Here is a 140,496-nt window from a genome sequence, read left to right as displayed (position 1 = left end):
CTCCCAGCCTCCCTTGCGGTCAGACTAGGCCACGGCATCCAATGACCATGGAAACCCATGTGCTGTTCTACCTGCTTCACTCCCCCCCGCCCTTCTCTGGAAGCCACAGCGACCCAGGTCGACCATGCAAACAATGGCCGTGCCCTACGGGAGGGCAGAGAACCGTGTTGGCAGGGATCTGGCTTCCAGAAGCCTTCTGGAGCAGAGCTATCCCACCCACGAAGCAGTTCACCTCACAATGTCTACAGGTGAGACAGGTAGACTCCCCCCCCCCCTTTTTTTTCATGTCTATGCATTTATTTGGAGAGACAGAGAGATGAGAGAGAGAGAGAGAGAGAGAGAGAACCCCAAGCAGGCTCTGTGATGTGAGCACACTGGGAGGTCACAAGTCTCACACACTGGGAGGTCACGAGTCGGCCGCTGAACCGACCGAGCCACCCAGGCGCCCTGAGACAAGGTCGACTTCTGTGCCCTCCGATCCAGTGTCTGTTGGGGCCTTTTTGCCAGGAGTTGGGTGTTTTAGCCTCCACCATACTGAATTTCTGGTTACCAGTACGTGACGCTGTCTCCCCCGTGAGGCAGTGGAGGAGGGACTGATGGTGCTACAAAGATTCTCTGTATCTCTTATCTGTCCCGTAACCAGGGAAGAGGATTGAGGCTTGGGTTCCTCGCCGTCACGTATCTTCCCCGTCTCGGACACACCTCCTGGGTCATCCACGGCGTGCATCACTGTCCGTCCCTCCCGCCCCCTCCGCTGCGGCTAACTAACCCACTCGTGGATTCCCAAGCGCCTTCCCTTGTCGCATTAAATGCTTTTCTGGACCGAAGCCCACGTTGTCTAATATGACACGGCCACGTTTTCATTTGAGTTGGCCCACGACACCTCTGCTCGGCTTTCACCTGAATTAACCTCGGTGTAGGGGAGCCCCTTCCACGGGGCACGGAGTTGCATTTGGTTGGGGAATCCAACGTTATTGCGTTTCTTGCACCAGGCAAATAAACCCACCCACGTGTATTGATAGTTCCGACATCTGTGTTCCATCACACTGTTCCACATGTTCTTTTGTGTTTTTTTTTTTAATTTTTTTTTCAACGTTTATTTATTTTTGGGACAGAGAGACAGAGCATGAATGGGGGAGGGGCAGAGAGAGAGGGAGACACAGAATCGGAAACAGGCTCCAGGCTCTGAGCCATCAGCCCAGAGCCTGACGCGGGGCTCGAACTCACGGACCGCGAGATGGTGACCTGGCTGAAGTCGGACGCTTAACCGACTAAGCCACCCAGGCACCCCTATTCTTTTGTGTTTTTATGGAGTTATTTTTTCCTTTTAAATCTTTGATCGGGGCACCTGAGCGGCTCAGTCAGTTGGGCATCAGGCTCTTGATTTCGGCTCAGGTCACGAGCTCACCCTCGTCGGGCTCTGTGGGGACAGCGTGGAAGCTGCTTGGGATTCTCTCTCTCTCCCCCTCTCGTTCTCTGCCCTTCCCCTGCTCGTGCTTGCTCGCTCAAATTAAATAAAAATGTTTTTAAAAAGAAAGCATTTAAAAAATCTTTGATTATGTGGTTTGTTCTCTTTGCTTTTTTTTTTTTTCTGTGTGTGTTTATTTTTGAGAGAGAGAGAGAGAGAGAGAGAGAGCAGGGGAGGGGCAGAGAGAGAGAGGGAGGCACAGAATCCGAAGCAGGCTCCAGGCTCCGAGCTGTCAGCACAGAGCCAGACATGGGGCTCGAACTCACGAACTATGAGATCATGACCTGAGCTGAAGCTGGACGCTTAACTGACTGAGCCACCCAGGCGCCCCTAACATTATAACTTTATGTAATATTCTTGGCCCACCACTTCTTCCTCCACCGTCAGTTGTGTGTGTGTGTGTGTGTGTGTGTGTGTGTGTGTGTGTTTAAGTAAATTCTAAGCCCGATGTGGGTCTCAAGCTCACGACCCCGAGATCAAGAGCTGCACCCCCTCCCACCTGAGCCAGCCGCGCACCCCTGATGAGTTGGTTCCCACATCATCGAGACTACCGTCTTTGACGTTGTCCAAACACCTCCCTCTCTGTCCCTCCACCCCCCACTGTCGTGTTAGCCTCCGTTGCAAATTTAACCGCAGTCGGTGCGCCCACGTCCTCTGCCAGGCACGTGTCGGCGGCCGAAGCTCATCTTGACCATGAGTTTGCTACAGACAGACTCCATGGGACCCACCCTGGCTGGGCTCTGCGATGGTCAGAATTGCTGCTGGGGCGCCCTGAGCCTTGAAGGCCAGTTCAGCTCAGCGTCAAATCCTGCGTCCCACCGTCTTCCCTTGGTTAGATCTTGTAGGCAGGCTCTCTTTCAACCCCTTAAAATCGCGGGCATCCGGGTTCTTCTCCACGGCAGACTGGGAAGAGTTAGGTGCTCCCGGTCTGATTCTTCGTACCCAACTCCTTCGGCTCTTGTGGGATCCAACAGATAGAGATGTCATCGCGTCAGGGCGAGCCCCGTGCTGACGGGAAGTGTGTTTTCGCTCATGTTTTCTGAGGCCTCCGGTGGTTGAAAGATCTTGCCATCTATACCCTCTTGCGTAGTTTCTGCGACCCTGCTCCCCATGTGGCTTGTATACCAATCGTAGCTGCTTTGGGCAGCCGTGGTGCATTATTTTTGAGTCTGCAACTCCTGAACTCTAGTCGTGCTGAAGACAGCGTTTGTGGGGACCTTTACGTCACCTCTTGCGCGATACCCAGTAGGGAGGACATGAAAATTGCTGTCTCATGCTGACAAGTTCACATCAGCCTTCTGTTGAGCCATTTCAGCAAGCCTCCCGTCCCTGTAAGCTACACTCCGGGTGCCACGTACAGGGGTCACAGCTCCCACCTCCGGCAAGGTGTCCCCGCCTCCTGTCTGAGTAGGAGACCCCCCCCCTCCCCAGGGCAGAAGCTGTCTCTTTCCCATCAGACTAGGAATTCTTAAAAGACCCAAGCGATGTCTCCCTCCTCACACCAGGTAGAAGCCCTCTCTTCTCCCACTGTCCCACATGAGCGTACGAGTTTACAATATGTTGTGAGTCCTAGGGAGAAAGTAGGGTGGGAAGGGGGGAAGAAGAAAAATGGAAGCTGTTAGTTGGGTGAGGGCAGACGTCTCTGAGCAGATGATATTTACGCAGAGAGCAGAATAACATGAGGGGCAGGCCACGTGGATATCTGGGGGAAGAGCACGCCCTGTGGAGAGAATAGCAAAGGCAAAGGCCCTGGGGCAGGAGAAGCCGGACTGTTTAATGACTGGCAAGGAGGCCGATCAGTGTGGCTGGGGTGGAACGTGCAGGGGGCAGGCGAGGTCAGAGACGCGGGTCATTGTGGGGCCGTGACGCTGGCTTTGGCTCTACTCTGAGTGAAGTGGGAGCCACCGTGGGATTCTGAGCAGAGTAGTGACCGAATCTGACTTCCTTTTTAAAAGGATCACTCTGGTAAACACACTTTTAAAAAGGGCAGGGGGGGCGGGGAGGCGCCTGGGTGGCTCAGTGGGTTAAGCCTCGAATTTCAGCTCAGGTCACGATCTCACGGTTCACGGGCTCGAGCCCTCCATCAGGCTCCTTGCTGACAGTGACAGCTTGCTTGGGATTCTCTCTCTCTCTCTCTCTCTCAAAATAAATAAATAAACTTAAAAAAAAATAAAAGGATCACTCTGGAAAGTAGGTAAAGAATAAACTGCGGGAAAGACAGGAAGTAGAAACAGGGCTGGGCTCACACGGCTGAACGTCTTGCCTTTGACACTGACCGGTGTTCAGCAGCTGAGGTCGTGCCCGTGCCTGCTCCGGCCTCCGCTCGGCCAGGCTAAATCCAATGGCCGGGGACAAGGGGCTCGAGGAGCAGGGATCTTGCGTCCTCCTCACTCTCAATACTTGCCGTCCGGTGACCAGATACGGAAGCCCTGACCATCGGGAGCCTGGCGGGTGCCCTTTGGAAGCCACAGTCTGGCTCAGCCCGGCTTCGCGCCGAGAAAGGAGAAGGACGACCACTAGGTGGCAGCGTTGCTCCGCTGAGAAGGCGGCGCGGCTCCGGGAGGGGGACCTTTCCGTCCCGGACAAAAGGGAGCCCACCTGCCCTCTGCCGCTGGGCTGCTTGGGGCCCTCCTCTGCTGTGGATGATGGCGGCGAGCGTGGTGATTGTTCCAGGGGCTTCCAAAACAATAACCACCCTTCAACCGCCCCGTGTGACCCTCACAGCAAATTCTGGGAGATCGCCCTCCCTCCTGGGACCTAGTGGTCCATTTTCCTGCCGGGACCTGGGGCCTGAAGAGGGGACTGAGGCTGGCCCACATCCTCCAGTGTCAGAGCCCGACTCTCCCTGGATCTGGGGAGCGCAGCGGAGGGGGAGGTGGGGGGGCAGGAGCAGCCTTCACCTGCGCTGGTTTAGGGCTCCCAGAGAATGAGGTACCTGATCGAGGGTGCATACCGCCTTGAGAGGGGGGGACTCTTTCAGGGGCCACCGGAACCCCATCACATCAGCTGGTGGAGGGGTATCTAACGTCAACCCACGTAAAATAAAAATCGGATCAAAAGTGATGGCAAAGGAGGGGCGCCTGGGGGGGGCTCAGTCGCTTAAGCATCCAACTTCGGCTCAGGTCATGATCTCGCGGTCGGTGAGTTCGAGCCCCGCATCGGGCTCCGTGCTGACAGCTGGGAGCCTGGGGCCTGCTTCGGGTTCTGTGTCTCCCTCTCTGCCCCTCCCCCGTGCATGCTCTGTCTCTCTCTGTCTCCAAAATCAATAAACATTAAAAAATTTTTTAAAAAGTGATGGCAAAGGAGAAGGACTTGTTCGGAACTGCCTGTCTTTATCAATACTTAGTTAATGGTACTATTATTGTTCGTTATCACTCAGAAAAGAGGGAGTGGCTCCCCATACCAGTCGCCCCCCATACTACAAGGCACCAGGAACCTCTCCTTTGGCCTGGATCTTAAGATCTAAGAGAAGATCTTAAGTAACGACTAGATTACTATCTCTGGCCTTCCCCAGACTGTTAGCTCCAAGAAGGACAGGCGCGGGTCTCTGTAGTAGCCTCGTTCCCAGCCCCGGAGCGGGGCCCATAGAAGGTGCTCAGGGAAGGGGACTGAATGCATGCAGGAATGTCTTGACCTAATCCCGTGGCCTCCACGGGGGCCCTCCTGCCCCCGAGCTCTGCAAAGCCCACACAGGAGAGCAGTCTTGCATTTCAGTAACTGAACTTCATTTCAGTAACTGCATTTCATGAATCCAGAAATGAAGGTGGTTCTCTGTCAAAGCTTCCCCAGCTGGGTGTGGGCCTGTCCCTCCCCCCTGCCACCCCCCACTGGGGGGCAGACAGAGCAGAATGTGAGGGGACCCTGGGAAGCCAGCCCCGACCCCACTCCTGTCCCTCTCCTCCCTCCCACCAGCTCCTTCCACTCCCACGGCTGCGTGTCCTGCGCAGGCTGCAGGATGGAGAGGCCGAGGGAGCCTTGCCCATAAATTACATTGCAGACGGTCCACCGGGAAGATTAGGATCGCACGGGCTTGGAGCCAGGCTTCCCAACGTCTCCCTGCAGGAAAAGTGGTTCAGGGATAAACAGACTCAGCAGTGAGAGGGAAGAAGGGAAGGAAGGGACAGGAAGGGGGGGCGGTGGGAAGGGGAGAAGAGTGGGCGGCAAGAGGGAAGAGAGGGAGAGACAGCAAGGCGGAGAGACAAAGGCAGACAGAGACCAGTAGAGGCACATGGGCGGAAGCAAACCCAATGGCCTCTCACCTCTGCGTTCTGGATCCCAGGTATCGAAATGTCTTTCTCTGGAAGACGAGACTGACGGCCTTAATGGTCCTGAGTCCCAGGGAGGGGGGGATTCCTCCCAACCAAGGCCGACTCTGGGGAAGAGACAGCAAACCTTGGGGCAGGTCTAGGGACTTGAGGACAGGACACCCGAGCGGATGGTCAATGCCATTCTCGGGGTCCCCTTTTCGGAAGTGGGGAAGCTACTTAACCCCAAGGACGGGGGATGCGGGGCTCCCACAGCCCCACCCTTTCTCTGCCTGTGTTTGCTGTATGCAACCTGTTTCTCCCCCCCTGCCCCGGGACCCCTCACTATTTCCCCTTGGTGTTGCAATGCCTCACACCGAATGAACTTTTGCCTCCAGAAAGAAACGTTCAAATTCAATTTCAAGCCCTTACGTTGTGGAGGGGAAAGCCTCTAGGACTGAGATTCAGGACACCTGGCCTTTGACCCCTGTCAGCGAGGAACTCACTGTGTGGCCTTGGGGTAGCCACGGGGCGTCTCTGGGCCTCGTTTTCCAAGGCGAAAGAGGAGCCTGGAGTAGTGGTCCCCCAAAGAGTCTTCCAGCGCTAAGATTCCACAGCAGCCCGCATTCCTCTTTGGAGGAAATCCCGAGCGAGCGAGCACCGGACAGGGAGTCGGGCAGCCCCTGCCGCAGCCGACCGAGCCTACATTTCACCTGGCAGGCTTGTTCGGAGCCAGCACCACTGGTTAAAACACCAGCATGTCTCCCCTTCGCTACAGCACCTGAACTTCCCAGCACCCCTGTGGGTCACGCTTTAGGATTGTGTCCATCATACAGAGAGAAAACTGAGGGTAGGATCGTGCCCATTATACAGACAGAAAACTGAGGGTAGGATCGTGCCCATTATACAGACAGAAAACTGAGGGTAGGATCGTGCCCATTATACAGAAAGAAAACTGACGGTTGGCCAAAAGCAACTCGGCTCAGCAGGAGTCAGATGGATGCCAGCCCAGCTCGCCCCCCACCCCACCCCACCCACAGCGCGACGCCTGAACCGGGAGAGGGACACCTCGGAGAGGACAAATGGAAGACAAGGGTCACGTGCACCCCAAGGCATCCCCGGCTCGTCCCCCTGTATTTAGACGCAGGAGATTCCAGGGAACGGCTCGGTCCTAATCTCTGTTACGAGAAAGGATTTCTTGGACAGACGGGGACACCGAGGCCCAGAGGAGCTTCCATGGGTCTGATCGCCAGATAAAATACAGGACAATGCTCGGGACACATGCATGCTAAAAAAAAAAAAAAAAAAAAAAAAAAAAAAAAAGACGATTGTTAATCTGAAATTCAAGCGTCACTGGGCAACCTGAGTTTTTATTTGTTAAATCTGGCTGCCCTCAATGGGATACACCCCACTCCCCACCATCCTGAGGGGGCCACGAACCCAGAATCTGTGTCTTTCCCTTCCCAGCACGAGCTACACCCACCCCCAATCCTGGGCCCTGCAACGAACACACATTTGAACGAACACTGGGGAAACAATCGCTTCCCGCAAACCCTTGAAGCCCCAGCCATCTCTAAAGTGCCCCCGGCTCTCTGGGGGCGTCGAAGGAGGGAGGCAAAAGGCTCCCTCCAAGCCCCCCTGTGCCTCTGGCCTCTGTGTCGCGGCAGCCAGTGGCGTCAGAAACAGACACTTCCCGAATCCCTCCTCTGGGCCTCAGTTTCCACATCTGCGAAATGGGAGCCCGGTGCCCTTTCCCTGGCCCAAAGAGACTGTGAAAGCATCGTCACGGCCCCAGCACTGTGCCTCCAGGGGCCCGGGCTCTGGGCGCTGATGAACACTTCGTGCCCCTCCTTCCGGGGCAGGACATAGGAAGGCGGACCAGCCACCAGGAAATGCTGCTTCTGCCGGTCACACTGACCGAGCACCATGCACCCCCGGCTGTGTATGTCACACGTCCCCAGCCCCGAGGTAGTGCCCAGCACATCAGAGTCCCCTTTGATGCTAAGCCCACGGTGTCCTGTGCCGAGCCCCGCATGCAGTGACCCGTGTGGATTATCTGGTCTAATCCCCCAAAACACCTCACACCCCCACGCGCGCGTTCATCGCCTGGTGGCCCTAGATTTACCTGATGTGTGTCGTCTGCCTTCCCGACCGGGTCACACGGGCTCTGCAGCCAAGGGCCCCGTTGGCCTTGTCCCCGGCTGCGTCCCAGGCTGGGGAGCCGTGTGGGGCTCAGAACAAGTGGAGCAAATGAATGAGTGCTGTTCTCGGCCCCTCTTACAGATGAGGACGCCGAGGCTGGGAGAGATGATGTTGCCCACGACGGCCGAGGGAGGGTAGTTTGAGCCCAGGCAGCCCGGCTCGGAGCCTATCACCCTCCACCATTCGGTGGGCACACAAAAAATAATCCGCGAATACGCAAAGGAGTTCGCCACCCTCCTCCCCTCACCCACACCCTCTGGGGCCGGCAAAGCAACCCCTTCGAAATCTGGAAGCAATCACTAAACCTGAGAGCTTGATTCTTCTTCTTCTTTTTTTTTTTTTAAAGATTATTTATTTATTTTGAGAGAGAGAGAGAGAGAATGCAGACAGGGGAGGGGCAGAAAGAGAGGGAGAGAGAGAATCCCGAGCAGGTTCCACGCGGGTCAGTGCAGAGCCGGACGTGGGGCTCGAACCCACGAACCGTGAGATCATGACCTGACCCGAAACCGAGAGTCAGCCGCTCAACCGACTGAGCCACCCAGGCGCCAGGAGCGCTTGACTCTTCACCCTAAAGCATCAGCTCAGATCCTGCTCAGAGACGGGGAGCCACGGCCCTGAGTCACACAGCACCTTGGTAGGAGCCCAGCTGCCCCATCCCGTAGGCCCAGGCCCTGGACCCCCTCTCTGCTCCCCTCTGTACTGGCGACAGAGCAGCAGCCTTGCTCCCTCCTCGCTGTGTGACCTTCCCTGAGTCAGGGCGCCTCTCTGAGTCTCTCCCGCTCTAAACTGGGAATACGGCTCCCGACCCCGCAGAGCTGTTCCGAAAATCGGGAAGTGAAACCGTGGACAACCAGCCCAGCTGGAGAGAACGTGGCCCTCCCCGCTCAGCAGACCCCACCAGCCCCCTCCCGGCCTCTCGGCCTCCACCCGGCAAGCACTAACCGGGGCCTGACAAACCCCAGAGCCAACCTGACAACCCTGTGAAGTCTGAATCAGAGGAAAATAATTGAGGTTAATTCCTCAGCGTCTCCAACATACCACCCACCTCTCCTCCCAGCAGGCCGGGGAGGATTTAGGAGTTAATGGCAGCATTGTCATGTAAAGGGCTTTGAGATCCTGGGAGAGAGCCCTGGGGACGTGGCAAGTATGAAATGGGCATAATAGTATTCGCACCCAATTACTCCAGGATGGTCACTCAGGCTTCCCCCACCCCCAAGCCATAACGGAAGAGCCGCCCTTTCCCTCCCCCGGCCCCCCGCACCCCACCACCTCCTCCCCAAGCCCCTGCAGGGACCGGGCTAGGGCTAGCAGGTGCCACGGGCTGGGACCTGAGTCCTTCCAGCTTGCTGTGTGGTCTTAGGAAGTTCACACACCCTCTCTGAATAGCTTGCCTCCTTAGTGTCCTGAGGGTCCCTGCAAATCAACAGACAGGTAAAGCACCCACCGTGCCTGCCCCTCCACCCCCGTGTGGCCCCGCAGTTCTACGTCGAGGGACCCGTGCGCCCTGCGTGGGTATCCACCCAGGGAGAAAGCCGGGGATCCAGCTCCCACCCCGAGCTGCTTCCCTGTCCTCTTGTCTTAGCCAAGCACTGAGGCCCCAGTCGGTGGGTATGAGACCCTGTGATAAGAGTAGCCCTCGCTTTGCCTACTGCGGTGGAGTGACTTCCTTAACGCTCACTGGAGCTCCAGCCCCAATCTGCAGATGGGGAAACTGAGGCCAGAGGGCAAGCCCTTGCCCCAGGTCCCACGGCCAGGAAGCAGGTGAGCCAGGCTTCCCATCCAGGAGCTCAGACTCCACTCATTCCCCCTTTGTGCTCAATAGAAGCTTGGAGGGGGGCACCTGGATAGCCCGGCTCGAGCGTCTGACTCGTGATTCGGGCTCCGACCTTGATCCCAGGGTCGTGGGATCGAGCCCCACGTCGGGCTCCGCACTAATTGTGGAGCCTGCTTAAGATTCACCCTGTCTCTCTCTCTCTCCCCCTCTCTCTCTCTCCTTCTGCATCTTTCCCCCACTCGTGCATGCTCTCTCTCTAAAATAAAAAAAACGGGCACCTGCGTGGCTCAGTCGGTTAAACGTCCTACCCTTGATTTCAGCTCAGGTCATGATCTCACAGTTCGGGAGTTCGAGCCCTGCATTGGACAGAGCCTGCTTGGGATTCCCTCTCTCCCCGTCTCTCTCTCCATCTCTCTCTCCCCTGCTTGTGCTCTCACTCTTTCTCAAAATAAATAAATAAACTCTTAAACAATAAAATGAAATGCAAAAAGAAAGAAAGAAGCTTGGAGGAAATACCCCAGTCTCCTTCTCTGTGTCCTGAGAACTTCCAAAGGGACATCTGCCAGCTTTCTGTGCCCCCGCCCCCCCCCACCCCGGGCCGGTTGATAGAGCCTGAACAAAGCTTTCTTGAGCATTTACTAGGCACCAGGCTCTGCGCTGAGTGCTATCGCTTTATATCTAACTCACCTCCTGGGAAATGTGGTGCTTCCATCCCATTTTACAGGGAGAGAACCCGAGGCACGGGGCTAAACGGTGGCCGCTCTACGGAGCAGGCACCACCCGGTTTCATGGCCTTTAGGGCGCTCCTCGCTTGCTTAGCTGGTCTTTTCACGCGTCTGCGTGCAGGAAGGTGCTTATTCCGCTTGCCTTGACTTTGCAGGCTGGTCTGGCCCTCCTCCTCTCTGCTGGGTACCCAGGGCTTGGAATGGCGCCCAGGCACCGATATTTATAAACAGGGGCTGGAAGGCAGCGTCTCGTGGGCCAAGGAGCCCTCCGCACGGGGCCGGGAGGCTCACACTTTAGAGGCAGCCTGAGAGAGGCCCGGATGGGGTGCAGGCTGCTCGCGGGAGAATCAGCAAAGGCATCGAGCCAAAAGCTCCGTCCGGCCCAAAGCCGCACGATTTCTGGGACAGACACGCAGCCCAGCCCGTCTGGCATCCCCTCTCTCAGGCAGCTGGGGGTCTCTAGGGTCCCGAAGCCCCTGCTGTCGGCCATTCTCGGATGTGATGGCCCACCTGCCTTTCCCATCCCTTCTGGATACATCCGAGGCAGCCCCCTCCTTCCTCAGATGCTACCCGCGATCTCCTGGTCTTTCCGGGCTCCTCATTTTCCTCCTCCTGCTCCCCCCGCCCCTCCCCTGCCTCCCCCACCCATCAGAAGTTAATTCCTCAGAAACTTTCCTTGGGAGCAATTTCCGCTTCTTATTATGCCCGCTGCGCCGGCCGGCTCGGTGCTATCTGGCTCCCTACAGCAGGGAAGACGTCTGACACTTGCCTGGAATAGCAGAGGTGACAGAGTGGGGGGGGGGGAGGCGACTCCTGGGATTACGATAAGGGCTCGCAGGCCGTTTGGTATGCCAGCCCAGGCCACACGCTTTACGTTCCGTATTGGGGTGATAAAGATGATTCTCCATGCTGGTCCCTATCTCCTATCAAGACCAAACATTCAAATGCAGCCCTTGGTTTCCAGCCCCCTCCCCCTGCAAGATCCTACCTCCTCCAAAGGAAATTGAACCTTATGATTTGAACGGGGAAAAAAAAATTAATTGAAGTAGGCCAGGTCATTCCCTCCCTAGGACTCTCTCGGATTTAATGAAAAAAATGGAGATGGTTTTGAAGACAGGTGTACTTGTGGGGTGCAGAGAAAGAAGGGGCTGGAAGGTATTTCTTTGGTGGGCTCCGAGAGGAGGCCCCAGTCCATCAGGAGGGCTCCGGCCAGGGGCGCCCAGTCCCACCTCACCGGCCGGGTGCTCTGACCACAAAGTTGTCACATCGGAGATGAGTCGGCGGCACGGGGGCGGGGGGGTGCAGATTCTGACCCAAAAGAGAGGTACTGAGGGTGGGGGGGGGGCGCAGGGAGGAAGCATGACTTCACTTCTCATCTTAATAAAATTTTACCAAAGGAGAACGAGGCTTCGGGAAGGTTTGGGTTCCTTTTCTTCATTATGATTATTTTTTAGGGTTTCGGAATTGTTTCCTAGGTTCGGAGCCTGTCAGCAGAATATTTATTGTACTTTATGGTGCATTAGTAACGAGATTGTCTTTCCTCTCCACAGCCGGCTTCAAACCCCCCCGTCTATCTGGAAGGAGAGTATATTAAGTAGGAGGATTTCTTTTTTGCCAAAGTCAGCAGCCGTGGCAAAGACTCCTCAAGTCCCGGAACTCCGGCTTTGGTGGCATCGCCCACGGGGCCTCGGGGAGGGGGGGAGGCGCCCCGGCTGGGCCTGGCCTCATTCCACTGGCCGCTGCCCACCCCCCCCCCCGGCACTCCCACTGAGCACCTCCCAAATTCTTCAGAGAGCCACCGGGAACCCCTGCCCTTCCCCTCGGCAGCTCCCCGCACCCCTGGAAGGGCACCACACCCCACGATGGACTCACAGCCACAAATTACAGCCCAGACAAGTGTGGATTACTGGCCGGCAGGAAAGGGCACCGGAGGCAGAGGCCAGAGGCGGGGAGGGGCCTGGATGGGGTTGGGGGGGTGGCCCATCCAACCCCCTCCCGCAGGAGCAAAGACACAAAGAGGCCGGAACAGAGAGGCTGGCCGCCCAGCCGGCTGCCCCGGGGCCCACAGCGGCTTCCCATACAGGTTTTACAGGTCTGCCTGGAGGCGGAGAGAAACTGGCCACAAGCCATTAATTACAAATTGGTTCAGGGAGGGAAAGGCTGGGGAGGACATTTTGGCTCCGGCCTCCGGGGGTTGGGGGGGATTCCTGCTCTGTCCGGGATGGGCCCCAGAGCCAGCACTGGGCTGCCCCCCCCCCCGGGGCCCGCTGGGGACACCGCTGGGACGGCTGCCTCTCTGGGCCTCACTTTGCCCATCTGTCGGCCCAGGGGTGGGATCGGGTCATCTCCAGGGAGATGATTCTGCTCATCACAACGACAGCCACGCAAGAGCAAATGCACAGTGGATGCTCACGGGTGGCCACGCCCGCTGTCACACAGGCCACCTCACCGAATCCCCCCAGCAACCCAGAGGCCGGGGTACTGTTATCCTCCTGGCGCGGTGAGGGGCCAGAGAAGGCGCGGGGAGTGCAGGCGCCCGGGAGGGCTGGGGTCATCAGGCAGGTAGCGGTGGGGCCTGGGCCCAGCTCCCTTCTGGTGTCTCCACACCACCCCCTCGGACAGTTGCGCAGGCCTCGGGTCCCACGGTCACCTTCCGACTTGTCCTCCTCAACTAAAAAGACAGCAACGCGTCCGGAACCTTAAAGGCTTCTGGAGGAGCTCCCACGCCTGTGCAGACACCGGCTGAGACGGGGGGATGCCAGGTCTGGGTCTTTATTCCAGGAGGAGAGGGTCTACCAAGCCCACGGAGTGGAGGCACCACCCCCGGCCCTAGGATGGCACTCACCGTCGTTCCTCTTCCGCCAGGACCCCATCCCTCTGCTGCTCCTACGGAGCCCCCCAACCCCTGGCCGGGCTTCCCAGGCTCAGCACTGACACGGTGCACTGACAGCTGTGGGGTGGGGCCCTCCCGTGCACTTCCGGGCGATTAACGGCAAACTTGGCCTCTGCCCACTAGATGCCAGTAGCTCCCCACCCCCACCCCAGTGCTGGTGACAACCACATGTGTCTCCAGGTTGTGCCTTGCACTCTAGGGGGGCAAAGTCATCCATTTGAGGTTCGCTGCACCAGCAGTTAAAGGCACAGGGTGCCCTGGTCCATCGCCCCCTCTGCCACTCAGTGGTATCATCGGCACGCCGCTTGACCTTGGAAAGTTCAGCCTCGCCACCTGCAAAATGCGGGTGATAATGATATGCAGAGGCCTGATCTGAGGGTTGCGTGAGATAAAGCCTGTGAGGTGCACCTGAGGGGCTTAGCCCAGCATCTGGCAAACGTGTGTAACCAAAGGAACTGGTCATGAGTAGGGGGGAACAGAGAGTGTCACCCAGAGAAGATTAACACCAACGATGAAGTCGCTGGGGCTGGGGCTCATGTCTTCATGAGCTGGGCCCATCCGGCTCATGAAATTCATCTTTGGGCTTTGAGATCTAATCCTGAAGGCCCTGGTGGTCACACTGTCCAGTCCTTTCTCTGAAGACCCTGGATCAAGATTTGTGTCCTTAAAAAAGGGAGGGGGGGCACCTGGGTGGCTCGTTCGGTTAAGCATTTGAGTTTGTGAGTTTGAGCCCCGCAGCAGGCTCTGTGCTGACGGCTCAGAGCCCGGAGCCTACTTTGCATTCTGTGTCTCCCTCTCTGCCCCTCCCCGACTGGCACTTTGTCTCTCTTTCTCTCAAAAATAAATAAACATTTTTTAAAAATTAAAAAAAAAAAAAGGGTTTGTGTCCTTTCATTAGATCGTCAGGGCTCAACCACGGGACAATTTTCACCCCAGGGGACATTTGGTGATGTCTGGAGACATCTTTGATTATCACAGCTGGGCAGAGGGCAGGTACCCCGGGCCAGGCTAAGTTTCCTACAGTGCACAGGACGGCCCCCCGCAACAGAGAATTACCCAGCCCAACATGTCAATGGCGCCTAGATTAAGAGACCCTGCATCAGACTGATCAAACCTACTTGCTTTCCCTTTTTGCCTTGGCCCCTAGGAAGCTCAGAGCAATGTTTTATTTTCAACTGCCACAGCTTCCCTCAGCCAAGGTTTCTGATTCAACTTTCACCCCTACTCCCATCCTCAACTACTCGGTATCTTCTTTCACCCGCCCTGAAATAGGCCCATAGAATCTTTGTCTCCTTTTAATCGTGTTTTACTGTTCCAGGGAGAAGTGGGCATATCCACCAAAGCAAAGCTAATCCCTGTCGGTTTCTTTTTAAGTGATTTTCATAAAGACGTTTATGGCTTGCGGTTTCACTTGTAAGTTAGACCATCCTCTCAACAGCCAGAGAAGGCAAGCAGGAGGGAAAAGGGCTCGGCCACAGGTGGCTCTGTGTGCAAACGACGGTGGGGACATACGTGGGAATTAAATGAAATGTCAGAGACCGAATGAATCCTGCTGATGCGCTTCCATAGGGAAGGGTAGGAACTCTCAGTGCATTAACCACTTAATCCCCCTGGCAACTCTTTCAAAAATGACACGATTTCCTTTTTAAAGACGAGAAACCTGACGTTCCCCGCCAGTGTGGATGACCCGCTTATCATCCTTATCCTAAAGCCACTTTGGTTCCTTCCGTGGCCTCTGCGCAGGTTAAGTTACCCAGACGGTCGGCACGCGTGGGGCTGACCGCTGTCAGCCAGCCTCCTCACCCCAGCGCCTGCCGCCTTCCGCCGCACCTGCCCGATGGAGCACCAAACTCAAAACAGCAAAAAGGGGTGCGTCCGTGGAGTGGACTGTTACTCGGCCATAAAAAGGAGCCAAGTCCTGAGTCCCGGGAGGCACCAGGGAAAGAAGCCGGACATCGAAGGACACACAGCCTAGGATTGCATTTATAGGAAACACTCAGAATAGGCAGGTCTACAGAGACAGAAAGGAAATCAGCGCTTGCTTAGGGCGGGGTCAAGGGGGGAGGAGTAGGGAGTGGTTGCTGATGGGTGCTGCTCTCCTTCTGGAGGGCAAGAACGTGCCGGAAGTGGATAGTGGTGACGAGTGCACAACGTTGTGAACGCACTCGATGTCCCTGTGTTGTACATGGTAAGATGGTGAAAACGTGGTATATTTTGTGTATGTGACTTTTTCCACAATTTTTAAAAAATGTAGAAAGATAAATGAAAGAATGTAAGGAAAGGAGGGAGGGAGTGGGGAAGGAAGGAAGGAAGGAAGGAAGGAAGGAAGGAAGAAGGAAGGAGGAAGGAAAGAGGGAGGAAGTGAAGGAAGAAAGGAGGGAAAGGGAAGGAAGGAAGAGAAAGAGTGAGGAGGAAGGGAGGGAGGGAGGAAGGAGAGAAGGAAGGAAGGAGGAGGGATTGAAGGAAGGAGTGAGGAGGAAGGAGGGAAGGAAAGAAAGAAGGAAGGAAGGAAGGAAAGAAGAAAGAAAGAAGGAAGGGGGAAGGAAAGAGGGAGGAAGTAAAGGAAGAAAGGAAGGAAAGGGAAGGAAGGAAGAGAAGGAGTGAGGAGGAAGGAGAGAAGGAAGGAAGGAGGAGGGAAGGAAGGAAGGAGGAGGGAAGGAAGGAAGGAAGGAAGGAAAGAAGAAAGGAAGGAAGGAAGGAAGGAAACGAGGGAGGAAGGGAGGAAGGAAGGAGAAAGGAAGGAGGAGGGAAGGAAGGAGTGAGGAGGAAGGAGGAGGGAAAGAAGAAAGGAAGGAAAGAAGAAAGAAAGAAAGAAAGAAAGAAAGAAAGAAAGAAAGAAAGAAGGAAGGAGGGAAGGAGGGAAGGGGAGGGAAGGAAGAGGGAAGGGCAGAATGAGTCTGACTCCTCCGGGCTGGAGTGTGTGAACATCTTTTTTCCCTTTTCTTCTCATCTCTAATACTGGGATATTGTTTGCACAATAAAGCAACCAAAGAAAACAAAACAAAACCCAAAACAAAACAAGAAGAAAACAAACAAAGCCCAGACCCCTGGAACAGCTGAGTCTCCTGATGTTGTGGAGAATCAACAGGTCAAAAAGGTGATCCGATCGGTCTGTCAGAGGGTTATTTTGTCTACACAACACGGCACAGCTGGTTCGAAGTTTGGGCTTTTTGTTTTCTTTTCCCTCGCTTTGACTGGCTGCTTTAACCCGGCGAATAAGCAATTTGAGAATGACTGGGGAAAAATAATATTTTAACTCAAGCCTGGGTTTGCAAATTGCCCAATTAATAGAAGGGGGAGAGTCCTTTCTTTGAAGGGTCTGGCCTCAGGCATTTGGAGCCCAAGTGAGTTTCGGGCCCACACCAAGCTGTGGGAAGATGGTCCTGGGAGATCTGCTCGACTTCACTCCTGCCTGGGGCTTTTCTCTTACAGGTGCGCTGGGGCTCATCCCAGCATTATTTGGCCTGGGGAAGGGGACGGCAACCCACCAAGTCTCAACTGAGAGTCTTAAAGAAACTACACTCTGGGGGCGCCTGGGTGGCTCGGTTAGGCGTCCGACTTCGGCTCAGATCATGATCTCACAGCTTGTGAGTTCAAGCCCCACCTGGGGCTCTGCGCTGACAGCTCGGAGCCTGGAGCCTGCTTGGGATTCTGGGTCTCCCTCTCTCTCTGCCCCTCCCCTGCTCGCATCCTCTGTCTCTCTCGGGTAAATAAACGTTAAAAAAAAAAAAACAACAAGAAAACAAAAAAACCACCTAAGGACACGAAGATATATTCTCACATACGTTTGAGCCTTTGAACCCATAATATTACCGCAAATGTAGGTACAGGGAACATATTGGAAGCAAATACTTGAAAACGCGGAGGATGATTTCGTGATGGGCAGTCTTGACTTGGTTCTCTACACTCGGCCAAGAGCGCGTGTTGCTTTTATAATCCCCAAACTTTTTTTTTCTCCTTCAAAGATTTGCAGGGACTGTCAAGGACCAGCGTTCCCTTTGAAATGGCTTCCAGCTCGCAAATGGTCTAAACTCGTCTTTGCTCTCTGGCCGTCACTGAAGCTGCAGTGAGGGAAATTCAGATCACACGCGAAGAAGCCTCTGGGCTCCACGCTGCCTCTGGCCACCTCCCAAAGATGCAGCCTCGGCTCGGAGCGATAGAGAATCCCAGGCCGAGAGAGGCGATGGGGTGTTGGGGGACACGAAACCTCTCTCCAGGAATGTTCTCCGTCCCGCTTCCTCCCGTGATGGACTTCTTTCTCAGAGGGACTTGGGACATCCTCTTAGATCGGAGCGCAGACCGTGGGCTCCCTGAATCTTCCGTCCGCTCTCGCTCCTGCCATTTAACCTGGTTGTGCGTCCTTGGGCAATTCATTGGACTCGCTCACCGGTAAAAAGAGGCAGGTGTTCCCATGAGGTTCGAATAAGCAAGTCCTCAGGGCTCTGAGCCTGCCTCCGATGTTAACCCTGTGTTCAGGCCCCTCTGGTCTGATGACTCGCCTGTTTGGACAACCCCACCCCCACCCCCCAAAGTCGTGTCAAGTCTACCGATGAGGAAACGGCTGCCCAAAGTCACAAGGCTGGAGAACGGAGAGCCAGGATTCGAACCCGGATCCCCGGCCCCAGGGTCCAGGCTCTTTTGAATGGGTTTCTCATTTTCGTGTCCATGTTGTCCCTCTGCGAGCACTGGCAGCACATGTGGTTCGGTAAACACTTGTGAAGCTCTAACTACATCCGCTTACTTAATTGTGCGACTACAAACGGTCAGCCGCCGCGCTAAGTGCGTTTTGTGCATTACCTCATTTAATCTTTCAGCAGTACCTAAGACGTAGGCGTTGTTCATATCCCCATTTTACAGATGAGGAGATAAAGGCACTGAGAGGTAAACACCCAGCTGGTAAATCCAGGGGATCTAACCCCAAGAGTGTCTCCCGGGTTGAAGATGAAGATTATTGGCTCTGTGGCTTGGGAATCACAAGCGGTATCTATACGGGACCAGGCATAATGGATTCCAAACGAACTGCTCGCCCTGGGTAGGCTGAGCCAGTAGGGTGGCTAGAAATCCTGATCCCTGGCTCCGGCTTACAGCTGGGCGCCCCCCCTCCCCCCCACACACACACCCCTGCACTCCCACCTCAGGTGTGGCACACAAAGCGGGAGGCTTGGTTCAGGAGGATCCCCCACCGCCCTCTCCCATCGTCACCCTCTAGGCTTTACTTTTCACCTGAAGGAAGAATAAAGCATTTGCTTCTACAGGGTTTTGGAAGGACCCCCATCTCCTTCCAAGGAAGCTCTTCCATGCAAAACCATTGGTGCCCATGAGGAACTGAAAGCGTGTTTGACTTCACAACGGGCACATTCGAATGGCCCGCACTTTACAATCCGTGGCGACCCAGTAATAGTCAACACTTGTCTGTTAACGGTGTCTTTCGGGGAACGAAGGGAATCGAAGTCTGCTCTTTCGATCTGCATGATATGCATCTTCCTTCCTACGGACTTGAGCCCACGTCAGTGTTTCGGGCACAGACACGTAGACATGTGCACGTACCTGCCCACCCACTCTACAACTCCATGGGTCTCTTCCCAGAAATTAATCACTGCGTGAGACAGACTTCCACGAAACTTCTCCACCATGCCCGGCTCTGGAAATTCAGGACAGAAGAAAATGTCCAGGTTTCAAAACATGGATGCGAGTGCAAGAACCATCCGGCCCCATAATTAAACAGAGGAGCTCACTGAGACCCAGAGGGGAAGAGCGACTCACCCAAGGTCACACCGCGAATCTGTGCTGAGCCCAACTGGGTACCCAGGCCCCCTGGCTCCCGGCCCAGCACTGCCCAGAGAGGTACGAGAATAGAGGTCATTGTCTAAATTAAAAGGAAACAAATGCCACCTCTCCATCCCCGAGGAGAGCCAATGGAGGGAGTCTTTGCAAACACAATTGCCACAAAAAGTTTTCAAAGCCTTCCCTAACCTAATATATGTAAAGAAATCTTTGGAGAGTTATTCCCCATTAATCAGCTGTCAGCAGCATTTGGAGGGAGGGGAGGGGAAAGGGGAATGGAGGAGACGAACTCATTTTCCAGAGCCTGTCTCCAGGATTTCAAAAACGAGTTTAGCAGAGCCAGTCACTTTGGGGGCATCTGAGAAAATGAGAAACGGCTCTCACACCCTCAAACGCTCTACCCCTGCGCGATGATCCCTCTGATTTAGTGGCTCACACTTTCGCACGGATCGGAATCGTCTGGAAGGCTGGGTAAAAGCACGGATGGCTGCCCCCCACCCACTCAGACGCAGCAGGTCTGGGGTGGGGTCTCAGAAGTCGCATTTCCAACCAGCTTCCCGGGGACGCCCAGGCTGCGCCCTGGGCCATCGGAGCTATTTGAACGGCGCAGACGGAAGGGTGAAAAAGCAACTCTATTCATCCGGGGGCAGAATAACGTGGCGGTCAGGCCGAGACTCGAAGTCAGGCAGAGGCACTGGCACCCCCCAGCTCTGCCGCACCAGCCCCGGGGGCAGGGCCTTGTTGGCTGTGGCCCATCGGTGCCCGGCCCCGGGGCTGGGACATCACGACGCCAGACAAACGTGTGCTTCTGTTGCTGAGGGGACGCAGTTCTCACCGGTGCCCGCCCACTGCCCAAGCAGAAAGGAAGGGGGAGGTGACCCAGGGTCCAGGGGAACGTCAATAGCGGGACGCCTCGGTGGCTCAGCAGCTTACGCGTCCGACTTCGGCTCAGGTCACGATCTTGGCGTTTGCAAGTTCGAGCCCCGCGTTGGGGGAGCTGTTGTCAGCACAGAGCCTGCTGGGAATTCTCTGTTCCCCTCTCTCTCTGCCCCTCCCCTGCATCTGCTGTCTCTCTCTGTCTCTCAAAAATAAACATTAAAAGAAATAGCGGGGCACCTGGGTGGCTCAGTCAGTTCAGCGTCTGCCTTCGGCTCAGGTCGTGATCTTGTAGTTCATGGGTATAAGCCCCGCCATCGGGCTCTGTGCTGACAGGGCGGAGCCCGCTTCGGATCATCTGTCTCCCTCTCTCTGTGCCCCTCCCCTGCTCTCTCTTTCTCTCTCAAAAATAAAATAAACATTTAAAACCAAGTTTATTAAAAAAAAACTAAATACATGAACATATCAAAAAAGAAAAAAAAAAAAGAGTGACCCCTTAGTCGCATTTCTTTGCCTTGATAGCGGGTTGGGGGTGAGTAGGTGCCGAGGCCTGAACCTGGCCCCGGAGTCCATTTCTTTTCGTCATAATAACTTCCATGTGGATGCCTCCATTTTTTAAAAAAATGTTTAGCATTTATTTATTATTGAGAGACAGAGAGAGACAGAGCATGAGCGGGGGAGGGGCAGAGAGAGAGAGAGGGAGACACAGAATCCGAAACAGGCTCCAGGCTCCGAGCTGTCAGCACAGAGCCCAGCGTGGGGCTCGAACTCACAAGCTGTGAGATCATGACCTGAGCCGAAGTCGGACGCCCAATCGACGGAGCCACCCAGGCGCCCCTGGATGCCTTCATTTTTTTTTTTTTTTTTTTTTTTTTTTTTTTTTTCAACGTTTATTTATTTTTGGGACAGAGAGAGACAGAGCATGAACGGGGGAGGGGCAGAGAGAGAGGGAGACACAGAATCGGAAACAGGCTCCAGGCTCTGAGCCATCAGCCCAGAGCCTGACGCGGGGCTCGAACTCACGGACCGCGAGATCGTGACCTGGCTGAAGTCGGACGCTTAACCGACTGCGCCACCCAGGCGCCCCTGGATGCCTTCATTTTTTAAAGGTACAACCCCCATTATGAAAAATTTAGAAAATGCCTGGAAGCAAAAAGGAGAAAATCAGTGTCGCCCATGATCTCGCCCTGTAGTAACGCTCATCTTTTGGGTATACATTCTTCTGGGTTCTTTTTCTACACATAGGCATCATTTTTTTGCTTAAAGTAGGATCATGCTGTTTTGGAAGCGGGGTTTTTTTTCCACTCCATTTTCCTGAACACTTGGCATTAAAAATTCTGAGAGGTGGTACAGTTCACCCCAATTTCTACCCAGCACGACATTCTGCAGAGACAAAAACAGGGCCATGTGAGATCCAGCTACCTCTTCCCGGAATCATCTATTCACTCTATTTATTTACTTACTTACTTTCTTACTTATTTACTTATTTATAGAGGTCAGGAGCACACAGGGGAGGAACAGAAGGAGGGAGAGAGAATCCCAAGCAGGCAACGTGCTCAGTGCATAGCCCGATCAACCCCCGGATCATGACCTGAGCTCAAATCAAGAGTCAGATGCTCAAATGACTGAACCACCCAGGTGCCCCATCTCTTCGCTCAGGGACCAAGGTCACACCACTTGACCTCTCGGTGGCTCACTTTCTCAGCCAGTACCATAGGGGTGATGTGAGTACAGGCCTCCAAACAGTTGTTGTAAGGATTAAAGGAGCTAATGGTGTCCAAGAAACATTATACCAGTGTTACCTCTTACTATGTGTCCTTGTGATCGTTCCAGAGTATTCCATTATATGGATGTTTCATAAACTATTTGTCAGTATTATATTGTTTGAAATTGCCCCCCCCCAGTTTTCCCTATTATAAAAAGAAAATAGTGTGATGAACATACTTATGTCTTTGTGCATGTGCGTGACAGGTTCCCAGAAGCTCCAAGCGGTAGCCCAAGGATAGTTCTAAACATTTCTGGAACTTTTAAAGCATGCTTTCCAAGTCGCCCTTCAGAGAGCTGGTGCCAGTTTCCTCCACCACAAACAGTGTAGTTGAGTGCCAGCTCCCAGAACCCTCAGCAACCTTGGATAGTATCACTTTTCCCCCTCACAACTGCCCCTTTCATGAGTAAGCGTAGCATCCCGTCTTAATATGCTTTGCTTGGGAATCTGGTGAGATGGACAGTTTTTCATACGCTCCCAGTCCTCATGTATTAACGACATAGGTCTTTAATAAATTGCCTGTCCGTGTCTTTTCGCCTAAAGATGGTGCATCACCCTTATTGACTTCCGAGAGCTCTTTATATAGCAAAGACATTTACCCTTTGCCGCAAAGATATCGAAAGTACTTTCTCCGGTTTGTCATTCGCTTCTCAGTTTTATTCTAGGTGGGTTTCTTTCCTTGTGTATTACTTCGTTTCCCCCCCTCCGCCCAAGAGCCACTTGTTGCTCTCCCCTAATCAGTATCTTCCTTGCCCAGTTCCATCAGCCTGGGGCCCTTTTAAGTTTGTAGCCTGGGGCAGTCCTTTTGATTTACTGCCCCCTACCTAATGAAAAACCCAATTGGAAAGTGGTCTATCAGGTCTTTCCAGAAGTCCTAGACGACCCCAAATCGGCTGGGCTCCTACCCCCGCTGGCAGCCCAGGTCACAGGTCATCACGCCCCAATGACCCCAAAAAAGGGATAAATCAAGCCCCCAGGGGGTGATAACAGTTGGTGCCAGCCAACTGGTTCGGCTGCTTGCTTCCCTGAATTTCCCTGAAAATTTTTGGGAGAATGTAAGTTATAGCCCAGAACGACAAGAGGAAAAATACGCAACTGAGGATGAGCCACAAAACCGGCCCCTTCCTGAGCCCTGCGAAGTGCCAGCCGCTGTGCACACACGTGACCTCTCCGGCGATCCTCCACCAGCTGGGCGTCACTGTGCCCGTTTGCTACATGAGGAAATGGAAGTTCAGAGAGGTTAAGTCACTTGCCCCCAGAAAACCCAGCTCATGAGGATGGAGACCAAGATCAAAAGGGATCTCACCAGGTTTCAAAGGTTGCGCCCTATCTCGGAGCCCCACTCACTGGACCCACCTGGGTTTTAACCCCAGCTGTGCCCCCCCCCCGGCTGGCTTTGACACCAGGAAGACCCCGGTCCCATTTTCCTTCACCTGGGGATGCTCACGACCCGCCCCTGTGCCACACAATATGGAGTCGAGAATCAAATTTTTAACGTGGACAACCTTGTGAACCGTAAAAGCGTTCGGCAAAGCTTACCCTTTGTGCCAACTTGTATCCACTTGTAGCAATCATGCAAAGCCAGATACGCTTAGAGGAGATCACCAGCCCCTTTCCCACTCTGACCACCAACCACACTCTTCCATTCGTTCAACAACACGGAATCCTGAGTTCACCGGAACCCCGGGCCCCACGCCTCCCTCCTGCTCCAATGAGCCCCGACACATGGAATGCTGTGTACGCGGAGTCCCCATACCTGGGGATGCAGAGAAGGCTAGCGGCCCTGCCCGTTTAGGACACGGCAGCCAGAGGCACCCCAGCCTCTCTACCGGGCAGAACATTCTATGAGGCTAAAGGAGGCCAGGCGAGATCCAGCTGTAGCTTCCCCACAAATTAATTCTTTTTTTTTTTTTTTTTCCCCGCCTCTAACCCAACACTACTGATATCGACACGGATAAATCTCAGAAACAACGGTGCTCACGGCATGTCAATACATAAACTGTTAAGGCAATAGGTTTTAAGGTAAAGATGGAATCAACTCCTAAAAGCACGTGTGTTCATTTCCCGGGGCGGCCGTAACAAACGACCTCAAACTTGGTGACTTAAAACAGCAGACACGTAATCTCTCCCGGTTCTGGAGTCCCAAATCACTGTAACCCTTGGCCAGAATCAAGGTGTCACAGGGCGCGCCCTTGCAGGAGGCTCTGTGGACGAGCCGTTCCTTCTTCCAGCCTCTGGTGGATGCCAGCGTTCCGTGGTTCACGGCCACATCCCTCCCATCTCTGCCTCCTCGGCCGCAGCACCTTCTCCTCCTCTGTGTCCAATCTCCCTTTTCTTCTCTCTTATAAGGACACGGGTCGTGGCATTTCGGGCCACCCAGAATAATCCAAGATAATCTCTCCATCTCAGAGTCCTTAACTGGGTCCCCTTTACATCGTAAGGTAACATTTACAGGCTCCAGGGATTAGGACTCTGGAAGAACCCATTCTATTATAATATAATGTGAAATATTTAATGTTTGTTTTTTTTTTTTCTAATTTAAGCCCTGCCAGCTCCTTGCTGTGTGGCCCTGGGCAATTTATTTCACATCTATGGACTTTTGTCTCCTCATCTATATTATGAAGTTACTGGTATCCATCCCAGGATGTGTACGAGAATTCAATAACATACCGTATGCAAAGTGCCTAGCGAGCGTCTGTCTCATCGTAAGTACAGACTTGCCATTATTATGGCCATTGCTATGGTCGCCGTCTTCCCGAAACCCAGGAGCATTTTCTACAGCACCCCCATGCATACGCACACACACATGTATGTGCACGCACACACACACACACACACACACCCTCCTGAGCGAGAGAAATAAGTTTTTCTGCTTCCAGCCCTGGTTTCTGAAACTCAGCTTTGGTAGGGGGTGGGGAGAAGAGGGGAGCTAAAAACTACAATGGTAGACGCAGGGGCGGGGGGGGGGAGCCCCTTTGCAAAGGCACTTTTTGATCTGCTCTAACTGCCACTATAGAGAATTAGATGGAATTCATTTTTATGATGAAGGAATTAATGGTTATGGAGAGAATCGGGTTCAGGTGGAGGACTTGAATCCAAAGAAGGGAATAAAGCCTTGAAATTCAAATGAAAAATTATTATACAAGCATAAAGGAAACCTATTTTACACCTGTAAGACTAAATGTATAAATATGAACCAACTTCTCCCTCTGGGAGATGGGGATTGTGCTTTTAATTCACCTAGACAAATGTGCAGTGACTTCCCTTCTACCTACACATTTCAATGAGGACCTGGGGCACCCCCAGACTGGCCACCTCCTCCCTCGAGCTATAGGCACTTTCTAGCCAGGGGTAAAAGCCCCTCTGGCCTCCCCAGAGCTTGCAGGAGGGAGGTGGGCTCCTGAAGCAGAAAAGTCCTTGGGCAAGGTCATCTCAACGTCTCCCTCGCAGAGCTACAATTTTCTGGTCCTCCAGTCTCCCATCCCCACCTCCACGGACGCCCGAGGCAGGACCCTAGGGTCACCAGAATGTGTCAGCTTCATTCGTTCATTCCACAGCACCTCTGAGCACCTGCCGTGCTCCAGTCTTTGCGCTCAGTGCTGGGGATCATCTGGTTTGCAAAAGGGGAAACTGAGGCAGCAAGAGACAAAATGGGAGCAAGAGAGAGACCGGACTTTGGAGTCAAGGAAGCCTGAGTTAAAAATCCCTTCCTTGCCACCCGAAACTCTTTGACCTTGCACCACTCTCAGTTTGACCTTGGACATCCCCAAGTCTCAGTTTCCACCACCCCCACCCCCACCCCCACCTCTGTAAAACAGAGAGGCTGATATCCACCACCTACGGGGGCCTGGAGATTAAACAGGCTCTCTGTTCAATCAATACCCGGCACAGGCGAGGCATTCAAAAACCCTGGTTATTAATATCAGTGCCCAAGAGCAAAAAGTAATATGATCGTTCAACTTAGCTCTTTATCAAGCACCCTCTGTGCTCCTTTCCACACTGAGCTCACTCTAGAATTGCAGAGATGGATACAAAAAGGTCCTAGCGACTGAGTACAGAGGAAGCGGGAAGGGAGGAAGCCAGTGTGTAATGAGTGCCGACTGCAGCCTGAGAGGCTCACCCAGTTCTCATCACTGCTCCCTAAGACGGTGCAGACTGACCGTGCCCGAGTTCCATCCGAGCATCTCTTACCATGTGCTTATGGCTGGCCACCCTCCCGATGCCCCGAGGGATCCAGGAAATCCTGGCACGCAGAAGGCACACGAAGGTCCAATAAATACCACTGTGGATCGCCATCCCCACAAGATTCAAGCCCAGGTCTCCCCACCTTTCCCCAAGTGCACATATCCTGCTTGTACTAGAATCATTCATTCATTCATTCATTCACCCAACGAGTCCTCTGAGCATCTCCTAAGGAACGTAGGCTACCACAGTGAAGGCACAGAATAAATGATCCTGCACCCAGGAAAGGACAGACCCCTCCCTGAGTGGGCCATGATGGAGGAGGGGCCTTCCCAAGGACACAAGGCAGGAGGAGCCCTGGGGACCAAAGGAGCAGCATCCCATCGGCCTCCCCCCCCCCCTCCAGCAAAGAGCCATCTGAGGTGGGAACCAGGCAGCGTTTGATCTTTTCCTCCTCAGTCTCATCCCACCCCGCCCCCACAAGCCCGGGGGCCTGCAGGGAAAGTTAGTCTGGGCTTGTGGGCTTCCCCTGGAACTCGTGGCCAGCCGGGAGCTCCAGGCAAGCTGGAGCCGGGCGCCAGCACCCCTCCCCCCTTTGATTTGTTCAATGAAAATGCTTTGCCGGTTCCATAGATGCTCGGTTGTGATAAGGTAATTGTGCAAGGGCGCAGTCTACAAGCCATTAACGCTGGACTCCTGCAAATTGAACTTGGAGTAGTGATCTAAAGGGGCCAGCGCGGGCAGCCCAGAGCCATCGGGCACTTGGTCTTTTGTTCGGGCAGCTGGGAGCTTGGGAGGAGACCTCCGTCCTCGGGCTGCCCAGCGGTTGCAGGGAACAGAAATGCCGGCTGCTCACACACCTCCAGCCCCGCCTGTCTGCAGGTGCGCGGTGCACTCCCGCGTGCACACCTGTGGACACGCACACTCACCTGCTCTCCTCGCCTCTTGCACAGGTACACAGGGGCTCTCGGCCTCACCTACGGCCGCACGCGCACTCACGCGCACGGTCCCCTCCGTCTCACGCCGTCCCCGGGAGGCCACCCCAAAAAGAAACCTTCTCTCCGTCCCACGGAGGCCCCTTTGCCCCACACCAGGAGTGAAAAGGAGAGAGGGGTTGCTGGGCAGAGGGGAGGCTTCTACGGATGTCGGGGAACACGCTGCAAAGATGGCCTTGGTTGCCTTTCTGGAAGCCAGTGGAAAGCAGTTAGCAAGAGGCAGAGGCCCAGAGGAGGAAAGAGAAGGAAGTGGAAAAGGAGGCAAAGAGAGGAGGTGGAGAGGGGAGGGGAGAGGGTGGAGGAAGGCCAGGAAAAAGCATCACTGAGATTCTATGTAGCGGTCTGCCGGGGAGAAGTCTGACTGTTACCATTACTGCTGTGATTTACCTCGGGAACTGGAACCCAGCCACACTATTTTCTTTTGCTCGGAAAAGAGAAAACGCCAAGCAGGAAAACATCCTAGTTTCCCTCTCCTTCCTATCCCGGTTGGAGCAGATATCTCAAGGTCGCTCTTCTAAGAGTGCTACTACTTACGAGAGAAAAATAGTAGCAGAAGGTTGGGGGAGTGGGGGGAAAAGGTGTTCTTTTTCAAGGGTGCCTGGCATCCGGAACCGGAGCAAGCCTCCAGAAGGTCCTTTGTTCATGGATATTCTATTTCTCTCCCCACCCCCACGCCCACCCCCCTCCTCTCTCATTATCAAACATTTGAAGACGGAATAATTCCATTTGTTGACGTCTTTGGCCAGAGCCTCTGAAAATGCAAAAGGCCCCGCCGAAATCAGGACCCCTGGTTTTCAAGGTGGATTTATCACCCTTTAAAGGAAGATTCCTTGGGTAATCGCTTTCAGAAAGTGCTCATCACACAGGGATCTGAAATAAAAAGAGTGTCCTCTCCCTTGGGCTGGGGGGGAGGGATCCCTGGCCACTGCCGGCAGTGAAAAGGAAGCCTCAGTTGTGGCCCTAAGTCTCTCATGCGTCGGACCCATCAATTCACAGTCTGGGGCTGAAGCAGCCAGAGAAAGGCCAGCTTCCCCAGGCCGATGACACACTGAGGTCTTGCTCCAGATCCTTAGGCCTCTTTCCCACTTGGAGGGTTCATCTGGGGAAATTGGGAGGAGGAATTCCATGTGCCTTGTCGTCGCTCTTAGAAAGGAGGTGCTGGGGGCAAAGCGGGGGTGGGGGGCAGATAGGAACTCAGACCAGACAGGGAGAAGATGGAGGTAGGGGACAGTTACTTACCCAAGCCATAGAGCACCAGGACCCAAGGAATTTCTAGAGGGAGCGGGTGCCACAATCATGTTGGGCTGAGCCTGGAGATGTCCCTTTTGAGACAGCCTGAGGGGGTGCTGGAATTATGTTGGGTTGAGCCTGGAGATGCCCCTTTTGAGACAGTCTGAGGTAGATGCAAAGCAGAGGAGGGACCCTTCTGGAAGGTCTTTGCCCAACCCCACGTGGACCAAAGGGGTCCCCCAGGGATTCAGGTCTGAGTTATAGCCTGGTGCACAGTGGAGGCCCCTACATACTTGAGCACACCATGGAGATGGGGGAGGCAGGGACGGGATGAACAGATTGAGAGAGGAAACCCACTGGGGAGAAGTCAGAAAGGCAAGGAGGAAAGGGGGTGGTGACAAAAGAGAGATAGAGGGGGCGCATGAGACAGAAAAGTCTGTGTGTGTGTGTGTGTGTGTGTGTGTGTGTGTGTAAGAGACAGGGAGAGACAGAGAGAGACAGGCAGATCAAGACCAAGAGAGAAGAAGAGGGAGGGAGAAAGGAGCAGGGAGAGAGACAGATTAGGGTGAGGGCTTGAACGGGAACTTTCCAGGCCAAGAGTCCAGCCTGACACACACGAATGGCTGGCGGTCTTTGCAGTTGATTAATGTCTGTGTGGGGAGTGAATTTGGGCAAGGGGGTGAGCCAGGGGAACTGAGAGGAGAGGGAAAGATCCCCCCCCCGCCACCTCCAGCTGCAGCCGCCAGCCCCAGTTCCCAGGTGAACCCCCCTTTCCCCTGCTGGATGTGAAATTGCCATTTCACCCCGCCACACTTCTTAATTGTTGCAAAAATCATTTGTGAAATTGGTCTCCAACAGGCGAGAACGGCCACGCTCATTCTGACAGACACCCCCCTTCCTCCCCCTCCGCCTGCCCCGCGGGAGCCCACGGAATCCCCAAGCTGCGAATACTCAGGGTTGGTGCCGCTAGCACGGGGTTTCGGGGAGCCTGCTCGGGGCCTCCCTCGCGACTGGGCCCACAGCTCAGTCCTCTGCATGGCACGGCGGGGACCGTGCCAAAGGTTAGGTGGCCCCCCCATGGAGCACCTCGAGTTCGATGTCCCCAGCCGCAGCTGGTGGGCCCTGACCCCAGGAGATGCACGCGCGCGCGTGGGCCCGGCGGCGAAGTCAGCAAGGAGGGACCGACTCTTCCAGCCTCCACGCCAGCGCGCCCCAGAGGCCTCTCTTCGCCCAGGGAACTGACCCAAACACACATTCACACCTTCTTGACAGCTGACACAGCATGGAAGCGACTCTAAAACCTAAACACAGACAGAGACCTTCACTTAGAAGCAGTCGCGTACTCAGACTGGCCCGCAAGCCTACGAGGAGCCTTACACACAAGCCGACCTCCACCTAGAGACACACAGGGGCTTAAATTCACACACAAACACACCCCTCGGTCCACCCACAGACGTAGAGAACCGGTGCCTTAAACGCTTCCTCGCCAGGATGGAAGTTACTGATGAATGAATGAATGAATGAATGAACGTACACTATATTATAAGTATCTCTACGAATGAGTGTATATTGTGTGCATATCTGTATGTGTATATCCATACACACATGCATACGTGCATACATAAAATATACAGCCACTTCCGCAGGTCCCGGGCCAGACCCTCCAGCAAGACAAGATGTAAAGGGACCCCAAGTGTAACTGGACTTCCCCAGACACATACACGGTGGCCTCAAACTTCATCTCTCAGTCCCTCTCCTCAGGGGCAATGGATATAGCAGGGTAGCACCTCTAACGAAGAAAAGAGCCCAGAAAACCTTGTCGGGCCCCTAAAACTCAGGCCAGCCTGGTACCCGGGCCTGGGCAAGTGCAACCTGGATTCCCCCTTTCCAATTCTAAAGCTACCTGGCCTCCCCCTCATCAATTCTGGAGCCGCTGGAAGGTGTGGGTTTAACAGGTTTTCTGTAGGCCCCCATTCCCAGAGTGCCTCCCCACCAAGAGCCTGATGAGCCCTCCCCACCCCCCCCCCAAGTGCTGGGACAGACAGGAGAGGAGGGAGTCTGTCACATGCTGAGAGGGGCAAAGGTCACAGGTGAGGAAAAGGGGAGGGGAAGGGGGCACACTAGGGCCAGCCCGAGGAGAGCCCCCCAGGCCAAGACGAGGCTGACCCCAGGACCCGGAGAGGGCGGGCAGGGGGCGGGCTGCGGGGCGGGGGCCGAGTTGGAGGGCTGGGTTTATTTTATTGTATTTTGCCTCCAGCGCTGGGCCGGAGACACTCTTTCCCGAGGGAGACAAAAGGCCTGCTGTCCTGGCGTCCTGCCCCGCTGGGAGGGCGGTTCGCCCCCAGGACTCGTGTCCCGGGGCAGGGGCGTCTGGCCACTCCGGCCGGGGATGGGGGGGGGGAATCACCACCCCCACTGCTGACCCTTTAATTGGGGCACTTCCCCCTGTAAATTCTGAGGGGGGGGAGCTCAGAATTGACGGGCTCCCCGTGGCACCAAGACTCTCCCCCCCAGATCCGGGGCACCACGCTCGCTGTCAGCCTCCGGGCACCAGACTGCCCTCGGAAGAGAGGTTCTGGGTCGTGGCCAGGGTGCCTGAAGAGGAAGGCAAGTTTAAACCCGGCTGCAGCTGGGTGAAGGGAAGGGGGAGACGAGGGGAGAAGACGCAGTCCCTAATATTTGGCACGCCCAGTTTTCTAAGCACTCTGGGCGGCTGGGAGCCGCGGAAGGCTGGGCGAGGACCCGCCACTGGGGCGCGGACGTTATTTCACAGAGAAAGTCATCAACCCTTCTCCTGAAGTCACCCTAGGCCGCTCGCCCGAGTGGCCCCACTGGCGGAGATTTCAGAACGTGTGAGAGACATGGAGGAGATCCGCAATCAGCCCACTCTGGCCCTGGGAGGCCAGAGAAAAGGCGAGAATTCAGCGGAGCCGCCAACCCTGCAGCAGACATTCCCAAGCAGCCGGGACGCCGAGAGGGGCCGTGGGCGACCAGGGGGCTGGGCGCTCGGCCGCTGTGGCCCATTCGTCAAAAGAAGACACTTGCACAAAGTTGGCCCCCTCCCCTTCCCTTCTGCCCCCTTCCCCCAGCCCCGGGGCCTCGCTCCCTCTGTGTTAACGGGCGGTTCAAATTCTCCCCCAAAAACCAGGTCGAGCCGGGGATTAGAAAAGAGAGAGAAAAAAAAATATTCCTTGGCGATTTCTTTTCGTTATTGGTCCTCGCCTCCCTTCCGCCCTGGCCCCCTTTTCCATCTCATGAATAAAAGAAAAGTCCGAACCTATCAGATCTCGTTCGCTGCCTCCCCCCCCCCCGCCGCCGCCACCCCCGTCCCCCCCACTCCTCCTAGTACTCCAGCACTTTTGCACAACTTACCCGGCGGATCGCTCGCCCCCTCGCTTCCCCTCTTGCCTTCCCAACCCCGTCACCCCCAGTCGCCTCCCCTCCAGCCCCGAAACTCCGACAGAGCCACCTCGTCCCCTCCCCGAGCCTTGTGGGGGGCGGGGGGCGAAAGCCGGTGCGCGAGGGGGACGTGAGTGTGGTCTGCAGCGAGGCGTGGAGGGGAGCGCAGGGAGGGAGCGGGCGAGCGCGGGAGTAAATATATAAATAAATACGGGCGAGATCCCACTCGGCAGCCTCTCGGCTCAGAAACTTTGGCCCGGAGCGCGCGAGCGCGCACGGCCGCCCGTCCGAGGCCGGGCCCTGCCTCCGGCCGCGGCTCCCCCCTCCCTGCCCCAGCCCCGCTCCGCCGCCGGCCTCGCCTCCCGGTTCTGCCCGGCGCATCCGCCCGCACAACTTCTGGCCGAGCGGAGCGGGCACAGGCGGACTTGGGGTTGGCGTGTTTGTTTGTTTGAACTTCCCTGTCGCCACCTTCCCCCCCCCCTCCCGACCGCCCCCCTCCACCAACCTCCGCCCCCCACCTCGCCCCCCTCCCCAGCTTCTGGACGCGAACGGCTGCAGCCGGGGGTGGGGGTGGGGGCAGGGAGCGCGTGCGGAGAGGGGAGGAGGGGGAAGAGGTTAAAAAAAGCGAAGTGGCAGAAGAAGGAAAGAAAGAGAGCGCAGCGGGGGTGAAGGGAGCGGACGGGCAGCGATTTTTGCCGACTCTGGACTCGTCCCCGGCGTGCGCGAGAATGGCGGCCCTTCCCGGCACCGTCCCCAGGATGATGCGGCCGGCGCCCGGGCAGAACTACCCGCGCACCGGCTTTCCTCTGGAAGGTAAGAGCGCCTCCGCGCCTCCGCCGGGAGCCCGGGGTCCGCGGAGACGCAGCCATCTCCAGGGGTGGCGGCGGCGCCAGCGGCAGCGGGGCGGGAGGAGGGGGGGCGCGCTCCCCGTCTCATCTGGGACGGAGTCCGGGCGCTGGACCCCGGAAGTTTCCGGGGCCGACACTTGTCCGTTTCTGCGTGGCTTTCGGTGGCCGGCGGCCCGGCCTCAGGTCGCGCGGGCCCTGGCCTTCCTCCGCCGAGCGGAACCCGGGGCAGATTTCGGCCCCTAGGAAACGCCAGCTCTTCGTGAATTTCAGCTCGTTCCACTATTTTCAGATACTTCCCTCCCCCCCCCATAGTTTCTAGCAGCTCTCCTGCGTTCGCCCCTGCAAGCGCGTCCTACTCCTCGTTCCGAATTGTTCTTTTTTGTTTGTTTGTTTTCCCCACTGCTGGGATGGTCTTCCAAAACCCCTTTTATTTCGAAATGCCGACAGCATGTGGATAGTGTGTGTGTCCAAACCAGGAAGGTTCTCCGCTTCTTCCAAAGCAACAGTCAGAAACTCCTGCTCTTGGGGTCTGGAAACAAACTAATGCGAAATAATCGATAGCAACGATTTCCCCCGGCCCCACCCCCACAACTTTTCACTTGGGCTTCGGAACTCTGGAACTCTCCTGGGAGGGGACCCCGGGACGGGGAAAGTGCGCGATTCTGTAATGCGTCCTCCCTAAAGAAATACCCAGCGCCGGGGCGAGCAGGGAAGGACGCAGCGTGGACGGTTCCCGGCTCCAGAAAAGGGTGCGAGCGGGCTGCCGAGACCCTTTCCTGCGGGTTTTTTTTCTTTTTTTTTTTTTTTGGCTTGGTTTTGTGTTGTGTTGTTTTCTTTCTAAACGGATGGAAGGCCTTCAACCTGTCAACCGAGGGATCGCTGGGCTTCTGGGGGCAGGTAGCCACGGTGTCACACGGGACACCACTTTCATTTTTTAATTACTCTTCTGGTAATTGTATGAGCCCCCTTGTGCGCGAGGAAGGGGAAAGGAGGCGGGGAGGGGATGGACGGGCAGGCAGCCTGCGATCTGGGGAGGGAGGGGTCCCTCCGGCAGCGGGCCGGGCGCGGGTCCCTGCATTAGACAGAGGCGAAGAGAGTGGCTCCGTGATCAAGTGCGCGCGAGCAGCCACGCAGGCGGGAGAGCGCACAAGCCCGGGGATTTGCCGTAACACTCTCCTGTAGCGAATGCAAGTGAAACAGGCGGCCGAGGACGCGCAGCGGATTAGAACAATATTTGCCCAACATGACGGAGAATACTGAGGAGAGCCGAGCGCCGGTCGCTAAAGAGGCTCTTGAATATAAAGTTGGGCGCTCGAGAGCTCTCCAGTGCTAATGGCATATCCCGCCACGGAGACCGAGTGACTCTGACTTGGCGACGCACGATTTCTGATTAAATCCGAGGGTGGCTTCAGACTCCTACTTTTGCAAAGAGAGGTGGGGGGGGGGCCGGGAGCGCGAGGAAGGAGGCGGTAGGAACAGCCGGGCCTCTTCTCGCCTCCTCCCTTCCAATTATACCGGCAGCTCCCTCCACTCGGGCGGCTGTGAAATCGTTCTAATCTGCCAGATCTCCGCAGCCGCCGAGTCCCCAAATTGGGGGGATCGAGGCCGGATTAGTGCACCGGGTGTCCCCCAACCTTCTGGGAGGAAATTGTGTACACTTTGCATTAAGGCTTCTGAGGAGCTCTCCCCTCCCCAGCATACAGCAGGGACTGACCGCCGGGGATGTCTGTCTCCCAGGTTCCCAAAGTCACCCACACCCCGGGGGGGGGGGGGACTCTGGCCCATCTGTGTACCAGCCTCTCAGAGCCCACAGGGACAGTTCATGGATTTCTGAAGCCAACTAGTATTTGATTTGGAAGCTTGGAGCATCCCTCCAGATCTCCCCAAAACGAAATTAGAGCTTTGAGAGGGGTTGGAAGCAAGGAGAGTCCCTCAAGGGACAGCCAGGTGACCCCAGAGGCAGGGACCAACGGCATCATGTCACCAGTCCCTCGACTGTTCAGTTAGAAGTTGGACGGCTCTGCCAGCCCAGGCCAGAGCAATAAACACTGGTAATTAACCAGCGCCTTCTGGCTCCCTCCAAAATGGATCAGTCTTGACCACCTAGGGCACGGAGCGGACCAGAGGGGCCACATCTCACCCGCCAGTGGCCTCTTTAAGAGGCAGGCAGACCTGTGGCCCAAACTGCATCCCGGGGGACATTGGTCCCAGAGACTCCAAGACTCCATCAGCCTCTTGGCTCTGTCCCCTCCCTCCCGTCCTCAGAAGCATCAGATCCGTCGTCCTCATTCCCCATGGTGTGACAGGAGCAGGGGCACGCGGCGTCTGGGGGACTGTAGCAGCCAGCCGTGACTCCCCCCTCCATCCTTGCAGGACCTTCTCTGAGCTTTATGACGGTTTTCGCCTGACCTCTGTACTGCCTGGGCTCCAAATGTGTGTGTGTGGGGGGGGGTTCAGGGATCCTCTGTCAGGGGTCTTGGGGCTCAAATGAGACCAGCCAGGGAGGTGTGCTCAGTGTCTCCTCCCCATCCTTACCCCGTGCCTCTCTCCTTCCCCATCTGCCCTCCCTTCTCCAGTGTCCACACCACTTGGCCAAGGCCGGGTCAATCAGCTTGGCGGGGTCTTCATCAACGGGCGACCCCTGCCTAACCACATCCGCCACAAGATAGTGGAGATGGCCCACCATGGCATCCGGCCCTGTGTCATCTCCCGCCAGCTGCGTGTCTCCCATGGCTGTGTCTCCAAGATTCTCTGCCGCTACCAGGAGACCGGGTCTATCCGGCCTGGGGCCATCGGAGGCAGCAAGCCCAGAGTGAGTGTCTTTGCTGCGAGCCCGCAGTCGGCCTTCCCACGGTTGGGGGATCCTGGCCGTAGCCCCTCTCAATGCCCTCCATCATCCAGTATCACTGGGGAGTCCGTACGCTTCCTGTGAAAGTACAGGGGGAGAGTGTCCTCACCCCCAGATAGCTCCCTCCTTACTTGAATTTCTAGTGGACGGAGATAACTGAGGTTCCAGGTTGCCCAAGACTTGGGGGCCCATGAGTCATCCCTGGGCCGTCCCTATGTCTGCCCCATCCCCTCTCATCATCCCAGACCAGGGAAAAATCTCCCCTCTGTCTTGCCTGAAATAGTGAAAGGGAGATCCTAGGAGTCCTAGTTAGCTTTTTATTTTATTACCTATCACTTCCCTGGGCCCTCAGTCAGCTGCCTTCCTGGGAACCAGGCTCAGGTTTTGTGAAGGGATAAAGCCAATCTCAGAAGGGGGCGGTGGTGGGGGGGGGATGGGAACCAGCGCCACCAGCCTGGCCTGGGGCTCTTGGGAGGTTGATATTAAAAGTATCTCCCTCCCCCCACCCCATCTTTCCACTCCTGCTCTCCCACCTCCACCTCTGAAGCAGGTGGCGACTCCGGATGTGGAGAAAAAGATCGAGGAGTACAAGAGGGAAAACCCAGGCATGTTCAGCTGGGAGATCCGAGACCGGCTGCTAAAGGATGGGCACTGTGACCGCAGCACGGTGCCCTCAGGTGAGAAGACAGCTGAGACGGCGGAGTCTGGTTCAGGCTCGGGGTTCGGGGCTGGGGGTGGAAGAAAGAGGACAGGAGGTGCTGAATGACGCGGAGCTTGAAGGAAAGTTGGGGGGAGCAAGGGGGACAGGAGCGTGGAGAGAGTTGGGGCACAGGAGGGACTCAAAACCAAAAGGAAGATGAAGCCAGGGAAGAAGGAAGGAGAAGAAAGTTCCGAAAGAGAGAAGAGGAGGAGGTAGGAGAGAAGGAGGGATGGATGGACAGAACGGAAGGAGGGACGGAAGGGGCAAAAAGTTAATCCTATAAGGCTGGGTGATAACAGGAGCTCCCTGGGCACTTTCTGCGGGAAGCGGCCTAGGGAGATGGGTCCATCCTAGGAGGGTTGATCTCGGGTGGGCTCCCTGGACCCCTTTCCCCAAGTCACAATTTCTGTTTCGTTAGTGCCACCAGCCAGCAACGGGCCCCAAATGTGGGGGCCTTCCAGCATCCTGCCTTGTGAGACAGAAAGCGGCCTGGGTTGTCCGTGTGCAGGGGCACGTGTGCAGGGGCGGCCAGGCACGCAGGGCTGGGCCGCACACCTGAGTGTGGAGACCGCAGCACAGGGGCTGGAGGGCCTCCGGGAAGGCCCTGGGGGAGTGGGTGTGGGTGTGAGTGTATCTAGGGGATGCGCGGGTGTAGGGCACAAGTGTGTGCAAGGATGCGTATAGGAAAGCCACCATGAGATGCCCCAGGTGGGTCAGCTTCCCTAGCGAGTGACTGTCCTTAGGTAGAGACGCTTAACCGGGGAGGGGGGCAGCGGGTGTGAATCTCATTGCCGCGTGTTGGGGGGGGGGCTGCGGGGCTTTCTCCCAGGGGCCCAGGTCGCGCCGGGCTCCGCTGCCCCAACGACTTATACTCGCTCTTTTGCCTTTGAATTTCTGAGGTTTAGTGAGTTCGATTAGCCGCGTGCTCAGAATCAAGTTCGGGAAGAAAGAGGAGGAGGATGAAGCGGACAAGAAGGAGGAGGACGGCGAGAAGAAAGCCAAGCACAGCATCGACGGCATCCTGGGAGACAAAGGTAGGGAGCCTCCCCGGGGACGCCACGGCGGAGCCGCGCGTCCCCATGCGCCAGCGTGCGGGCCGGTGCTGCGCTTCCGCCGCCCGAGGCTGGCGACCGAACTTCAGCGGGAGGACGCGAAGCCTCCGGGGGGGGGGGCGGGGGGGGGGCAGCCGGGAGCCCCCTCGAGGGTTTGCCGAGAGCGCCCCCTCGGCGCGCCCGGGGCCAGGGCAGGGCGCGGAGCCGGGGCGCAGACGGACCCCGCCTCCCCGGGGAGCCGTAGGCAGGTTGGTGCACTGCGCGCCGCCGAGTGCGCGAGGCCCGCGCGCAGGGCCTCGCCGAGCCCTCCGGCGCGTGCGTCCTCCGGCGCTGGCGTTTTGGCGGCTGGTCCCGGCGTGGATCTATTATTTATAGGAAACTTGGGCAAGGGCGGGGGGGGGGGGGCGAGGAAGGAGGAGCCGGCCCGCGGCTCCCTAAATGAATTTGTTAACCAGACCCGCACACGCTCTCTAAACGGTCCCTTGAAACCCTGCCTGACAGTTGACTGACCGCTGCAATCAATAAAAATTAGCGAGGGCCGCGTGGGCCGCCGCCGAACCCTCAGCCTCGCGTTGTCAGGGCGCGCGGACCGAGGCAGCGCCGAGTGGGTGCAGACGGGCGCACGAGGCAGAGGCCAAGTTCCCAGAGGCCCGGGGTGGGGAGGTCTCGGGCGAGGAGAAAGATTCGGACGCTCCTCGCACTCTCCCCACTTTTCAGCGCGGCTGGGCCGCTGCCGGGAGTCTGAGCCTGGCGCCCGGCTTTTTCCCCGGATCTGCCAGGGAAGGCATTTATCTTTCAAGCGCCTGCACGCCCCGGGAAAGGGGGGCGTGCTTTTGTTTATTGACGGGGGGTGCGGGGGAAGTTTCGGGAGAAGGGGAAGTCTTTCTCATTACCCCCTCCCCTCGGAGTTCTCTCTGAGACTGCGTCTTCCGTGGGGGCATGGAGGAGAGACAGAAAGACAAGAGCCAGAGCTGGGGAGGCTGGCTGGGGAGAAGAAGCAAGCCCCCCAGCAGGAATGCGGGGCCGGGGCAGGGGTGGGGGGCTGCAGGCAGGCAGACAGCAAAGACAGTGCTCCTGTGAACCAGCAAAACAGTAGCTTTGTGGAAAGTGGGGAAGCGCCCCGAACCTGGGAACTTGGAAGGAGCACATTTGGCTGGAATTTCTTTGCAGAGGTTTCTCGAGGTACCTCCCTCCTTGCGTCCTGCGAACTCCCAGCCCGGGTCTCTCCCCAGTTTTCAGCAGGCTCTCCCAACCTTGAAGATGAACTTCAGAGACAAAGCCCGCTTCCAAAGACAACACCCAGGGAGGCCCAGCCCCCACTGGCCTGGTGGAGGGGGAAGGTGGGAGGAGGGGCAGGGGCAGCCCCTTTGAGTGCAGCCTAGAGCTGGGGAAGGGGCGGGCTATTGACATTCAGGGCCCCAAGTGGAGCCCAGTCCCGCCAGGGACAAAAGGGCGAGGGAAGAAAGGGAGGGAGCCGCGCCTGGCACCCCGCTGCGCCGGGCCTGTCGCACAGCCTCAGGTCTGCAGTGGGAAGGGGTCCTGTGCCGCCAAGGAGCGCCTCTGGCTTGGCCCAGGCGTCCCTGAGCCCTGCGACCCCCTGTGGGGGGACCCACTCCTTACTTCAGTTTGTAGCAGAAAGGGGCTTAGGGGCACTTCCTTTTTTTGTGGGGTGGGGCACATTGAACTTGAAGGGCTCTTTTCTGGTGCCTTACCACACGGCGGACGCCGTTTCTGGGAGGTACGAGGGAGAGGCGGAAGGAGGTTTGGTTTTATTTGGAGAGACTTTAGGTGTGCGTGTGTGTGGCTGGGGTTTGTCCAGTTCGGTCTGTCCTGAGAAAGAAGGAAGGGAAGGGGATAGAAAGGGTGGGCTTTGGGGAGCCCTCCGCCTCCAGGGAGGTCCTGCGCTTCTGGTGTTGGTCAGGGCTTACGAAACCAGCTAACAGGCAACTTCGCTGCAGAGAGGATTTCCCTGCAGCACAACCAGGAAGCTCCAGTTCTCCAGGGGTTTGCGGGGAGGAGGCAGAGAGCACAGGAGCTGAGTCTGGAGAGGAGTTGCAGAAATGAAATGGCACCCGTGGGTCTGGTATCCAGAAAGCCCAGCAGTTTTCTGAGTGACAGTGGGCATGTCGGGCGCCGGGACTGTGGGCTGGGTGGCTGTGTCAGCGCATGTGACTCTCCGTGTGGCTCTTTGCCCGTGGCCCTCTGGATCGTGGTGCCGTGGGGCTGTATTCTGTGCAACCCCGGTTCCGTGTGGCTGTGCAGGGTGGTCGTACGTGGGTGTGAATGGGCAGAGCGACCGTGGGGATGAGTGAGGGTTGCCTGTCCATCTGGCGACAAGTCACATCAGCCCCCTGAGTACCTGGGCAGGCATCCCAGGCGACCACCCCCCCCCAGTGGGAACCCCTCTCCTCTCCCTCCTAGGCCCCGGCCATCAGCTTCACGGCCAAGTTAGAGGTGAAAAGACCCCTTAACCTCCACCCAAGCCGGCCAGGTGGGGAGAGGCAGAGACCCCTCAAAGCGAAGAGCAGCGGGAGGGGTGCGCGCCCACAAACTTTGTTTTGGTTCCTTGCTCTTGACGAACGCTTTCTCCGGGGGGTTGCCCCTCTCGTGGCGGGGAGCCTTGGAAGAAGGGGTTTAAGAGCTCTCCTCTTTAAGCGCTAAAGAGAGATCCCTCCCTGAGTCCGTTTTTCCCTATCGTCCGCTTGGCATTTAATAATGTTAAGACTTATTAGAGCTGGTAATGAAAACTGGGACTCCTGAATAGGAAACTGTGTTGGAGAGGGGTGTAATAGCTTCCAGGCATGGTAAGAAACTATTTATCCGCAATCAGTCCTCACTCTCAGAGTTTGAAGCACAAACGTTAAGTTGAAGGGTTTTAAAGCAGATTAAATTGAGCTTTTATTTCTGTGCACTTTCATCTCTGAACAGCTCACTCCTGCTCCCCTTGGGCTGATATTCATGAGGCTGTTCGTATTTTTTTTTTTTTTTTGCTCTTATCCTTGTTAAGACCGAGTTATTAGGATTGTTGGTGCTGAGAATTTCAGACCGCTGCGGAGAGGGGCTCCGGCCATGCTCTGCTCACCTGGAGAGGGACATGGACAGTTCTTGCCCTCATCCACTTGGACCCTCTTCCCCTCAGCCCTGCTCCGAGGACCAGGGGAGAGACAGGCCGGAGACCCAAGTGGGAAAGGACTGGAGGAGGGACGGAGAAGAAAAAGATTTGCCTAGCCTGAGCCCAGAGAGACTCTGCTGGGAAATTTGATAGGGGTTTGCAAAAAGTCGAGCCATCTCTCTGGGGGAACTAAGGGGGCCAGTGTAAAGAAATGGGGGGGGGGGAGCAATATCAGTAGTAATCAGCACCCCCAAACCTCATGCCTCTGACGTTGCACAAACGTAGGCTGAAACTGACCAGATCAGACGTGGGGCTCCATCTGGGCCTCTGGGGTCCGGCGCCCAGAGAGGTCACGATTAATACGAAATAAGGAGGGAGAGGGGGGACTCACAAACCGAAAAGAAGAGGGTGCATTTTCCTCTGTGGGGGAGAGTGCCATGGTCACAGCCGGGCGGAGACTTTGCTGACTTCCCCGGGTGGGAAAGACCGACCGAGGTGGGGGCCGAGGGGGCTGCTGTGTAAGGCAGATCTGTGTTTCTTTCCCTCTTTCCTTAATGCATTTTTAAAGCCGCGAACGTACAGGTGTGGAGTGGCAAATGACGGAGGAGGATCGGAAGGGAGAGGAGAGCCCCGAAGTGTCGGTTTTAGACACTTGTAAAAAGAGGTGGGAAACAATTTAATTTGGCAGCGCGGATAGCTGCTAATGCGGTTTTCGGTCGTTCGCTACACTGGAGGAAGCTGTTTTGATTGTGTGTACAAGGACCTGCTAAATTTAATTAGGCTCCGGGGGAGCGCATGAATAGGGGAAGGGGGGGCTCGGCTCCCCTCAGCCCACACCGTTTTTTTTTTTTTTTTTCCTTTTTTCCCTTCCCCCGGCTTCACACCTGGAAGGGGCATTGTTTACCGGATAGGCGCGAGCGGCCGAGGCAAAGGGAGGCGGCGCGGAGGGAGCGGGGCCTTGGGAGCGTGAGCCGGAGAGGGGACGGAGATAGTCCATTTATCAAGAAACAATCTGCATTGATTTAAACCAACAAGTTCCCTCCTCTGTAAATGTGTGTTTAGAGAAAGGTAATTGACACTCTACCAAATCAAAGGATTACCCCGGGTTGGCAATCTAATCAAACAGAGTCCAGGCGGGATTTGAGGCTGTTCAGAGTGGGGATCAGCTTCGCATAATGGGGGCTCGGAGGAAGATGGGAGGGTGTCAGGCAATTCCCCGGCTTTAGGCTGAGCTCAGTGGTGAGACCAGAGGGAGAGAGGGAGGGGGGCGAGGCCTCCGCCGCGCCCGGGTGGTGGGGGGATGGGGTGAGCGGAGAGGGGGCGTGCGGGGCGGGGGTGGGGGAATATCCCGCAGGAGGGGGGCTCCCGGCGAGGGGCGAGCCCACACTGGGCTGACAAGACTCCCCCTTTCTTCCCTGCATCCCCCCCCAACCGAAGCCGCGAGAGGGGAAGGAGGGAGCGGAGACTCCCGGAGAACAACAATGAGATCTAACTATTACAAAGGCAAACACTGGCGCTCGCGCGCGCGCTCGCAGCCCCGGAACCCGCGGTAAATAAACAAAGTCGGCAAACTGTTTGCCAGATAAACTCGTGCCTAAATCGAGTGTGACGGGCAAGGAGAGTCGAGACAGAAGGAGATAAGGTTGGAGGGGGAATGAACGAGCATAATCTAATAGAAGACATTTAGCAAACAAACTTGAGACAAGAACAGGGGAGCGGAGGGTAATTATCCGCCCCAGAGAGCGAGGGAAGCCTTCGGGGGGCTGGGGGTGCGGAGGGGGGCCCGGAGCCGCGGGGGTGGGGCGTGTTGGGGAGACGGGGAGGCGAGAGGCCTTTGGGACTCCACGGGGAACCGGGCCAGGGTCCCCAGGGCGCGCAGGGGAAGGCCTTTGGGACTCCACGGGGAACCGGGCCAGGGTCCCCAGGGCGCGCAGGGGAAGGCCTTTGGGACTCCACGGGGAACCGGGCCAGGGTCCCCAGGGCGCGCTGGGGAAGGGCTCGGCTCCCAGATTGAGGTTCCCGCGCCGCTCCAGCCTCCCGGACGCATTTCTACCCGGGGTGGGGGTCCCCCGCCGCGGAGGCGTGCGGGTTTTATGTTCACCTCCGGGCACGCACCGCCACACACACCGGCTGTTTCGAGGCGTTTGTACCTAAAAGACTCGTGTGCGCGGCGCAGCCGTGAAAGGAATTAGATATTTACCAGTTTGAAATAAGCCTGGCTAAGAAGAAGAGAGAAGAGAGAGAGAGAGAGAGACATTGAAAAGACGAGGCTGGCTGGGGGAAGACTTCAAACGAATTCATCATTTGGAATGGTGGAGGGGAGATTTACCAGACAGTATTGGGAAGTTATTTAGATATTAATAACACATTTTCCTGAGGCGCGACCACGGCAGCCATCTGCGCGGCTCTTGGAGCTATTTGGCTGGGTGAAATATGGGCGTCTCAAATGTTGGGAAGAGATAACGCAATCAGGCTATAACCCTGGTCCTAAGACGGCATCGCAGCGTTAAACCCGGATTAACCTCCCCCCACCCCCGCCGCCCCCTCCCCTTTCACAGCTTTCCAAATTTTTCACTGGAATTTACATGGAAGGATTTAAAAGCACATATAACAGTAGCCTTAAAGCAGTAAGGTGATTATTTGGGCTTTTTTTTTTTTTTTAAAGAATGCCTTTCTGAAAATGATAGTTGTCACACATTACATCTTATGTAAATAATACGATATAAAAACATATATATTTTTTATACATAGAGAGTTGAGCAAAGATTTCCTTCCAGGTTGCCTCTTGGGACTTTCTGTTTGTCATCATCAGCAACGTTGATGAGGCCTCGTTCCTAATGGGCACCTAAAGAAACATGAAATGTACAATCACCTAAAGCCAGAGTTCACACCACAGAAGGGGCACAGAAGTGCCTGGTGAGGAGAAGCCTTCCAACTGTTAAGAGCACAGAAGAGAAACCCCAAAGGGGAGATTCTCCAGGGGCTTTGGGGCCTTGAAGGCCATGACTAAGGGGGGGGCACATTCCAGGAATTCCAGGAAAAATAGCTCGTCTCCTTCTCCCATCCCAGACTAATGAGGTAATTAGGAAACCCGGTTGGGGATGGGGATAAGAGGAGATTGGAAGGTGGGGATGCCCCCCTCAGTTTTTACTGTCCTAGGCCTTCCCTCTTCCCCCTCCCCTCCCCCCAACTCTGGCTGAAAGAGGAAAAGGTGGAAATGGGGTCAGCGCTTTCTGACCCGCTCTGGAGCGATTGGCCCCGGCTGGGGTCGGGCAGGGGGAGGGAGGGAACTTGCCTTCCCAAATCGAATCAAGGCAGAACGGTGACCTAAGGGGGAAACGTCGCCATTAGTAGATAGATCTCTCCAAAACTTCAAACAAAGTGGGGTGGGGGTGGGGGGGAAGGGAACGGTGAAGCTGGGTAGGCAGAGGCCAGGCGGGGAAGGGGTCCGCAGGCAGCTCAGGGGGGACCGGGAGCCTGCGAAGGGGAGGGGCCCGGAGGAGGAAGAGAAAGGGTCGAGGGCAGAGGGGAGGTGGGGGCCAAAGGAAGGGGTGTAGGAAAGGGGATATGATATGCCAGAGGGGGGTCGGCTGCACTTGGAACTTCAGCCCCCGGGGAGAGGCAAGGCTTCGCGGCGCTGCAGCCTGGGGAGGGATGGGGGGGGGTTGTGTGCGCCCCAAGCCGTGCTTCCATGAGGCCCCTAGGGCATCCCAAGGCGCCTGGGCGCTCCAGCCTGGCCCTCAGTTGGGCACCTCCAGGAGCCGCAGAGCCCCGCAAGCTTGCTGCGGAAGGGTCCGCACGGTTTCTCCGAGACTGCGGGTCAGCTAAATGGTCCAAGATTTGGTCGCCCGGGCCCTGGCTGTGCGCTGGGCCTGCGCCCAGGTCGAGCCCAAGGGAGGGGTGAGCAGAGACCGGGGAGACACAGAGGCACAGAGGGGGTACGAGAGAGAGGCAGACGGAGGAGAACAGCAACAGGGGGAGGGGAAGAGAGAGAGAACGCTTCGCGCTGGAAAACTGGAGCGAGAAGGACCGAGCGCGGGGGATAGAGAACCTGCCCGGAGCGTTGGAGGGCGCCGAGAAATGCGGAGGGGCCGCGGGAGGCGCGGAGCGGCAGGAAGGAAGACAAAGGGACGCCGAGTCCCCGAAAGGCTGGCCGGGGACGGGCGGGTCGGGAGAAGCCGTAGGCCCCCGAGGCAGCCCGCGGGAGAGCGCGGGCGGAGAGGGCGAGCGCGCGGAGCCGGGCGGCGGCGGGAGGCGGGCGAGCCGCTGTCGTCCTTTTGATCCTCCGCGGCTTCCCCTTATCAGAAGCGCTTTCGGTGACACTGGCACAAAGGCAGTTCATCATATTACAGCGCGGCCCGGCGGCTCGCTGCGATCCCGCCGCTTAATTAGAGGCGAGCGAGTCGGGGCCGGCGGAGCGGGAGGGAGGCCGAGCCCGAGGCGGGGGCCTGGGCGCCGCGCTCCGACCCGGGGCGCTGAGCAGCGGCCGGCCCGAGAGCCTGGTCCAGCCGGGACCGGGAACAAGGGCGGGGGGTGGGGGTGGGGCCCCCTCATTCGGAGCGCTGCCCCTTAAACGGGCCTGTCGGGGTTTCACTGCCAGGAGAGTGAGGCTCCCTGCCTTCGGGATGTTCGCAGCCGCCCCTTCTAAGTTCTCGGCTTTGGGGAAGAAATGGCGCAGGCCGGCATCCCCACTCCCTGGCTTCCCACGCCGCAGACTGGAGGGTGAGAGGGTGAGTAAGGGAGACGTTACAAGGCTGGAGAGCTGAAGGCTTCATGCTGCTCTGGACCCAGTTCACACCCACAGGGTACCAGCGGCCGGAGGGTCAGATTCAGATTCCCCCCCTCCTGCGGCTTGCCCTGTCCCCAAACGATCCCAGCTGCGCCGGGCAGGAGGAATCAGGAGGGGCAGAGGGCATCGTGGTGGGCCTGGGAAGGAAGGGTGCCAGTGTCGGTCCTGTCCCCAACTCACTAGAGTGTAATCTTGGACAACTTGCTCAGTCTCCCTGGCTCTCGGTCTCCTCCTATGAAAGCCAGAGCCCTGGACTAAGTCAAAGATTCTTGTCCTCCTTGGGGGGATCTTAGACCCCTTTGGGAATTGGATAACACCCAACAAACTGGCCAACCACACAAGTTCGTACAGACAGAATTTCGGGGAGCGTATAAAGGGGTCTCTGGGCCTCTGGAGGCCATGCCCCATTGGGAACTTCACACGGGCAGGTTTCCTGGTGACTCCAATATTCTCGAGGGAGTGTCTCTCCAGACACTCCTGGATGAGAGAGCCCGGGATGAGGATCTGGAATTGGAGGAGGGGTGTTGAGGCTGGAAGCCTGCCCTCTATCTGGCCCTTGCTGCTTCCACCCCTTTCCAAAGCATGCAGCAGTATCCACCCAGTCACCCCCATTTGGTTGTTGGAAGGGTCCTTTCTGAGGTTGAAATAAGCACAAATGTGGTTTGTCAAAGAAAGAGAGAGGGAGGGAGGGAGGGAGAGAGAGAGAGAAAGGAAGGAAGGGGGGAAGGGAAGGGAAAGAGGGAAGGAAAAGAAAAGAAAGAGGAGAAGAGAGAAAGGGAGGAAGGAAGAAAAGAAATGAAGAAAGAAACGAAAAGAAAGAATTGTTTCAGAGGGTGAATTTCTTCAATCTGTAAAATTTTGTTGAGCACCTACTATGCATTGTGCCAGGCATTGTGATAAGTGCCCAGGAGCACCTGAGACACCAAGAAGGTCTCTGCCTTCAGAGACTTTTGAGCCAGGTGGTTGAGACAGAAAATAAACACGCCTACGATGAAGAGATGTGCCCCAGCGCATGTGTTTGTGTGCATGTTTACCTGGATCTCTGAGTGCGCCTCGCCCCCTTGCCAGGCTGCCTGTGTGTTTTGGTGTTTGTGAGGGTTGTCTGTATGTCTGTGTGCGCGTGACTGCACGCAACAACAGGATGTGTTTGGGGCCCGGGCTGGATTTGGCAGGCAGCCCCCAACCTGACTTGGGGGGTCACAGGCCTGGAAGACAGGGCACGGGAAGCGCCCAGGGTTCCAGCTAAGAGGAGGAGGGAGGGACGGCCTGGGGCCTGAGCTCCCAAGCGCCTTCCCTGTGCTCTTTGCCACTGAAAAAAAAAAGATCAAACAGCCCCTAGGACAGGACAGAAAAAGGCGTGGGGCGTCCTCCGGAGAAACAGCTTGGAAAACTCCAGCCTGAACTTTTCTGGGGTCTTTTCACGGGACCCAGACCCAGCGGGGTAACAGGTGGAGAGGGTCCACTCTTGGAGGTGGGTTCAAATTACAGTTGTGGGTCTGTAGGTGCCTGGGGAAAGTGGAGAGAAGGTAACATTTGGGGAAGTTTCGTGGGATGTCCTGTGTTGTATATACTTTTGCGCAGAGATTGTGCGTCTGGAATCAAGCGCGCTCCAGTTCTCTGGAAACTTGTCCCACGGTCTGCATCAGATTTATCTGGGCTGCACAAAAATCAGGTTCAGAGTTCATCTCCAGAGCATCAACTTTGGGGTTGGTAGGGGTCAGGGGGAGTTCTAAGGAACCTTCTGGAACTCTGTCATTCCCAGCAGAAGCCTGCAGAAGACCTCCTGTCTCCTGCAGTCTCTTGTAACCACAGAACCAACCCCAACTGCTGGTCCAGTGGCAGAAGGAGGAACCCAGGACTTTCGGGACTGATTTTGTACTAATCCCCTCCCCACCCCCACCCCCGTTCCTCCTCTTTGCAAGTTTTTCTCCACACCTGGTCTTCTGGGTCTTAGATTCACTCTAGGGAGAATGAGAAGTCCGATAGAAAAAAAGAAATTCCAGTGTGTGTGTGTGTGTGTGTGTGTGTGTGTGTGTGTGTGTATGTGTGTGCCCCTGCGAGAAAAAGCTAGGAGATGCCCGTCTGCTTTCTTCTACTGCTTTTTGCCCCCTCCGTTCTCTCCTTCTATTATGGTCCCTCCAGCCGCCTGCAAATGCCGCCCCTCCCATCTTGGGTGATGGGGAAGGTTCTGAATTATTGCGCTGGCATTTTTAGGGTTTACTGGAGGTGCTGGGAGTGAACCCTAAGCAAAGAGGCTCTGGAACCTCCTTTCCTCCCTTGAGGGTCGGATGGTTTCTGGATTGGGACTTTCCCTTCCATAGCTGGTGCAGCTGACACCACGGAGGTGTAGCTGGTGCCCTCAGGGCTGAGCGCCGCAGGGGAGATTAGCCCCCTAATTGCCCCCTTGCGTCTCCCTGCCCCCCCCCCCCCACACACACCCTTCTCCCCTCCTGGCTGGTGGTAGGTTTGAATGCTAGTAGCTCTTCTGTTGCGGAGCCCTGCCTCAGTGACTTGCAGTGGCCAGCCTCAGTTTCCCCATCTGATTAGTGGGCTTGTCAGCCCCTCTCCACCTCCTGGGGCAGGAGGAAATAAGGGCCGGGAAAGCGCCTCAGAAACTGGTCAGCGGGTCCGAGGAGGGGGAGGGGCAGGCTCCAGGGGTTTCTCCTTCCCCGGGCTGACCGCCCGCCCCCCCCCCACTCGGCGCAGTCCCCGCTCGCGCCTCAATGGCCACTTTAGAAATACAAACAACTTTAGAAATAAAGTAACCAAACCCCCGAAAGGGGCTTTGAAGGGGCGAATGCCTGGTGGCGCTTTACTATGGTGTGGGCCGAGGCCCCGGCCTAATCCCGCTTTCATTTTCACCGACGGCCGCGGGGGAAGCGCTCCGGGCCTCCCGGCCCCTCAGGAGGCTGATTAGGCCACAAAGAGCCCCCATTATCCCGAGAAGAAAACCGGGGGCGGCGCGGGGCGGGGGGAGCTGGGGGAGCGGGCTGCCCGCGCTCGGGCTATTGACTTAGTGGATGAAGTCAAGAGCGGGCACGCTGGGAGCCCTGGGGGGGAGGGGGAGGGGGAGGGGGAGGGGGAGGGGGGAGGGGAGCGAGGGGATCGGCCCAGAGCGGGGGAAGGGGCGGGGAGACGGAACAAAACAGGACGCACAAAACCCCACAACAAAAACTAAGCTTCGGGCGAGGGAAGCTGGCGGTGGAGGGCTTGGTCCCTGGGCTTCTGCTGGGTCAGCTGCCCCGGGCGGGCGACCCACGGAGCGGGGTGCGGGGCAAAGGAGTTAAGGCCCGTCTGCGAGGCGGTCGGTGGCTTTCTTGGGAGGGGATGCTGGCGGAGAGGAGAAAGTTCCCCCGGCGAGGCTGGTGTGTCTGTCGTTAAGGGCTGCGGTGGCTTGGGCTCCAGGCTCTGGCTCGCAGCCCTTCCCTTCCTCCATGAACCTGGGGAGCTGGGTCCAGAGGTCTCCAAAAGTCGTCCCCTGCTGTGGCCACCTGTGGTTCTGTGATCAGGGACATCTGGTGGGCAGAGGCCACTCCTGAGATGCTCTAGGAAAGCTGCCTGAGCTGGGGCCTCAGCGAGGAGGGGGATGAAGGACAAAGAAAAGCCCCGTCCCCTGACCGAAAGATCTGGGTAACTTTGACTGAGGTGCCCCTGGAGCCTCAGAGTCCCCATCTGCAAAACTGCCCCATGGATGTCAACTGCAGAAGAGTCGGTGATATAGAAACTGCAGGGCAGATTGGGAGACCAGATAAACAGAACTCTCCAGTCCCTTCCACCTCCTCCTGTCCTCCAAGGCCACTCCCCTATGACTTGAGAAAGAATAGGGACTGTAAATCTGTAAGTGATCACCGAGTTTGACCGGGCTGGGGTCGGGGCAGGTGCTGAGCCATGTGCAAATGAGTGGCATCCTCCCTGATCTAGAAGAAATAAGTGGGGCTTGGAGGCAGCTCATTCAACAGAAGGCGGGGGATGGGGGGGTGAAGAAGGCAGAAACAAACAAACGGGGACCTCCCAGCTTTGGTGGGCAGGGTTGGGAGAGTCAAGGTGAGCCCTATTTGGTGACTGAAGGAGATAGTAGAAACATCCCCCCCCCCCGGCGTAGAGGAAGCAGGTGAGGGTATATGACACAGTCCCCCAATCACACCTTCTCCCCGAGAATAGCTGCCCCCCCCCAGTTCTCTTGAAATAGGGGAGGTCTGTACACTGACTCGAGTGACTTGGAAGTGACCTGAAGGCATCTAGACTCTTCATCCATTCATCACAACGGTCTGTTAAGCCTTACTTCCTGTGGGCTGGGCTGGGGGGGGGGTTATACCCCCCCCCCAGCCCAGCCCAGGTGGTGGGGCTTCTCCAGGCTGAGCTAAGAAGCTGGGACTTGTTCCAAGAGCAGTGGGGAGCCAAGGAAGGGACTTCAGCAGGGAGGGCTGAGCCTGTGGCTGGCTCCCAGGACAATGACAGGGACCGGGCTGGGATCCCAAAGGGTGAGCCGGAGTTGAACAGGCCTTAGAGCTCATCTGGTCATTTTCTAGATGGAAAAGCTGAGGTCCAGAGAGCGTGGCATGAGTTGAGGCCAAAGGAGGGGAAGGGAACGCTTAGAAGCGGGTTGAAGTCTTGCTTCCAGGAAGGCCAGGGGTGAGGGCCTCGGGAATCTGGCCCTTTTCCATCCCTGCAGTTCGTCACCCTTTGTGTTTATTTTTTATTTACTTTTATTTTTTTTTTATTTTTGAGACAGGGAGAGACAGAACACGAACGGGGGAGGGTCAGAGAGAGAGGGAGACACAGAATCTGAAACAGGCTCCAGGCGCTGAGCTGTCAGCACAGAGCCCGACTCGGGGCTCGAACTCACGGACCGCGAGATCATGACCTGAGCCGAAGTTGGCCGCTTAACCGACTGAGCCACCCAGGCGCCCCTACCCTTTGTGTTTAATGTGTGATACTGTTTTTTTTTTTTTTTAAGCTCCATTTCACAGAGGGGGACACTGAGGCTCCGAGAGATTAGCTCAAGGAAGGAGGGAAAGGAAGACCGTTCTCCTAGTACGGTCTATAGGACCTTGAGACCGTTACCCCCAGACGCCTGAAGGACACAAGTCTGGCTACTGTTGTCCCATTGGGGTAATTGCAAGCCCCCAGCCCCTCCCTTCCATTCTTCAGGAGCCCGGCCCAGGGGAGGCTGGCCCAGGGGAGACTATGGCTCCAGCCAGTACCCCCCAATACCACCCACAGTCCCAGCACCCATGAGCACCTACTGGGATCGTGAGACTTGACAGATGTCACAGACTTGGCCATCTTCCTTGGGAAGAGTCCCTTGAGTAGCAAGGACAAATAAATGACTTGGAGAAAGACAGAAAGTAACTGCAATATGGCGGCTGGGGTTGGAACTCTGATCCCATGTGAATGGCCCCCACGGACAGGCCCGGGCTTTGGCACTAACTGCCACGTAACCCTGAAGGAGCCACTTAATTTCTCTGGTCCTTCCCCCTTTGTCTGAACAATGGCAAGGCAGGATCAGCCTAGTGGTTTTCAAAGTCAGTTCCGTGGAGACTTGGGGTTCCTAGCAAGAGCTTCAGGGGTGATACGGCCGGCGGGGACCCTTTGAGCTCTGATACTCTGAGCACATAGGCACTGGAGGGGAGGAAGTAAAAAACCAATGTGTTCCTCATTGAAGGAGGAAACTCTGATGAGGCAGGGCTTTGTCCCAGGGCGGGGAGCGGGGGGCCTACCTCCAATGGAGGCTACTCTGGAGGAGGGGGAGGGCGAGAGAAGCTGTGTTTACGCCTGGAATCAGAGCCCGGGGCTGTGGTTATTGGTCTTCAGAGATAAGCTGATATTGCTTATCTGGTGACAAATGATTTCACTCCTCTTCTATTCCCTTGATTAGGGAACTTTCTCTCCTGGCCGGGAGGTCTCTTTGGGAGAACAGGCATGGCCGGTCTCCAGACACTGGGGTCTACCTTTTGAGTGCTTGCCCAGCTTGCTGTGTGACCAGGGGGGGCAGTTACCCTCTCTGTGCTTCACTGGGGAGGGGTACCCGTGGCAGGGCCAGACTGCAGTGCCGTCCTGGCGTGGCCCTGGAGGGAGGATTCAGTGCAGAGTGTGGGAGACGGAAAGATCCGATGAGGCAGGAAGGCGGAGGGCTGTGTGGCAGAGCCCCCCGGGGGCTTTTGCAAAGTGTGCACACAGGGGCACTTCCTTGGTTTGGGACATCCGAGGGGCGTGGCTTTTTGGGTAAGGGGCTCTGGTCAGTCTGCTGGCCACCCCAGTTGAGAGTCACTGGTCTGCTGCCGCACTGTTTTATAGATGGAGAAACTGAGGCCCAGGGAGGGGAAGACACTTGTTCCTTGTTGCACAGCAAATCAGGAAAGAGTCAGAACAGGGACCCCGATCTCCAGACTTTCAAACCAGGCACCATGAATGGAACATTCATCCAAAGCCGCTGGGTCCCTCAGTTTTTATTACTGTCACCTGCCCCTGCTGAGGGTCTTGATCAGTAAGGGCACCAGGCTAGGAAGAAGGGGACTGTCAGGACGAGCCCCCGCCTGTCCTGCTGTGCCGCCCTCCTGCCCACACCTCGAGCATGACAGACACCTCCCAGACACCCCCCCCTTCATCTCAGCACCCCCTACCCCGCGGGTCCCCTGGATGAGCTGCTCACATCTCTGAGCCTTGGTCTTCTCACCCGTCCGGTGGGGCTAGAAACCACAACAGGAGCGCAGGTCGAAACACAGAAAACGTGGCCGGCACATAGGGAGTGTGTGTTCACAATGCGGTGGAAAACCTGAAAGCGATTCGTGCAGGACAGATGACCCGTGGAGATTTCTCAGATAAGAATTTCCCAAGTCAAATGCAGGTTGTTTTATGGGGAGGGGAAGGCTCTAAAATACATGTGCGCATTTTTTCATAAAGATTTATTACAAAAGTAGCATGTACTTGCCCAAGTTCAAATGATAGAAAAAGCAGATACAATTAAGACGGAGAATTCTTTTCCTCCTCCGGAGATGGTCTTGTTGAGTTCGGGGGTATAGCTGTCGGGATTTATGTCTCTACATCTGTATCTGTATCTATGCCTCCGTCCATCCATCTAGACCTAGATATATATAGTTAAAATGGCATCATAGCAACTTAAGCTGGGGACTGTTAGAGGCTTTGGAGGTGAGCGTGAGACCCTAGAATTGAATCCCGGTTGTGGGTACGTGTACGTTTCCCCAGTGAGGGATCCTTCGTTTTCCTGGGTCTCTAGGGCTCGGGGTCCCCAAAAGGTTAAGCGTCTTGAGGTAGGAGATTTGCAGGTGTCTGTCCTCTTTAAGGAGGGGCAGCAGAAGTCCCCCCCCCCAACACCGCTCCCCTTGGCCCCCTCAGTGCCTCTCGCCTCCTCCTTCCTCTTGTGCACCTGCCCTGGCTTCCGGCCTCCTCTGCTTCAAAGCAGAGCTCCAGGCAGGCTAGGCTTTACCTGCCTCATCTCTGAAAGGGGAAGTGGCATTTCAGGCACTTAATTAGACCCAGGACAAGAATAGAGGCTGGCTGTCTGGTCAGGCCAGAGGGGATTGTTGGGGGGGATTAACACCCAGGTAAACCCATCAAGGCTCACCGGGCCCCTTGGCAGGAGGCAGCAAGGGAATCCCGCCCGCAGTGGAAAGGCTGGGCCAGCAGCTGGGAATCACATTCCCAAGGGAGGCAACAGACAGAGCGTGTGTGTGTGTGTGTGTGTGTGTGTGTGTGTGTGTGTGTGTGTGTGTATGTGTGTATGTGTGTGTGCACAGGGAGGGCAGGGAGTGGGAGGAGACGGGAGGCCCCCTCCACCCTCCTCCCCCCCCACCCCTAGTGTCCCGGGAAGGTGTGCCCACTCTGTGCCAGGCACCAGGCGCTGTTCTAGGGGCTGGAAGTACAGCCTCGAGATGCACGAGGTCGTGGAGCTTTTTGCCCTGGGGGCAGGGAGGCAATGAACAGGTCCACGAATCGGGGAAGACTTTGGGAAGGTGGACAAGGACTCGGAGAATATAAAGCAGAGGAGGTGGGTGCCTGGGGAGGTGATGGGTGATCACGGAGCCCCGCCCCAGGGAGGTGATATTTGATGGGAGACCTGGCAGGCTGGAAAGCAACAGCGTTTATTGAACATCTACTACTTAGGAGAATAGCCCTTCGGCCGGCCGCTGACTGTGTGCCACGCCCTGGGTTAAGCACCTTTGTGCATTCGTGATACCTGCCAAGAGTACCTTAAGGAAGGGCTTATTTATTAAGATGCCCATTTATAGACAGAAGGAGGTGCCTAGGCTCCGTGAGCCCAGATGGGCAGGTGCATCTCACTGGTAGCCTGTGCTCTCAACCTGCTCACCTCCTGCTACTATAGGTCAGGAGCCCGGCCAGGCGCTCTGTTCCCCTCCTGTCACTGCCCGCCTCAACCCCAGCCCTGCCCCACAGGGACCTAGTATCCCAATTTTGCTGATGAAAGTAAGAATTCAGAGAGGTTTGCCCAGTTCCCTAGGGTCGGCAAGTGGCAGAACCAGGCCCTGAATTCGGGAGCCACAAACGCTTCCTGCTGTCACACCCCAGCTTCTTGGCAGGCATCTGACCTTGGGCTGCCCTCCACTAATTCACAGCATGCTGTGTCCCTGGGAAGTGGCTTCCCTATCTCTGGAGCAGAGGGCTTGTCATTAACAGAAGATTCAGCAGGAGGGCTTGCTGACGCGTTTTCGCTCGCGAGGGCCCTGCCCACATACATGACTTGTGTTTGGGATTCCGAACTGAGAAATCCCAGTTGGCCTTGGGGGTGAGTGTGTCAGAAGGTAAACGCTGGGACTCTGTTGAGGGAGTGTTCTTGCCTGTGTGTGTATTTTGTTGTTTACTGTGTATGCATGGCTGCTGGTGGGCACTATTTTAGGAGTCGGGAAGGAAGAGAGTGGGTCTTGGATAGATGGGGTCGGGGGGGGGGCTTTGTCTTCATTTGATGGCGCGTGTGGGTAGGTCCTTGTGACTTGAAGTGTGACGGCTGGGGGTGAACGTGTTCAGGGGTGTGTGGTTTGCGTCGATATGGGTGTGCCTCTGTCGGTGCTGTGCGGTGGAATGTCCCTGGGGCTGTCACTGGCGACTAAGGAATCGGTGTTCTCGTGGGGCTGTGTCGGTTCCACCAGGAACAGGTGCAGGTCAGTGTGTTTTCAATGCATCTACCCCCATCTTGCAGATGGGAAACTGAGGCTTGGGGAAGGCAGAAGTCGCCAGCCAGTAAGTGTCTGAGCCAGGAAGGGACACCAGGACTGCCTTCTCAGTCCAGCCTTTTTCCGCTGCTCCCCAGGAAAGGTTTAAGTGGCAGACAAAAAAGGTTTAAATGCCAGGGTGAGCCGGGCGGACGCATGGGTAGTCACACGCACGTCCCCCTCCTCCTTCTGGTGTCTCTCGGCCTCTGCCTGTTCCCCGGGCCCCCAGCCCAGCCCTGTCGCACGCGGGCCTTTCTTTCCTGGGATTGCAAATACGTCAAAGATTAACACTGCAGCTGGCTGCGGCCTTGAACAATGGCGAGAGCTAGGAAGTGAAGAAATAGCCGGAGAGGCACGACAGCCCTGTCCAGAGGGGCGGCTCACAGGGTCTGCCCACTTGACTTGGAGTGACCCCTCGCCCCACCCCAGCCCCGTGCGCCCAGCTGCAAAGGGAAAACAGAGTCGGTAAAGAAATTCTTCCTGGAAAGATCACTTCTTACAGGTCCACCACCTTGGACCAGAGGTTAGGGGAAACTTAAAGAAGGAGAGGGGTGCCCGATCCCAGGGGGAAATAGCCAATAAACAATCACGTGTGTGTGCGTGAGAGAGAGCGAGAGAGCTGGAGGGGGTGCAGCTGGAATCCTACTCGGACGCCGTGACCCAGCCTGAGATGCGTCGCCTCCGACTCTGTTCTGAACGGATGACACGACCCGACCAAATACGTAAAACCAATGCACGGGGAAGCGGTGTCTTTTTCCTTCCCGAGTCTCCACTCACCCGCTTCCTCCTGGTGAGTGGCAAGGCGCCTGAGAACGTCACTGGCTTCTCCGGGCTAGCGGAGGGGGGAAAACACCAGCCAACATCGGCGGGGGGGGGGGCTCATTTGCAACGCTGTGATCATTAGAGATGAAGAGATCGTGCTCACTTTCAGCTGGGAGGCAGCTCTGGAAAGCCACCTCGGGATTGTGGAGGACTTACCGTGGGAGGAGCACGTCCCCCGTAAGCCCCACAGTCACAGATCTTGCTAATCCCATTTTACAGATGAGGGAACTGAGGCTCAGGGTTCCCAAAGTCGGGACTGGAGAAAGAGGCAGAAGGAGTTTGAACCAGGCCCCTCCTGCTTTGGGTCCAGGACTCATGTCAGCCCCCGGGTGGCTCAGGAGGGGCCAGTCAAGGTGAGAACTAATCTAGCTTTGCAGGTGCCTACCGTGCCAAAGCGACATCAGCTCCTAGGCCAGAAGTGCATAGGTATCCCTTTAGCTTTGGCATAACTTCTATGATTTAATTTTCACTCTGCTATTTCGTCGGGAGCTGGTCGGGTGTGTGCAAACTCCCCCGTAGTTCATCTCTCTGCAAAAACCAAATACTGTGTTAAACAAAGACGACGTACTCCCTTCCTGCGGCCAGAAGCTGGTCTCCCTGGATTCCGGTTTCCACGGTTAGAGGCAAGGGCTGCGGCCGGTCCCAGCCCAAGCCTGGGAAGCTTAGAAATGCAGGTGGCGCATCCCCTCCGCAGATGAAGCCACTTAATTACCACGCAATCAATATGCAAACAAGTGCCAAACTGGGTTTGAATCAAATTTCTCATTGGGGACCCAGTGGGGGAGGAGAGTCCAGCAGAAGGGGGGGGCCCATCAGGGGTGGGCTGGCAGGGGAGGGGGCTGCAGGATGAGGAGCTGGGCTTCGGCTGGGACCTGGGCACCCGAGAGCCGCTCAGAGGCCCCCGGAGCCCCCAGTATCTGGCGTGGGGCCCGGCTCCCAGCGAGGGGAGCCAGGGTCCGTGGCCCAAGGCTGCTATCGGCGGGAGGGTTTCCAGACCTGTCAGCTGAAGTCTGGCGGTCTCCACTAATTCATTTGACTCGGAAATCTCAAATTGACCAGGTTCCCCCTCCCCTCTTTAAAACAAACTCATTAAACTTGTCAACACTCATTAAGCCTGTAAAACATTGAACTAGAGCCGCTGGGGAGACTTGCAGAGGGTGTGTGTGTGTGTGTGTGTGTGCGTGTGTGCGCGCCTGAGAGCACGCACTGCAAAGCCGAACTGGGCCCTGGGAGACCCACCTCTGAGGCTTGGCAGGGGCAGAAGTCATTCATTTGTTCATCCACTTCCTTCCTCCCGCGGGTTCCTTTCATCCAGGGCGGAACGGTGTGGGGGTCAAGGCACGGTTCCAGACTCAGCCTGGAGTCAGTTGGGATCTGCCTTGGCCCCTCCTGCCTGTCCGACGTGGGCCAGTCCCTTATCCTCTGTGCCTCAGTCTCCCCCTTCTGGAAAATGGGCGTTTTAATTAGGCCCCCACCTCACGGGGCTCGTAGCAATGTCTGGCACCTGCTAGGAGCACTCCCGCTGGTGGCTGTTATTATTGGTAGTAGTCGCAGGAGTCTTTTTAGCTATTATTATTAAGAATCCCTTCAAATATAAGGGACCGCTGAGGAAAAGGTATGTTAGAACATGCGCTTATGGTGAGAAGTGACATCCAGAGTCAGAGCTAGCGCGGTGCCCGGCATTGTAGGGATGTGAGGGATGCCCTTCCTTCCCTGGGGTAGGGACTCCCCGTTCACCCCACATGCCCTGCCCCCTACCATGCAGCGAAGAATGTGGGGGCATTCCAGAGCTCCCTCCTTTGGTGAGGACCATGGGAGCACTTTCCTATCACCCAAAGCAAAGCCAGGGTTTGTGTGGGGCGGGGGGGGGGGGCGGCGGGAGGAGATACAGGCTTCCAGGAGAGGCCAGGGATGTAAGCCCACCCCACCTGAGGGTAGAGGTCCCCGTGGCCTTAGAAGCAGAAGCAAAAACCACACCCACCTTGCCCTCAATAAAGAAAAACACCACCGGTTAAAACAAACAAACAAACAAAAACGCCTGATGGGAAGGCAACCAGGTGACCCCAGATCTAAAACAGAAGCTGGAGGGCAGGCTCCTGCCTGCTGCTGGTTCTAATACACACTTTCCTTCTAAGAAATTCCTTCTCTCTCCCGCTCCCTACAGCTGGGACTGAGTCTTCCCCACCTCTGCCGAGGGGACGGGGCTCCAGAGGGCCCAGAGATTGTTGCTCGGCGGCCGGAGGCCTGCTCCAGGGCCCCGATGAATAGCGGTTTTGTCTGGGCCCCCATTTAGGATTTGTGGCTGTACTTGTGATGTGTTCTTTTTGCCTTTAAAGTGGGGTGTCCACAGGCTTTCTCCCTTTCTCTCTCCCATTCACCTTCTTATTGAGAATGCCTCCTTAAAAAAAGAGAAAAGAAAAAGAAAAAGAAAAAAAGAAAAAAAAAAAACCCACGCCGGCCTTCTGCTATTTTCCTTCTCTCTCTGAAAATGAGAACATCAGCTATTGAAGCGGATTGATGAACTCTTCCCAAAAGTTTATTAAGGGAAGGTTAGACAAAAGCCCCAAGGCCTGCCGGCAACTGAACAGTCAGTATATATACTGGGCCCTTTTGTCCCCCCAGGGCCGACGCATGAATACCTCTCAATGGCCCTCTTTAGAGTGACAAGATCAAGCCAGACAAGGGCTTGTTAAAAGGAACTTCGAGCTGTTTCTCTTTCCCCAGCCCGGAGCTCCGTCCCCCACTCCTCCTGCATTAATGTACATCTGCAGCAGCGGGAGGAATAATCGGCTGGAATTCTGTCGGTTTTGTGTGGGTTTTTCTTTTTTCCTAAATACACCCTTCCTCCTCCTCTTCCCTGCCCCCACCTGCCCCTCCCTCCCCCCCTTCCCGCCCCGCCCCCTCACCCAGCGGCCCTGCAGCCATATGTTGTGAGCGCAGCCTGCTGTGTCTTTGAGGGACCCCGGGGTGGGTGTTTCTGGAGAAGAGCAGAGAATGGGGTTCTCGAGCCTCTGGCCCTTCCCGTCTGTCCTCTTAGTAAGAAGCACGCTTACTGAGCACTCACTGTGTCCCGGGGCTGGAGGAGGACCATATGTGTGTCATCACCCATGTGGGCTTTTCCAGCAAGGTGGGTGTTATTTCCCAGCAAGTTATGATGGGACAGCAAGGTGGGGCGAGCGTGCCTGAGTTGGGGAATGACGATGGGCTCAACTCACTCTTGAGGCCTCCCCCTATGCGTCAGCGGCTTCGTTCAGAACAGGTTGAGGCAGGACATATATGTCCGTATGGAGGCTTCCGGACCGGCTGGCTGTGGCTCGGTGGGCTCAGAGAGGATCCACGCGTTCTGTTCCGAGAGGGAGGTTGTCTGGGAGAGGCCTGGCCCCCAGCATGCTGAGCGCTCGAGGTCAAGAGAGATCTGAAGTGTCCCTGGGACGGTCCTTTCTTGTCGATCACGGCTGAAGGAGAAGGCACGCCCTGTGGCTCCAGTAAGCCCCCGTGCCTGCCTTCTAACTGAGATGGAGAGTGTGCGTGCCCGTGTGTGTGAGTGTGTGCGTGCAAATGTGTGCAAGCGTGTGTAAATGTGTGTGTAGTGGAGGTGCATAGTATGTGTGTGCATGTATGTGTGCCTGCATGCGAGCATGTACATATGTGTGCAAGCATTTGTGAATGTGCGTATAGAGTAGGTTGTGATGTGTGTGCACGTATGTGTGCGTGCACGTGAGTGTGCATGCACGTGTGGGCAAGCATTTGTGAATGCGCGTGTAGAGTAGGTGTGTAGTGTGTGCAAGCACGTGTGAGTGTGTGTATAGGTGTCTAGTGTGCGTGTGTGTATGTGTGCACGCCCGTGAGTGTGTGCACCTGTGTTTGCAAGCACGTGTGAAAGTGTGTGTAGAGTAGATGAGCAATGTATGTGTGTGCCTGTGAGTGTGTGCCCGTGAGTGTGTCCACCTGCGTGCATGCATGTGTGAATGTGTGTGTAGAGTAGGTGTGCGTGTGTGTGCATGTGCGTGCACATGCGAGGTTGTCTCCGAGTGGCCGACTGGAATGTTCTTTGAGGGCGTTCTGCCCGGCACGATACCGTAAGCAGAGTAGGTGCTCCATGAGCACTCCATAAATCCAGAACTTTCCTGAGACACATGAGCAGCGGAGGGGAGAGGGACAACCAGGCCTCTGTGAGGCGTGAGGCCTAGCCCCTCCCTCGCCTCCCCTTCCCCTTCTCCCCCTCCCTCGCCCCCACCCCCACCCCCACACCTGTCTGAATTTGCGCTTGGAGGAGGCCTGAAAAGGGAGTGTCCCTAATGACCTCGGGTTGGAGAACTGGATGCCCCATTTGCCTTCGTTTACCTTCACCTTCTGAACTGCTTGCCTCACAGCCATGCCCGGAGGGTGTTTGCAGCCACCCTCCCCGGTGGCTTCTCCCTGGGAAAAGGGATGGAGAGAAAGGGGAGGGGGCTCAGGCAAGTAGCAGATAGAAGGAGAATCGCTTCTGCCCCAGAGGTGGGAGCCTGGCCTTGGCCGCTCCAGCGGGGTGGCCCAGTGTCCTCGCCTACCTGGGACTGTCCCGGTTTTAGCACTGAGAGTGCTGTGTCCTGGGACCCCCTCGGTCCTGGGCAAACTGGGTGGTTGGTCATTCTCTTCTCTGGTGTGCGAAGACAGGCCCTTTGACCTCGAGGCTCAGGTCTGTCACCTCCGAGTTGGGGGCATCCCAGCCTCGTCCCAGCTTTGTTAAAAGGCTGGGTGGGCAGGGAGAAGGGCCGGCAGAGGGACTTTGAGAAGCAGGGGGGGTGCCGGGTGCTCGGAGGGTTTCTCTCGAGGAGGGAAGCCTTGTACTGGGCAGCCGGGGCGGCTGCGGGGTGGGGGTGGGGGTCCTGTGTGGCTGGAAGCGGAGCCCGGGCTGGAGCCCCGGGGAGCCTGGCAGGGGAAGGGCAGAGGGAGCTTGGCTAACCGAGCTCCAGGTTTGCATCTGCCACTTGCTGGCCAGGCAGTTTAGGCACAGTTGTTCCCTGGCCTGGGACAGGAAAGTGATGCCACCCAGATCTGGCTCTGCTCGGGACCAAGTGGGCCTCTAGCAGATACTACACCCCTCCCTTCGCTCCTACTCTGCTCATCCCCCAGACCCCTTATTTTTTTCTGGCTTGTGGACAGAATTAGAGGGAAGGAAACGGGAAATCCAGATGCGGAATCTATCCAGAGAGACCAAAGCGGGGCGGGGGGGGGGGGTGGTGAGGCATGGGGGGGGAAGGCTGCTTAAGAATCACCATAATTTAAGAAATCTGCCTCTCCTCCCTCCCCCCAGATAAGAGTTGCTGTTTCATGGATGATTCAAGTCGAACTTCCCCCAAGGAAGGGCTATGACCCCTGACCCCTGTAACCTGTATTTAGCACGTTCAAAAGCCCCTACTAGCCCCAGAGAGCTGACCTGAGCTGGGACCAAGGCAACCAGGCAGGCAGGGCTATAAACAAGTGGGGCTCCTTGGGCTCAGGAATCCTGAGCGAAAAACCAGAAGGGAGACAGAGATGGGGCCTGGCCTGGCCTGTGAGCACATGGCCGAGGAGGGGGTGGGTGCGTGCGGGAGGACGATCAGGGAGGTGGAAGGGGTTGGGGGGGAAGGGGCAGCCTACCCCCCAGATCGGGGTGGATTTCCTCTCTCTGACCCTGTTTTCTCACCTGTAAAATGGAGCCAGAGAGACTGTCCCCATAGGGTTTTTGCAAGGATTTGGTGAATTGATGTGGGTGACCGCCACTCCCCTAAAACCCCGAGCGTGCCAGGGGCTCAGCAGTGTCGGGGGGGGGGGAAAGATGACAGGAAAAATGTGATCAGCGGGGGCCACACCCTAGGGAGGCACTTGAGGATTTCGGTAGGTTGAGATCAGTCTGTCTTTTTTGAGCACTAACTATATGCCAGGCGCTGGCCGAGGTGGGCAGCGGCCCGGGAACGTCCTTGTCCCTGGGGGCCCCCCGTTTGGTGGGGGAAGCAGACAGGAAAATATATAGCCCCCCCATATTCATTGTGAGGGGAGCTTAGGGTGGGGCCCAGAGGCCGTGGGAGATTCGGGCTTTGGGGTTCATGAGATGAAAATGCATCTGTCTTTATTTCTTCAAGCTCACGTTTCCTGTGCATCTTTCCAGAAACTTTCTGACCTCTGCTCCCACCTACCGCTCTTGCCCACCCCAAACCTGGCGTGATGTGTGCACATCTCCTGGCGAGCCTGTCGTTCTCCCCCAATCTTCCTGACTGGAAGGCAGGGGCTGGGGAAGGGTCATGGTCGGTCCCGGCTCTCCCACGTGGGCCTGGGTTCCGTGTCCACTCAGCTCCTGCCTTTGCTCTGTAATTCAGGCAAGAGACGACCCCCCTGAGCCTCGCTCTCCTCGTCCGGAAAACAGGACGAATGACACTCAGCTCAGTGCTGGACAAAACCAAGCGCCTGATGCTGGGTCCGCACACAGTAGGTCCTCAGAGCATGGGTGCGGGTGCCAGAGGTGGGCCTGGAGCCCAGGCTGGCTTCTGGCCGCAACACGGGGACCAGGGCTCCAGCTCCTGCTGCCGGGCCTGGCCTTTGAAGCTTAGCACAGCTCCTTATTACCGCAATTAATTACCCCGGGACAATGGTGCTCAGCCCTGCCCTCTGTCCTCGCCTTCGAGTGGCAGGGGGTGGGCCGGGGTGGGCGGAGGGCACCGGGAGGAGGGAGGTTAAGCGGCTGCCTGTTTGTTTATGGGCCCAGGAAGCTTTATTGGTTTTACACTCCAGCCTGTTTTGAAATCAAAGAACGTTTCCAAGGAGGGGGTGGAAGCCAGCCTCCCGGAGCCCAGAGAGCAGCGGTGTTATTTATTTTTTGGTCCCTGGTTGAGCACAGACTGGTCCTCACAGGTCTGCTCTGGGGCTGGACAACAGGGGTTGGCGCTTTGCCAGGGACAGGGCCGGCGTTCAGGGGCCGGGGTGGGCGGGGGGGGGGGGAGGACTGTGAATTGGGGCGGGGGGAGGGGACTCTGGCTTCCCAAGGCACGAAGCCTGTGACCGGCCCCAGCCAAGTCACGGCTCGCCTCCTCTCTCTGAGCGCCGGTGATCTTGTCTTCCAGAGGGGCCCGAGGATGATGACCTCTGCCCCACAACCTCGAAGGATGTGCTAAGTGACGTCCAGTGGTGTGGTAACACCGGGTAACCTCTGGGAAGCCGTGGCATTTGCTCCTTTGTTCCTTCTTTAGTTCGTTCGTTCGTTCATTCATTCATTCATTCACGCGATCGCTTAGGCTCTTGCCCTGTGAGAGAGACCGCAGCTTCGGGTCAGGCTTCTGCTTGGAATTCGAAAAAAAGAAAGCTGGTTTCTAACATTCATTCTTTATTATGCAAGAAGGACGTGCTTATTGTGGGGAAAAAAAGTCAAATGCTGGAAGGGTATAGAGAGCAAAAAGTTTGTCAACCCCCCCACCAGCCCCCACCCTGCCCCCAGTGTTAAATATTGTGAATCATTTAGGAATCTGATCGTCTAGGTATTTCTCCGCGGGGAAATGCGTGCGCGCACACACGCATTGTTTATTTTGGCAAAACGGGCTTTGCAACACACACTCTTCTGGACCCACATAGTTGACGACACGTCAGGGACGTTGTTTTCCGGAGGCTGGGGCAAGAGGCGGCCTCTTCCTGATGCCTCACCGGCAATGAGTTTTATCAGTTGTTTTAGTCGCTGTCAGTCTGACACGTGAGGACAGGTGTGCCTGACTTGTGCCTGTCAGGTTCACCTGTTAATTCAAGGAGCCATTGCTGTCCTGTTTTTTTTTTAATGCTATTTTTAAAAAATGTTTATTTATTTATTTTGAGACAGATAGAGACAGTGAGAGCGGGGGAGGGGCAGAGAGAAAGGGAGGAAGAGAGAGAATTCAAAGCTGGCCCCGAGCTGTCAGCACAGAGCCCGACGCGGGACTCAACCTCACGAACCATGAGATCGTGACCTGAGCCGACACCAAGAGTCGGGTGCTTAACCCATAAGTCACCCAGGCGCCCCGTTGTCCCTGTTTTATAGAGGATAAGACTGAGGCTCAGGGGATTGGAATGGTCACCTCAGGCCTCCTGCTAGAACATAGCTGAGCTGGAAGTTGAATCTGAGTTTTCTGATTCTAACTCTGGAATATTCTGGGGGAGTGTGGAGGAGTTGGCTCTATCCTAAGATACAACCATGGAGGACGGACTTCAGGTAATATCGGCAGCCTGGCCTTGAGGTGAGAAACTAGCAGCACTGACATTCTCCCGACAGGCCAGGAGCCATTAAGCAGGTGGCTTTCACGTGAACTTGAAGCACAGGCCAGCGGTTACCAGCCCATCCGGGACGGGTCCCTCCCCCCACCCCGACTCCCGAGAGAGAACAGAGAGACAGGGAGACTTGGAAAGCCTGCGCCTCACCCACGGGCAGCAAGAACATGGGGTATAATTCTCTCTCCTGATCTGGGGGTCTTGAAACTCACAGCTCCCCCCAGTCGCTGTACGAGGGCTGGGATTTGGAGCAGAAAAAAAGCTCCTCCTCCATCAGAGCCTCCTCCAGTGTCAGTTCTGGAAGCAGCTAGTCTGACCCTCTCGCTTTCACAGAGGGAGGGGCAGGGGCCCCGGAAAGGTTAAGTGACTTGCCCAAGGTCACACAGCTAATTAGTGGCAGGGCCTAGACAGATTCCATCCTGCTGGAAAGATGATCTTACTCCTCTGAGGCAGTGGTGACCTCTCTTCTGGCCCCCATGCTGCCTATAGCCACATCTGGGTTTTTCCTTCCCAACTGCTGAGAATCTTCTGAACCCGGAGGAGGCCAGGAGGCATAACAAATGGGGAGCTGGTGACCTGGTAGAAGGAAGACAAAGCCTGGGATGGGGTGAGGGGGGTGGCTGTGGGCAGGGGAGAGGGGCTGCCCCGGGGGTGAGGTTGAGGCAGCCGGGCTGGAAGTCCGTTTACAAAGTTATCACAGCCGTCCCGCTTGGCCAGCACCCTACAGCTTACGAAGCCCTCCCAAGACTGTGATCCCCACAGTGCCTCTGCAAAGTAGCCTTGTCACCCCCGTTTGAGTCATGGGGAAACTGAGGCCCGAAGGGTGACACGAGTAGCTCAGAGGCACACAGAGTGTCAGACCTGGAGGAGGGGAGAGCTCTGGACTGTCTACTTCGATGCCCCCATTGTATAGATGAGGAAGGCGAGGCCCCGAGGAGGGGGGAGCCAAGGGCTCCCTATTCTGGGATCTGTTCCCCCGACACATGCTGTCCCCGTAGACACATGTCCGGTGAACCCCTGCTCTTGTGGAGAAGCAGGATAATGCAGTCCCTTTCCCAGGGAGCATTTGATGAGGCCTGGCCAGACGCAGCAGGGCAGGAAGGCAGCTAAGCTCCCAGGTGCCCCAGTCAGCTAGACCCGGACCCCCATCCTGACTCTGCTGTGTGTCCCCGGGAAAACCACCTCCCCTCTCTGGGCCTCGGCTTCCTCAGGTGCAAATGGGGCTCCATACAGAGTGGCTGGGAGACGATAGAACGACAGCCTCGTTACCACGGGTGCTCGATAAACGTGGCGGCTTATCGTGTTTGCGGTCAGGGCAGACTGAGAGGGGTTGAGACTGACCCGGCTCTCGACCCCGGTGGCCTTGACGACACCCTGTACCATGCGTCCTTCATTGTCTCCGGCAGAGGAACGAGACGATGCCAAGTCAACTCATCCTATTTCAAAGTAATTCGGTGTGTGTTTGGTGGGGGGGGAAGCACCCAGCTCTGCACCGGAAACCTCAAGCCTCTCCCCGCCCCCCTTCTGTGCACAGTGGCCCAGTTGGGATCTAGGGGAGACCCTGAGTGCTCTGGCCTGTGGGGACCTCATGGGATCTCCAGGGAAGAAGCTGTTGGGGGGGCAGAAGAAGGGGCGGGGCGGGGGGCTTGCTCTGTGCCTCAAGCCCCAGAAGTGGCCCAGGTGAACGTACCTGCCCGTACCGCATTCTCTCTAATAGCCGCCCAGTAAGAGCCCCCAGCGCCAGCCGGTGACTGTGGGACAGGCTGTGGGGTGGGGGAAGGGGCCGGTGGGAGCAGAGGTGACTGAAGGCGCCTGGCCACTCCTGGAGCCCAGACACTTCCCCATTCACTCCCCGGCCAGGTCCTCGGGGGTTCAGCCCTTCGCCCAGGTGCTGTGTGGCTGCGTTCCACCTGAAGACAGGCTTTGAAAGTCAATTATTTGAAACCAGGGAAGCCAAGGCCTCACGGGCCTCTCAGAGCAAACAAGCTTTTGGCACGTTTGAAGAAAAGGAAGCAGGATTGAATTTCCCCTCCCACTCACCTGGGGAAAAATTCAGACTCCTTGGTGGTAGGGGCATCTGGGAGCTTGACTCTAGCAGTTGCTTAAGGGGCAGGGGTCCTCCGGGGTCATCGGGAGAGGCCCCTGAGACATCCTGTGGCTTCTCCCAAGCAGCTGGCTCTAGGGCTCAGACACCTGAGGGCGAGCAGTCCTTCCTTTATTTTTAATTTTTTTTTCAACGTTTATTTTTATTTTTGGGACAGAGAGAGACAGAGCATGAACGGGGGAGGGGCAGAGAGAGAGAGGGAGACACAGAATCGGAAACAGGCTCCAGGCTCTGAGCCATCAGCCCAGAGCCCGATGCGGGGCTCGAACTCACGGACCGCGAGATCGTGACCTGGCTGAAGTCGGACGCTTAACCGACTGCGCCACCCAGGCGCCCCGAGCAGTCCTTCCTTTAATCTGACTTCCTTCCCTCCTGCTGCCGATTGGGAAGATGGTGTGACCTCAGCGGCTTGCCCCTGGCCAGGTTCGAGAAGGCGCCGGGTTCGAGGCCTGACCCTCCCACGGCTAGGTGTGCGTGCCGTCGGGCCAGCCGCTTTCCACCGTATGCCTGTTCCCCATCTGTAAAATGGGGAGATTAATAACATTCTGAGGTTCTTGGTCAAGTGTGAAATCCTACAGAGAGGGAAAGCGTCGGCGGGGGGGGGGAGTTTGTCCTGTGGCTGGGCTTCGCCTACATCCTTCAGAGAGCCGCAGGGGGAGCAGGGATGCTTCAGTCCACACACAGCCCCGTAAAGGGAGACCTTGTCCCAAGAAGCCACGTCCTCCCACGACGAGGCTGCACAAGGCAGACGAACCCCAGCAGATGTATTCTGGAGGACGTGCAGTCGGAGGCGTCTGAGGGTAGATTTAAGGAAATACGTACCTATAGTCTCCGCGAGTCATGAGTCAGGGAGTGAGGGGGGAGATTGGCAGTGGCGGGGGGCAGGGGTGGAATTTGCTCTAAGAATATGGTAGAAGCCGGGGCGCCTGGGTGGCTCAGTCGGTTGAACGTCTGTCTCTTGATTTCGGCTCAGGTCGTGATCTCTCGGTTCGTGGCATCGAGCCCCGCGTCGGGCTCTGTGCCGACAGCTCGGAGCCTGCTTTGGATTCTCTGTCTCCCTCTCTCTCTGCCCCTCCTCCGCTCGTGCTCTCTCAAAAATGAATAAACATTAAAAAAAAAGTTTTTTTTTTAAATATTCCAGAGCCCAAGCTGCACCCCAGACCATTATTCCGTGATTCCAATGAACAGCCCTGGTTGAGAACCCCTGGCCCAGAGTCAGAGCTGTGGGTGTTGCAGCCACGGGGATCCCTGAGCCATACCCTCCCAGCTTCTATGTCCTCACCTACAAACACCAAGAACCACAGAACCCTCTCAGAGAGCAGTGAGGCGGATAGAAGGGCCACCGTGTGTGAGAAAGCACCTGGTACCTAGTAGGTGCTCATTAAATGCTTGTTAGAGTAAATAATGGTTGCCATCCAGGTATTTTGCATTCATTTACATCAGCTTTCCTCCCTGTTGATTCCTGGCTTGGCAAGTCTTTCCCCAGAAGGAGGGTTGCTTCTGCCCTGGTTTTGGGCAGGCTGGTGTGTCTGGAGGCCCCGGAGGAGGACCCTGGCTGGTTCTTGTGTGGACACATCTTGGGTAACCTTCGGCAAACAGTGACTCAGCCTTAGCCAAGTCCCTTCCCAGGCCAGGCCCGTCTTCAGGTTTCTTCCTGCAACAGGTCAGGGCCCACGAGGATATAGCAAGTAACCGTGCCGGTTTTCTTTGGGGCCCTTGGAGGGATCAGGGGCCACAGGATAGGGGCCTCTCTTTTGCCTTCCCTTCTTCAGATACTTGCTTTACCCGAGCACCCTCCCGCCTCCTAGATGCTTAGGGCTCAGAGAGGCTAAGTGTCCAGCTTGAGGTCACCCAGGATTCAGACTCCCCCCACCCAGTGCTTGGCCTCCAAAGCCCCACTGTGCCGCTGGCAGCCGAGAGTTCCCCTTCGGGAGCAAAGGAATGATGTTTCTGGATCCCCAGCCTGGCTGGACGTGACTCAGTTCCTAGCACTTGGCCTCCTCACTCTGCCTTCTCCTTGGTTCTCCTCTCAGGTCTGGAGCCACCCCAGACTGGGGCTGGCAGTTCGTGGCATTGCTTCCGGCCTGGCAGGGGAGGCCAGGAGGAATCCAGAACCTGTTTAGAGCTCCAGAGCCTGTCCTGAGTCAGTGGCCCCAGGACTTGGCAAAACAGAGTTATCGGCACCCCTAGATGGGGCAGCCTGCTGCTGGCCACCCCTCCACCCTTTGCTGACATACCCTGAGAGTGTCTGTGGGCCTCTGGGATGAGAGGGGTGGCCTGACACCTGACAGCAGTATGAGCTCTTTCACTGACCTGCTGTGTGACCTCTGGCAAGTCGCATGCCCTCTCTGGGCTCAATTTTCTCATCTGTAGGACAATGAGTGGGGGCCGAAGTACCTTTCAGGTTGCTTCTAGTTTGAACCTCCGGACTCTGCTGACATAGAAAGGAGGTCTCGAACACTAGAGACCAAGTCCGACCCGAGAAACCATCCTGAACAGGGAGGCGGGTGCCTCCGCACCCGACCTGAGATCAACCTCACCCTCTCCCTCTCTGAGCCTCGGATTCCTGATCTGTAAATGGAACATAGGACGTGCTTCCTGTGAGCTATGGTGAGCCCTGGTGATGAGGTCTGCACTCCAGAGCCCTTGTGGGGGCGCTGTTGCCAGGATTCAATGAGCTCCTAAGTGCCCCGGGGCCTCGGTGCCTGGCAGATGATCCCCGTTACTGTTGCCCTGTTGTTTGCACGGGTGTGGCTGGATCTTTCTCCTACTTCCCGCTGTCATCCTGGGACCAGAGGCAGCAGAAGCCGGGAAGCGGGCAGAAGTGGCGGCAGGGTGGGTGGCTTTGGGTGGGACACGTTTGGCGTCCCTCCCAGGCTCCAGCCCGTGGCTGTGGCCGCTCTGGCCCCGGCCTCGTTCTCCAGCAAGCACCCTCGTCACCCTCTTGCTTCCCCTCGGGGGCTCTCAAACCCGTTTCGTGAACCCTAACTGACTTATGGGCCAGATCCACAGTCCCCGCCCCGGCATGTCCGTCCCTCTGTCCATCCGTCTGTCCGTCTCACGTCACTCACTGGTCTGGCCCCAGGGCCCGGGGAGTGGGTGCCAGGCGGCCGGCAGGGGCTGCGGGGTGTGGGGACAAGCCCCGCCTGCGTGCCACCCTCCACCTGGCTCCTTGCCCCATCAGGCTCCACTTAAGGGGATGTACCCTTAAATGTGGAGGGCGAAGGCAGGGCTGGAGATGCCCTCAGAAATGGAAATGGGACCCATTTGTTTATAATTTTCTCCCTGACACTTAACGGGAACCCGATGGGGCCAATGAAGGCCCCTCATCACCCAACTCCTCCCTCAAAAGTCCTGGAGTCAGTTCAGTTCTCTGAAGGCAAATGCAGCCCGCAGTGGAGCGGACCGCTCTGCAACCCCCCCCCCCACCGCAGGCCTCCCTCCCCCCCACCCCCGGCCCCTCTCTCAACTTTTGAAAGAGTCTTTGCTGTTCCCAAGATCAGTTGGGCCTGCCAGCCTTTCCAGGCTGTGGGGCAGGAAGGCAGGGGGCTTTGCTTTCGAGGTAGAGAGGGGCCAAGGACTAGAACAGTCTGGGCGCAAGACAGGCGGGGCGGGGCGGGGGGGGCGCGGGTGGGGGTGGCGGCGGTGATGCCGGAGAAATCCAGTTTTCAATTTTCCTTAAGAGAAAAATGAGTGCATGAGAGACAGAATAATTTTCCAGTGTGCAGCCTGTAAGTAAAACCTCCTTGAGACATTGCGAGTTATTAAGAGAAGGAAAGAAAAGAAATTGTGAAATCAGTTTGCCTTTAGCGGAACTGTACAATGCACTCTTATTTCCAGGGGAATCTAATTAGCGGGCAGGCAGCCGAGCCTGAGAGCGCTAGAAGCTGGAGGTTGGGCCGGGGGGCCCCCGTGGCTGCGCGGGAGGGGGCTGGGAGGGCAAACCCTGGGCTTTGGGGAGGCATTTCCCCTCCCCGCCTCACGGGAGGTTCCGCTGGCTTGGGTTCGAATCCTGCGTCTCCGCTCTGCTGTGTGCCTTCGAGTTGGTGGCCTAACGGGAGGCTCTGCTTCTGAATTTTAGAACGGGAAGAATGTGACTCCTTCACGCTGCCGTCGTCCGGGGGGCGGGGTGGGGACGAGGGAGTGTATAAATAGGGCCCGACACACACTGGGCGCTCGGCGTTTGCTTGTTCCTGTCCTGCGGCCGCCACAATGGTTACCACCCTCCACGCTTCCAACAGGAACCCCTCCCTCATCCCCAGGCCCCCTTCAGCATTCCCCTGGTTCAGAATCTCCCCCTCTTTCAGCCCCGACCCTCCGAATCTAGTCACCGGGTCCCCTAGCCTCGTATCGCACATCTGGTGCAGCCTGTGAGGCCATCCAGCCAACCCCCCACCCCCCCCACCGCCCCCCACCGCCCCCCACCCGGCCCCTTGCGTGTGCACACGCGCGTGAACTCAACAGGACCACGGCTGACCGTAGACGTGTGTCTTTCCGTGTGCATTCGCGAAAGCGCCGGACCCCGCACCCTCCCGTGATGACCACGTCCATATCTCAAATGCTGCGTCGTCTCCCAGCACATGCAGCCCCGGGCCGGAGGGTGCCGGTCTTTCCAGCTGCCCCGATCGGGGCGGGATGGCACTGGGCGAGAAGGGAGGGACGCAAGGGACGGTCGGAGAGAAGCGTTGGAGTGGGGATGTTCTCCGGTTCCCAAGGCCTCTTCACTGCCCTCACTCAGAGAAATGAAAGGCAGGGGGACTGCACATGACCTCAGCCTCCTGATGGACTTGAATTCCAGTCCTGACGTGGCCGCATACAGCCGTGTGGCCTTGGGTAAATCATTGCCCTTCTCTGAGGCTTCTCCGTGGAACTGCTCTGATAATCAGTGCCCGGGGCTGAGTGTTGTGGGGTGATGCCACTTATGTGTGCCAAGCACAGTACCTGGCACCGGGTGAGAGCATCATGGACGCCCTTTATCCCTGTTTTAGCCCTGTGGGGTGGACCTCTCATTCTTCAGAACTGGGGAGCCCCATCCCTCACCCCTCTTGCCCCCGCTGAGAACCAGATCGTTTGCAGATGAACCAGATCGTTGCAGGTTCACGTAACTAACCTATGGCCGGCCCCATTTTGGAAAAAAAAATAACATCATTTATTCCATCAAGATTCTGCAAACGGGGCCCGAGGCAATAATTTGCCCCAGGGTGCGAGTAACAGATTTTATTTTTATTGATCAAAAGAAAAAAAATTTTTTTTTTTTATCAAAAACACATCAAACTAGAAAAGGCGTAAGCAGCGGGAGCAAATTGGATTTTAACTCCTCTGAAAACTGGCTCACCTGCTTCCAGAGCAGTCCAGAGTGGCTGGGGGATCATTCCCACGGCAGTGGGGGCTGTCTTGCAGCCTTCGTTAAGGTGCCACGTTTGCATCTGGGCCACCTCTGAGTGGACCAAACATCTGGCTGTAGACGGGGGTGTTGGTTTACAGAGCGTCAATCCCCCAGACCTCTTGGAACGGTTCAGCTGGCTAGCTGGGGCTCTCAGCGTGGGGCCAGGTGTCTGCTGTTGCATAAATGCATCTCTAATGAGACGGTTGTGCAGGGCGACCCTAACGTACTCACCGGTAATCACGTTAGCTTGAAGAGCAAACAGTCACAGGCGTCTGTGGGAACATTGCAAGTTATTGCATGGATCTGGGCATGGAGGAGGAGGCCATGCATTCATTCCCCCTCTCACTCATTCGTTCATCCATTCGACAAACGTGTGTTGAGCCCTCTCCGTGGGCCACGCCCTCTCCTGGGCGCTGGGAATAAAGCAATGAACAAAACAGATTAAAAGAGAAAAAGCATCATCCTTCCGGAGCAGAAATATTGCCCCTGCCAACCGTTCAAACTAGAAGGCTGGAAGGTGGGTCACAGAGGAAGCAGGGGTCAGGTGTAGTCCCTGAGGTGAGCCTTGTAAAGCTCGGTCCCCTGATGCTGTGACAACTCTTTCCCCTTGTTAATACAAGTGACGGAATCTGATTGGTGGACGCAGTGGGGGAAGGGAAAAGAGGACCTAAGTACGGAACCAGGGCGGAGAGAAGGGGTGGAAACAGGTGCATCCGGAGGCTGAGGTGGGCTGGGACAGGCTCGGCCCTGGTTAGGGCTTCAGGCACCCCGGGCTGTGGCCTGTCAAGAATCTGATAACCCAGACGCCATGGCAAGTGGCAGAAGCAGGGGCCACAGAGAAGAAAGTCCACCTGCCAAGTGTGCCCCCTGGGCTGGGCTCACCTTGGGCCGAGTGTCTCCTCCCCACCAACGCCATGCGTGAAGAACATGCGGGCTTTGGGGGCCGGGGGAGAGGCAGGCTGTTTCGGTGCCTCCATTTCCATTCCGATAATAGATAGGTAAGAAGTCGCATGGTTCTCCCTTTGCCCACAGCAGCATGGTTTGGGTTTGTTTGCTATTTTTCTCTGAATTTCTGGAGAACAGTGCTTCTCAGAGCATGGCCCCCCCCAGCAGCATCAGCGCCACGGAAAAAGTCGGTGGAAATCTATCTTCCGGCTTCATCTGCTGAATCAGAAACTCCCACCGAGGGCCCAGCAGAGTCTGGGTTCCAGTGAGCCCTTCAGGGGGTCCTGATGCCCCGAGCTTGGGAATGGTTGGTTTAGAAGATGCTAGGGAGGCGGCTTGATTTCCTTGAAAATGTATTTGGTGACTCTGGGCACCCACCTGGGTCGAAAGGAGGCTTTAGCACTTCGCATCTGAGAAAGTCTCCACCCCTTCCGGAAGCGTTTACCCAGGAGCACTGGCCCCTGAGATGGCCGAGAGGATTCCATGAGAGGACGTAACACACACTGAGCTCCTGGCACACAGGACCCCGTCGGTAAACCGTAACCCCCTTGATCCTTGTGTGCGTTACTCGACAGGGGTGAACCAGTAAGAGAAAAGCGTTCCGTGGGGCAGGTGCTGGTCACCTTTGAAAATTCAGCCTCAGCAACTCTGAGATCAAGAGAATCACAGCATCTTGGCATCACGACCCAAAAGGGGGTGATTTGGTTCCGCCCCTTTGTTTACAGGTGAAGAAACAGAGGGCATGTGTCACAGCCGCCCTCCTCCCCTCACCAGCCCCCTTCTGACCACCCACCCGGCCTGTCTCCTTCCACCTTCTGTCCCGTCCCGAGTTACCTTGCGCAGAGACTCACAGCGAGGAGTCCCAAATGAGCCCCTGGCTGCTTTTTGCAACTGTCTTTGGAAGCCAGACTCTGTGCCATTATCAGCCGCAACCTGCACGTGCCCAACACCTAGGTTGAAGTGGACCGATTAACATCTGGAGGCGGGAACCTGGGCAGGGAGAGAGGGCAGCAGGCCCAGGGGGCCCCCTGCTCTCGGTGGGTGCCTCCCATCAGCCTGCCATCAGTCCAGCACTGGGACCTGACTCTGAGCTGGTGTCCTCTCTGGGACCAAGTTTTCCAGGGTTGGGGTATCTGCCTGACTTAATACGTAACAGTAATTAAGAAATAAGCCACCTTGCCCAGCCTCACAGCGATCATTTGGCTAAGTAACTACCATGGTCCAGTGCCTCAAAAATCACCATTAGAGTACGCTCCTTATGGCCATAAAATTTCTCGTTTTCTGCCTTTCATCAGCCTCCCCCTGCAATCTTCGCCTTGCTTTATTTATACATTCGTCCTCAAACAATGGCAATAAACTCTTTCCCAGAGTGTTGCAAATCAGAAATTTGTCCACATTTTTCCACCACCTTCCACTGTGGACCTGCTCCGCCTGGGAACAGCCCAGCCAGGCCAGCTGGAGAGGCTGGGCTGCCGCAGATTGATGGGAGCATGACAGGGTGGGGTTGCTGGGGAGAGAGGGTGGGGAGGGGCGGCCGAGAATGCGAGAATGCGCCATGAAAGGCCTCTGGCTGCCCAGCGACCAGCCCAGCCTGAGACACAAGGGGCCCAGGACTGGCCTGGGGAGGGGAGGGGAGGGGAGGGGAGGGATAAAACTTCCCTAACCCCTTCCCCTAAGAGAAGAAGAAGGGCCTGAGGACTATTGAGAAACAGAATATAAGGGTCATGAAATCTGTCCTTCCCTGCCCCCACAAGAATCAGAGGATCTCAGGGTGTCCTGTACCCCACACGGCACCCCCAACTTAGAATCCCAGTCCCTCTGGACCTCGCCCCTACTGCCATCGATTGATCATTCTTTATCCAGTGACAGGCATTTACTGAAAGCCCTACTGTGCACCAGCAACTGTATTAAGCTCTGGGAGTAGAAAGTGGTGAATAAATCAGATAGACCCCACGTCCCCTTCTCAAGGCTGTTCTTAAAGATCCAGGAGGACGTCTGGTTTTTAGGGATAGGGCAAATGGTGCTCGGAGAGGGGTTTAGACTTGCCAGAGGCCACACAGGAAGTTGAAGGCAAAGCCAGGAACAAACTTCAGGGCTGCAATCCAGAGCCCCCAGTCTCTCCAGCCAGCCCATGGCCTCCCTGGGGAGCCGTCTCTGGGCCAGGTGATCGTTGCCTCATCTGGCCGGGGCACTGGGTGCCTGTGGCCGGGGTGGAGGGCACTTCTGCGTGAACATTTTGCATCCGAACCTGGCATTTCTGGTGGAGAAGTAACTCAGGCTGATGGCTTTCCTGTCGGGCCACAGAGGGGAAGTCTGTTCTATTAGGTGAGCCTCCCAGGTGAAGCTTTTCCTTTCTAAGGAGCGAGGCTGGCCTCCCTTAGAGTGACTCGCCCCAGTGACCCCGCAGTCCTGGCTTGCATTTCCAGTGACCCCGTTCTTCCTTCATATTTGTGTTCTAGGCTCAGCCCACGGCACTGCCCACCTTTAAGAGAGTGGTTCTCTCTCTAAAAGCAGGATTCCGACGTGTCTGCTGGTTTCCGTTGCGGTGAACATTCACTGCTGTTGCTTTTATCAGTGTGGGTCTGTGGGGCACCCAGGAGGGGACTGATAAATACCTGTTGGGCCCACGCTCCTCTGTGCTCCTTGACGTGCAACAGAACATTGGGTTTTATAGAATTTTCTGGGAGGCCTATTTAAAGAAAGGTGGAGGTGGGAAGAGTCGGGAGCTGGGTGGATAGAAATGACTCAGCACAGGGTCCTGAGAGAGAATCTGTGACTCTGGGGAAGCTTGAATCACAGCTTCCGACTGTGCCTGGAATGACAAGGCGCATGGTTTCTTTGTTAAACGGGTGGCTGCAGTTCCTACCAAAGACTGTCATTAAGAACATTCTAGAAAATTAAAAAAGAACACTCTAGAATGACGGGGCGCCTGGGTGGCTCAGTCGGTTAAGCATCCGACTCTTGATTTCAGCTCAGGTCATGATCTCACAGGTTCATGGGATTGAGCCCCACGTCAGGGTCTCTGCTATCAGCTTGGGATTCTCTGTCTCCCTCTGTCTCCCTGCCCCTCCCCCCTCTCAAAATAGATAAATATCCTTAAAAAAAAAAGAACATTCTAGAATGATAGGAACCACAGGGCAGGGTAACACCCAGTTATAACAGAGAAACAGAGTTTCTACCCTCAAGATACTCCTAGCGAAGGCACAGTCTCTCTGAGGGTGTCCCCAGTTTGATGGGGGGAGGCCCAGCTGTCACACTCAAGAAGTTCAGATAACCCTCTTACAAGCCCTTTGATACGGTGTATTTGGTAAACAGAACATGTGCATTACAAGTTAATGGTTGGTCTCTGGCAGGAGTCGATGCCAGGTGCCGGGAGGGTGGCGTGGGCAGCAGATAGCATGGGCATTCAGGGAGAGCTGACTGGGTGTAGCGGTCACGGAGAGCTTCGTGGTCTAGGGGCATTTTGGGTGCGGCTTTGCAGGATGGGGGGACTAGGAAGTGGTTTAGAGGATCATCCTGGGCAGCAGCGAGGTACGAAGGTCTGGAAGGAGCCCACAGGGCAAGGCATGCCCGGATCAGGGCAAGGACCTCGGATGCCAGGCTCCGATGGGCCTCCGGGGCCAGCTGCCTGGGTTTCACTGTCGCTGTGCCATGGGCTGGTCTACCCTGTTTGAGCCATTTTCCTCACCTATAAAACGGAGCTGATAACAGCCCTTACTCTGTGATTCACGGCGCTAAAGGCACATAGTGTGCCCGAAACACATCAGCCACGTGTAGGTTAATTCTCCTGCATCCTTCGTCCCCAGTCCTGTGGCAGGAGACTTTGTGTGACCGCAGAGCCCCGTCTTAGGGTCCAGCGAGCCCCAGGTTGAAGCCCTTCCTTACGGCTGAATCTGGAGGCGGGCGGGGGGTGGTTCGATGGATGAAGGGGGGCAGGGGCCCGGGGTCCTGAGCCATTTACCATCTCTGCCTCCTTTGATGACTTTGCAACTGTCTGCAACCCCTCTGTGCCTCCCAGAGTTCCAGCAGTGAGGAGGGGTGAGGGAGTGGTGGGGAGAGAAGGCTGGTGGGGCAGGCTTGACTTCTCAGGCATATGGCCCTTTCACAGCGGCTTTGTGGGGCGCCGACGGGTGGCCTGCCTGCCTTTTCCTCGCCGCGGCCCCAGCTGCTGTTTCCTCTTCGCTGACCTTGAGCCCTCGAGCCAGGCCTCCCCGGGCCCAGCTTCCTGAGGGCCTGTCTCCTTCGCTGGCCCTTCGTGCCTGCCAGCCCTTGTATCCGAGCCCGCTGCACCCCTCTCCTCTGCGGGCACCACCGGCATCTGGGACGGCCTCCCCTGGGGAAAGAGGGTGCGGGCGGTCTGTGGGCGTGCTGGGGTTTGTGCGGAGCGCTCGCCATAGGAGAACAAGGAAGGGAACAAGGGAGGGACCGCCGTTCACGCAGTCGTTGGTTCATACACGCATTCCTTCCTTGCCTTTGTGTTTCGTGCCACGCAAACGTGCTTGCCTCTGGAGGGTACGGAGGTAGATGAAGTTCTCGTCGTTTGCAGACACCCGTGATGACAGCCGCGATAGCGACAATAACAGCTCGCGTTCATTGAGCGCTTACTGTATACCTGGCACCGTTTTAAACCCTTGTCTTGGGGCAAGTCATGTAACCTTCACGCCCGACGCCTCTGTTCCTACTTTCCTCGCTTTACAGACGAGGAAACTGGCCCAGAGGAGGGGGCGTGGCCTTCCTGAGTTGATCGTTGGGACAAAAGCACCGCGTGGTATGTTTTGAGGCTCCCACGCGGGCAGCCGCACCAGCACCCTGAGGAGCAGAGGCGCACGGAGTTCTTATTCCCGGGGCTGGACGGGGAGATGGAGATTCCAAGGGGACACGTGACATGCTCAGGGTCACACCGCAGGTCAAGGCGTGAGTCTGGAGGGCCAGGCCCACTCCCACCCCACCCCACCACCCCCCCGGGCCCCAGGCTCTCCGAATGAGAGGAGAGACCGGGCCTGGAGGTATAGCTGCTCAGACGGGTGCCCCTGCATCCCACCACTGTCGCATTTTAGCAGTGACGAAAGTGAGGCTCCGATGTTCAACAACGCGCCCAGCACCTGTAGCTTGTTGGAGGCAGATCCCGAACGCAAGCTCAGGCCCCTCCGACCTCCCAGCTTCTGTCCCGGCTGCCCGCCTGTGTCTGCCCGTGGCTGCCTGGCCACACTCTGTAAGGTGGGACCCAGTTGGGGCACCTGGGTGGCTCAGTCGGTTGAGCGTCCGACTTTGGCCCAGGTCATGATTTCGCGGTTTCTGAGTTCGAGCCCCGCGTCGGGCTCTGTGCTGACAGCTCGGAGCCTGGAGCCTGCTTCCGATTCTGTGTCTCCCTCTCTCTATCCCTCTCCCACTCATGCTCTCTCTCTGTGTCTCTCTCTCTCAAAAATGAATAAACATTAAAAAAAAAGATGGGACCCAGTTGTTAGGCTTCCTTTAAGGTTCCGATCTAGTGAGCTCTGTTCTCTGCTCAGCACCAAGCATTGCTTTTTCTGGCCTTACAGGAGGCTGGTGAGTAAATGACAGAAATAGCCCGACAAAGAGATACAGGAAAACTGTGATTATTTTCAAGATTGTCTTCAAATCCCAGGAAGAGAGTTAAAGGGGATGGTGAGCTGAGACCCTCCTAAGTGCCTTAAAACGTCCTGCCTTCTCCCCTCCCCTACTCCACAGCTGCTGTCCCCTTCCAGAACTCCCCATTTGCTGCATATGACGCCAACAGGTTAAAGAGACCGAGTTGGAAGGACCCTTGTGACGTCGTTAGTTTCAACCTCCTGCCTTAACAGGGACACCTTACTTTTGAATTCTCTGCACCCAGATAGTTGCAGCCCTCCAGAAACCCTCCCTTCTCTCTCACATGTGACTTGTGCTTGGTTCACGGTTCCATGCAGAAAGAGTTGTGGTTGCATCATGAGAAAATGTGGCTCTGAATTCTGGCAGCTTAACTACACAGTACCGTTTCAAACAGTACTATTTCCTTTTTCCTTGATAGGCCCCCTCTTAGCAGGGATGTATAAAGAGTGCCCTCTAGTGCCTGAGAACAGTACCAGGCCGTTAGCAGAGAAGCGGTGATCAGAGAACACCCCACAGGGGCCCCACATTTTGTAATGCAAATTACATACCTGCAGTTTCAAGTTTAAAAAAAAAAAAAAGCAGCCTGATGGGGTCGGATAGGGACGCTGCTCCTGGAGAAAGAAACGTTTTGTCAGGTTTAGGTTGTGAATGTAAACTCTCACTAATACAGGGAGAGTTGGGAGAGTGAAGTTGGGCCCGTTGACTCGTTGGTGAGAAATAGCAGAGGACGTGGAGTCAGACGGAAACCCCCCCACCTCTCCAGTGCCTCCCAGCCCCCCCCCCCGAGGGGGTCTCCCGGAAAGCAGGGCTGAAGCGTGGACGGTTTTGCTGAGCCCCAGCAATGAGCGCACAGAGATGGCTGTGTCAGAGTCAGATGGCGGAGAGCGAGCTCGGAAGGCTTTCCAAGCTGATCAGAAAGGCCGAGGAGCAGTGACAGCTAGCATTGGCTGAGCACTGCTGTCCCTGACACGGTTTCCTGTGCCTTCGTGTGCTCATTTATTTACTCGTTCGTTCGTTCATGCAACAGATACTTGGGTGGCCACTTTGTGCCAAGCACTGGGTATTTATCAGTGAACAAGAAAGATGAAACCACCCAGCCTCATGGAGCTCTGATTACGGCCAGGACAATGTGGGGAGGGCCATAAAATAGAAGAGTTAGCCTATCTAATTGTGATAGGTGTGGTGGAAAAATACAAAGCAAGGAAGGGGGGAGGGCGTCCCTGACATCATCCGTATTTTACATGTGCGGAATCCACAGAATCCGGGCAAACTGCGTCAGGAACCTTTGCTCTTAAATAGCCCGCTCTACATTGGCCTGGACACCTGCTCGCTGCAGGGGGGGGGGGCATGGGGAGGGTGCTGCAAGCAGAGGGCACAGCCTATGCAAAGGCCTGTGGTTGTTGGAGTGGGAGATGGTTGCTGGAGTCCAGGGAATGAGGAAGAGGGCATACAGGGGCGGGGCAGGGTGGGTTCGGAGCCAACAGGGATTCTGATGGCCCTGGCCCTGGTGCTGGGCTGGTTGCATGGGAGGCGTTGCCGACAGAGGAAGAGGGTGTGGAGGAAGAGGGCCAGGCCTTCGATCCGGACACCTGGGTGGCAGTGCTGGATGGGCACCTGAGGCAAGTTGGGGCACTCGTGGTGGACAGGAGGGGCTCACTTCCGGGGAGCTTTCACGCGGGGTCCGAGCGAGCCCTGCCCCTCGGCCCAGCCGGGTTGCCCGGCCCTTCTGTGCGGCCGGGCTCCCTCAGACGTTCCCAGCCTCACGCACCGCACGGCACGCCGGTTACAGCTGAGCAGTTCTGCGGAGGGGCCGGGAGGGCTCCCACCATGGCCCTGGCTCGCCGGGCCCCCAGCTGAGCTGTAAATGACTTTTCCATTTTCCGAGACCTGCGCCCAGGCCTGTTTGGTATTCAGGGACGCCGGGCCCACACTCGCCAGCTCTCGGCTCTGCCCGAATTACTTGATTAAAACGCATATCAACTATTATGTGATTCGTTTCTCTGCCGCAGCTCGAGCCGGGCCTATGTTAAAACTGTAATAAAGGCTGAGTTTGGAGGCAGCGGGTGGGGGGGGGGCAAAGGAGCAGGGGTGGGAGGGCGTCTCTGGGTCGGGGGAGGGGGTCGGGGGGAGCTGAGAGAAGGACCCCCGACCTCAAGGCCACTGCTGGCTTCCTCGAATCTAGATGACAGGGACCTGCAGACGGTCAGCTCCCCTCCTGCCTCCTGAGAAAGTCGGTAGGTGTAGCAATCGTGACCATCTCATTTCCCGTCTTTTCCTCTGGCAGAAGGGAAAGCAGGGAATGTTTGGGGGTGAGGGTAGAGAGCAAGCCGCGTTGGCTTTCGCGCTCAGAAATGGAATTCTCCATCGCCTGGGAGTTCTCTGTTGCAAAGCTGGCTCTCGCTAGGCTGTGAGTCCCGAGTCCTGGGTTTTCTTCGCAGCCTCCCTGCCCCTGGGCTCCACTGACCATCTGAAAATGGGGCTGATACTGCCTGCTGGGCCCTCCATGGTTATTGGGAGAGTCTGGAGTGGGGACAGTGACAGAGCTTGGAAACCATAGGGTGTGGCACACACGCGTAGGGTGGTGACCGCTGCCGTGTGTCGGGGGCCAAAGGAACTTTGTAATTGTACTCCCAGGCCCTGTTCGTCTAAGACGCCCTTATTGAGCACCTGCTGTGTCCCAGGCATAGGCTCTGCTCCACGCAGGGATCTCCCAGTCCAGTCGGACCGAGAGACCCATAGACAGGCAGGTTGGGTGTCCCCCGATGAGCTTTGAGAGCCCGAGAGTGCGTGTGCAGACCAGCCTGGACATGCTCAGGGAGCGGGGGAAGGCTACCCATGAATTGCATTGTGCTGGGTAAGCAGGAGCGAGCCCAGTGGAAGGGGGTGTGGTGTTCCAGGTAGAGGAAGCTCACGGTCAAAGTCAAAGGCATGGATGTCTGAGACGGCCCCGGCTTGGCCATTTAAGGGTGCCAAGAGCTGGCCAGAGAAACTCGTGGAGTGACAGGGTGGGCCTGAGCACGTGGGCAGGGCTGACAGTGGGGGGCTTGGGGGGGGCGCCTCACTGGCCTTGCTGAGGCTTCCGGAGTCATCCGCCGTGGGAGCTGGCAAGCTTGGAAGGAGAGGCAGAGGCTGAAGAAGCAGCCGTGGAAGATGCTCCCCGGTGACTCTCTACCCACGTCCATCCACCTCGCCTAGGCTGGCCTCTGTCCTGAGCGGACCTCAGTCCTGCCCACCCTTAAGCTTTTTTTTTTTTTTTTTTTTTTTTAATTTTTTTTTTTCAACATTTATTTATTTTTGGGACAGAGAGAGACAGAGCATGAACGGGGGAGGGGCAGAGAGAGAGGGAGACACAGAATTGGAAACAGGCTCCAGGCTCTGAGCCATCAGCCCAGAGCCCGACGCGGGGCTCGAACTCACGGACCGCGAGATCGTGACCTGGCTGAAGTCGGACGCTTAACCGACTGCGCCACCCAGGCGCCCCCCCACCCTTAAGCTTTGACAAACCAGATGGCTCCTGTCACCCTTCCTGTCCCTCATTCATTCTGTTCTCAGGGGGCTCTGAGGCTCTTTCAAGTCCTGTCGCTGTCTTGTGTTCTGTGCCTGTCCTGGCCCCAGTTCCTACGGAAGCAGGGTTTCCTTCAGTAGACTGGGAAATTCCCAGAATAGGGATGGTACCTCCTCCATCAGATTGGGAGCTTCCTAAGACACAGGCTGTTTTTCCCCCAGAAGATTGGGAGGTGGGGCTGTTTCTTCCCTGCTCGGGATTGGACTCCCCACGTCCCTGAGCAGAAACCAGGAACCCAGAGAGAAGGCCCGTCGCCATATCCCTCTGTCTTGGGGCTATCCCCACACCTGTACCGGCTCTGTCCCACCCCCTTCGGGACCTTTCCATCTCACAGCTGTGTGGGGGGAGAGGGCGGGAGCTGCTGCTGGCCAGGAGGCTGCCCCCCCACCCCCACCCCAAATCCAGCCTGTGTCTAATGAACGTGCTTCACGTCCACTCTGCCCACGTGGCCCCCTTCCCCGTGCCCCTCCGGGTTATGCAGTGCATTTCGGGATTGAATCCCTGGGACTGGGTGTATTTGGCTCTGAGCCCCAGCTGTGCTGAGGAAGGTGCCCCAGGATGCCTACTGTGCCCCCACAGCCTCCTCTCAGTGACGGGAAGCTGGGCAGCCGGGAAAGGAGAGAGGAGGGGGTTAGATCTGACCCCAGGTCTCTGCCTTTAGGGATGAGTAATGACGGGAGGGCTTCCCTGCCACTGGTTCCCTTGTCCTGTGGCGTCACGATCAAAGGCAACCTGGCAGTGACCAATCAAAATCACAGACGACTGCCCAATGGCCAAGAGAGCAGGATGGAGGGGAGGGGACCTGGGGCAGAGGAGCGTTGCTCAAGACCGGATGACATCCCGGCTGTGGATGGAGCCCCATGACAACGTTGCCCATCGTGCACTTTGCCGTGCCAGGCTTTTGTACGTGCTCTTCCCGCGGCCTGGGATGCCTGTCCCCTCACCTAACATCTCAGAGGCCATATGCGGTGTTTGGGGGAAGAAGGAGGGTGTCCCTTGTGGGCGAGGCCTACCCCTATTCGGATAACAGACATTTAAAGCAGTTGAGCAAGGACGGCGTGGGGGCGGGCAACAGGAGAGCAGGAGGCCGGTGTGCCCCTTTCCTGAGAGACTCTGGGCAGGTCACGCTGCTTCTTGGTGACTCCGTTTCCCCCGTCTGCAGTGGGCTCACATGATCTCTGAGGCTCTTCCTGCTTGACTCCGGCTGAACGCCGTGAGCACAGTGTCCCCAGCCCGGGCGCAGCACTGTCGCTCCAGTGACCGAGTGGATGACGAAACATGAAGTGCTTCCAGAAATTCCCAAAATGGGATGCTAGGCGAGGGGGAGGGAGAACTGAAGGCAAAAGAAGAAAGAGAGAGAAAGCAGGAGTGGGAGGAAGGTCACCACTGACCGCCTACTTCCTCTTTCCCTCTCCCTTCCTTGGTCTCCTCTTCTCCTGGCCCTCCTCTGTGCTGCCCATAGTCCCCCAGGGTCCACGGAGGGTGCAGCTCCAGAGTCCCGGCCAGGCCACTCCTTGCTGGCATTCCCTCTGCTGGACCAAGATGGGTAAGAGGCACAGGACTGATGGAGTCGGGAAGCCAGTCTTCAGCTCTGAGGCCAAGGAGCTTGACCAAGCCCTTCCTGCAACCTCTCTAGCCTGGACCTGGGGTAGGCAGATTGCTGGCCTGATAGCCCCGTCCAGGGATGAGAAGTAAGCTGGCCGCAGACTCCTGGGCTCTCTCTGCACAGGAAGCAAAGGCTTTTCTCCATCCCCAGGCTCCTGGGTGGAAATCAGTGGGGACTCTCAGGTAGGGGCCATGGTCACGACCAAGGTCATCAGGTAAGGTCTCTTCCAGCCTGGAGGGTTACTCAGAGATCCTGAAGCAACCCAGGAAGGGCCTGGGTACAGAAGTCACCTAGTCCAAACGCTTCATGTTATAAATGGGGGAAACTGAGGCCCAAGGAGGGAAGGTAGCCTTCTTAGGGTCACGGTTCTGGGCGTTTAGGGGCAGAACCAGGTATGGAATCAAAGCTGCCCTAAGCACGTGCATTTGCTCTGTCTCCCTCCCTCCCTTTCTCCTGGCCCTCCTCCTTTCGTTTTTGCAGCATTTTCCTTGAAAACAATAGCATTGCTGCTTAAATGGTCATTATTTTATTTTATTTTGTTTGTTTGTTTATTTATTTATTTATTTATTTATTTATTTATTTATATATATTTTATTTATTTTTGAGAGAGACAGAGACAGCATGCGAATGGGTTAGGGGCAGAGAGAGGGAGCCACAGAATCCGAAGCAGGCTCCAGGCTCCGAGCCATCAGCCCAGAGCCCAACGAGGGGCTCGAACTCACGAGCCGTGAGTTGGAAGTCGGAAGCTCCACCGACGGAGCCACCCGGGCGCCCCTAAATGGTCATCATTTTAAAAATACTAACTATAGGGGCGCCTGGGTGGCGCAGTCGGCTAAGCGTCCGACATCAGCCAGGTCACGATCTCGTGGTCCGTGAGTTCGAGCCCCGCGTCGGGCTCTGGGCTGATGGTTCGGAGCCTGGAGCCTGTTTCCGATTCTGTGTCTCCCTCTCTCTCTGCCCCTCCCCCGTTCATGCTCTGTCTCTCTCTGTCCCAAAAATAAATAAAAAACGTTGAAAAAAAAATTAAAAAAAAATACTAACTATAAACAAGTGTAAAGAAAAAAAAACAAACAAAAGCTCTGTCACCCTGAAGGTTAACGTTTGTTAATCTTTTGAGCACGGTGTTCCGGAATGTGTCACGCGCGCTTTTTCCGAAAGCGGGATCTGTCTTTGCGCGCCGGTTGGTGCCTCGCCTTTTTCTTAGAGTCAGGTGTATGGAGGTATCACTAACGCGCAGCCAACTTCTCCCATTTTGGAGAATATCGTTCTAGGAATTTCAGCAAAGGTATTTCGTCACGAAACTACCCTGAGTCTTTGGTCATAGACATCCTTCTCTGTCAGTGGAACTAACCTAAATACCCAACGATAGGGGATTAAAAAAAAAAATTTAGTTGTGCCAGGAAGTATTTAACCAATCCCCTCGGGTTGGGCACGGAGGTTGCTTCCCCCCCTTCACCGTGATGAGCAGAGCTGCGGGGAACATACTTGCCCTTGTACTCAGGAGGGGTCTGGCTGTCCGCGCGGCAGGGGTCGGAAGGCGGGCACGTGGCGCTACTCCGTCTCACTAGGCCCTCACCCTCTCCCTCCCTCTCGCCTGCCTGCAGGGAACCGGCTGGACGAGGGCTCGGACGTGGAGTCGGAACCCGACCTCCCTCTGAAGCGCAAGCAGCGTCGAAGTCGGACCACATTCACGGCCGAGCAGCTGGAAGAGCTGGAGAAGGCCTTCGAGAGGACTCACTACCCGGACATCTACACCCGCGAGGAGCTGGCGCAGAGGACCAAGCTGACGGAGGCGCGTGTCCAGGTGAGGCGGCGCCTCGGGTGTTGGCGGGCATATCGAAGAGGCGGGAACGGAGAGGGTTGGAGGTGTGGCCGGGGTCCCAGGGTTTAGGGGGCCCCCAGGGGGTTCTGCAGCAGGTGGTCCGGGGACCTTGTAGACGAGGAATGCCCCTGGCACTTGATGCAGACTAAGCGGGCAGCAAGCGTCGGTTGACCGGCTGGGCCAGCGGTAGGCAGCCCTGGGCAGCCAGGAGCTGCAGTGAGGTCCTGCTGGAGAGCAGTCATCCCTTCCGAGATGGGCCGGAGGACAGGAAGCACAAAAGTCTCCAAATCTCCGATGAGGGGAGGAAGTGATTAGGAGGAAATTTTCTGAAGGGCCCAGCTTCTTAGGACAGGTAATGAGTTTCCCGTCGCAGGAAGCATGTGAGCACACCGGGCAGGCTTGTTCCTGGTGGGTTGGAAGCATCAGAGGAAGGATGGGCAGACCTCGGACGCCCCCATCCACACCCTCAAGGGGGTGGGTCCTCATCGGCGGGGCTGGGGGAAGGGAGGGCGGCGAAAGCAGCACCTGCCTGGGCTCGCAGGCCCTCACCTGCCACCTGGCCCCAGCGGGGGAGGGAATGGCCTCCTCTCCCCAGGTCGGGGAGGAAGTGAGAGAGGGTCATGATGGCTAGCTCCTGGGGGAATGCGTTCCCGGCCTGTCTTCCTCATAAACGGGGGAGGCGGGTCTGCGGGAGGGGCCACCCCAGACTGCTCACTGGGCACTTCCAGCGGGGAACCCGGCTTTGCTAGGCGCCCACCTTGCCCCAGCCCTCCTCACGCATGACCCGGCGGAACGTCAGGCCACCTTGTCAGGCAGGTCACCTCCAGGCAGGCCGCAGGTGCAGAAGCAGCAGGCCTAGAGAAGCGACAGAGCTCGGCTGGGGCTGAGCTGGGCCGGAACTCGGGCCTGGCAGGTACCAAAGCCAAGGTCTTTCCATGCGGAAGGAAGAAGCTGCCTCAGAGGCCGGGACCTCAAAGCCGTGGGGCAAGATCTAGGAGCAACTGGCACTTAAGCGCTCCGGGAACCGGTGTACCTCCCTCCGCCCTCCCCACCCCCACTGCTGGAGCGGGGGGTCCTTGGCTGCCTTTGAGGGAGACCCCGAGGGGAAGGGGGCAGGCGGCAGCAGCCAGCTTGTCTCATTCTCTCCCCTCCTCTCCAGGGTGATATCTGAGCCTGGCCTGGGCTCCGGGCCTCCCTCCCCCCGCTCTGATCGTCCTGCAGCTGTTCTCCTGGGCACATTCCTGGGTGCTTTCTCATTCCCACGTCTGGCGGCCGCGGCTGCTTCCCATCACCTTGAAGCCTGACCGCTCCTTGTAAAATTTCCTGGCTGTCAGGGCAATGCTTTTATTGGCCCAGGGGACCCAGAAACAGGTGTCACTCAAGGTCCAAGGAGGGAGGGGGGCTGGGAGCAGGGGGAGCAGCAAGAGGCCGGGCAGACCCACAGTGTGGGGGCCCAGGCAGCCTCCTGCACATGCTGACTCCCGTAACACCCTGTGGGCTTCTCCAGGGCAGTGAGTGTGCCCAACCTTGGCCTGAGAACTTAGCGCGATCCCAGCAGAGGAGGGATCGATTATACGTTGGGTTTTTAACAAATGACCAAAGCTGACCAAAGACATCAAGACCAGGATGATAGAACATTTGGCCCGGAGAAGCGATTTGGAGGACGGGGCTGCTCTAAGAGGCCCCGGAGGGTGGGACCAGGGCCAGTCGGGGAACGTCCCCAGGCCTACATAAAGGTCCGCAGGGACTGGGAACCGCAGGCCTAGGTTTCTCTTGGTCTCTGTATCACCTTCAATAGATCTGTTTCCTTTCTTGAGACTCACTCAGTGTCTCATCTATAAATAAAGGAATGGAACGAAATGGTCACTGCGGCTCCTTAAAGTTCTAGGATCCTCACTTATTTTTTTTTTTCATTTTCTTTTGATGTTTTGTTAATTTTTGAGAGAGAGCGAGAGAGACAGGGTGCAAACGGGAGGAGCAGACACAGAGGGAGACACAGATTCCGAAGCAGGCTCCAGGCTCCGAGCTGTCAGCACACGGGGCTTGAACTCACGAACCGTGAGGTCGTGACTTGAGCCGAAGTCGGACCCTTGACCGACTGAGCCACCCAGGCGCCCCTAGGAATTTTGTTTATTGACAACCAGAGCTGCCTTGTGAGGTGATGAGATCCCCATTCCTGGAAGTGTGTAAGGCAAAATACAGCGTGCCATCAACCAGAAACCCTAGCTTCTGCTAGGGTTCCTGCTGTGGACGGTAGGGCAGAGACCTCCAAGCCTCCCGAGCACCGCTGAGACTCTATGGATCTGAGGTCTCGGGTGTCGGATTCTAAAAGTCTGTGATTCTGGGATTCCGCAGTCCTGAGACGTCTCGTGTCAGTGGCCCGGGGAGATGGTGAAGGGGTCCCGAGTGGGCTCAGAGCCAGACACTGAGGTGTGAATCCCAGCCCCAGCACTTACACCTGCAGCCTCAGTTTCCTTATCTGCAAAGTGGAGGTGACAGGAAGAGTCTACCTTGTTCTAAGGAGAAATGCTTACCTGTAAAAAACCACACATTCCGCATTAGGAGGTGCCTGGCACACAGGAGCTCCAGAAGTAGGGTACGTTCTTAGTAAAACTCCACCTGCTCTTTCCAATCCTGGCCACCCTGGAAACCCCCAGTTCGTTCAGCTGGCACTCATTTATTGAGCACCTACTCTGTGCCGACGCTGTTGCGGGCCCCGGGGAGTCAGCAGACAGAAACCGCTGTCACGGAGCTGACGCTTGCATGAACAAGGACACAGGTAAACGTGTCAGGCGGGGTTCCGGTAACTCAAATGCGTTGCCTCCCTCTGGCTCTGCTCCAGCCCTGCTTCTGAAGCCTGCAGGGTGATACTTGGCTTCCCTAGTGTCCAGGGGAGACACCGTGTCTCAGCTGGCGGAAAGCCACCAGGAAGGGTGGGAAAGGGGGCATCAGGCAGGAGGACGTGTGCCTGGGGACCAGTAACCTTTCTCTGGAGGAGCCTTCACTGCTGAATAGCGAGGGGCCAAGCCCGACCTTGTATCCGTCTTCCTCGGAGGTGGACAGATCCGCTGTGTCCCAAGTACCAAGATCTCTGAGCCTGTGTGTTTCCCCCAGAAGCAGAAGCCTCCCTGAGAGGAATCCCATTTGAGAAGCACTGGAGGGACTCATCACTAATTAACAACTAGGACTGGACCTTTCCCTCACAGTAGATAACGCTTATCGGACACTTCTCATTTGCGGGGCACGATGCTCAGTGTTCCACGTACATGGTCACTGTCATCCTCCCCGTGACGTTAGGAGGCAGGTATGATCAGTCTCTCCATTTCCAGCTGAGAAAACCTGAGGGAAGAAATTTCCTAGACAGTTAATCAGCAGGGTCGGGACTTGAACCCAAGTCTGCCTGTCATGTTCTTTTCTTCTGTGCTTCGTGGAGAGAAGGACCAGATGGAATGTTCAGCCCCGTAAACAGCTGCTTCCTATGGCATCGTGTTCCCAGTGCTGGGTGTTGTGGGAAGGATCAAAAGTGGATAATAAAACTCAGCGTCTGCTTTCAAAGAACTCAGCCCTGATCAGGGGTTTTGGTGCAGGGGTGTGTCTGTGTGGGGAGAGGGGAGGGCGGAGGGGGTGATGGGGCTTACCCCTGTCCCTTCTGGAGCCTCTAGGCTCCCCTCTGTGAATGGGCAGCTTACACTGGATGCCAGCTAAGAGCTCGGCCATCAGAGAGTCCCCACCAGAATGATAGCTGTAGATGTGGTTCTAAGCGCTTGGCCTGTGTTAAGTCAGTCACTTGACGTCCCGGGAGGCAGTGGTTCTCTGCCTTGTCTGTTGTGTGCCCGGGGCACAGGGCAGCTTGAGGGCTAGGACGGTCCCGTCCATCTCTCTATCCTTCACATCTCACTTGGCATAGAGCACAGTCCCAGTAAAGGTTCGTGATGAGAAGGAGGGAAGTAAGGAAGCAAGGAAAGAGAAGGAAAGGATAGGGAAGGACAGAAGGGGAAGAACTTTTCCAACTCTCTTTGGTATTCTTTATCCGAGGGAAGGATGACCCACAGGCAGCTGCGATGTGCCAATCGGGAATGGCGTGTCCCACGCCTGCGTCATTCTCCATCTGACTTCAAGGTTTTTGCTACATATGTGTATCATCCAAATTGCTATTTGTTTTTATTTTATTTATTTTATTTCCACGAACCGCGAGATCATGACCTGAGCGGAAGGCGGACGCTTAACTGACCGAGCCACCCAGGCACCCCACTATTTGCTTTTAAAATAAAATCAATGTATGTTATTTTTTCAAATGATTATTTATTTTTGAGAGAGAGGGACAGACAGTGTGAGCGGAAGAGAGACAGAGAGAGACACAGAATCCAAAGCAGGCTCCAGGCTCTGAGCCATCAGCACAGAGCCCGACGCGGGGCTCGAACCCACGAACCGCGAGATCATGACCTGAGCGGAAGTCGGACGCTTAACTGACTGAGCCACCCCGGCGCCCCCAAATCAATATATTTGAAAATAAAAGTGTCTCTCACTGTCACATAAGGCAGGCAGCTGGAAACACACATCAGGGAAGACTAAACAACACTGATGGGGGACTTGCTGGAAAACATCAGCTGCGGATGCGCTTTTCTGTGTGTTCAAGAGGAAGCTCAGCACGGGTGTCAGTGAGGCACCGAGGATAAGTTAGCACCAAGCCCGGACCTTGTCTTCCACACGCCCAGAAGGCCCGGAGGAGGAGTGGAGGGGCTCAGGGTTACTGAATGTCTGTGTCACTGCCATCTGGGATGTCCCTCCCTTGTAGAAGGAGGAAACGTTGAATGGGAACAAAAATGTGCCCCATACCCTCTCCCAGAAGCGGGGAGCGAGGAAACACTGCCCATTCCGCGCCAGTTCAGAAGCCCCTCGGTCAGGACGCCCCTGGGAAGCCCTCCGTGCCCTGGGGAGTGGGGAGAAGCGGGGGCCGCAATTTCATTCCAGAGCCAGTTGTCTCTCCTGACCGGACTGCCTCGTCTCCTTGCTCTGTGCACCCAAAACGAGTCAGAGCCGGCTGCGCTGTTCCTCCAGCTCAGAAAGCTAAACGCGGCTTCTCTCCTCCAGAAGGATCTGGAAGACAAAAGAAACCAGGGGCACAGAAGCACCCCTCCTCTCAGCGGAGGCTGGACGGGTGGGGGGAGGGTCTTAAGTGATCCTGTGCTGCTGAAGGTTGGAGGGGACCCCACCAGGAGGGGCTCCCATCTGAGCTTTGTCGCATCGGCCCTGGCAAAGATACACCAGAGCAAGCTCTGTATTTCCTTGTTCTCTCGTTCATCTGTTCATTCCTTCATTCATTCATTCAACAAGTATTCCGTGTAGATGCAGGAGTTGGCTGCGGGAAGAGTGTCTGGCTTAGAGGGAACGGCATATGCAAAGCCCATATGCTTTCCCATAAGCCTTTTCCTCCTTTTCTGGACCAGAGCTCGTTGCTAAATCCAGACAAGTGACTTCTAGAAAGTCAGACTGATTGAAGTTTGAACCTCAGATTCGTTTCAGCTATAGCTGTGTGGCCTCGGGCAAGTTCTTTGACCTCTGTGAGCCTCAGTTTCCCCTTCTGTGAAATGGGAATAGGAGTACACGTCTCCTGGGTCTACTGGGCCGACGTGAAGCACCAGCACGGGGTGGGGGTGGGGGGGCCTGGCGCAGAGGGTGGGAGGGAGCGTGTGTTAAGACAAGGATGGTCGCCCCCCGAGCAGCTGCGGTGGAGAGAACGTTGCACGGAGTCGCCCAGACGTGGCTGTGTCCCCGACCCGCCCCGTTACGTGGACAGGTCACTCACTACCTCTGCCCCTCAGTTTGCTCATCCGTAAAATGGGGAGAACAATAATAATCCCATAATAATCCCTTCGCTGGGTGGTGGTGAGGCCACGATGGGCTCACACCCACGCAAGTGCGCTGCACTCCGTCCCCGGCCGCGGGAAGGCGGGGATTGGACGCGGGCTGGACACAGGGTGACGGCTCGGGGACCAGTGGTAGCCGTGCCTCAGCTCTCCGCCAGGAGCCAGGCTGAGGGATCCCCGCTCTCTGCTCTCCACCCGCCCAGGTCTGGTTCAGTAATCGCCGCGCCCGTTGGCGGAAGCAGGCAGGAGCCAACCAGCTGGCAGCGTTCAACCACCTTCTGCCAGGGGGCTTCCCGCCCACCGGCATGCCCACGCTGCCCCCCTACCAGCTGCCGGACTCCACCTACCCCACCACCACCATCTCCCAAGGTGAGCGCACGAGATTGTCCTGGCACCTCAGCCGCGCCCTGCCCCCCATTCCTCCCTTCCTTAACTTAGAAGGAACGATAAGGGCTATTTATTTCTTTAACGTTTATTTATCGTCGAGAACAAGCACAAGCAGGGGAGGGACGGGGGGGGAGGGGGACGCAGGATCTGAAGCGGGCTCCCCGAGCTGTCAGCACAGAGCCCGACGCGAGGCTCGAACTCACGGACCGTGAGATCGTGACCTGAGCCGAAGTCGGATGCTCAGCCGACCGAGCCACCCAGCCGCCCCCAAGGGCCATTTTCTTTTTAATGGCCATTTGTCTGTTTGCACGTGCACAGACGATTACCACGGGAACAGTGAGTTCCTGCCTTTGAACTTCTTGGTTTTGCCAACAGGCCACAGAGCATCCCGGTGACGGTTAACAGGTAGCCTTCCCGCACACGTTTAGAACGGAGCTTCTCAAACTGTGAAGTCACATGCATCCGCTGCGGTCTTATTAAAACGCAGAAGTGACAGACAAGGCTACTATCCCTCCCTGGACCCCTCCCTCCATCCTGTCCTCCCCCTCCTCTCTCTCTGCCCCCCGCCCGCCCCGGGGCGCACGTTGGGAGCCCCACTACCTGACATCTGACTCATGACGCCCCTGGGGCTCCCTCTTAAAGGGCTGGCAGGCTGGAGTTCTAGAAACTGAGGAGAGAGGCAGGGGACCCTCCCTATGATTCTTTTTCTCCCCTCCCTATAATTTTTGATGAGAAATTGACGATGATGGTCTCATCCCCCGGAAGGCCGCGTGGAGGGGCCCTGACAGAGCAGAACAGCAGCCCAGCAGCCAGGAAGAGAAATGGCAGCTCGGACCCTGGCCCCATCACTCAGTGGCCTTTTCGCCTTGCACGAGTGCCCGGCCCCTCCGAGCCTCGGTTTCCTCATCTGTAAAATGGGAATCCTGTGCCCGCTTCACACCCTTAGACAGTATTTGCAGAAGCACCTGGCCGGTGGTCGGTGCCCCCAAAATGCTGTCGGGACAGGCCTGGGTAGATTAAGAGAGTCCCCAGAGAGGTCTGACTTTCAGTCCAGAAGACTTTGAGCACCGACTGCGTGCCAAACGCTGTGCAGTGTGGCCGGTGCAGATGCCTGGAGGTTGTCTGGAACGTTGGTTAGCTGTCAGTCGAGCTTTGGCTAGTCCCGGGCGTCCTGTCCAGAAGCCAGCGTCCCATCCTGAGTAGCGAGGGGAGGTCCCCTCCGTCCGCTGGATGGCGACGAGGAGGAAGAGGCTCGTGGCTAGCCTTCCACGCAGACGGTTCTTTCCCTGCCCTGGGACGCTCGCCATCTGGGCCGGGGCCACCGGCTCAGGCCCTCTCCTGGGTCTCTCCGCAGACGGGGGCAGCACCGTGCACCGGCCCCAGCCCCTCCCGCCGTCCACCATGCACCAGGGGGGGCTGGCCGCCGCGGCCGCCGACACCGGTTCTGCCTACGGAGCCCGCCACAGCTTCTCCAGCTACTCGGACAGCTTCATGAACCCGGCGGCGTCCTCCAACCACATGAACCCCGTCAGCAACGGCCTGTCTCCCCAGGTAGGTGGCCTCACCAGTCTGGTCCCTGGGAAGCCGCGGGCTCCGGGGCACCTCGAGAGAGAGAGAGAGAGAGAGAGAGAGTTAAAGTGGGAAGCAGGGACACCCCCGCCACCCTTGCTGGTCAGGACCCTGGGATCCTTTGCCTGGGCTTTATCTCCGAGCCGCAGGCCCGGGTGACTCTGCGGGCAGGTACGGAGAATGGGTTTCCCCGCTCCTGGCCACCAGAAACAAAAAGCTGTTGCCTTCGAGACATGCTCGTGGCCCGACAGCCCCCCCCAGAGCTTGTGAGTCCGGCCCCCCGCCCACCTCATGGCTGTTCAGTTCACGAAAGTCAGGCATTTTCAGGCAGCGTGTTGGCAGAAGCCTTGTACCGTTTCCTGTGGGATGCTGACTGTGGTTTTGGGGCTTGGTTCTCGAACCAGGAGTCCTTCCCGGATTCCATCCTGTGCTCCACCCATCTCTTGCCTTTCCCCAGGCGTGACCACTGAATGAGAGGCAGGACCGCCTCCTGTTGGTAGAGAGAAACGCGGCTGGGGTTCTAGACTGGGGGCCCTGCGCCCATTGGGCCTTGGAGCTCGTTCCCTCGTGTGTGATTGGTTGCTGGCTGCGTCACTCGTTGCCGGGGCTGTTGGAAGTCGTCGGGGCCACCCTGCGATCCAGTGCAGAAGGCATCGCTGAGGCTGTTGGTGGTGGCTGGTGGTTTGGGGAGCAGGACGTGGGGATGCTGGCCGTCCTGGTGGCTTTGAGGAGCTGATGGGTTCCCTTCTGTAGCCACAGCGGGTTCTCAAACATCCACGGAGGAAAGGCGGAAATCCAAGGCTGGTTTTGCCCTGCCTCCCACCTTCTGAGTGTGGTGCAAGCTTTCCTGAACGGCTCTGGTTCGGTAGGAAGGGTGAAGGCTGGAAGAGGGTTAAACCCCAGCTCCGCGGCTCAGGGCGTCGGGGAAGTTAGCATCTCTGAGCCTCACTTTAGCCCGCGTTGACCTAAAAAGTGATTAAACCGGGTGTTGCTAACCTCCTAAGAAGGGTGTTGTTTGTGCTCAGCTTGCTAACTGGCCGAAACCTTAGCGCAGAGCCTGGCACAACATAGGGGCCGAATAAACATTCGTCCTCGTGTCAACCCCCCGCCCCCCACAGTTGCCAGGACGATATAATCAGTATGAGAACCCTGTTACTTGAAGAAAAAAGGGGGCCAAAGGGACGGTCCACTACAGCCCCCAGGCCACATCTATCTAGCTTCCTGCTGTTGTCAATAAAGCTTTATTGGAACATAGCCACGCCCGCTCCTTTACAGATTTCTGGCTGCTTTGGGGCTGTAACGCCAGAGCTGAGAAGTTTCAAAACAGATCACGTGGCCCACAAAGTGAAAAATATTTGCTACGTGGCCCTTATAGGGAAAAAAAAAAAAAATTGCCAACCCCTGGTCTAAAACCTTCCCGAGGTTTTAATTTTCTGCATGGTTTTGGGTCCGTCGCTGTGTGCCTCCATTAGCGAGTGTGGTGGAGAGCTAACTGCATTTTAGTCTCCTCATTTACTTATGGGTAAGGTCCCTTCCCCTCTCTGTGCCTCGATTTTCCCCATCCGTGAAATGGGGATGGTGCTAAGCCTCTGTCTGGTAGGGTTGTTGAGGATGGGATGAGCTGACGTGCGCCAAGTCTTCCCCAGGCCGGGGCAGAGTTGAGCGAGCCGTTGAACCCAGAGCTCCTAACAGTGATGCCCGAGGTCCTCTCGGGGCCCACATTAGGGGCCGGGGTGATGCAGCCTGCAGACCAGAATGCTTTCCCGGTGGAACCTCGTTGGCCTCTTTGGCGCTCAAGGCCATGACTTCCATGCCATTAGTGCGGAGGACAAAGCGGCTGAGCTGACCTTCCAGAGTCAAGAGGCAGACAGGATCCCAGAGCTGGCTGGGCGGCCGTGGCTGCAGAGACCCGAGGTGTCCACGTCTGAGGATGTGGTCCAGGCCTGGCCTCGCGGTATGAAACAGGCTGGAGGAGCCTCACTTGGAAATCTGAAGAGGGATGTTGAGATTATGCAGGCCAGTCTTCTCGATTCATCTCAACAGGGCCCGGGAGGCATTGGCCGGGCCAGGGCCCAGAGTCCGGGGCTGACCACTACTCCTTGCGGCCCACGGGGCTGAAGTTTCTCCCCAAAGTAGCAGTTTTGTCACAAGGCAGAGGAGAGACGAGCAAATAGGGGGCGCTTGGCTTCTGGAGCACGATTCAGCGATGAGAGGGATACAGAGCAAGGATGTTTCATGCACTGTTTGGGCCCAGAGACCAGCCTCGGGGAGGGAGCGAAGACGAGAAAAAAAAACCCAGCCATTACTGTAAGCAGCCAGTAGCCCACCCTTCTCCCTGCCCGAGCTGGACGCTCCCCTCTCCTCCCAGAGACCCTCGGGAGGCTTTCCTCCACTCCTCAGGCGGAGAGGCTGTCAGGACGTGATGGATTGGGCTGACTCCGGAGACTTGCCCAGAGGTTCCCACCAAAGGTGTGAAGACAGATGGAGGGTCTGACAGGGGCAGAGGGGACCAGGAGGTGAACAGCTGCTGGCAGGGGAGAGGGGGCCGTGCGCAGGGTGGGCGGGAGGGCAGTCCGGGTGCGCTTCTGTCCGTGTGAACTGCCGGGGTTAAGCTTCGAACACGTCCTGCGGAAGGGGACAGCGAGGGGGGGTGTCTGGGTCTGTACCAGAGCTGCTGGTATTTGTGACTCCCCGTACGCTCCCTCCGCCCTCTGGGCAGGCCAGCCACACACCTCCGTGGTCTTGGGAGGGGTGGGGGGGGTACACTCCCCACCAGGACAGACCCGCTTCCCAGGCCCTACCTCCCCACCGGCAGGGAGGTTCTCCGGAGCTCCCCTGGGTGAGAGGGATGGGATGGGGTCTGTCTGGGCTGGGGACATCACCCCTCACCCGAGACTGCAGGTCCTTACCACGCCCACCCCCCAGTAGCCTTGGCCTTTGTTCTCACAAAAGCCCAAGGCGATTATTATGTTGTGGGGGTGGGGGTGAAGTTGGGGCTCTGCGGAGCACCTGCTCATTGCACTGGTCAGTTTGCTGCTGGCTGGAGAAGTGCCCCCTCCCGGGGCCTGACCCGGGTCCTTGTCTCCGAGTCATCCCGGGAAGGGGAGCTTGTCAAGGCTCAGAGACTCCACGGAGGGACTGCCTGGGCGAAATCCCCTGGGAAATCCATCTATGCAGCTCCGTGCTGAATGCTGGCTCTCAGGCTAACAGATACTTACAGAGGGCCTACTACGTGCCAGGCACCGTTCCAGGCACTGCGGATGAATCAGTGAGCGTCAAGGAGGAAGACCCCTGCCCTTGCGGAGGTGACAGGCAGACAATACATAATAGAACGGCAGGCCATGCGGTGTATCTGATACGCTGTTGACAAGGACAGCTTAACTTGCCAGCCCCTGTGACTCAGACTCTGTCCTGAGAGTTTCTTACGTGGTAAATACTGGGTAGCAAAGCCAGGCTTCAGCCCTGATCTCTAGAGTCTGAGAACATAACTAACACTGCCCTCTGCCTCAGAGATGCCCACTCTCTCTCTCTCTCGTTTTTTTTTTGGAGATTGGCTGGCAGTAAAAAAAAAAAATCCTGTCCCCTTTAGCTCTGCAGAGGGGAAAGCTCATTCAGCCCATGTCATGGATGAGAAAACTGAGGCCAGGACCTCAGGTTAGGGGCCAGTGGGCAGAGTTGAGTCACACGGGCAGAGGCCTCCTGAGAGGTTTAGACAATAATGAGCCCAGCCCGTCAGCCATGTGCAAAGCTCAGCTTTACAAGATCAGGGGCTCAGCACTCGGTAAGATACCCCCAGCTTTGTGCACGGGGTCCCCGTGAAGAGGTACCAGGAAAACAAATACAGTTTGACCCTTCGACCATGTGAGGATTAGGGGTGCCGAGCCCCCCCACCCCACGATTGAAAACTCACATATAAGTTTTGACTCCCCCTAAAATGTTACTAACAGCCTACTTCCTGTTGATCCAAAGCCTTACTGAGAACATACGCAGTCCATTAACTGCTTATTCTATACGTTCTGTTTCTTTGACGCTGCGTCCTTACAATAAAGCAAGCTAGAGGAAAGGAAACGTTATGAAGAAAAGCCTACGGAAGAGAAAATACATTTGCAGTGCTGTGCTATATTTATTGAAAACCTCCATGTATAACTGGACCCACGCCGTTCAAACCTGTGCTCTTCAAGGGTCAGTGTACTGCCCGTGCGATCTCGTCCCTGATGGCTTGTTGGGGACTTGTTGCAGACCCTCCCGCCCAGCCCGCTCTCGCCCCTTTAGCCCAGGCTGAGGTCCTTGGACACAGCTCTTAGAAAACAACTCAGGACAGCTTAGGACAAGAGGAACCTTTCGTGGTTATGAATTACAGTGAGTAATCTGATGCCCGCCGTGGCTAGGAATCGCACACAAGGCACGCTGGGAGGCAGAGGTAGTGGGCAGGGAGATAAAGGGGACATCTATATGTAGGTCCCTTAGGATGCCTGCCCTTAAGAATTCCCCGGTCTGATGGGGGAGACGCAGCCACTGCCTTGAGAGGCTCCTGGTCTGAGCCCACAGTCAGACACAAGAGGAAAACCCCCGTCCTTAGATGCCCTGGTGTGATGGCAGAAGCCAGCGCTGTCCCGGGGGCCTCCCGGTGTGAGGGGAGACAGGCTCAGAAAGTCACTCATGGCCGCTGGGCAGTCTGAAGTCCTGAGCGAAGAATCAGGAACACAGTCCCGTCTGGCCAAAGGCTCCGGGCAGGGCGTCTGGTGCTGGCAGCTTCTTTAGGGCCCTTGTGGGCGTGTCCCTGGGGTGGGGGTGGGGCGCCCTGGGCCTGAGCTTCCTTCTCCCCCAAACTTTTTCAGTGCAGATTCTAGCAGAGCTGGAAGTGGAAACTTCTGGAAAGCCCAGACAGGGGAGAAAATTGCCCCAAACCGTAGTTAGCTTAGCAGCAGGGCCGGCCCCCAGGGCCCCAGACCCCCAGTGGAGGGCTCCTGCCACTGCTTCACAGGAAGGGGGTGTTTCTTTTTTGCCACCGTGGCTCATTTTGCTCCTTCATAATGTCCCACATTCATTGTGTCCTTTGCTCCTCGCTGGAGCTTCACAGGAAGGAACCTGTGAAAGGGATTTACATATTTACGATTTCCCCCAACTGAACTAATGAAAAATATTCTCTGAGTGTGCGGTTCATCACACGGCCGCAGTCACAGTAAAACAAGCCTTTTTGTCCTTTTGGGCTCCTTGATGTTCTCTTCTCCTTTCCCTCTTTGGCCCGTTAAGAATTACCTGTGACGGCCAAGGTGGGGTGGATGCTTCCGGAGGGCCGGCACGGACGGGGCCAAATGCTTCGGCTGCCTTCACTCACCGAACCCTGGCCATTGTCTTGTGACCTTCATTTCACAGATGAGGAAACTGACTTGTCCAGGGTCAACTACCTCTCCATCCATCCGTGTGCCTGCCATGTGCCAGGCTCTGCGATAGGTTCTGGAAAGTGACAGAGCTGGGATTGGAACGGTCTGCCTCAGAGCCCTCTGTGCTATTCTGTGGTCTCTGGCTGCCCCCCGCCCCCACCCCAGCCCCACCCCCCAAGGTCCGTCCTGCGGTCCATCTGGTGAAGCTGAAGTTTGCAGCCACGGGGCATAGTCAGGCTCAGGGTCCAAATCATCCAATGCGAAGCGTCCCCTTCCTCCTAAAACCGGCAGGAAGAAATCTCAAGGCTTTTATTTAATTTCTTGATGAAAAGGGGTCTCCTGAGTGATTTGCCACAGCAGACTTCGCTCCTGGCATCACTTGAGGGCCTCAGGGGACCCAATCCAGCAAGGAAAGGCACTCCATCCGCTGAATACCTGCCGAGGGCCAGATCCCACGGAAGCGCGTGGGCTCTGTGAAGTCATTCAAGTGCGCAGAAACGCTCTACTTGGGGAAACAGGCTCAGAGAGGTTAAGTGACTTGCTGAAGGCCACAGAGCGGCTGAGCGGCCGAGGTGGGACACTGACACCGATCTGCCTGACCCACGAGCCATGCCTCGCGGTGCCCCTCCGCTGTGCCCCTTGTGCGATGAGCCCTGGAAACTCCGTGTGCTGCTTTCTCCTCTCACTTCCTCCTTGTGTTTCTTTTTTTTTCTCTTTATTGGCGACACTGCGTTTATAATAAGCATTTAAAATGAGTCTTGCTGGACCAGGGACGAGGAAGGAGGAGGGAGTGGGAGATTTGTAGGCAGGAAGACGGGGAGGGGGATGGTGGGGTGTTAAATAGCCCAGAATTTTTTAAAAACTGATGCAAATCACTGGTAGGAGAGAAAATTATGTGCAATTACGTCCTGATATTGGAAGGTTTTGCCTAGCCCAGGCAACAAGATCTCATTAACAAGCAGAAAATAAGATTGAAATGGTGTGTAAAAGACCTGAAAAATGAATTTGAATGCTGCGTTTGTCCACAATTACCCCCTCCTTCACACGTATTTTATTGCAATTTTTTTATTATTCTTAATCTCTCCATTCCTCAAAGCAGATTGGGGACATCCTGGCATTACCGGGGCATCGGGAGGAGTGCGGAGGATTTCTTGCTCCCCTGAAAGGAGACCCTTCTCTCGCACATTTTCCAAGGTTGGGTTTTGGAGGGATCAGAATTCATTTCTCCGGCTTAGTGGGTTGTAGGAACACGGGGGCTTTAACCCCAGCCCCCAGCCGAGTGAGCGCGCGCCTCTGTGCCCCGCCCAGCCCTTCCTTCTTCTCCTTTCTGGGCGCCTCTTCTGCCTCCAGCTTCCTTCCCTTTGCCTTCTCAGGATCTCCTCCAGGCTTTCGCTCTCCCAGGGGTCTCTGCCACAAGCCCCCGCACCCCACCCCCAAGTAGGAGGAAGCTCAGGGGCTAGAGAAACAGCTCTGGGCTGGAGTTCTGGTTCTGCCATTTACTGAGCTGCTGTGTGGCCCTGGGGCAGCTTGCTTAACCTCTCTGGGCTTCGTTTTTTCTCATCTGAAAACGGGAAGTGATAATCTCTGCCTCTCCGGGGGGCGGGCGCTGTGAGGATAAAGCGAGAATTGGAGGAAAGTGCCTGGCACATAATAGGTGCTTAATTAAGTTCTAATCCATTCTTTACTTCTCCGCCTCCCTCTGCCCTGCATCCAGCCCTGGCCTCCTGCTCTGCCTTACCCCCTTCCCCTCCCTCCCCTCTCGCCTACCCTCCCTTCCATTGGTTGGAAAATGCCCGAGTTGGGCTCCAGTCCAGGACCACATGGTGTGTGTGTTCCCCTGAGCCCAGTCCTGGGGGGAAAGAATGCTGGGTGCGGGAAGCACCCTTTTCTGCTGAACACACAGGATGCTCTCCCCGCTCCGCTCGGGCCTTGGGAAAGGATGAGCAAGGACGGAACAAGTGACCGGCTCAGGTTGGAAGGACACGGCTCTGATCCTGAGTGGTTTTCCCCAGGGTTAGGGAAGAGCTGAGTCACCCCACCCACCCACGTACCCATTTCTCACCGTGACCAACGATGATGGTGGGGGGGGGGGGTGGTCAGTGGTCAGCTGGTGGGAAGGGCCACAGTCTGTGGCCAGATTTTCTCGGCCCCGAAGCCAAAGGCCATGTGGCAGCATCTGGCCTCCCCGGCTGGCTTCCTCCATACCCAGCACAGCCCAGCTCCCAGAGACCCTCTGCCACAAGCCACGTCTGCCCGCCTCCGTCAGGCGTACCAGGCGGGGGGCCGCGGGTACTGTCTTCTCAGTCCATCAGGCAACCCCACGCCCCAAGTGCCCTCTCCCCCTGACTCCTGGCTCAGCCCAGCCCTCGGGCAGGGACGAGCTACCAGGCTCAGAGAATCGGCCACGGGGCCCCGGGCATCTGCGAGCCCCGCCATCCCCCGGAGGGATGCACGCTGCCAAGATCCGGCCTCACATCCAGCTTTGCCTTTGTCCACAGTGAACCTACCTCAGTGGGAAAAGCTGAGCTATTTCCCCCCTGGAAGCTCCAAACAAAACCACCTGCTCCCGTCAGTCAAGGGCTCAGCTCCAGCCCAGAGGGAGAGGCCTGGACAGAGCCCCGCCTCCTGTGAACACAGATCCTTGTTTATTTCTCTGCCTTTCTCACCCCTTTTCCTGGGTGGAGGGGCCCGGGCTGGGCCGGACGTGTGGGAAGGCAAGACTGGGATCAGGAACTTTCCAGACTGCTGTTGAGAGAGGCAGGTCATGCCTGTGTACAGGAACAGGGGGGTGGGGGGGGGTGGGGGGTGGGGGGTGGGCGGTTTATTGCTTCTGGGTGACTTTAGGCTCTTTTTTTTTATCTTCGAGAGAGAGAAGTAGGAGGGTGACCCTGACCCGTTCTCCTTTCTTAGAGGACTAGGTAGGATTCTGGGAAGATAGCATCTCAAGTCCACATCCCTGAGTCTGGACAAGAGACGTGGGCCGCTCTGGGACTTTTTTTTGCCCACCACCAAATCGTGTGCAGGAATCTGGACGGCACACCTTGGAGAGGTGTGGGCGGGAGCTTCCCACGGGGCAGAGTAAGGTGGGGAGGGGGGCCCGGATGCTTCATGCACCCCCGCGCTCCTCGGTGGGACCACAGGCAGTACCCAGTGCCTGATGACTCATGTGGGTACCACACGGAACCCGGCGTCTGGCACGCAGTAGGCCATCAGCCACGGGTGGTGAGCCCCCTGCGTCTGCAGCTACGCTCTGCTCCCAACAGGTGTTGGAGGCAGCCGATCGTTCAGTCTGTATTTGAATGTCATTACCTACAATGCCCTCCATTTACCTAACTGCTGTTATTCACACAGCGTCTAGGGAGCCTCGAAAAAGACATGTACTTGGCTGTCCCTCTCTAACCTCGCATATTTCAGGGGCCGCCTCCCCACCAAAACTGTCGTGGACAATTTAGTGGGATTTCCGGTCGGCGAGGATAGGAAGTGCAGAGGGGTCTGGGGAAGGAAGGGGATGGTCACGGAAGGCTCCCTGGAGGAGTCTCAGCGGGGAGGTGGGGTTTGCTCAGGGGACAATCAGGGAAGGGCTAGGAGGTTGGTGCAGACAGGACAGCAGCAAATCATCAAGCAAATACTAAAACGATGTCTAATGCAGATACATCAGGGACAAGTGGAATGATCATACGGATGGGAGTTCGGATACTGGGTTCTCTCCTTACTTGCTGTGTGGTCACAGACCAGTCACATGAGCTCTCTGAGCCTCAGTTTCCTCGGCTGGAAGACGGGGCCGATACTACTCGTCGTGCAGAATTATGACAAATAATGAGACTTTGTTCATGTGAAACACGTAGTACCAGGCTGGGCATATAGCAAGCGCTTAATAAGTGACAGTCTTCCGGTCTCTGCTTCTCCTTGCCCTGATTAGAAATTGAATGAGTGATGTCCTTTCTCTGGCCATTTCCTTTTTGGGACTGGAGGTCTGGCTTAGCCCAGGCCATGCCTGGTCACCGATTGGAAAGGCAGGACATCTGAGCTCCCTCTCCGCTCCGCTTCTCACCCTCTGTGTGACCTTGGTACATGCCTCCCCCTGGGCCTCAGTTTCCCTATCTGTGCAATGAAAGAGATGAATCAGTCTGTTCGTAAGGCACCTTCCTGCTCAGAGTCTGAGATTTCTGTGGGTTCTTTGTACAAGCACATGAGTCACAGCCTCTAGATCTGTGGGCAGGGACTGGCCCTCCTCTCCAGCCTGCCCCCCCCCTCCTCAGGCTCGTGGGCCCCAGCCTGGGCCTTCTGGGCTTCCCAGCAGGCCAGGGGTTTAGCCTTCCAGAGCTGCCTGGTTTGGTGGGAAAGAATGCAAATAGCGGATTTGTCCTTCTTTCTGATTAGTACGGGGGCTTGGAATGAGACAGTCCCGGCAGATAGAGGGGAAGAAAATGAGGGAGATTAGCAATTAATACGGCGGGCAGACTCGGAGCGGCACAGGCTGGTCCCTGGGGTCCCCAGCGGGAGGGAGGCCGCCGGGATGGCCAGCCACAGGACCTGGGAGGCTGGTGGCACCCCGGGTAGGAGAGGGAGGGTGACTTTGAGGGACCCCAAAGAGTCACGCTCTTCCCTGCCTCCAAGGTGTTGTGCCTGCTGCTCTCTCTGCTGGGACTCCCTGTCCGCCACCCTGTCCCCATCTCAAAACCACTCCTGCTTACTCCTTAGGACTTGGCCGCCTTCCGGGAAGCCTTCGCTCACCCCCTCGTGCTGGGTTAGTTGTGCTTTCCCTGTGCGTTTATCACATTGTATCAGTGTGTTAAAAGTACTTGTATTACTAGGCAGATATTACCTAAGAATAACGTTCTCTTTTTTTTGAGCACTTATCACAGGCCAGATGCTGTGCTAAGCCCATCACATGGATGATCTCATTTAATCTTCACACGATCCCCTTTGGAAGGGGAGGACCTCGATTATATCTGTCTCGCAAATGGGGGGACAGAGGAACCCAGCAGTGTACATAATTGGCCTGAGATAAATCGCTAACAAGTGGCCGGCCCTGGACTTGAACAGCCTGCCTGCTCCCAGAGCCCATGCTCTCACCCAGCATCTGTCGCGAGAATGGTCTGTGGCCCACTTGCTGGTAGGATGTGGGGGGCCCCACACGTGACTCTGATCTCGGCTACTCCCAGTGCCCTCAGGGGCAACAGAGCAAGGGGTACCAAGACGTGGGCTCTGGGGTCCCTGCGCCTGGTTCCAATCACCAGTACTGTCACGTCCTGCCTGTGCGATTCCAGAGAGGTTCTTCTCTGCCTCAGTTTACCCCTCCGTAAAGTGGGGCTAGCAGTAGGTTCCATCTCCTAGAGTAAGCTGAGGAACAAGCATGTTGAGATACGCGAGGCATGTTGGCCTCCGGCACACTTCAGGGGAGCTGTTTGCAGACAGGGGCTCCAAGGCCACACGTGAGTTGGGGGCAGGGCCAGGCCCCAGACCTCCTGTTGCAGAATTAATTTTCCCCAGGGTCCCTGAGGTCCCCTGCTCCTTCCCGCCTCCTGGTCTAGGTGTCTGCCCTGCCCCAGCCTCAGCCCCAGGGCTGTCCTCTCTCCAGCCCCTCCTCTCTCCTGGCCCTTTCCCCAGCTGTGAACGTTTCTCCAACACCTTTGGGAGTGGGGACAGGTGTTCTGAGCCACCCCAGGGAGTGCCGTTGCAGGATAACAGCTGATGTGGAGGAAGCAGGCAGAGGACCTTCCTCCCCCTGGGGCTTCAGGGAGCATCTGAGATCTCAGCCGGTGTCTCCAGGGCCCTTGTTCTGGAAGGTCAGGCCTGAGGGCCTCCCCCACTCCCGTGTGGCCTTGGCCAGTCACTTCCACCCGGCACCTGTTTCCTCCAGAGTGATGAAGGCCAGCACTTTCTTCAGAGGGAGGACAGACTCTCTGGCACCCCCCAGCCCAGCCAGGCATGCCCCCCACCTTCCTTCTCCTCCAGCCTGTCTTGCCTCCATGTCCTGTCCCTCAGCCCAGAACTTTCTCTGGGTCCCAGCTGTGATTTCTTCCCCGCACCCCGCTCTGCTTCCCGCTTCTCTCCTTAACCCACGCCCTCCCCTCCAAGTGCCCCACTTCTCCCCGCCCCTTGTCCCTCACCCCATTTGCACCCAGCCTGCTCTCAGACCCCTTTCAGCCCTCCCTCCTTCTCCCCGCAAACCCAGCCCTCCTCCCCACTCTCTTTCCCCTAATCTCTCATTCTTCTCCACTCCTTCTCTCATTTCCCGATTTCTCCAGCCCCCCGCCCCCCTCCGTCCCCGCCCCCCCCCCCCCCCCCCCGCAATCTGCCCACTCTCAGGGCGGGGGCTGGGCGCGGTTCTGGGTGGGGGGTGGGAGAGCTGGGTCGGGGCGGGGGCGGGGGCGGGGGTGGCATGGAGGGGAGGGGACCGGGGGAGGGGACCGGATCCCCACTCCCGCCCCTCCCTGCGCTCCTCTGCGCGCCTTTGATCCATGGCCCGAGGCCGCCTGACAGTGGAAAATGCGGGGAGACAAAACCACTCAGTCAAAGTGATTCCCAACAACTGTCTCCCCGAGATAAGGACGCGCTCGGGCTCGGCGGCCTGCTTAATTCCTGCTGCCCGGGCCCGGGATCGGGGAGCAGCGCGAGCCCGGCGGCCCCCGGAACACGCTGCCCGCCCTGCCCGCCCTGCCGGCCCAGCCGGCCCGCCGATGCACGCAAGGTGGTGGCCTGGTGGCGGGGCCGATGGGACCAGGGCGAGCCATCCGCCAGGCTGGGAAGCCGGCAGGAACTCACTTCCGGGGCAGTGTCAGGGCTCCACCCCCACTCCCGTTCATTCCCTCCCCCTCCACCAATGCACATGCCCATCCCTGAGCCTGAAACATTGGCGTCCTCCCTCTCTTCACTTAGCCAAGCCCCATTCATCTCTCTGGTGTCAGCTCAGAGGCCACTTCCTCCGAGAAGCCTTCCCAGACCAACCGTGCAGTCTGGGTGGGCACACTGCCTCCCAGGGTAGCAGTTGGGGCTCTGAATTTTTCTGGATACCGCTGTCTCCCCCTAAAGCAAGGGCTAGGTTACCCTAGTGGCCCATGACTCCGCCGCAAAGCCTAGCACACAGTAGGGAGCCAGTAAACTGCCGTGGGCACAGCTGGACACCGTGAACATTCATTCTCTGCCCAGCCCCGTGCACCTGCCTTTGAGGACCTTCCTTCCAGTTAGTTCCATCAGAGACAAGCAAGCAAACCAGGAGCCAAAAACCTCCAGAGAAGAGGCGATACCCCAGACGAGGGGAGGGATGGGGGCAGGGGGGTACCCGTGACCCCCAGAATCCTCCAATGAGGAAGGAAACACCTTCCCCGGGGCTGGCCTGGCTGGGCTGGACGGACCACTGGGAAGTCCCGCTGTACGTGGTAACCATCTCCCTTGGCAAGCAATACTGCGATTTGGGGGTTCGGGAGGTCAGATATTATAAAGTAAGGTCAAAAGGAGACCTTTGCAATCCCCCCCAGAAACCTCAGAGCTGTCTGTCGGGGGCACAGAGACTGCCAGGGTGGTCCCATTGGAGGCAGGGTGTGGCAGTCACGGGGAGGCGGCAGAATTCGGCTCAGGACGTGAAGGGGAAGGGCTGTCCACGTCCAGGCTGGCTGTAGAGGGAAGGGGTGGCCTTGTAAAGCACGGAGCATCCTGTTTCGGGGGGGGGGGTGCAAGTAGAATCTGGTTTTGTCAGGACTGTTGGAGAGTGGGTTCTTTGCAGTGTGGAGGCTTCAGGAGAGACTGTGGCTCCCAAACCTGTGCATCAGAATGATCTGGAATGCCTGTTAAAGATCTAAATCCCAGGCTCCATCCTGACTGGCCGGTGCCCTAGGTCTGCACGGGGACCAGGAGAATCCATATTTTAAGGAAGACGCCCGTGTGAGGCGGCCTGGGATTATCAAAGCGCTGGATTAGCAAGCTTTCACCTTGTCAGCCTCGCATGAGCACCTTGACCTCCGCTTTCTTTAGGAAGTGACCTCAGGGGAGGCCTCAGAGGAGGGTCTGTTTGAATTGAACTGAGATCCCTTTTCCAGCAACGTCCAAGCCAGAAATAGTTCATCCTAGGAATAGTTCATTTAACCCATTGCCTCTTTTTGCTAAGAAAGACACCCACAATGGCCCTGCATGCTTTCCACCGCCTAGAAGGACTCCGGGATTAGCAGGGCTTTGCCGAGGGCACGAGTGGGTATGGCAGCGGCCTTTACCTTCATTTCCGCCTCTGCCCGCAGTGGTGTGGGCAGTCCCCGCTTTGCCAGCAAAGCCCCGGGGGATCTTGTCAAGCATCCAGCAGAAGAGGGGGCCCCGGATGGAATGTATGAGGAAGCCCCACCCCTGCCCCTGGCACCCTGCTGGTCTCTTGCCTCCCCTCTCCCCCCCTGCAGAGAGCATGAGGGCTCAGCAAGCGACCGACCGACCGGACCCTCAACCTTCGCTCCAGACAGTGGGTCTGACCTTCGGGAGTCGCAGGATTAAGGTCCTGTGAGGGCCTGTCAGGGGTCTTACACAAAGGGCACACCCAGCCTGAAACTGGGAGGTGATGCCCAGGGTAGAAGTTCCTGAGCCTCCCACGGGGCCTGCCTTCCTTTCCCCACCACAGAGAATGCGCCCCCCCCCCACCCCCCAGCTCCCCGTGTTCTTCCCCGAGCCCCCTGGGTGCTGACCTCAACCCCAGCTGATTCCATGTTGCCCCCCTGAGGAGGAAGCAGCTGTCCCAGCTGGGGTCCCGCCCTGCTTCAGCCCCCGAAGGAACAGGAGTAAAGGAAAAGGAGCAGAGTTGTTCCTTGAGCACCGATACTGTCCATAATAATGGCAGTGACCTCCTTGATTTGTTTAGAACGTGGGGGTCCCTGAGGCACTTTTGCCCTGTTCGTGATCTGATCGTCGCCACGTCCTGAGGGCCTAGAATCGCCATGCCCATTTTGCAGACTCAGAGAGGCAAAGCTCAAGGTCAGCGGCAAGGGACAGCGTCGGAATCCAAAACCCAGGTCTGCCCGCTGGCAGAGCCAGATCAGACAGAGGCTGGCCTGGACCCTGGCGGCTCCGGGTCTGGTCTGCACTTGAAGTTCCCAGGGGATTCACGTGTTCGGGAGAGTCTGAGAAGCACTGGGTGAGGGGTCCTTTCTGACCGCCCAGTTTTCAGATGCCCCAGAAGCTCCCTGCAGTGCCTCGGTGGACCACCCTTGAAGGCAGAGGGCGGAGAACGGAAGGGGCCTTGGAGGGAAGGCCCAGAGGGGGAGCAGGGGAGGTAGGCTGAGGGTTACCCCGGTCCTGCGGTCCCATGCTATGGTGACCCCCAGCTGGACCAGGGCGTGAGCCTGGCACCCGGCCTGGCGGGCTCAGCTCTGGTGCGAGAAGGTCCAGAGTGATTCCAGAGGCGCCTCCTGCTGGAGGTATGCAGGAGTGATGGGCAGAAAGGCGGGGAAGTGCCCGGACAGACGGACGGACAGACCGTAGAGAGAAACAGGGTGTTAAGATGCTGGTGGAGAGAAGGTCAGGGAGAGGAAGCAGCAGGGGCAGGGGGAGAGAGGGAGAGAGGGGGAGATAAGGAGAGTCGGGGGGGGGGCGAAGCACTCGGAGGGATAGAAACAGGAAGAGGGAGAAGGAAAGAACGAGAGACAGAGACAGAGAGGGGTGCACAGGCAGGGACGGGGACAGGAAGGGGAAGACAAAGGGCAAACACAGGAGGCCCGCAGGGATCAAGGCGTGCTGGGGACTCAGGGACACGAACTTCTAGAAATGAGGCGGGACAGGGGGCTGAGACAGGAGGGCGGCCCCAAAGCTGGAGAGGGCAGGGGCTCTGCAGCCGGCCGTGAATCCCAGTCCCACCCCTCCCCCGGCTCCTGCCCTTGGTTCCTTCCCTCTGCTACTCCCTGCTCCTTCCTCCCACCTACGGTCCAGGTGTCTGTGGAGGGCCTTTTCCCCAGCCAAGGGGGCTGCCCGGGCCTGAACCCCAGATGCCCTGCTCCCAGCCATGGCCTCCTGGAGGGGCAGTGGTTAGTCTCAGAGACCCGGGAGCCCGGGGTGAGAAGTGCTGCCCTTCTGACAAGTGTTTCCCTTTAGTTCCAGAGGCCACCCTGACAGGTGCTCCCTGTGATTAATGTCCCCACCCCCGAGGCCTGAGACCAGCCCCTCCTTCCCAAGCCAAGCTGGTGGCCGTGTGGGCAGCACAGGGACCGAGCCTTCCAGAATCCCCTCCTGGTCCCTCCCTCTTCCTCAGAACCACCCTCCGGATGAGCCAGTTGACTTCTGGCTGAGTTTTTATTCCAGTCTGTGTTTTCCCATCCGTGTGATGGCATTAATAGCCCTGCCGCCATGATCAGGACAAGGTGTCAGCCAGGTGCCCAGAGCCCTCTGGGGTAAAATAGGGAGACCTCTGGGCTCTGCGAGGAGGACACCCCCCAGCCCTGATACCACAGCCCCTAATGGTGGAGGTGGGGCACAGGAGAATAACTTTGGCTCTGACAGGAGCACCGGAAGGTGTGAACTTGACAGTCGTGAGATTGTGGAGGGGGCGGACAGGCTTCGGCAACCTGAAGGCTCTGTGCGGTGGCAGAGGAGGGGCCGCGAGTAGTGGGGGGTAGAGCAGGGGGCTGGGGGACTGCTGTCAGGGTTGGGGACCGTGGTTGGAGACGCAGGTGGAGTTTGAATCGGCCAGGGTTGAACGGGAGAGTTGTCGATAATAACCCTCCAGTTGGGGGCAGTGGCTACTAGCTGTGTGATCTTTAGCAAGTGACTCGACCTCTCTGTTCCTATAACCCGTGGATGACAGTGGTGGCTAGTTCACAGGGTTGTCATGAGCAGCAAACGAGTTTGCTTGGAACGCTGCCTGGCACGGAGCCAGCGCTGAAGGGTGATGAATGTCGTGGATGAACGTGTGAAGGTGTCGCAGGCACAGGGTCGTGGAGCTGGGTCGTGACGGGAGCCAAGGACCCGCGCTGGCGTTGGGGTGCGTGCCATGTGGGATGAGGCAGGGACTCCATTCCGGCTCCTTTCCCCACCTTGCCCAACCCCCTTCCCCGAATAACCCCCGGCATCGCCTTCCCAGCCCTCAGCGCCAGTGAGAGAGCTGCTGTATCTCTTCCCGAATCTCTCGGGGGCCCCGGGGACTAGAGAGAGACAACATCTCTCCGCAGCCGTCCCCAGCCTCTTGTTTGTTTGGTACGCGGGAGCCGTGGGCACATTTTTGCTAATTTTGTGACTGCCTTTATCAAATGGGGATTCACAGGCGCTTTATCCTCGATAAGTGGATTAGTCGGTGAACTAAATAAGACGGTGTGGGACGCGGGGGCTGCTCTGGAGAAGATATTTGTTTCGCGAAGAATGGAGTCTGCGTTCCCTGCCCTGTGCAGGCAAGGCAGGCCGGGCAGCGAAGTAGCTGGAGGGCCCTCCACACTCCTCCTGGGGCAGCGGAGCCCCGACTCGTGGGAACTCTGCACCGTGCAGACAGGAAGTGGGAGGGAAGCTGGGTCCCCGGAAGACAGGGCCCCTGGGTCCCTCTGGGGAGAGGGGAATGAACAGAGCCTTGGATTCAATCCAGCCACTTCAGGACACCTGGGCCCATCTGAAGACTATCGCCTGCCTGGACGGCAGCTGCCTTCTCCCTGCCTCCTCCTTCCCTACACCTTCCCCTTCCTTTCTCCTCTCTCCTTCTAGCCTTCCGCTCCCTTTTCCTCTCTTCCTCCCTCAAACACCCCCAGAGGCCTTTTGCCTAAGTCCTGTGAATCCAGACGTGGGCAGGACATGGTCCTCGCTCTTGCAGACAAAAAACAAAAGCAAACCCATGGGCCCCCGAACATGTGGCAAGAAGGGACTCTGGTTGCACACTGGGCCCCTCAAACTTTTCGCCACAAACACACACGCACATTTTGTATTCTTGGGCACGGTGCAGCCGTATTTGTCGCTCACGGTAACACAATCGAGGAGCATCGTGTCAGGTTGGCTCCCTGGGAAGTTGTGCCACGTTCGGCCGGCGACTCTGCACCAGCACGTGATGTTGCACGGCACTGTGGGTGTTGGGACCCATCGGGGGGGGGTTAAGATGACCGGGCTGCCCGGGGCCTGGGCGACTGAGAGGATGCTGGCCCGGCCACCTGGATCAGGGGGTGGCCGTGCGGACGGAGGTCAAGGCCAGGAGGCAGCCGGGAGGGTGCCCAGGATGGAGGGCAGGGCCGAGATGTGGGTTTCTGTAAGACCCGCAGGTGGAATATTACGCTCAGGGAGGGAGGAGACAGAGGCGGGCGGATGCTCGTTCCAGCTGTTGCCCCACAGTTGGATGAGAGCGGGGTGGAGGGGGGGTACCCAAGTGTTTTCGTCTTCCCTCCCATGTTTACTATGAGCGGCCGGAAGCTCGAGGTCCCTGTCCTGTGCAGCAAGAAGAATCTGGTTGAGGGCGAGGGGGGAGCAGAGACTCTCAGAAGGAAAGAAAAGGATGGAGCGAAGCATTTGGGTCCCCAGCTGGTCCTTAGCAGCGTCCGTCCTCCCCAAGCTGCCTCCAGCTGAGTGTGATTTTGCTATTTATTTACATGTAATTATTGCTATGAGGTGCAGATATTAACGCTGTCAAGACCAATTTGCTCTGACATTTTTCACTCGCTCGGTGCCCCCGCCGCTCTCGATGGAGCCCAGGGCTCTCCCTGCTCGGGCCGCTGAGCGCTCGGTGGCCCGGCCGGGAACCACCCAGCCGGCAAGGAGTAGCGTCAGCGAGCTCACCCGGCTCCTGTGCAAACTCATTAAGCTTTGAAATTGAATTTGGTCCAGGAGAGGGCTGGCTGGGCCCTGCTCCACCGGGCCTAGGCTGGCTCCGGGCCTCCCTGCCCCGCCTCCCTCGGAGAAAACCGGGCAGGGGCCGGGGCAGGGGCCGGCAGAGGGCAGCTGGTGAAGACGGTGGACGGGCACTGTCGGAGAGGCGGGTGTGCACACGCCCCAAGGCGGCCAGGGCGCAAAGGTTGGGCATCGCCGTTGTCCACCCTCTCGCTTCTGCTACCTGATTATCCTACGGGAAAACCAGGCCGCTCTGACTTCGCAGGACATCGCTGTCCTTTGCAGGACAGCTGTCCCCACCTAACAAAGAGTCTTTCCTCTCTGGAGTCAGTCAAGCGTCTTACCCGGGATGGCAGGGCATGGCATCCTGGGGGCAGGAAAGGTGCTGAGCTGGCCCTGCAGTGGGTCCCTTAGGTAAATGCTGGAGGGAGAATCGTCTCTGGGATTAGACCTTCTGAGTTCAGATCCCAGCCCCCCACTTACTGTGTAGACTGGGGCGAATCACTTAGCTTCCCCGAGCCTCAGTTTCCCGACCTGTAACGTGGAACAGCCAATACCCATATTTCCTCGAATCTAAGACGGTTTGATGCTGGCCCACCCTTGACCTTACCGGAAGAGGTCAACAAAAGCACCAGCCACGGCTCTGTCACCATTGCTGCCCGCCTTTGATGCTCTCTGGCCGCAGCCGCAGCCGCAGCCAGGCGTCATGGATGACGCTAAAATGCGTTCCGATCTCGGGAAGACTAAAGCACCCGCCCTTCGGACCACCGTTCTAAGGCGTGAAGGGCGGTGCTGCCCGCCCACAGTAGGTCCTTGGCATGCACAGTAGGTGCTTAATAACGACACCTTTGATCACTTTTCCTTTTGAGACTCTCCATAACCGAGGGCCATTTTCTAGGAAAGGAAACCGAGGCCCATTCATTCATTCACGGATTCTGTCTGCTTGAGGGACTCTGCTTCTTAGAGAGGGGAAGCGGGCCTGAGCTATCATGGCTGCGAGCCCTTAACGCATTGTGATATGAGCCAGCTTGTCTGCCCAGGTACTAACGAGGCCTCCCTGCCCCCACTCACTCCCTGTCACTGCCATTCTGCGTCCTCATCTCCGGCAATTACCGAGGGGGAGCACCCCCCCCACGCCAGGGAGGCTGCGAGCCTAGGCCTCCCCACCCTCCTGTTCTCCCAACCTGGGCCCAGAGTCCAGGAGGCCCCCCTCCGCCCCCCTCTCAGCCCTCCCGCCCCTTCCCTCCCCTCAGCTCAGCCAATTAGGCCCCTGACACCTGGAGCCACTGACAAACTGTTTCTGTCACTTGCTCTCTGTCTTTCATTAGGGCCGCGGAGGAGGGGGAGCGGGAGGGGAGGGGGAGGAGATGGGATCTTTTATGCTTAGTAAGGCCAGATACATTAATTACAAAACGGCCATTTGCCGCGTGAAAGTGTGCTAATTAAATTTATGCAATCATTATCTTTAAATAGTCATATCTTTCCCGGCGATCGGCCCCTTCCTTCTCCAACCCGGCCGCCGCTCAGAGCGCTCGCTCTAATCCCCCTCCGCCATTATCGCGCCATCAGAGATGGTCCCTGAATCCCACCGCACCCCGCTAGCCCCAGCCCCTGCTGGGGGCCGGGAGTCCTGGGCCTTGTCTTGGCACGGACACCATCGAACCCGGGAACCACCCAGGGAGGGGACGCCAAGGCCAGCCCCCCTCCGGTGCTTCCAGATATTTCTAGATGTTTCCGGGTTTTGGAGCCTGGCATCTCACGGAGCAAACATTGGAAATGGGTGTGTGCGTTTGTGAGAGAGAGAGAATATCTTTGACTTCTTAGACAACCAGTGGGGAGTCATTCTGTCCAGCTCCCCCACTCCCCCGGGCCGTCTTTAGCTAGGCCTCCAAGGACCCCTGGGGTGGGGAGGGGGCTCTGTTGAGTTGAGGGGCTGGTGGGAGTATGCCACAAGACCCCTCTGTTTATTCTTTTCATTCACCCTCCCCTATGCCAGGCCCTGTGCTGGGGATAACAGATAAATTCATTCATTCATTCATTCATTCATTCATTCATTCATTCAACTAATATTTGTTGGACACCTACTATGTGCCAGGCACTGGGAATAGGACAGCAAGCCTGCCCCCAGCAGCTCCTGGCCAAATCCAGGGTCAGGGTCAGGCTGTGCCCAGGGCAGAAGGCAGGGCCACAGAAAGGCTGAAAGCGTCCTCTGGGTGAGGCCCGAGCCCAAGGCCTCATTCCGGCTTAGCCTTCCCGAGTCTTCTTCCCCATCTAGGCTGAAGCCGTTCTCTGCAGAAATTATCCTGCCTGCCTTCCTCCCCAACCAGACAGAGCCTGCCCCCCTGAGTCTTTTGAGGTCTGCTGTGTTGGACGTGGAAGGGAGAAAAAATCCGAAGGAGTCTGGGGATGGCAAATCCCCCTCCGGTCAGAGAGAGCAGTCAGTGACCAGATGGCCCCCCGGCCCCAGGGTGTGCCCTTGGGGAGGTCAGCTAGAGGGGCAGACGGGACACGTACCCACACATAAGCCACACTGGCATGTGCATGCAGACTCACGAACGTGCACACACATGCAGTATTCCCACGTGTGGTCCTCCCACCTGCACCCACACATTACGCACTCACGCACACATCAACCTGAGAATGACCCAGGGCCGTATATGGTACACGAAGACCACAGTCAGGGGCAGGACAAGCGCACCGGACTAGGAGTCGGGGGTAGAGGATTGCCACTCATTCGCCAGGTGACTCTGGGTGCGCCCCTAAGCCTGTGCCTCATCTGGAAAGTGGGGTGACTGCTCCGTAGAAGAGGTGTGAGGCTTGAAGGGAAATGCTGCGGAAACTGTCAGGGGCTGTGCTGGGCAAGAGAATGGCAGTAGCCGGGCTTAGAAAAGGATCTGAGAGGGGCTGGGGTGGGGGGGGGGAGCGGAGGCGGGAGGGGACCTTGCCGGCCAGGCTGAGCACCGGCTCTCCTGGTTGAGATGTGGATGGCGGAGGGAGGGTGAGGCCCGTGAGCAGAGAGATGGATGGCGAAGGAGGTGGGGGGGGGGGCAGGGACAGGGAGACGTGCAGGAAATCTTGTTTGGAACCTCAAAGTCAGCACCCGAAGCCCATTACCGCTGTCCACAGGGGGCAGGGAGAGGGGAGGGGGCCCCGATCCTCTTAGCAAGACGCGAGCAGGAGAGAGGGGGAGCGGGGGGTGCTCGGCTGCCTGGGTGGGTGATTTCTCGCTTGCAGTAATCCCAGTGTGCAGCTGGGGGACAGGCAGTGGGACGGGCGGGGGGTGGGGGGGGTGTTGGCGTGAAGTGTGTCTGCGTATCCGTCGGGAGCCGGCGACCGTGGGGTTGTGAGACTGCGGTGTCCGTGACTGTGTAAGCGTGTCTGCCTGCGTGTGCATCCGCGAAGCGTGTGACGCCGCGCGGCCTGGCCGTGTGCGTATGTGCACTTTCCCGTGCGTATCATTCTGTGCGTGTTCGCGTTGGCCTGTCTGCATCACGCCGCGTGCAGTCAGCACGCGCGTCAACGTGTTTTGCGTGCGTGCCCACGTGTCCATCCGCGTGGGTGCGGATTGGCGCCCGTTATTACGCGTGGGTCGCAACAACGGCAGTGACTTGGGCGCCGCGGTTTGCCGACTTGGCTGCATGTTAGAATCACCGGGGGAGCGGGCTCTAAACCCTCCTGATGCCCAGAGCCTCAGACCGACTCCTGGGAGCCTGCGGGGGTGTGAGATCCTGGGACCAGCATTTCACGAGACTCCCCCGCTGATTCCAGCGGGCGACCAAGGCGGAGACACAGAGCTGAGCAGACAGACCCCAGTGGAGCAGCCTTGACCCCCAGGAGCTCCATCTGGACCCAGTGAGGGACTCCAGGCCCCAGACCCTTAGGGACCAGGGCAAGTCATGAGCGGGGCTGCTCCGGGTTGTCCCTCAGTCCCCAGAGACAGATGTCACAAAGTTCAAGCATTGCGTTCCATACCCTTGCCTTCTCTCCTGACAGTGGGCAATCGGCAGCCCTCCCCCCAAACGTGCCCCCCTCACCTCTTCTGGAAGTCGGGGGAATGAATTAGTGAGACGGGGGACCAGGGCTGTCGTCGGAGATAAAAAGGTTCAGTGGGCCCCACCAGCCGGTCCTTTTGGAGCCAAACCCGAGGCTGAGGGCAGGCGGGAGCGGCCGTAAGCCCAGGGATGGGCGGTGCCACTCTCCTGGAGTGGAAGTCGCTGCCCCCTTTGGGCCTCAGTTTCCCCACCTGTGAACACGTGGCAGTCTCCTGGGTTTGTATGTATTTACGTGCCCTTCCGTGTAAGCGGGCGTGGGGGCACGTGTCCCGGAAGCTGTTGGGTGATCCAGACAGAGGCTTTGGGGGCCGCCTCGCCTCCCTGGACTCAGGTGGGATGTCCTCGTGAAGGTGTGCCTTGGCCCGCTGACTCACACCCGGCTCCCTTGTCAGGGTGCAGGCCCCAGCTTCTGTGGGGCGGGGGCGGGGGGAGCAGAGATTCCCCACTCAGAAAGCGCCCACTGCGTGCCAGGCCCCATGGGGAGGAGGGGGTGAAAAAGACACAGGGAGGAGCTCCCTGAGTCCGCCCTCAAGGGTGGCGTTCAAGCTCATTCCCTTCTGATCCAGGTGGAAGGGGAGGGGCAGCTAGCGCGCGCGCGGAGAACAGACGTGTGCCTGGCACTGTCTTAAGCATTCAGCGTGCACGGACCCGTTTAATTCTTAAAGGGACCCTATCGGTAGCTACAGTTGTTGCCGGTCCCATTATACAGATGAGAAAACTGAGACATAGAAGGCTAAAGAAACTGCCCAGGGTTCACAGCTCACCCCGGGCTGAGCATGAATGTTAGTGCAGATATTCTGGTCCCTGGTGCTGCAGGGAAGCTCCTGGGAGCCCTGATGGCTGAGTGGGGTGTGTGTGTGTGTGTGTGTGTGTGTGTGTGTGTGTAATGGCTGTCCCTCCGGGGGCTCGGGGTCCCCTCTGTCAGTGCCAGGGTGGGGCTCCCTGACCCGCCCACGGGCCCAGGTGGTCCTTGGCCTCCTTCCAGCCCCGATCCCATCTCCGGGTCCCACTGCCTTGACCTCTCCAGGCTTGATCCCCGCCCCCCCCTCTCCCGTGTGTCCCTCCGCGGCCCCCTCCGCCCACCCCGCACCCTGCCACGGAGCCCGAGTGATGGCGATCCCGTTCTAATTGCAGCCTCGCTCCCGAAGCGCGCTCGGTTATCACAGAGGGTGCAGATCCCACCGCTCTGCCTCCTCGGTCCCAGGCCCTGGGGCCAGCTCAGGAGCGGAGGGAATTAATTACATTTTTCCCATCCCCTTCTTTTAAAGGACCGGAGCGCGCCACCGCATCCCGGGGGGTGGGGGGGGGTGGGGGGTGGCGAGCGGAGGATGTGGAAGGAGGGCTGGCGCGGGGCTCCCGCAGCCCCCACCCCCAAACCGGCGAGCCAGCCTCTCCCCAGCGGGCGGAAGGGGGCTGAGGCTGCCCCTTATTGATTTAGTCTGGTGGAGGCTGGGACTGATTTAGAGCTGAGGGAGAGGAAGGGGCTGGGGGCGGGCGGGGGCCACGGCGGGTGGGGGCAGAGGAAGGGATGGCTGTCACTCAGCCTGACGGACAGCCCGGAGCTTTGCCTTCAGATAAAACCTTACAGATGTGGAGGTCGGTATTGATTTTGAGTTAGTAACGGTAACGTACCAAGAAGTAATACATTAGCGAAAGCAAGGTCACCGGGAAAAAAGTAAAACCCACCGGGGGAGAGGCCTTAGCATTCTTGAGGGGGGTGGATTACCGCATCAGACTGGGACTTCCTCAAGTTCAAAAGTTTGCAGGCCCCAGACCTCTCAGCTGGGCCCCTAACCCTGGGCAAACGCTTCCTGCTTCTGCGGGCCCTGCTTCTGCTCCCAGGGGTCCCCGGGCCAACTGGGGGGCATGGAGGGCCACTTGGGTCCACAGGACCCGCTCGTCAGGGTCGCCAAGGGCCTCTCCTCCCCCACGGTCTCCAGCACAGCCTGTTGGGAAGGAACACAGCTAGAGGGCAGGGAGACCTGGGTTCAAATCACAGCGCTGCCACTTACTGGCTGTGTGATCTCTGTGATTTCGCCTCTCTGTGCCTCAGTTTCCCCATCCGCAAAATAGGGGAGATAATAGCTTGGAAACTGCCATGCCTAGAGTCAGGGGGTTAGATGAAATGGAGAGAGGCCGCCAGGGACTCTGGGAGAGAGTAAGCACATCCCTATTCACACCTATCCCAGATGTGGATTTGATTTGATGTTCCAGGGCAAATCCCATTGAACAAATCCCATTACAGGAAAATCTCCCTGGGCCTGAGCTGATTCTGAGCTGTCTGTTAATGGCCCAGGGTCCAAGGCCTCCCAAGCCACTGGGCACCACGCAAGCCCTTTCTGACAGAGGCCCCAGGAGGCCTTGCAACTCTCGGGATTTCACTCAGCATTGACCTCCTTGCCCTTTCTTAAACCTGCTGGGTGTGTTCCCACCTCAGGGCCTTTGCACTTGCTGACTGGTCTGCCCGGAAGGCTCTTCTGCTATACCCTCCCATGGCTGGCCCTTTTAGGTCTTGCTGGATATCACCTCTTTGGGGAGGTCTTGCCTGCCTATTCCACATCCCCCCTTTATTTTTCCTCTATAGCACTTCTCGGTATCAGGAATTTATATAATTTGTTGTCTGTCTCCTTCGTTAGACTGGTGGCCCCAGGAGGGCATTGAGTCGCTGATGCTCGGGGCCCAGCTCAGTGTCTGGCTCACTAAGGTGAGCACTTAGGTGCTCACTAAGTATTTGTTAAGTGATATCCATGAATTCAACAGGGTTTTTCTAGTATGTAGGGTTTTTCTAGTATGTAGGGTTTTTCTAGGCACAATGTAGGTGCTGGGCCTGCAAAGGTAGATGAGCCATGGTTCTATCCTGTCCTCAAAGAGCTCACAGCCCAGCCCTCTTTGCGGCCTGGCACATGGTAGCACTCTATGATGTTTGCTGAGTGAATAAATGAATGAATGGCGGATGTCTTTGGGAGACACCGGATTATTTGGTGTATCGGGGATATGACGTGTCAGGCAGGAAGAGGGGGAGAAGCTGGGACAGGCAGGCAGCGGTCTGATCACAAGAAGACTTTGTCCTGTTTATCTGGGAGGTAATGGGGAGCCACTGATAATTCTTGAGTGCTGTGGTCAGACTCGTGGTAATTCTTTGCCGGTCTCTGTCTTGCAGGATGAGTACTGTCTGTGTGCGTGGCTCCCAGCCCATCCCAAAACATGCCTGTCCTCTTCCTAACCCCTCCCCCTTTCCCTCCCCTCCCCCATTCCTCCCCTTGCCCAGCCCTCCCTTCCCCCCATCCATTGTCTCTTGTGAGCTTGGCATCTTGGTGGTGTGCGGGAGGGGAGGATTAAACCGGGGTCTCACCAGAGCTGACAAACCCTCCCGAGAGTCTCCCTGCCCCCTACAATTATCCTCCTGAAGGAAGGGAAACGAGGCCTGTGTGTTTTCCCTGAGCCCCTGAGTCTATTCTCGGAGTCCAGGCCTCCTTGGAAGGGATAGCGAGGCTAATGTTTATATGGGGGCAATGGGATGGGTGGCGATTTTCCTAATTTTCTTAGATGGAAAGTAAGGTCTCGAGTGGGAACCTGACAGGCAGCCTGGAAGAGAATCGGGTCTCCTAATTCCCTGGCGAGTGCCAGATGCCCTGCGATCCACAAACTCCTCGACCCGGGAGAACCTGTCTCCACAGTCAGAAAGCAACAAACACAGTCCAATGGTGTCAGCCGTCCTCACACCCCCCCCCTTCACGGGGTCCCTCTTGCCATCACCCCTGTACCCTATGTGGACCCTCCCCTGAAAGAGGGTGAGTTTGGGAGATTCCACAGGCATCCGCCTAGACTCCCCTCTTCTCCCGCTCCCGTCCCCGTGTGTTCGCCAGGTCGATGGGGCTGATGAATCATTAAGTCCCATCTGAGCCCTGCCGGCTACGGAGAAGGCCAAGACCAGCCCCCGAGGCCCAGTGCCCTTGACTCGGGCTCACGGGGTGGGCAGCGAAAAGACTGAGGAGAGTGAGCCCAGGGTGAGGGGATTGTGTTGGGAGCATGGAGGGAAGGGTCACGGAGAGGCTGTGCTCATGCCCCAGCCCCTGGGACCCCAGCCCCACTCGCCCCCGCCAGAGGCTGCCAGCCCCTGGGGTGAAGACCTACCTCTGAAGAGGTCAGACGCCCACACTCATCCTTGATGGTCAGTCCTGACCCTGTCGGGCGGGTGGGTTCTGGCCTCTGGACTCCGAGCTGCTCTCCAAAGAGTTGCTGTGAGGTCTGAAGAAGGCTTTTGAAGACCTCGGTTACTTCGTCTGGGGAGGGGGCCTCATAGCTCGCCTCACACATCTCTGCAGGGCTCTGGATTGGGAGGGTCACCTGAGTTCATGCCAGGAGGAAGGAAAAGAAGGAGAAAGGGAAGACGAGGCTTAGGGGAGCCGGGGTCCTGATTCTGGAGTGCTGGGCGGGTGCAAAGCCCTCTGCACACAGACCCCACCTTATCCCCCCTGCCACCCTCCACCAGCAAGGCTCCCCTCCTGGCCCGGCGGCCTCATTCCTATAAGGGGTGTCACCACCAGGGGCCTGGGCCCTGCAGGTCAGCTCACAAGGACCTGCCTTGCCATTGCCTCCCTGGACTGAGCGGGACACCTGTGCCCCCGTGCCCCCACCCAGCTGTCTGCACTGCCTTTCCCCACTCTCTCTCCTGGAGAGCCGGACAGCCACTGTCACCTCCCCCAGAAGCTTTCCTGGACTACCACACTGGCTGAGTCCCCTCCCCTGGGCTCCCAGAGCCCCCTGAGAGCTGCCTCTATCATGCCCCTCACCACATCATGGCAGAGATGCTGTGCTCTCAGCTGCCTCCCCCCACCAGCCCCAGACACCCTCCTGCCGAGGCCAGGGACCATGGCTCTTCCTCCTCTGAAATCCTGGGGCCACAGTCACCATCCATGCATGTTTGTTGAATGAGTAAGGGGACACACCAGGGAGCCAGCACCAAGTTCTTTAAGCTGAGTTTACAGAGATGAGCCTCACCCCTGCCTGTCTGGGTTGCCAGCACCGATGGTGACTTCCCGTTTGCTGTATGGGCCAAGCAGGGAAGGGGTGATGGTCACAGACAGCTGAGAGCTACCAGAGTCAAAGAAGGTTGCCTGCGACACTATCTGGAAGCATTGGCCGTGGGTGTTGGTGTTGTAGGATCTCCAAGGGTCTCCAAGTCAAGAGCATAGCAGGCCTGCCATGGGGAAGCCGGACAGACCCAGAGTCCTTCTCTAACCTTTGTGTCAGAAGATGGGGGCATCCCCATCTGATGGGACGCGCAGTTTCCCATCCGAGGGAAGCCCCCGTCGGATGGGAGAGACATAGCTAGTTAGTTCATTCATTTGTTCGTTCGTTCATTCGTTCATTCGTTCATTCATTCGTTCATCAGACAGGCACAAGGTGTCCCTTAGAGCCAGGCCGTGGGGATATCCATCCCAGAGGCAAACGAAGCCCTGCCCAGCTGCCTGGAGCTCTCAGCCAGGGGAGATCCCGTAGGTCAGAACCTGACCAGGAGAAACCACCGACCGTCTTACCCACCAGGGCAAGCAGACCGAGTAAACTGAAGATCTCGGTGCCTTGCGGGGGATCTTAAGGGAGCAAAGGCCTGTCTGGGGCCCGCCTGGCATCGTCCCCACCCCCGCCCCCGCCACGCCTGCTGCTCGGGCCGCACTGATGGTCTCTCCCCTGCAGGTGATGAGCATTCTGAGCAACCCCAGCGCCGTGCCACCGCAGCCGCAGGCCGACTTCTCCATCTCCCCGCTGCACGGCGGTCTGGACTCGGCCACGTCCATCTCGGCCAGCTGCAGCCAGCGGGCCGACTCTATCAAGCCGGGAGACAGCCTGCCCACCTCCCAGTCCTACTGCCCGCCCACCTACAGCACCACCGGCTACAGCGTGGACCCCGTGGCTGGCTACCAGTACGGCCAGTACGGCCAGAGTGAGTGCCCGGCGCCCTAGACCTCCTCTTCCCCCTCCCTGCCCCGCTCGGAGGACGTTCTGTTTATTTGCAGAGAGCTGCAAGGTGGAGTTGGGGTGGGGGCGCCCATTCCACAGGCGAGGAAATTGAGGTCCGGACGGGATGGACCGTTGTCCTCAGGTGATGCTGAGCCAGGCCCCTGCACTCACGCGACTTTCGTGGCCTTCGAGCAGTGTCGCCCCGTAGAAACGTTAATATGAGCCACACGTGGCGTTTCAAATTTCCCAGCAGCCGCAGATTAAAACGTCAGAAGAAACGAGCGCAGGTCTTCTTCCTGGCATATTTTGTTTGACCCAGCATATCTGAAGTGATGATCATTTTGCCACATAAGCCGTACAAAGTTATGAATGGGATGTTTCACGTTCTTTTTCTTCACGCTGCGTCTTTGAAATCCAGCCCATGTGAATTCAGACACCAAGTTTTCATTGGAAAACTGGTCTGTCTTTAAATTTCATAAAATCACACCGGAGAAGCAGATTGTTCCAAGTACGCTATAAAGTTTCCCAACCACGAAGCTAAATTACATTGCAGTTTTAGCGTTTACATTAGATCAAATTAAATTACGATGTAAAATTCGGTCCCTCAGTTGCCTGTGGCCACATTTCAGGGGCTCGATGGCCACATGAGGCTGGTGTGATGCTACAGACCCTGCCCCTTTCTGCCCCCTGGGTAGGGGGGACAGCTGTATTTTGATCTCTCTCCTGTACCCCCCACCCCATCCTCAGCCCTGACTGCCCCCCACTCGGAGCTGGTCTCACATGCCTGCCCCAGCCACCGTCCCCCCCCCCCCCCCGCCGGCATCTTGCCCGGAGGCGGTGGGCACCAGACCCTCGGACCGAAGGCTGCAGAAGGCAGGCCTGGTCGCCGCCCCCAGCTGCCAGATGGGACAGTGGCAGGGCAAGTGGAGAGGCACAGAGAGCCGAGGTCACCGGGCTCCCCTCCTGCCCCCCTCCCGGCCAAGGCCTCACCTGCTGGTGTCAAACTAATCAGAAGGGCGTGTGGTGAGAGGCTGAGGTCCCAGCCCGAGGGCACCCCCGCCCGGCCTCACTGACCTCTGCTTCCTCCCCACACGGCCTTGGCCTCCACAGCTAAATGAGGGCCAGCTGTGCCCGTCTCCACCTCCTGGCTGTGTTCATGGCCCCTGCCCCATGTACATGTGTGTTCGATATGTGTATGTGCATGTATGTATGCGTGTGAGCGTGAAAACACGCCTCATAGATACGTGTGATGTGTGTGTGTGTGTATCGTGTATTTCAGCATACGTGTGTGTGTGCACGCATCTTTTTGTGTGTAGATGTGCGTTTGTGTGTGTGAATGTGTGAGTGTATGTATACGTGACTATTCGCATATCTGAATTTATTTTTAATTTTTTTTAACGTTTATTTATTTTTGAGACAGAGAGAGACAGAGCATGAATGGGGGAGGGTCAGAGAGAGGGAGACACAGAATCTGAAACAGGCTCCAGGCTCTGAGCGGTCAGCACAGAGCCCGACGCGGGGCTCGAACCCACGAACTGTGAGATCATGACCTAAGTTGAAGTGGGATGCTCAACCCACTGAGCCACTCAGGCGCCCCGATGGTTCAACTTTTAATGTTTATTTTTTGAGATAGAGAGAGAGAGAAAGAGAGCAAGTTGGGGCAGGGCAGATAGAGAAGGACACACAGAATGTGAAGCAGGCTCCAGGCTCTGAGCTGTCAGCACAGAGCCCGATGCGGAGCTTGAACTCACGGACCACGAGACCATGACCTGAGCCGAAGCCGGCCGCTTAACCGACTGAGCCATCCAGGCGCCCCAAATTAATGGATTTTTTAAAATGTTTATTTATTTATTTTGAGAGAGAGAGAGAGAGAGAGAGAGAGTGCGAGCAGAGGAGGGACAGAGAGAGAGACCCAGAATCCGAAGCAGGTTCCAGGCTCTGAGCTGTCAGCACAGAGCCTGACGTGGGGCTCAAACCCACGGACTGTGAGATCATGACCTGAGCTGAAGTCGGATGCTTAACCAACTGAGCCACCCAGGCGCCCCAATGTTTATTTATTTTTGAGAGAGAGGCAGAGACAGAGCGCAAGCAGGGGAGGGGGAGAGAGAGAGCGAGACACAGAATCTGAAGCAGGCTCCAGGCTCTGAGCTGTCGGCATAGGGCCTGACGCGGGGCTCGAACTCACGGACCACGAGATCGTGACCTGAGCCGAAGTCGGATGCTTAACTGACCGAGCCACCAGGCGCCCCTCGCATATCTGACTTTCAGTGAGCATATTGTGTCCACACGGTGTGCATGTGAGTTTGTGTGTGAGTGCACAGGTGCACACATTTGGTCATGTGGGTATGTGTGTCCGGAAGACGCACACATGGGTTTCAGTGCACATTCAGGTGCGTCCGTGTGACCGAGCGTCCACGTGTCTGTCTGTGTATTTGCACATGTGATGCTGTGTCACTTCATGGCATGTGTACCAAACAGGTACGCACGTGAATAGACGTGTGCGAGAGTGTGCAGGGGTGTGTGGTTATCCGTGCGTGCAACGCGTGTGCATCCAGACGTGCACGGAGGCTTGAGTGTGTCCGTGGGTGTGTATATATTTGGAGCACGGACACGTACACTGTGTGTGCAGTGTGTAAACACGGGTGTGTGCACGCAGGTGTGGCTGTGTGTCCCTGTGCATCCGGGCCGGTACGCGTGTGGCCTGCGTGTGCAGCTGCGCCCGTGTGGGTTTGCGTGCACGAGGAGGAAGTGCGAGAGGGGGTGGAACCCGTGCGCAGGGACGGCAGAGAGCGGGGCGCACACACATGCGTGCGAGTGTTTCCAGAGGGGCCTGAGGCGAGCCCCGGCCCCGGCCCCGCGTTCCCAGGCAGAGCGGACACACATGCTCTTGATAAAGAGTTTAGAGCCGCTCCGCGGAGGCAGCAGCCCCGGCCTGGGGCAGGCGTTAGTCACCCCCGGAGCCCCGTGCCCTGCTGCAGGGGGCCTGCCCAAGTCGGAAATAAAATTAACCCCAGAGTCAGCATGGGGGCCACCGGGGAGGGGGGATCAAAAGGGAAAGGGCCCAGGAGGCGAGAAGGGAAGAGGCCGGCCAGGGCGATTTCCCCTCCCCTCCACCCTCCCCACTCGCCCCATCTAGCTCCAGCCCCTGCCCCCCTCCCCTCCCAACCCCGGATCCTCCCGAGCCGTATTTTCCAGCCCTACCCAGAGGGAATCCCAGGGCAGACCCCACCCCACCCCACCAAGATTCCAGGTCTGGGCTGGGAGGGGCCTGGGGGAGTGGTGGCCCCAACATCACTAAGTCTGCCACCAAGTCACCCTGCCTCAGTTTTGCCATCCGGGAAATGGGAGTCGAGGGATTAGACCCCCAACGTTTTTCCATTGTGCTGTCTTCCTCACCTTTGACATTCTGGGGCAGCCAGGGACAGGGACCCGTCGTGTTCCCACTGACCGCCTGCCCCGTGTTTACGGGTGACTGAATACGCCTATGGCGGGGCTCCCAGTCCACGTGCAAGAGTGTGCACGTCCCAAACAGCCCCTGTGTATGCCCAGGTCCACCTGTCACCTGCTCACATCTGTCCCACGCAGGAGTTTAGCCCACCAGGCACTGGGCAGATCGCGTATTCATTTCCTGCCGTGTTCAAAACCCTACCCAGAGTAGGTGTTATGTGTCCTCAGGCTATAGACGCGAGAGCCAAGGACTGTCCCAAGGTCACACAGTAGGTGAATGGCGAACTCCAGGTCCCCTGAACTTCCAACCCGGTTCTCTTTTGGCCAAACCGCCAACTTGTGTTATCAGTAGTGACACAGCCCTCGACCCACCTTTGTGTCGATTCACGTTCATGACTTTATATGTACCTGGCTTCGAGGTATAATTATGCAAAATAGACGCGTGTAAAGGAAGGATAGATAACCCTTTCGTGAGCATCTACTATGGGGCCTGGCACTCACGGCTACTTTGTATGGCGTGCAGACAGGCGAGGAAATGGATCCCAGAGAGGGTATTTGCCTGAGATCCGGCATCGATGCGAACACCGCCACACCTACGGCCCTGACCTCAGAGAGCCTCCCTTGCAGGTGTAGGTGTGCGTGGAGGGTGCACGTGGCTAAACTCTTCAGCCAGAGAGTCCACTCCTCTCCCTGGGCCTCTTGTCTTCCCAGGGACACCTCCACACTTTTTCTCGTTCCCAGCCATTATCTGTCCATCTGTCTGTCTCTCCTGTCCCTGGAGGGGGTGGGGGCAGGGGGCAGGGAGGGGGCACACGGCAGATTAATATGGCCCTGGTGTTCCCAGAGGCCAGGGCCGTACTAATGATGGGGCTGATAGAACGCAGAAGTGTGAAAAGAATTTTAATAGATCTGACAAGTCTAATAAGAATTTGTGTCTAGAAGGGTCCTCCTCTGGGGCCGCGGGCTGACGAGGCGCTGACGGCTGAGATTTGTTTACTGGTTGGCATCTCCTGCCAACTCCCGATTAATCTAATTTGAGACGTTCAGAGCCCAGGCGCGGGCACAAGGCAGAGGAGAGGGGACGCGGAGAGACAGAGGGACAGGGAGGGCCGCTGACAGAGGCTGTAATGAGAAATGTCACAGCCCTGCCCTCGCCGGCCCCTGGCTCGACCCCAGGGAGAGGCGGGCTCCGCGCACGGAGGGTGCCCTTGAAGTTGGCTGGTCATTAGTAAAGTTGGGCTTCTTGGGGTCAAATCGCCCACCTTGGCAGGGCCTGGGGAAAGTCCTGTGGGCTGAACCCTGGCTGGCAGCCAGGAGAGGCGAAAAAGGAGGACACAGAGTGACCAGAGGCACAAGCAGGACAAATTCGGGTTCCTCCGTCTCACATGCAGCGCCTGACCGTGAGTCAGCAATCTTTCTGTGCCTCAGTCTCCACCTTTGTAAAATGGGAACAGCTGTGCCTAAACCATGGGGTTGGTGAGAAATTAAAGGACACCGTGTCCGCCTCGCCCCGTGGTAAGCGTTCCGTATGTGAGGGATGGAGCATTGTTGTTCTGACTGTTCTCCAGAGCCAGGCCTTCCCACCCCACCCCCCGGGGACAGCCGCACCGGCTGGCACAGACTGTGACGTCAGGTGGAATAAGGGGGAACAGGCAGAGGCGTTCGGTGAGTCAGGAGAGGTCGCCTGACTCGGCCGCGTGCCCTGGGAAGCCACCCACACTTCCTGGAGTCGAAACGGGGGCCCACGCAGGATTTGGGGTGTCGAGTGCTCCGTGCCCTCTAAAGCGCACACACCCAGGACGCTGCGGGCGAAGCGCGTGGGGGTGGTTCGGAGCTGGCAACAGACCGCCTGGGTCCACAGCCGGAGGGCCACGTGACCTTCCCAGTTACACAGTCTCTTAGGGCAGGGCCTTGGCTCCACCACCTGTAAAATGGGACAGCGGAACTAGCAGCCTGGCAGTGGTGAGCATTAAGCGAGATCGCGCATGCGTGAGGGGCATAGAGCACGGTGGGCGGAGAATGAGCTCGGTCGTGGGTAGCTCCTCCCTCTCTTCCTGTAGCTCCTCCCCCTCTTCCTGCTGTGGCTCTACAGACTAGCTTCCTCAAGGTCAGGCCCTGGGGCCCAGATAAGACTTGCTCCAAGGAGCAGAGACGAGATGCCTCAGTTGCAGGCTGCCCCTGAGGCCAGAGATCCAGAGATTGAAGTTTCTTCCACCTGCTCCTCGCCCCCACCGTGGAGTGAGGGGTAAGACAGGCCACCACCCCTTCTGTGTTACCAGCTGGGAGCCTGGAGGCTGAGTGACGTCAGGGACAGCACCCAGGGCCTCAGTTCAGGCCCTAGAGCCTGGAAGCTAAGGAACACAGAGCCCAGACACTCCAGAAACCCCAGGACATTTGCATATCCTTTAGGAATCGGTACAGTCCCTGAGCCTTCTGTGCCCAGCATCTCAAAGCACATCATCTCATTTGATCTTCATAACAGCCCTTGAAGAGGCTGGGATCTGCTCTCCCCATTTTACAGACCGGAAGACAGTCCTGGAGAGGCAACATGATTTGCCCAAAGCCACATACACCGGAGATAGTTGGGACTCCAGATTGTCCCATTCACTGTTCCTTTCCTTCTTGCCTCTATCAAAGGTCACACCTGCTCCCTAAATCCCAGTCCTGTGAGAGCCCTAGGCCTCTGAGCTCACCATGTACCAGGCACAGTGCTAACCACTTTATATGCATTTTCTCACTTTCTCCCCACAATTCTTCCACCTAGGCGCTGTCGTTATCCCCATGTTTACAGACAAGGAAACTGAGGCTTGTATAGGTGAGATGGTTGGTATGCCCCAGATCACACACTAAAAGTTGGCAGGTGCAGGATTTGAACCCCTAAAGAATATGGTCTCAATTATTGATACTTCCCAACTCACCACCCTGGGCCTTGTCTCTGGCTGTGCCCACACCTGGCTCTACCCACCTGCCGTAGGCAGGGACCCTCGACTTTGGGGAGGCATGTGGAGTGCTATAGGGCCCCTCAGCGGGCAGGTGACAAGGAGAGTATCGGGTCAGGCCTCGTGAGTCCAGGGCAGTAGTCGTTATATTTCCTCTCGCCTTGGCCTCGGCCACGGATTCCAGGTTGGGAGGTAGCATCTCTGTGCCTCAAGAGGCCTCGGTCCCATGCCAGTCACATCATTTGGTCAGAGCTGATCTCTGCTGTAGCCTCAGGCGGACACAGCAGAGTCGAGACAGAACGCGTGCACACACAGACCTAGCAGTCACGCCTGCGCGCACACGTACACCGACATGCGTACCTGGCTTAGGTGCAACTCACCTGGACACGGTTACCTGGGCATGCGTGGGCATTCCCTCTGCTCTACTCACACAGGTACATACAGCTCATGCACATCTGTCCACATGTACATGCGTGAGCATTGTTCATGGGTGAACATTCATGTTAGTGCCTGTTACTATGCAGAGATTGTTGTTTCCGCTGTTCACACACACACACAAGCACACCCCCTCTGACTCTCATCCCTCTGGATGGCTAGAACTTCAAGGCTAAAGGTCTCAGCTCCCAGCATATCAAGGTCCTGGCTCCTTGTTCTGCATGGATCTCTTGGCTCAACTTTGAGTAAGGGATGTAAGGGATGTTGCTGTGTCTCACCCATGAGCTGGGCTCAGGCTCCAGAGAAAAAAGAAGGATCTTTTCCTCATTACTACCCAGGCTCCGTGGGATTCACCGGACATCCCCCATAGCGGGCATATGTACAGGTGTATTGGAAAGGGAACTAATTCTTCTCTCGACGATGTGGAATCTTTCGTACTTTCCTACAGAACCTATGAGAGAGCTGGGCAAATAAAAGTGTTAGGTAAATACTTGCTTAATGGTTAGAGAGGAGGTAAGAGAATGAGCTTCATGAAGAGATGGATGGATGGATGGATGGATGGATGGATGGATAGAAGGATGGATGGATAGATGGATGGATGGATGGATGGATGGATGGATGGAAGAACAGGTGGATAGATGGACAGAAGGATGGATGGATGGATGGATGGATGGATGGATAGATGGAAGGATGGATGGATGGATGGATGGATGGTTGGATGAACAGGTGTATAGATGGACAGAAGGGTGGACAGATGGATGGATGGTTGGATGGATGGATGGATGATGGATGGATGGAAGAACAGGTGGATAGATGGACAGAAGTGTGGATGGATGGATGGATGGATGGATGATGGATACGGGGCAGATGGAACAATAGGCAAAAGGACCTTAATTTCTAGGAGCTTCTCTTTTTTTTTCCAGCTGCTGTTGATTACCTGGCCAAAAACGTGAGCCTCTCCACACAGCGTCGCATGAAGCTTGGGGAACATTCTGCTGTGCTGGGACTCCTGCCTGTGGAAACTGGCCAGGCCTACTAGGGACCCTGGGGCGACTTGCCCCAGACCAAGTCCCAGCCCAATCCTTACTGATCCCTGAGCCTCCCAGCCTCAGCCCTTTCATTACCCTGGGGTCTCAGGAGGCCAGGAAAGGAGCCCATTCCCTTCTCGTAGCCAGCCCTCTGGAGATGTGCAGCCAGTCTACCGTTCACCTATGTTTAGGAACCCAGAGCAACCCCCTTGGAGTCTGCCCCTCCACTCTCTCTCCAGGAGGGTTTCTGTCAGCCTGCAGCCATTCCCCCAGTCAAATCCTGTCGTGGCCTCTGTGCTATCTCAGGCACAGAGGTGGAAGCTCACCCCGAATAGAGCAACCTGGGCACCCAAAGGAGGATGGTATCTGGGATGAGGTACTGGAGCCCTTTGGACCCGACTCCAGTGAGTGCCCCGGCCAGAGGTGGGGGTGGAGCTCACAGGGTCCCTCTCAGCTGGAAGTGCTGGGAGCCAGCCCTCTCCTCCCAGGTGGATCTCTGGCCCAGGGCTCGAACCACAGCCCATTCCTCCTCTGGATGCTGGGACGCCAGCAGAGAGGGGACCCTAGTCCTGGGGTCTTCCCAGGGGAATCACCCAGGAATTCTGAGGACTCCAGGACCTCTGCTGGGTGTAGGGGGTGGGAATCTAGCCCAGGTGGGGGCGCCAGAAGGACCAGGCAGAGGCTTACCCGGGGAGAGGGGCTCATCAGCAGTGGGCGGCCAGCAGCCAAAGACCCAACCCAGGCACCCCGAGGCAGCAGGCTCCTAGACTGAAGTCCGGGTTCCAGCCTGGCTCACCCCGTGCGGGGCCTAGGGAGCCCACGGGCTCTTCAGTTTCCCATTCTCTGGATCAGGCGGGAGGGGGAAGGGAGCAAGTCGTGTATCGAGAGGCAGAGGGCAGAGGGCAGGCTCAGAAAGGCGTTGCTTAGCTGGGGTTCCTGTGCTTGTGGAGAGCAGCCCTTTGTTGCCAGAGGCTTTAATGCTGTGCCTTCAAGCCCACGACCCCTGGAGCTGCAATTTCTCACAAAGCTTCCCTTGGAGACCTGAGCCTGTCCCCTCCATGCCTGGCCCTCTGGTAAGGGCACCTTCATCTGCCCCTTAAGCTGCTGGGGAGCAGAGGGCTTCCCTTGGAGCTCTGGAGGAGGGTTATGGGACCAGCAGGGACTGCTTGTCCACAGGCAAAACCACAGACTCCCCTTGACATTTGGTGGCGGGGGGCGGGGGGGGCAGTGGAGGGGGCATGTCATTGTCCCACTGACAGTGGCACCTTTCAGTGTTGATCCACTCTAGGTCGAGAGGGCCCTGTCTACTCATCCAGCACAGCTAGGTGGGGGCAGATGTGGCCAGTGTTCAGGCCACCTCTCCTAGACAGGTGGGGGATGCCCAAGGTTCCAGAGACTAGGGGAAAGGCGCCTTCCTTGGCCACGCCGGTGGCTTCTTCATATCCCTTCTCTTTAAAAGTTGAAATCTTTGGGGAATGGTTCGAGCGTTTCACTTTGCCTCCCTTGGAACTTTTTACTACCTTCACCTATTTATCAAAATTATATTCGTCTCCACTGTCACCATTGTTATCATCTATACTTGGATCACCTTTATCAAGTGCTGCTAGGTTAGAGGCACTTGTGACAGCTGGGCACATGAGGCCACCTCTTTGCTCAACCCATGCCGCTTGCTCTCAGCCAACAAGACATTCCCGGAGGGAAGGGCTGCTGCTTTGGGATTCAGTCAACCCGAGTACCTCCCTCCTGGGGAACTGGGCTGGCAAGATGCTAGGACACTTTCCTGCGTGGATGCTGCTTCTGTGACAAATGCTCACCTGTTTTCTCGTCTTCAGACTTGGTAACATCAAGCCTGTCCTGGACCACGGCCAGGGTGGCTCGTATCTCTGGTTTAGAGGAACCTATGGATACACGGAGACAAACAGACTCTTTGGTAGCAGCAGATACCTGGACATGTGTGGCCCATGGAGGTCAGCCCAGTTTTCAACTGGGGCATCTACTGCGGGAGACTTTTGGTTCTTCAAGCTCTGGACAGAAAGGAAGACTGTGTTGTCCCTTGGTGACCCAGTCCCTGTGTTTGTAACCATCACAGCCAGGAAGCAGCTCTTAAGATCAACCACAGTCTTCATCCACATTCCTTGAATGGTCAGTCCTCCCCCCTGGAGGCCTGGCTCAGAAATCATCTTGAATCCCCTTACATACCCGGGAGCAGAGCTCTCAGGCAGGTGACATCAAAACCACCCAGCCTCACTCCCAGGAGGTGACATTCCCATGCTAGGACCAATCTCAAATCTCCCCCCGCCCCCGGCCCCCATGATGAAATGGGAATAAACCAAGTGATTTCTCTTTATGTCCAATTTCTCTGGAGTTCTCCCAAGCCACCATCTTGGTAGAAAATGGGACTTATTCTCCCTGGAGCCCCACCCCCACCTGGCAAAATTTCCCTAAAATCCTGTGTATTAATGTGTCTAGCCAACTCAGTCCATAAAACTCCATCTTGGGCTGGCAGCTCACAACCTCACCGGACAGATGATGTGGGACAAGAGGTACAAGGCTTCAAACTCTTGAGGGTTGACCACAGCCTAAGAAAGAAGGCCTGAATCCCCGTGGCCAGGTCAGCCTAGAAGCAATGCCCATCCATTCCTGTAAATAGAATCCATAGCAAAATAAGAGATGTTTCCTCCAACTTACCACAAATAGCTGTTGGTCCTACCTATGGGGGGGGGAGGTCCCTCTTCTGAGCTCATTGTACATTAGTTGGAAATGTGGTGATGTGCTGTTCGTTTATAGGAAGTCGACTTTTATATAAATATATATATATATATACTAAAAAAGGAAAGAAAACCCCCACAGTGTGTGTCGTGCTAGTGGCCAGAGACCATCTGTAGGGATATATCTGCATATTGTGTGTTTCAAATTATACATTCCAGTCTCTGTTGGGTTCTTTCATTTTTATTGCTTTGTTTTTTTCATTTGCTGTTTCTCTCTTGCTATGAAAAAAGAAAGAAGTGACGTGTAAGAACCAAGCTATGCTTCACACTCTTATTTTTTACTTGATTTACCTTTGCCATTCTTTTGCCAGAAGAACATGAAGAAGAGAGATAGAGGAATGAGACAGAAGGAAAGAAGGATGAAGAGGGGGGTTTGCCCAGAAGACAAATGAGAAGGTCAGATTTCCAATCTGACTATGGCTTGAGAGCAGAGCAGGTCCGAGACTTGGCCCAGACTCCACGGAGATCCCACGTTGTTTCAGATGGAGCTGGTGAAGCATGCTGAGATTTGGATCCTGGAACTTGGTGAAATTCCATGATTGCCCAAAAAAGACATTCTCTGGGGCCTCTCTCAGGTTGATGTTCTCGCCCAGCTCCCGATGTTCCCTTCACTACTAGATGCTTTTTGGGGTTGTCCGCTCTCTCCTGCAAAGGCACCGAACCGAGACCAAAATGGGGGTACTCCGGCCGCCATCTTGAAATGCTCAGAGGCAGCTGTGTACTGGGGACTCTTTCTGTCAGCTCTAACACGGCCAATCCCCCACCTGGGACGTGTCCACATAGCACTCTAGATCATTCCTTCTTCCTAGTAATTGCAACTCGGTTGCTTTCGTGTTTGACTCACAGCCATATTCCTCCATGTGGAAGTGAGTGTGTGTGCTTGAGAGTGTGAGTGGGGCGTGTGAGTGGGCTTGTGGGTGCAAGGGTGTGTGTTTAAATATAATCGCACCATAATTTATTCAGCTATATGGAGTAGTAGATTAGAAAGAGAAACTGGCATTTGCTTTAACTACCTGCTTGTGAGCGCTTCCTCTGTAACTCAGGCGTAACTGTTATACATTAAAAGAAATTAAAGCATTTCCAAGGTTCTGTGTCCTTAATTGACTGTCATTAGGCAGCTGCCCTAAAAGGGACCGAGGGGTGGCTGAGAAGCTCTTTGACCTAATTTAGAGGGTCAGAATAGGACCACCGGGCCCCTCAGTGCCAAGCAGCTGTTAGACAGGTAGTGGATGCTTAATCAGTATTTGACCAATGGAATGCTGTTGTTTAAGCATCTCTCTGATGAAATTTCAGTTCTGTTCACCAGGACAGACTTCCTGCTGCTAAGCTTAGAGCCCTCAGTGTCCCTTTCCTAGGACATAGAATTTGGAAGGTAGGAGAGAGCTCAGAAGCTTCCATGTTTCCTTAAGGAGCAGAACCTGATATGGGGATTCATGGGCAGGTGGATTTATGGAGGGGGGGCCCTCAAGAGAAATGCATAAACGAGTGAAGGAAGCAACACAGGACAGGGAGGGAGCTAAGCAGGAGGAGCTTTTAACTGGAGTCTAGTTTCAACCTGATAGTGCCGGGGACTCTCGAGCATGAATAGCACAGAGCTAGTCTCACCTTGAGATTAGAGGACTGGCCTCTTGTGCTAAACTGTCAGTCATTCATTGGCTGCTGGCTGTTCCTAGGGAATGTGGGTATGTGGATATGTGGGTAAAGGCTAATGTACCCAAGCAACTCTGGCCCAAGTGCATCCTGTGGGCTGGGGGCAGTTCTCCAGAGAAAGGTGCAAAGATGTACCCATAGCAGCGACAACACGTCCGTTAGGGTACAGGTGCACTGGCTCAGTGAAAGGGATCTGGGCAAGGAACAGCAGCTTCTACTCCACATATGTTCCCCTGGCTCTAAATTGGGTTACCTGTGTCATTCCAGTGTATGGGTTTACTGGGATGATCTGAACAGGAGGGGGGCGAGATGAAGGGGTTGCTGGGAGATATTGTATATGGAGGATCAGTAAGGTGTTTTATGGACCTGAGCCCATCTAACCCAGCCAAGTGTTCCAGGTTAGGACTACAGGAGATTGGATCTTCCCTCTCCCGCTTAGTGTTCAGTAAGTCAGGAAGATATGGGGGAGAATCAAGAACTGGTCAAGTTCTGCTCTTAGCTTTGCATGTGACTCTATGTGGGTCCTGAGATAATTTTCTTCCCTTCTCAGACCCTATTTCTATATATTCTTTAAAAAGCAGCCTAGATAATCCCTAAGAATCTTCTAGGTTACTCTAACAATAAACTGAGCCAATAGCTGTTCTGGAAGGTGGCCCAGAGAGTACCCCGATGGCTCAGAGCTGTCCGCTACCAGTGCTGGGAAAGCAACACTCAGTGCTGGGTGCTGAGTGATGCCAAGCTGCTCCCAGACACAGATCTGCCCTTGGGGGCCCTCAGAGAGCTCTCTGACCCCCTCTAAGGGAGCTTTCCTAAGAGTCCCATCCAACAATCTTTGTTTACAGACCAAGGAAAGCTGAGAAATTTAATCTTCTTCCCAGGCACACTACTGCCCAGAATAAAACCAGGTTTCTGCCTAAAGGAAAAAGGAAGAATGGCTATTGGATGGAAGAGTGTATCAGTCAGCTTTTGCCACCGTAATGCTTTGTAACATAGTAGCCTCTGTTTCTGGTCTCATTGCCCATGCACATCTTATATGAATAAGTTTCACAATCTTTCCTGGAGTAAAATTTACTAGTGAAGGAAAGGGAGAAGACACAGGAGCCCTGAGATGGGGAGGGACACACAGGACAGAGAGATGAGGCTTCTGTATAATTTCATCTGTTGTGGAGTCTATGAATACCTGGTCCTCCTGAGAGCCCAGTTTCTAGAACCCCACTCCTTCCCTTCCCCATATTGCCACTGACTTGCTCTGAGCAGATAATTCATTCTCCTGGCTCTAATGATATAAATACCTGTTGCAAGGATCAGGGACTCACTTCTCAGAGGCACCAGGGAGAGTACATTTAGGGCTCCAGGCACCTCTGCTCTCTCCCCTGGAAAGAAAATGCTCCCTCATGTCAAGCCTTGTATTTGGTCCCAGGTACCCTCTGTGTGACTGTAGAAAAGCCACTTCCCCCAATCCTTCAAATGAGAATAAAGTCTGTCCCATTATATCAGGCTGGAAAACAATAACCAACAACTTCAAATATCCTGGTTTAAAACATGAAAGGTTTAATTTTTTTCTTGCTCATATTTGTGACTGTGGCCCATCATGGTCATCTTGATAGAGAATGGGCATCATCTCGAGCACTGCTGGCCGCTGGTACCAGAAGGAAAGAGAGATGTAAATTGTACACTGGTTCTTAAAACATCCACCTGAAGTGGCTGGTGTGGGACATTTCTGCTCAGGTTGCATTGGCCAAAGCAATTCATATGGCCACACTGACCTTCAAAGGAAACATAATCCATCTTGTGCCTGGGAGATGGGAGGCTGGGCTATCGGGAACAGCACTTGGGGCTGCCACACCCACCTATGCAAGGGAATTTCATGAGGACCAAGTGAGAAAAACTGATGTGAAAGCAAGCATCTCTTTAAGGACCTGCTCTATGCTCCCTGCCATGGTGGGCCCTGGAGGTGGGGCTGGGCAGGGAGTGACACTAAAAGAACCACAAAGATGGCCTCTTCTCTGAGGGAAAGGCAACACTAACTACGAGGCTCCTGCAATGTGTCCATGCGTGCACTTTTTGTCTTATGCACATAACAACATTGTGAGGTGGGAATTTCACCATTAATATATAAGAAAGGAAGCCAAGAGTCAGAAAGTTAGAGTCACTTGCCCGCTCTCACACGGCTAGTTACTGATAGGGACTGAGCTCTTCAAAAGAAGACTTCCTTGGGGCGCCTGGGTGGCTCAGTCAGTTAAGCGTCCGACTTCAGTTCAGGTCATGATCTCGCGGTCCGCGAGTTCGAGCCCCGTGTCGGGCTCTGGGCTGACGGCTCGGAGCCTGGAGCCTGCTTCCGATCCTGTGTCTCCCTCTCTCTCTGCCCCTCCCCGGTTCATGCTCTGTCTCTCTCTGTCTCAAAAATAAATAAACGTTAAAAAAAATTTTTTTAAAAAGAAGACTTCCGTGTCACGTTCCAATATTGGAGTGCCGGAGACGTGGAGGAGGGGCCTTGTCTGAGGGTGGATACCGATGGCTGTCTTCCACAGTCTGGCTCAGGGGCAGAGAGCCCTGTAGGTCACTGCCATCATCTGATGAGGAGATACCATCAGATAATCCACAGATATCAGCACTGCAGTGACCCCTCCCAGAATTCGTACCACATTCATTCTTGGAAGACAAGGGCATGTTGGATAGAAATATGAGCTTTAGAGAGAATAGACCCTAACGTGTATGCTTCCTACTGTGTGCCGGGTGATTCTCATCCATTGTTTTAGTTAACACTCCCAACATCTGCATATGGCAAGCATTGCAGGCCCTAGTATACACATGAGGAAATGGACCCAGAGAAGTGAGGCAGCTGGTTCCAGGCCCCCAACCACAAGGTAGAGGAGTAGAGATTCAAACCCATGACTCGTCCCAGTGTCCTGTCCATCATAGCAGGCTGCTCCCTAAGTGCAGATAGGACATTGTGTGAACTAGGAGGACAATGCGGTTTGAAGTGTATCAGTCAGTTGTTGCCAGAGTAATGCTGCATAATAAGCCACATCAAAGCTCTGGCTTACAACAAATATGAATTCTCACTTAACCAGGTTTGTAGGTCACCCATGGTTTCTCTGGTTTGGCTAATCTAGGCTTGGGTTACAGTATGGTAGGCAGACCACCTGTAGGATGGCCACCAAGATGTATACCTGGTATACCAGGCCACCTGGTATACATGTTCTTGAGTGTGGGAGGGGTCTGTGAATATGGTGGCATGGTCACAACCTCAACATGGTTACACTGTCTGGCAAAGGTGGGAATACAGTCAGTCTTGTGATTACATTACATTACACAAGGCTCCATCACAGCAGACTGGAGTGAGGTTCTCCTGTGGTTTTTAAAGAAGTCAGCTGCTATGTCATGAGAAGGCTATTGCTAGGAGATTAGGGCACCCTTCAGGAGCTGAGAGTAATCTATGCAACAGCCAGCAAAAAAGTGGAGACTTCAGTCCTACCCAAGGAACTGAATTCTACCAACACTCTAAATGGGTTTGGGAATAGATTCTTCCACAGTTGAGCCTTCTGATGAAATCACAGCCCTTGCTGACACCTTGATTTCAGCCTGATGAAATCCTGAGCAGAAGGCTCAGTTATGCTGTGTCCAGACTCTTGACCTACAGAAACTGTGAGATAATAAAGGGAGGGGGGTTGTGTTAAGCCACCAAGTTTGTAGTAAATGGTTATGCAGCAATAGAAAACTAATACAGATGGGCAGGAAGACTTCAGTCTCTAGGTCTGATGATATTTATTCCGGGGGGGGGTCTATGAAGAAGGCAGCTACAGGACCATGAGTATAGATCACCAGATCACCAGTGTTCAAAGGGCATTTTCCATTTCAAGCCCCATTTCAAGTTTCTTCTCTTGTCAGATCCACTAACATCCGATTGGCCAAGGCAAGTCTCATGGTCAAGCCCAAGATCAAGGTATAAGGAAGTCCATTCCATACACCTTGAAGCATGGAAAAATTTTGGATGTCTGTTACAGGGGAATTTTAGAATTAGGATACATTACTCAGGAAATTTAGCAACAAACAAACCTCCATCTGGTTCTACCTCCCTCCATACCCATCAGTACACAGCTGACCAATAAGCATTTACCTCCAAGGTATATTTGAAGTCCATGAAACCCCCTTCCCTAGCCCTGTCAAATTGATCCATAGAGAGTAGGCTTCCAAGAGAGGAAAGTGGGAACCAGAAGTCAGGGTGAAGAGCAGGTACCACTGTGAGGTTTGTGGGTTACAGGAGGAGCTTTCAGTAAAATTGACATGAACAGGACCACTCCCAGGCAGATGGGCTTAGGTAAGCATTGTGGTATGGGTAGCTGGATTCCTTGATTCTTTGAGCTGGATCACACCCACCTGACGCTACAGAACTCCATCTTCTTGTGAAGCTAGCCATTAAGGCCAGCCCATTAGCTGCCCATGTCATATGGATGCACATGTCCTTGGTGCCAGGTAATTTATACACATGACTTGTCTATGGTTTTAAGAGAGCATATTGAAGTCAAACAGCCTATGTTCCAATCCTAACACCACTACTAGCTAACCTTGGGCAAGTAGTCTCTGAGGACCCAGTTTTCTCATCATCTATAAAACTGGCATAATGATAGTACCAACCTCCAAGGCAATTGTGAAGATTGCATGAGATCACATAATAAAGAAACCAATGTCACTTTCTTTAGCCCTGTTTCACAAACTTATGTGACTATTGGATTTTTTTAAGCAGGGAATAATTTGGGGGAGTGGGAGCTATTTTTTTTTAATTTTTTTAAGTTTATTTATTTTGAGAGAAAGAGAGGGAGGTGAAGAGAGAGAGGGAGAGAGAGAATCTCAAGCAGGCTCCATGCTATCAGCACAAAGCCCTATGCAGGGCTCAATCCCATGAATCATGAGATCATGACCAAAGCCTAAATCAAGAGTTGGACACTTAACTGACATAGCCACCTAGGTGCCCCAGGTCTTTTGTTGTAAGAATCCTTATTAACGTTATAGAGAGATGCCTGGAGTTTCCTAGCAGCCAATGGAAAATAAGAAAACCAATGAGTTACTGAGTACTTATGTCAATGAGAAAATAAGAAACTTTCTAAAGGATGGTTCTCCCTGGTGTCTTCCTGAATAGGACCATATGATGTAATACATACAAACTCAAGAATAAACTCCTGAAATATATAAATATGTGCTGCAAGGGATAATTCTTATAAAGTTCTTCAATACAGGTTGTTAGTAATTCAGTAAAAATAACCCTGGTGGGAGGTGGGGAGAGATAAGAACAGGATATGATCTAGATACTGGGTTCCCTGATGACTGCACTTGATCCAAGGATCATTTTTGGAATATCTAAAGAGGAAGAGTAAGCCTATCAAAAAAAAATCACACTTCACATGACTTTTTTCCCAATGGAACTTTTGATAAATATTAAATGGAAAATAACTGGGCGATAAACATCCTGGAGAATTTTCAGAGTATGATTATATAGATGCTGAATCATGTTTCTTATAGATGGCATTGTGAGAGTCTGACAATCTCTGTCCTTAAGATCTATGTTTAGACCTTTTACATTTAATATAATGATTGATGTAATTGGATTTAGGTCTACTGTATCATTATTTCCTTGTAACCTCCTTTTTAAATTTCTCTTTTCTTTCTTGTTGCCTTCTTTTGGATTGTTTTAATCTATTTCATTTTAGTTTATCTGTGGCCTTTTGGCATATATTTTTATATTATTTTTCTGTGATTGGTCTAGAGATTATTATATACCTACCATTCTACTTAAGTTAATATTTTACAGTTTCAAATAAAATATAGAAGGCTTAAAACCCTTGATATTATAGCTGACATATGTATACATGTACATACATTGAACACTCCCAAATAATATTATATTTTTTCCTTTGAACAATCATATATTTTAAAGAACTTAAGGGGTGAAAAATCGTCTATTATATTTTCCCAGATATCTCTCACTTCTGTTGCCTTTTCTCTATTCCTGAAGTTCCAAATTTGCCTCTGGTATCAGTTCAGAGCTGATACCTTCAGCCAGAACTTCTTTTGCCCTTTCTTTTAGAGATGTCTGCTGGTTAAGAATTCTCTTAGCCTTCCAAAGGATTTTTTTTTTTTTTGCTAGGTATGGAATTCTGAATCTATGGTTTATTTTCTTCCACAAGAGACGTTCCAGTGTCTTCTGGCCCCAAAGGTTGCTGATGAAACGTCCACAGTTACTTGAACTGTTGCTCTCTTTTGTGTACATGTAGTTTCTATCTGACTGCTTTAAAGCCTTTTCTTTATCTTTTATTTTCAGAAGTTTGATTAGATTACGTTTAGGCATAGTTTTCTTTGAGCTTCTCCTCTTTGGGACTCACTGACCTCTTGAATCTGTTCATTTATGGTTTTTTTCACTTACATTTGGGACATCTTCAGCCATAATTTTTTATTTAATATTTTTTTCCTGTATCTATCTCTTACTCCCCTTATTCAGGGATTTCAATGATAGAAATGTTAGATCTTTTATTATTGTCCCACAGTGTCTGAAGCTCTGTTCATGTTTTTTCAATCTTCTTTTTCTCTGTTCTTCAAATTGAATAATTTTTATTGCTCTGTTCTCAAATTCAGTGACTATTTTCTCTGTTATCCCCATCTTGCTATTAAACACACCCATGATTTTTATAATTTTTCTGATATTGTATGCTTCACTTATAAAATGTTTATTTAGTTCTTTTTTGTAGTTTCTATTTCACTGTCGTGAATGTCTATAATTCCATTTATTTCAAGACCGTTCAACCTACCTCATGGAGTGTAGTTCTAAAAGCCACATTAAAATCTTTAGTAATTCCAGTACAGGGGTCATTTCAGGGTTAGCATCTATTGATTGCTTTTTCCCTTGAGAATTGGTTGAGTTTGCTGGTTCTCGATACACCAAGTAATTTGGGGCTTTTATTTATTTATTTTTTTTTTAATTTTTTTTTTCAACGTTTTTTATTTATTTTTGGGACAGAGAGAGACAGAGCATGAACGGGGGAGGGGCAGAGAGAGAGGGAGACACAGAATCGGAAACAGGCTCCAGGCTCTGAGCCATCAGCCCAGAGCCTGACGCGGGGCTCGAACTCACGGACCGCGAGATCGTGACCTGGCTGAAGTCGGACGCTTAACCGACTGCGCCACCCAGGCGCCCCTAATTTGGGGCTTTTAAAACATCATGTTGTGAGACTCTGGATCCTGTTAAAATCCATGGGGGTTTTGTTTATTTTGCTGTTGCTTAAATTTAGCAGACAATCAACCCATTTGAGTTCAGATCTCGAGGTCTGACTTGCCTTCGGGAACAAGAATTTCAACTTCAGTCCAGTTTTCAAAGACTTTGCTCTGGTGTTTGGGTCTGTGGCACTCATCTGCCACTTAAGTGTGGGTCTGGGACTCGGGCAGTCGTTTAGAGTATCTTTCAGCCCTCAAAACCTTTGCTACGTCTTATTCTGTGTTTTAATGTGTGTTCTGTGCCTCGCAGGCTGAAGATAAGTACTTGTGTCCATTCAAAGAAAGAATTAGGGATTCCTCTTCTCCCTCTCTTTCCTCTTGGAGATTTCCCCTATATCCCCTGGCTCCCAGGGGCCCCTGCTTCTGGTCCTTCTGGCCAGAAAGACAAGGTTCTATTAGTGTTTAGGTTCCCAGACTGTCACAGCTGCATGTGACTGGACCTGCCTTCAGGGAGAAGACATAGGAAATAAATATTTAAAAAAAAACAACAACTGTGGAACTTCTTCCACTCTCTTCAAAGCATGGGGCCCCTTCTTCTATCCAGATGGACAGGTTTTTTCTCTAGTTCCTAGATGCCCGGTGACCACCAGTGCCATCATCTCAGTGCAGCTCCACCATAGCGGTTGGTCTCGGGGGGCAGGGCAGAGGTTAAAAAAGCAATTTTTAAAATCCCAGAGATTTCCAACACTCCCTGGCTCACAGGAACCTTTTCCCCTGATCCTGTGGCCAGAAAGACAAGGTTTTGGATCTGCCCCACCGGCAGGTAAATGGGCTCCATATGACCACTGGCTCTTGGA

The 140,496-nt window shown here is 56.1% G+C and overlaps 1 protein-coding gene across 2 annotated transcripts; it reads left to right on the top strand.

Moving 5' to 3' along the window:
- The first annotated feature begins 32,265 nt into the window (after positions 1-32,265).
- Positions 32,266-128,026, top strand: PAX7 (paired box 7). Of its 2 annotated transcripts, none has more exons than XM_047085215.1 (9): positions 32,266-32,350; positions 34,962-35,197; positions 35,781-35,910; positions 36,839-36,967; positions 83,964-84,163; positions 90,252-90,417; positions 91,790-91,986; positions 119,903-120,149; positions 127,911-128,026. In XM_047085215.1, exons 1-9 carry the CDS (start codon positions 32,266-32,268, stop codon positions 128,024-128,026), a joined length of 1,506 nt encoding a protein of 501 aa, XP_046941171.1. The 2 variants fall into 2 exon arrangements, with proteins under 2 accessions (XP_046941171.1, XP_046941169.1); XM_047085213.1 differs by having other exon boundaries at positions 36,833-36,967.
- The last annotated feature ends 12,470 nt before the right edge of the window (positions 128,027-140,496 follow it).

This window comes from Lynx rufus, unplaced genomic scaffold (assembly GCF_022079265.1).
Source record: "Lynx rufus isolate CCGP_SWC_20201006 ecotype Redwood Valley unplaced genomic scaffold, mLynRuf1.p SCAF_2, whole genome shotgun sequence".
In the NCBI taxonomy this organism is placed as follows: Eukaryota; Metazoa; Chordata; class Mammalia; order Carnivora; family Felidae; genus Lynx; species Lynx rufus.
Note: the sequence above shows the minus strand (reverse complement) of the source record. Positions and strands in the feature narration are given on the sequence as shown.

Coding starts and splice junctions, on each gene's coding strand:
- PAX7 (XM_047085213.1), top strand. CDS start 32,266: ATGGCGGCCCTTCCCGGCACCGTCCCCAGGATGATGCGGCCGGCGCCC. Junction 90,418..91,789: donor CACCACCACCATCTCCCAAG/GTGAGCGCACGA, acceptor GTCTCTCCGCAG/ACGGGGGCAGCACCGTGCAC. Junction 91,987..119,902: donor GCAACGGCCTGTCTCCCCAG/GTAGGTGGCCTC, acceptor TCTCCCCTGCAG/GTGATGAGCATTCTGAGCAA.